The sequence below is a fragment of the Quercus robur genome, chromosome 4 (genome assembly GCF_932294415.1).
Source record: "Quercus robur chromosome 4, dhQueRobu3.1, whole genome shotgun sequence".
Taxonomy (NCBI): Eukaryota; Viridiplantae; Streptophyta; class Magnoliopsida; order Fagales; family Fagaceae; genus Quercus; species Quercus robur.
Genome location: NC_065537.1, coordinates 43909003 through 44027715, shown reverse-complemented (window position 1 = coordinate 44027715; position 118713 = coordinate 43909003). Strand labels below are relative to the sequence as shown.

Here is a 118713-nt window from a genome sequence, read left to right as displayed (position 1 = left end):
ATGCTTACTTCCAGTAGGGGTGGCAAAATCAACCCAAACTCATTTGTCCACCCAAATCCACCCACTTAAAAGAGACCCAAACCCACCCAATTATTAGTTGGGTTAAATGGGTATTAACCCAATTATGATCCAAGTATCATTTCTACAAATCACCCAACTCTAAAATACCCAAAACCACTAAAATTACCAAAATACCCCCTCAACCTAAAAAATAACCAAAATAACACCTAAACTTGAAAATGACCAAAATAACCCTAAAACCTACAAAATGACCAAAATACCCTAAAAACCCAAAAAACGACCAAAATACCCCCCCCCCCAAAACCTAAAAATGACCAAAATACCCTTAAAACAAAAAAAATGACCAAAATACCCCTAAAACCCAAAAAATGACCAAAATACCCCCGAAACCTAAAAATGACCAAAATACCTTGTCTTTTTTTTACCTCTCTTTTTTTGAAGTTCCATGCAATGACTCCAAAAAAAGAGAGGTCAACTGTCTTGAAAAGAAAGGAAAAGGCAATGTTTGCTGAGTTTCCACTGATTATGAGTAATGGGGAGTCACAAGAACTGTGGTACAGTTAACTAATCCTTTTATAAATTTAAAAATAAAAATAAAAATAAAATAAAAAATAAAAAACCTTCTTATTACATAAGATTTCTACTTAAAAGTAGAAAGAGACAAGACATGAAGAACTAAAGATTTTGGAAATAAGCTACAATATTCTCACTTTCATACATAAAAGTAAGCGAGAAAGGAGAGAAGAGGAAGGGTATGAGGTATTAGAGAGATGAGATAAGGAGAGGGAAGGTTATAGAAAGAATAAGTAAAAGATATTCTTATCCTTTCATTTTAATAGTTGTCATGATAACAAAATCCCAGATAATTCATGGAACAAAAGATATTATAGTCCTTGTTAGAATTGAGAATGAATTCATATTATATTGATGTGTATAAAAATTTAGGTAAAAATACAAATTTACGCCCACTAATTATGCCTAAAAATTATTTTGGTCCTTTAAGTTTGAATTTGATCATTTTATTCCTTTAATTTTGCCCAAAAATTATTGGTCATTTAAGTCTCAAGTTTTTGATCATGTTAATCTGGTAACCTTGTCAAAAATCATTTTAGTCCTCCGAAGAATCATTTAGTCTGGTAACCTTGACAAAAATCACCCAAAATAACCAACTTCAATCATAAAGGATTAAAATGATTTTTGGACAAATATGAATGCAATAGCTATGATTTTTGTAACTCAATTGGTAAATTTTGATGTATCCAACTGAGATGTTTAGAGTTCAAATCCCCTCAGATCCTTCATTATACTTATTGAATTGTAATTTGTTTTTAAGTGCAATAAAATGGGCTTGTATGCCAACAATACTAAATATGAAAATGTTAAAGAAACTTTGGGTAATTGTAAAAATCTTTTGTAAAGATGAACTTTCAGTTTAATAAAGAAATGAAATCATTGGTAACCTCGAAAAGATAATGTTGTAAGATAGAACCTCAGGACTCAAATTAATAACAGTAAATAATCGGAAATTAAATAACAAGCACACACAAAGAACACAAGAATTTACGTGGTTCGGCAAACTGCCTACCTTCACGGCAACGATAGAGAAATTTCACTATAAAAATAGGGAGATACAATAGTGCACAAGAACACTCTCAAGAAACCCAAATCCCAATTACACCCTATCACTCTCTCATAAAAAAAATAAGAATAAAAGCTTACTGCCTCTCTTTTTCTCTATTTTCTCTAATACTACTGTTGCTCACTAGGTTAATTGGAATAATCTCTATTGTCCTACAACACAAACCTTAAGCAACCCTGCATTCAATCTCATGCATCTGGCTCTTTCTACTAAGGTTCCGTTCATTCTCTCTGTAACCCCATTCTGCTGTGGAGTTCCTTTAACTGTGAAGTGACGAGTAATGCCTTCTAATTCACAGAATCTTATGAACTTATGAATTTTTTATCTCTATACTCTAGTCCATTATCTATTCTAAGGTATTTTATTTTCCTGCAACCTGTGCTCTCCACTTTTTAAATATGCCAAACACATCAGACTTATGCTTCATAAAATAAATCCATACCTTTCTAGAGTAGTCATCAATAAAACTAACGAAATACTAAGCACCGCTATGAAAAGAAACCTATACTGGACCCCAAACATCTGAATGAATGTAGTCAAGAACACCCTTACTTGTATAAGAGCCTGTCTTGAAAATGACTCTATATTGCTTCCCATACACACAATACTTGCAGAAGTCTAGCTTGCATGTCTTCACCCTTTTCAATAAATTTCTCTTGTGCAACTCTAACATACCACGTTCACCAATATGGCCAAGTCACATATGCCATAATTTTGTGTCGTCAGTGCTGGACTCCATTGGAGTAGTGACTACAACTCTTCCTACAACTGTGTTCCCAATCAATTTGTAAAGTGTGCTTACTTTCTATCCCTTCATCACCATCAAAACACCTTTGGTAATCTTCACGATTCCACCCTTTGATGAGTATGAATAGCCCAAATCATCCAATACTCCTAAAGAAGTTAAATTATTTCTAAGATCTGGAACATGTCTGACATTACTAAGAACTCTCACAACTCCATCAAACATCTTGATCTTCATGGTACCAATCCCAATAACCGGGCATGTAGCATCATTGCCCATTTGGACCATACAACTATTGTAAAGCTTATACGTGTCAAACCAATCTTTCTTTGGAGTCATATGATATGAGCATGCTGAATCTAAAACCCAAGATTCCAATAGAACATTGTTACCTGACGAAACTGAAAGTAAATCTGCACCAACTTCACTGTCATCTGATATTTCTTCAGCAACACTAGCTGATTCTAGTGGCTTCTTCTCCTCTAAATGCTCTTTCAACTCTTTACACTGATTCTTGTAGTGCCCTTTCTTGTGACAATAAAAGCACTCTACATCTGTCTTTGCACGTGATTTAGACTGTGATCTATTCCTGTTGGAGTTCCATCCTCTTGACCTACTTCTACCCTTATTACTTGACTCAAACTTTACAATAAGTCCATCAACCTGAGAACCATCTCCATCTTGCTTCATCTTTATGTGTGACAAGAGAGCACTAGTCACCTCCTCGAGTACTATAGTCTCTTTCTCGTACATCAACGTAGTCATTAAATGATCAAAAAAAGTAGGAAGCAACGCTAGTAAGAGTAACGCTTTGTCTTCGTCCTCATAATTCACTCCAAAACTTGACAGTTGGGTGTTCAACATGTTAAATGTGTTGAGATGCTCCAACAGATCTGAACCCCCCTTCATATGCAAACTATGCAGTTGCTTCTTCACGTACATCTTGTTCGTTAGATTCTTTCTCATATAAAGACCTAGTTTTTCCCAAACCTCCTTTGTGGTCTTTGCTTCTAGGATGTTGTGAATGACCTCATCACCAAGGTTAAGATGAATAGCGCTAGCTACTTTCTCATCCATGTCTACCCATTCTACGTCCTTCATCGTTTCCAGTTTCTTCTCCTTCCCAAGCAAGGCCTTATGAACTCCTTGTTGAATTGGGAGATCCTTCATCCACCTTTGCCAAAGATAAAAATTTCCCTTACCACAAAACTTCTCTACATCATACTTTGTGCTTGACATTTTTACTGTATTCAAAGGATTGAATCCTAACCTGGTTCTGATACCACTTGTTGTAAGATAGCACCTCAGGACTCAAATCAATAACAGTAAATAATCGGAAATTAAATAATAAGCACACACAAAGAACACAAGAATTTATGTAGTTCGGCAAACTGCCTACCTCCATAGCGACGACGGAGAAATTTCACTATAAAAATAGGTAGATACAATAGTGCACATGAATACTCTCAAGAAACCCAAATCTCAATTACACCCTAGCACGCTCTCACAGAAAAATAAGAATAAAAGCTGACTGCCTCTCTTTTTCTCTATTTTCTCTAATAGAGCTGCTGGTCACTAGGTTAATTGGAATAATCTCTATTGCCCTACAACACAAACCTAATATATATATATATATATATATATGTCATAGGTCGGCTGTACTAGGATTCCTTGTATCAATTGTATTCGGACAACTACTATGACCGACTTAGACTTATGGTTTCCTGCTACAAGTTGTATTTGGTAATTGGCTTGGGCTTGTGACAATTCAAGCCACACACACGGGCCCACTTCAACATAAAATTTGATGCTGCTTGGTAAAACATAGATAAGATGCTAAGTGCAAAAATTATTTGATAACTCTTAAGTATTCTACAATAATATTTTAAGGTGCAAAATCACACCAACTTTATATCAGTAACGAAATTATCCTTTTTTTTTTTTTAGACTATTTATTGTTTTACACTTCCAAATGTACAATATGGAAGTTCTTAGAATGTCCACACCTTCACATTAAGAATTCAAATTTTACACCATGACATGAAAGAATGTGAAAACTGTTATATCATATATGTGAAACAGTCAAAACCCTTTCTTCAATCCCTTCTCTCCAAGCTTTAGGCAGAAAAATCAAAATATCTGAAGTGTTAAGTTGACGTGAGTGCATACGTAGGAAATACATAAATGAATAAAAGTCAAAACTCAACTCTTGAAATCTTCTTCGTACGTAAGATATATACCATGACAATTCAACCTAAATTCATTTGTACATGCATTTTGTAATGAAATCGTGCAAAATGAACATTATTTTCTATTTTTTAATATAAATATATTTCAATCCATGCAGTAGAAGCATCGCTAACTCCTATAAATAAAGGTTGAATAGAGTAATTACTACACCAGGGAAGACATGGATACACCCATAATTCAATCCTTGAACATGGACATGGCCATGTCTTGCAGTTGGAGAAGGTTCTTCACATGACATCGGGAGTAGGAGAAAATAGCTATTCCCATAACTCAACGCTTCAATTAATTCTCTCACTCTCACTTAATTTCCCTTTCTCTTTTTATGGAATCAACTATTTAGAGAGAGTTCCCTACGTAGCCATACAAGTTAGAGCTAGCCATGATGATCATTATTTATAGTTTACGTACCATTAAGAAGAATGCTAATATCACCACAAAATCCATAACTTTTGCCATAATTTGCTAAGTAAGCAAGTTGTAAGTTTTGTTGTGGCACTAGCAATATTTGTACCATTAAATGTTTTTCAACACACACAACAGAAACTTGTTTCCAAAGCTGAAAAAAAATGTTCACGTTTATGATTTTATGTTTATGTAGTAGTTAAAAAAACGATTTTTCATCTTGCGTCTCTCAAAAAACAATGATTTCCAAGGTGAGACCAGTGTTGGAGGGCACTGTCAGAGCTTTATATAGCAAGGAAAACTTTCCTCGTTATTTTTCCGTAGCAGACTTGGGTTGCTCTTCAGGACCCAACACACTTATAGTTACCTACGAAATGATTGATGCCATAGTCGGACTGTGCCGAGAAACTGGACACTCTCCTCCTGAGCTCACAGTGTTTCTAAATGACCTTCAAAGTAATGATTTCAACACTGATTTCAAATTACTGCCAGACTTTTATGGTATGTTGAAGAAGGAGAAAGGCAATGATGTAGGGCCATGTTTCATAGCGGGAATGCCAGGGTCCTTCTATGGCAGGCTCTTTCCTAGCAAAAGCCTGGATTTAGTTCATTCTTCTTATAGTGTGCATTGGCTCTCTAAGGTTAGCATCTTCACACTCAAAAATATCATTGCATTGAAATTGTTCAATGACCTTTAGGTTCAATGGAGTTATCCAAATGATCTAATCCCCTTCCCCACTTGAAATATATCAAAAACTAAAAACATTGCATTGATTAATTACTAATTTAACGCAATTATATGATCCACAATATTATCGACTTAACCACAAATCAGCGGCCATATCAAGAATTAAGATTATAAAAAGCGACAAGAGTATATATACAATACGGCGACAAAGTGGAAAACTGACAGAACTTTGTAAAGGAAAAACCATTACAAAGTAACATACCCTAACTAAGGTAATCCACTATATATAAATGGAGTTTACAATTTTCATTAAAATTTCATGCAATTTCTTTATTGCCTCGGAGTACTTTTCTACCTCATGAACTTCTTATGTGTTGATGTTTGACAGTCTCTCTGTTCATTGGCACGTTTGTGATGTTGGTTTTGTATCTCAAATTGTCACATGAAAAGCATCTGCGTGCACATGTTTTGTCAAGATCAAAGCTTTCTACTTTTTTGTCAAGTATACTTTGAACTTTCTCTTCTCACTGTCATGTCGAGATCAACACTTCCCAAATCATCAAAGCCTCTCAAGTAGACATGGAAACGGGTGGGTCAGGTCAATCAAATTCAGATCAATCGGGTTGCGGGTCAGGTTGACCCATATTTTTCACTTGAATTTTTTTTTTTTAATAAAGAAAACAACATGTATTTACTATTTGGAAAGTCATGCAACAAATTACTTGATGTAAAATGCATTACTTTGAATTCATCATTTATATAAAAAATTAACTTAGTTAAACTTATTAATACTTATTCAATAATTTCAAAATTATACAAATCCCAACATTACTAACTAAAACATAATAACACAAAGATAAGTAAAACAAATACATAAGTTTTATTTCTACACAATATCAACATCCCAAAATATAAAACAAAATTACAAATGACTTATTAGATAACTCATTTGACAAAAAATAAAAATATATAAGAAATTTACAAACTTGAAAATTAATTTTAGGCGAAAAGCACATTTTCATCCCTACATTTTCACATGATTCTCACTTTGGTCCCTATATTTTATTTTCACTGCTTTTAGTCCCTGTTTAGAAAAACGTCTTCAGTTTTAGTCATTTCCGTCAGTGTCGTTAGGGCACTGACCTACGTGGCAAAACGGAATTATTAAAATAATAATAATAATAAATTTTGTTATTAAAAAATGCCAAGTCAACATTTAAATTTAAAAAAATAATTTATTAATTTTAACTAAATTAAAAAATTAAAAACTGAATTAAAAACTGAAAATCATATGAATTGAGATCTAAGAGTATCTTAAACAAGAACACAAACCCAGATTTAAGAACACAAACCCAGAAATTAAAATTCAAAAATTAAAATTTTCAAAATCACCATTTTCTCAACCCAGCAAAATCATCAAATCCTAAAACTCCAAACTACCAAATCAATCTAAAAATACATCACAACCAATCCAAACAAAAAAATCTCAAACTCAAAAAAACCCATCAACCACCACGTCTAAAGCAAGCCACGAACCCAGGGACAATCACAGTGACCAAACCCACCAATAAATCACAAACCAAACCACAAATGAAGAACCAAACCACGAAGCAAGCCACAAACCAAACCCAGATCGGAACCACCAACCACTACCACCCTGACCCAAATTGGAACCACAACCCAACAAAAATTAACCCATGAAACCCACGAATTTAGAACAAACACTGTGGCCCACTCCCAACAAACACAATCAACAAACCCCCCCCCCCCCCAAAAAAAATTCTAGACCAGCGACAAAAGCCAAATGCGAAAGAGGGAGAGAAAGAGAACTACCGCCGTCATGCCGCCACCTTGGACCTGATCTGGTCGGACTGATGGGTTCACGATGGGCCGATGGTTTTCAGGTGGATGGGGACCATTGAGGTCCGATCGGGTGCTGGTTCCAAGACTGTGAGATTTAGAGTGAGAAATAAATCGCTCGGCAAGGTGCTGTAGCACTTGGAGAGAATGGATTGCTTGGAGAGTGGCTTGACAAGGCGCGCCACCACGGGGTCACGCGTGCGCTGCGTCGACGGCCATATGTTGAACACTAAGGTGTATTTGAGAGAGAAAAAGAGTCATGGATCTGAAAAGAAAGAAGAAAAACAAAGATACAAACACAAATAGAGCAAGTAATGGATTTGGAAAGAACGAAGAAAAAGAAGTATAAAATGAGAGTAGGAGTGTTGTGCTGGTTTTATTTTAATTTTTTGGGTTTGTGTTTTTTGTTTGTTTTCATGTTTAATTCCTTGTTCATGTTTAATTTGATGTTCTTATTTTTTGGGTTTGTGATTTTTAGATTTTAATTTCGTGTTCTTAGATCTGAGTTTTTTTGTTATTCTTGCTCAAGACACATTTCAGTCTTAATTAATGTGATTTTTTTTTTCTGTTTTTTTTTTTATTTAGTTCAAATTAATAAATTTTTTTTTTTTAATTTAAATGCTGAATTGGCATTTTTTAATGACAAAATAAATTTTTTTATTATTATTTTAATAATTCTGTTTGCCACGTAGGTCAGTGCCCTAACGGCACTGACGGAAAGGACTAAAACAGAAGACGTTTTTTTTAAACAGGGACTAAAAGAGGTGAAAATAAAATATAGGGACCAAAATGGAAATCGTGTGAAAATGTAAGGACCAAAATGTGTTTTTCGCCTTAATTTTATAATCTATTATCAATTGTGGTTGGCACTCTATTTCAATTTGAAAATATACATTAAAGTTTGATTGTTTACATATTTATACATAGTCTCTTTTATGAATATCATATCATTGTTACGCAATACACACTCTAAGAAATATCACAATTTATTTTGAAAAGCTGTTTATTTTGGACATAAATTGTTAAAAAATACGTCTAAGCATTCATAATTTATGTTAATTTGATACTTTGGCTTCACTATTTTTACACTTATAAATATTTCTCACACATGTCTACAATTTTAAATTTATGTTTTTAACTCTATTGAAACCAAATTATCTTGGTATGTACTTTACTATTTGATATCTAAAAATCTTTACTTGGTACAGAATGCTCAATCATTCATCTTTCAATTTATTTGCATGCAGATATGTAAATGTCTCAATTGTTTCATTAAATCTCACAACAAATAATTAAACCAATATTGTCTTCATTTTATTTTTTTTACCAAAATTTTTTTTTAAATGGTTTGGGTCATGGGTCGGGTCGGGTCGGGTTGACCTGCAAAAAAAAAAAAAAACACGGGTCGAGTCACGGGTCAACTCGTTTTGCTTCGAGTCAAAAAAATCGGGTTCGGCTTGGGTATTTTTCGGGTCAAGTTGGGTTGGGTAAGAAAATTCTAACTCGTTTTACCATGTCTACTCTCAAGGCAACCTTAGGGTCTGTTTGGTTTGAGCAAAAAAGTTGTGTATTTTATATTTATTTTCAGTTTTTGTGGAACCCACCACTAAAAAACTTGTTTGGCTTTGTATTTGTATTCAGTTTTCATTTTTATTATATAAAAAAATTAAAAAAAAATAAAAAGGATTTGAATACAAAAAATAAATACAACTTTTCTGTGTTTTCATTTTCTTGAAAATGAATACAATGGCATTTTCGTAAAAAAATCAAATCTATGGGTCCCATTATCATTGACCTCTCTCTCTCTCTCTCTTTGTTGGTGGTTTTCATAAAAAAAAAAAAAAAAAAAAAAAAAAAAAAAAAAAAAAAAAAAAAATGAAGGGGAAGACAAAGTAGAAAATGATACCAAACAAAAAAATAGATGGAAACAAAAAATGAGTATAAGATTTGAGTATAAAAAATGAGTACAAAAAATAAAAATAGAAAAAGAATACAACCTTAAAACAAACCAAACAAGCCCTTAGTAATCCACTTATTCTCAAATTGCCATGCTTGAGAAACATTTATGGGATTACGTGTTTGTTTAGCACGATATGGCTTTTTCTTTTTTAACTTTTTGAAAATGATTGGTTAGGAAAAGATGTACCTTAAAAAAATGTGGCTTAAAAAAGCCGTGCTTCTAAAAGATACGGTTCAAAACAAGCTCCACATCCTTGAGCGCCTAACAATAACAATGTTTAGCTGCCTTGGTTTTTGTTGTACAACATCCTCTACACTTCCTACTAAGTATACATCTAGCAGGTAATTCATTCAATATAGTAGTCTAGTTGTAAGTTTCAGTTAATTCAACTAATAAAGTTCATTGTTGTTAAACAAAAAATTTAGAGTTCAACTCTTGCCTATACCAAAAACCAATTAATCTTAACCTAATGATAAATAACAATTATTATGCAGCAAACATCATAAGTTGAAATACTATCATGCAAAAGGGTTTCACCAAATGGCAGCACATTAAGGATTGTAATATTCCCCCTTGATTGTATTAGTGATTTTATAAATAAATAGAAATTAAAACATAATTACAATTTTATATTATGTACTTTTTTTATTAAAAAAAAAAAAAAACGAGAATATCCAAACCTTTTTAAGTATATAGAGGGAAATTTCATGTAGGTGGCCTTAAGGTACTGGCAAGAGGTTTCAAACCCAGATCTCATGGATATCATGAGACCTTAAGAATCACTAAACTAACCCCTTGGGGTTATATTATGTACTTATTAATTAGAAAAGAAAAGGTAATTTTTCTTTGATTAATGGATAATTCCACCAAAAATCAGATTGCATTCTATTGTTCATTTCATCCACACAAAATAAATAAATCATTCCTTCATTTTCCCTTCCATTTCACGTGAAATGGAGAGAATTTTGATATGATTTGTGATGCTCATACTAAGTGTTAAGTAATTTTTACTATTTGTAGAATATGAGAATAAATTGTCACATTTAAACAAATAATTATCAATTTCATAATGCACACAAAATGTACAGGTGAGAAAATTCATACTCAAATTTTCATAATTCATTTTGGTAATGGCATTTTCTCGCTTTTCTTTAAATTTGTTTTTATTTTATAATTATTAGGTACCTCAAGGGATTAACAATAATAAGGGGAACATATACATGAGGAAGACAAGCCCTCACAGTGTATTCGAGGCATACTTGGAGCTTTCAGAGTGATTTCTCACTTTTACTTCGCTCTCGTACTGATGAAATAAAACTTGGAGGGCAAATGATTCTAACCTTTATTGGTAGGAGTATCAAAGATCCCACTAGTAGAGATTGTTGCCTCGTTTGGGAGCTGCTAGCAAAGTGTCTACTTGACATGGCAGCTGAAGTTAGTTCTTGAACCTTTTGATAATTAAAATTTAAAATTAATTCTTCTAATTAAGTGATAATTTTTTGTTTTATTTTCTCTCTTAAAAAGTAAAATAATGGCCACAATTTATGTGTATAGGGGCTAATTGAAGAGGCTGATATCGATACGTTCAATTTGCCTTACTACACACCTTTCATCGAAGAAGTAAAAACCATTGTTGAAAAAGGGGGATCCTTTGTTATTGATCAACTGGAAACATTTGAAGTCAATTTGGATGCCAATGACAACGAGGAAAACAAAAATTACATGTTCGACAAGTTTATGTGTGGACAAAATGTGTCACATTGCATTAGAGCGAGGCAATTATAGATGATTTATTTGAGAGGTACGCAGAGCGTATTGGTGAGCATCTTTCCATGGAGAAGACAAAGAATTTCAATATCGTAATTTCAATGGCAAGGAAATGAAAAAATCCATGATACTATGTGATGAGTCAGAAATTTATGATCATCATTAAGCTAAGATTGACATTAACCAAGAGAAGACGTTACGCATTTATTACACTCATTGATGACAAAGTGTAACGGACGGAGCGATGGTCACAGAGTGAGTTGTGAACTTCAGATAAAGATTTTGTAACGCACTAGCCGTTGAGTATAAATACAGCAATTCATTGTCCATTAATAAGGCACGCAACAATAAAAAGAGAAGGAAACAGAAGTTAAAAGTACACACAAAAATACTTTACGAAAATCACTCTCCAGTCAATTCTCTCTAAAATCCTTCTCCCTTACTAACTTAAGCATCGGAGGTGGTTTGGCTAACACCACACTGGCGTGTTACTCTTCCACCTAGTTCATTTTGCAGGTTTTCGTCCAACAAAGACAACACCAATCATAGCTTTGTCCATCCAGTACGACAATGAGCTTAATTGCTGATTGTTTGCATCATCAGTTTAGCGCCGTCTGTGGGAATCGCCTATCATTCAATCCATCTTTCCCAGTGACAGAAAAGTTCCTCAAAGTACGAGATGGAGCTAGAAGTTACACAACAGCCAGAAGTTGTGCTGCAGCAACAAATCCAGGCCCTCCTGGCTAATGTGGAAGAATTGACTCGCCAGAATAAAGAGCTGCGAGAGACAATAGAATCCCAGAATCCCAAAATGCAGAACGTCAACGAACAATTGAAAACCAAAATGAAGAAGAACAGCTCACAAGACTTGAAAGGCACAACAATGAAGAAGAATCAAACTCCCAAGCCAATAGGCTAGACAAAACCTCAGGAAAAGATTCCTCCAAGATGGAGAATGAGCTTCGCAACATGAAGAAGGAGATGGACAAATTAAGAAGTGCCGTGAAGGACAAAGGCGGGGAGAATTTGAATAGGGTGATTCGAAGGATGGACTCACCATTCACCACTGAAGTACTGAACCGTCCCCTCCCACCGAAATTCCGTCTCCCACAGCTGGAATCATATGATGGTTCCAAGGATCCCTTGGATCACATTGAATCATTCAAGACACTGATGCTAATGCAGATGAACCCCGATGAGGTATTGTGCAGGGCATTCCCAACGACATTGAAAGGAGCAGCCAGAGTATGGTTCAGCAAGATACCCCCAGGAACTATTGCAAATTTTGAACAACTCAGCAAGGGTTTTGTTCTTCATTTCATTAGGGGGTAAAGACACAAGAAGCCAACTGGTCATCTTCTCAACATTCAACAGGGAGAAGAAGAATCACTAAGACAGTACGTGACCTGATTCAATAAGGAACTACTGCAGGTAGACAAAGTTGAAGATCAAGTCATCCTAACAACTTTCCAAGCAGGGTTGCTACCTGGGGATTTTTTCTTCTTAATCACCAAAAGCCCACCAAAAGTGGTTGCGAAATTGTTTCGAAAAGCTCAGAAGTACATGAATGCAGAAGACGTATTGGTTGCAAAAGAAATGAAAGGAAAAAGGAAGAGAGACAAAGGAACAAGCAGCAATCGTGATAAGAAGAAGGAGACACAAAGTGTTAGGCAGACCACAAGAAAAAAGAAGGAACTTCTGGATAGGAGGCCAAAGTTCACTAACTTTACTACTCTAATAATGCCAATTGAGCAAGTCTTGATGCAAATAAGGGACGATCCCTCCTTGCAATGGTCGAAGCCATTCAGTGTTCCAGCAGAAAGAAGAGACAAGAACAAGTACTGTAGATTCCACTAGGACCAAGAGCATCACACCGACGAGTGTAGACATTTGAAAGACCAAGTGGAGACTTTAATCCAGTAAGGGAAGTTACAGAAGTATGTCAAGAAAATGGAGCCCTATAGATACCAACAGAAGGATGATAAAGATAGAGATCAAGAAGCAGGAGATAGCAAACCTCCTGCAGGAGAGATAAATACGATCTTAGGAGGATTGACAGTAGGCGGAACGCTGGAGTATCTGAAAAAAAAAAAAAAAAAAAAAAAAAAAAAAAAAAAAAAAAACCCATGAGAAAGAAATAAAAAGTGTCCATTCACAGCTCCCTCCAGTGAAGATGCCAAGGAATGACAAACCTGATATCGTCTTCTCAGGGAGATGGTCTCGGCATTAGACAACCTATAGGGGAGGAGAAATTAGAGGAGATCAAGTTCTGGCAAGAGACTGCTACCAAGTATAGACACTCAATTTTACACCCATGATTTAATCAAGGAAGACAACTAGAGTAACCATCCATGTACCCTAAAAATCATGACTACATTAATTCATTCATTGCATATCATAAAAATGATCTTAAGATTTTAATGGTCGCAACGGTATGTCCGATTTCCAAATCGGACCGTCAGATTGAAAGATATCATGAGATCAAGTTTTCACGGTCTACAAGTATTGTATGGAGTGAAGCCGATCACGTGTGATTAATTGAAATTAATTTTGATTGGTTAATGATTAAAATTAATTAAATGAATTTATGTGATTGGTGGAGTATTTTTATTAAAGTGAGATTTGTTGTATGGGATTAAAACAAATAAGCTGATAATATTTAAAGACTGTGGATAATTAGAAATACAGTCTTAGAGTTGGAAAACACTTCAAAATGTGCTAATCAAGTAACAGATTTCAGATTCACATTCCAAGGCACTTTTGGCCTAGTAGAACTCAAAATTTGGACTAAAAGCTATTTCAGGAAAAGTTGTAGAGAACCAAATTTCCCTTCAAATGTATAAATTTCAGCTTAATCCAAATTTTGAGTAAAAATATATGATCAAAATACTGAAACTGGTTTTGATCTGAAAAATCAGCTTACTCTTATCCAAATCTCTTTTTTTTTAGGATTTTCCTCCATACGTTTTTTGCTTAGTTTTAAGCTAATTGGACTTAATTTTTAAGCAAACCTAGCTTATTTTCTAAGCAACTAACACTTCTATAAATAGGGGATGCCTCCCAACATTCAGAACCCCTCTTGACATTCTTTTATGCATAAGGAGAGACACATTTTCACACTCTCAATTTCTCACTCCCCTTTTCTGGTATTCTCTCTTAAATTAGGGCTTTTAGGTTTCAAAGATAATTGAATAAATTTCTTTGAACCCTAAAATATCCTCTCAAGAACAAAAAGTGCTCTATGCAAGAGGTTGTTTCTGATAATCCTTTTTCTTTATGCTTCTCTTTTGTGATGATGCATGTATTTTTTTTAATCCATAACATGAATTGTTAATTATTGTTTTGTTCAAAGCACGTTGTTGAATCTTGTATAATTGCTATGATCTCTTTCTTATTTTCAAAAAATCTGCACGTTGACAATTCTTTTTCTCAAAATAAAAATAGATTTACATCTTCATTAAATGTAGATCTGAATTTTTCTATAAACAAAAAATGGATTTGCATCTTCATTAGATGCAGATCTGAATTTTTCTCACATAAGAAACTGGTTTGCATCTTCATTAGATGCAAATCTGAATTTTTTATCATAAAAAACTAGTTTGTATCTTCCTTAGATACAAATCTGATTTTTTTAACATGTGCAGATTTTGAAATAAAGAAAAAGACCAAGCATGATTATGTTTATTGTGTTTGTTTTGTTTAGTCCATGTAGCATAAATTTATTTCATGAATGAAACACTCTTCTCAAAATATCTTTTTTCTTTTTTCCAAGTTCTTAAAAACATATCTGATTTTTTTTTTTTTTAACTAAAAGACTTTGTTTTAATTAAATAAACACAGATCTGAATTTTCTCTCCAAAAACCACTTTTTTTTTTTTTTTTTACATAATAAAAACAGATTTGATTTTTTTATAAACTGAAATCAAATTCTTTTACTCACAACAATATATCTGATTTTTTAAAACAAAGAAGAGGATGCATTCATAAATAAATTTGTGTGGTTTAGTTTTGTTCACATGTACAACATATCATACATAGCATGCATAAAGGGGTACATTGGTCACAAGAGTATAGAAGACCAGACTTTGTCTGGACGGAATGGGTGCCTATCACTTTCCCATTCCGGAACCTAGCCCCCGAATTTAGGTCTTTGGATAAGTAGATCTAAACTTTGTCTTTATTTTTATTTTGGATAGATTGTAACTATGACAAAAAGCCGTGTAATTATTTGGCAGTTTGTAACTAGGACTCAAAGCTAAGTAATTTTCAGTTTCTCAAACATATATATTTTTTATTCAATCAATGAAAGGAAACAATTCAGTCATGTGTTTATATTTAGTTTTTCTTATTTTTTATATAAAAAAATAAGTGGCGACTCCACACCACTTACCCAAAAAGAGAGGTGCCCTAAAAAACACACAAAAATCTCTCTCTTTTTTGAGAGGCCTAATTTTCCAGGTCTCTCACACCAAGCTACCTTAGCATCTGGGGAGAACCACACATGGGTGATCAATGAACCAGAGCCCATCTCCAAACCGTCAAATACACCACAAGAAGTTAAGGTCATCCCAGGAGATTCGTCAAAGGTATTGAAGATAGGATCAGCACTCCCGACTTTGGAGAAAGAGAAGATGGTTTCCCTCTTGAGGGCAAACCAAGATGTTTTCACCTGGAAACACAAGGATATGCCTGGAATTGATATGAAGATCATACAACATCGTCTCAACATCAACCAAAAGTGCAAACCTGTACAGCAAAAGCAAAGAATATTTGCACTAAAGCGCAACAAAGCAGTAACTGAAGAAGTAGAGAAGCTACTAGAAGCTAGTTTCATTAGGAAAGTCTTCTACCCAGATTGGCTAGCAAACATGGTAATGGTAAAAAAGAGCAATGGCAAATGGAGGATGTGCATTGATTTCATAGACCTAAACAAAGCCTGCCCAAAGGATAGCTTCCCCTTGCCAAGGATTAATCAACTGGTAGACTTAACTACTGGACACAAGCTCTTAAGTTTCATGGACGCATTTTTTGGATACAACCAAATCCTTATGGACGAAAAAGATCTAGAGAAGACCTCGTTCATCACCAGCCAAGGTTTGTACTGCTACAAAGTTATGCCATTTGGATTGAAGAACACATAAGCCACATACCAAAGATTGGTGAACCGCATGTTCTCTCACCAAATCGGAAGGAATGTGGAAGTATACGTAGACGATATGCTGGTGAAAATTAAGGTCGAAGCCAAGCACTTGGACAATCTGAAAGAAATGTTCAGCACACTACATAAGTACAATATGAAATTAAACCCTACAAAGAGTGTTTTTGTTGTTGCTTTAGGGAAATTCTTGGGATTCGTGGTGTCCCAACGAGGCATAGAGGCAAATCTAGACAAAGTAAAGGCAATAATCAAGGCCAAATCACCAAAAATAGTGAAGGAGGTTCAAAGCTTGACAGGAAAGGTCGCAGCTCTAAACAGATTCGTCTCCAGGGCAACGGACAAGTGCATGCCATTCTTCAAGGTCTTGAAAAAGGCCTTTCAGTGGATTGACGAATGTGAGGAAGCCCTTGCAAAATTAAAAGAGTACTTAATGAGGCCACCATTGCTAAGTCCCTCAGTGATGGGAGAAAAGTTGCACCTCTACTTAGCAGTGTCTAACACCGCAGTAAGTTCGGCACTGATCAGAGAAGAAGAAAATGTCCATAAGCTAGTCTACTATACCAGCTAGGCATTCCAGGGAGCAGAGGCAAATTACCCAAGGATGGAAAAGATAGCTTTCTCATTGGGGGTCACTTCTAGGAAACTCTATCCTTACTTCCAAGCACACTCCACCGTCGTCATGACAGACCAGCCAATAAGAAAGACGATGAACAAGATAGATGCAACAGGATGACTCATCCAATGGGCAGTTGAACTGGGCCAATTTGACATCGAATATTGGCCTCGAGCAGTAATCAAAACCCAAGTACTAGCAAACTTTATCACAGAATTCATCTACCCCTACAAGAAAGAAGAACTCCCCATGGAAACATGGATGATCCAAACAGATGGGTCTGCCACGAAGAAAGTAGGAAAGGCTGGAGTAGTGCTTATATCTCCAGAAAGAGAAATATTGAAGTATGTAGTTAGACTACAATTCTCAGCAACAAATAATGAGACTGAGTATGAAGCATTAGTAACAAGATTAGGTCTAGCAAAAGCTCTCGGAGCAAAGAATCTTATCGTCCAAGCTGATTCTCAGCTCATAATTGGACAAGTGAAGAGAGATTATAAAGCTAAAGAAGAGAGGATGCAGAAGTACCTGAAGATCGTCCAACAACTCTTGCAGCACTTTGACAGCCTAGACTTTGTGCAAATCCCATGGGCCAAAAATGTAGAAGCTGACTTCCTAGCAAGATTGGCCTCATCAGACGACTACAATGTGCCCTCCGAACTATGTATAGAGATAAGGGGGCAACTAAGTACAGAAGGTGAGCAGGTTTTGAAGATAAAAAAACAAGACAAGTCGATAACTCCCATCGTCCGTTATTTGAAAGAAGGATGACTCCCAGAAGATAAAATGGAAGCAAGGAAGATACAGATCAAAGCAACCTGCTTCGTCATTATTGACGATGTACTGTACAGGTGAGGTTATCCACTCCCATACTTGAGATGTGCTAACTCAGAAGAAGCGAATTATGTGCTCCGCGAGATACACGAAGGAATTTGTGGAAATCGTGCTTGAGCAAGGTCTTTAGTAGGAAAAGCACTCAGAACAGGATACTGCTGGTCGACTTTACAGAAGGATGCACACGACTTCGTTAGAGCATGCGATAAGTGTTAACGCTTTGCAATTTTCAGACGCGACTAGGAGAGACAATGACACTCATATCCTCACCATGGCCCTTTGCCCAATGGGGGATTGACATTATGGGCCCATTCCCTTTATGGAAGAAGCAACTCAGATTTCTGATCGTCACAATTGATTGCTTCACGAAATGGGTAGAAGCAAAACCAGTAGCAATGATAACAAAGGCTAAGATCACCAGCTTTGTGTGGAAGAACATCATCTGCAGGTTTGGAGTCCCACACGTCATAATATCGGACAATGGAAAGCAGTTCGACAATCCCAAGTTTTGAAAATTTTGCCAAGACTTAGGAATCAAGAACAACTACTCTTCTCCAAAACGCCCTTAAGCTAATGGTTAGACAACAGTGACGAACAGAAGCTTGCTCAAAATTATCAAAACTTGGCTTGAGGGGGCATGGTATGAGTGTAACACCCCGACCCAATTTTTATAATTAAACTACGTGTTTAAGTGGTTAAGTATTATTATTATTTTTAAGCCACTTACTTTCTAAAATTAATATAAGAGTATTTAATAAACATATTATTTTATAATGCCATGGAATAAGAATTATAAAGATTATAATTAATTGAATGGCCATTTGTATTATATATATATATATACACACACACACTAATTATGTACAAAACTATATTAAGTGGTTAAGTTATGAGATATATATATAGTTGTTGGTGTTTTAACTATGTATGATGCATGAGATATTATAGTGGAAATTTCACCCACATGCAATCAATTGAAAATTCAACATATGTAAAGCCTAGAACCATGCATGATGACAAACCCCATAGACCAAGACTTGGACATGCAATGAGCAAGCTCCACCTAATCTCTTCTTTGACTTTCTCAAGCTCTAGGACATCTCATAAACTCTCTTGCTCTCATCTTTCTACGGGTACACATACAAATCAGAAATTTTAGCTCACCTTGCTCTCTTTGTCTCTCAAGGAAAGAGCTAGGAAGCTCTCTTAGGTCCACTTTGTCAAGCCCATGGGTCCACAAATTAAAAGAGAGATAAGGCTTCATCATCTTTTCTTCTTTCTACTCTTTTAGAAGCAACTAGAATAGTTAAGAGCTCTCTCCCTCTTTCATTCCTACGGGTCCAACACCAAAAGAAGGAAAAGCTCTCAATTATTTTCTCCCTTTCACACCTACATGTCCAGCAGCAAGAAGGAAGCTTCTTTCAACTCTCTCAAGCTCTCTACCTCTCATACTTTCTAGTCCAGCCACTAGGAAAGGGAAATCCTTTCATGTAAGTCTACATATATATATATATATATATGCTTTTTTAAGAAGTTTTGAAAATTTTTTGATGGTTTGTTGAAGGTAGATTAGGGTTTTTACTGATTAATGATTTTATATGATTAAGGAAGTAAGAAAAATTCAGGATGAGTATTTTTGATGCTGCTGCTGGGATTTTTGTTGTGTGTATTTTTGCTCTAAATGGTTAAATGACTATATTTAAGTGTTTTATAACATATCTAATGATTTTATAAAAATCCCCATATGAAAATACCATCGTTTGATAATTGTTGGTGAATTTACGATAAAACGTTGCAAAGCTGTCACTGTGACAGATTCTGTGTTCATGCATGGTAAATTATGTATTAAATTTTATATAGTGAATTTGGAAGCTAGGTATATTTCCTATGGAATCTAAGACACATATAGTTGTAATGGAAGTGGTCTCACATAATTTGGATCAATATAAAAATAATGGTTTATTTTTCAAGTTGCATGAAATTCTGTCAGGACAGATTTGAGTATATTGTCTTGTATGATTTTTAATAAATCATGGGTTTATGTTTTGACTCCGAAATTTTTATGGTATATGCTGGACATACAGAGTAGTGGTTCTTTAAAATTTCATAACAATTGGATGTGCATGAACAGCCCATTTGCATTTTACAAATAGGGCATATGTTGCTGGAATAGAACAGTGAACAGTAATGGACGTGCCTAACTTTGAGGATTTAATTCTAAAACTAGGGTAAATGTTTTGAGCTATAATTTAATATGCTTATCTTTTGGTATGTCTCAATCATAGATTAATTTTTGTGTAACTTTTTTTGAGGTTTAGTACTCAAAGGAGGGGTTCTAAACCATGAGACAGCTGTATTTATGAAGCTGTTTTGTCTGACGTGTTGTATGTTACCATATGAATGTATATAGTTACATGACCATGCTTAAAGGATTTTATATTTATGCATGCATTATTGCCCTAACCTCAAAGCATCTTTTGAAATAAACTTGGCTCTTCTAGAGATATGGGATTAATATAAGAATGTTGGTTTCTCTAGGATTTTGTACCTATTGTTTGATGAATGTATTTTTGTTTGTGGGAACCTCATTGAGGTGGGATTAGGATTTCCTTGATTCTAAGTGATATGCTTTGAGATGAATGTGTAAGTCTATGACAAGGAAATTATGGATAGTAATAAGCTTTGATTTATGGTTTAGGTGTTACCAGTATCCAAGTCTAAGCTCCTTCGACTTTAGGCTCTCAGTTCCTCTGCTTTCAAGTAAGGGATAAGTTATATGGGTATTTGGTAAGTCATGAGATTATTTTAAAGTATATTATGCATTAAAATGTTTTTGATTAGTGATATGGCATATAATCATTATTCTGACAAAGATATGTTCGTGAGCTTTCGAAATCTTATGTATATGATTTAAGCATATTGATGTCATTACTAATTTCCACGAACATGATGTTTAAAGAAAAGAATGGAAATGCTATTATTATGAAATGTTATGCAAAATAAGAAATTTCAATATGATATAAAGTATGAAATGTTTTTGGGTTATGTCCTCTGGTGATTTGAACTCTATCAGTAGGGGTTAATTACTGACTTTCCATGGAAAATGTTATATGATTGGCCATTAAGTGGGACTGGCTTTGTTGTACCCGCCCCTTGTTGGTTACAGCCAATTTGTGGGGGAAGCCAACCTACCCCCATGGTTGGAAGATATGTATTATGATGTAATCCCGGGAATACCTGGCATCGTGGGGAATGCTGGATGCCTAGCACCGTGGTGTTAAAAGCCTCCCAAATAAGTACAGACTTATCAGATATGGACTAACCAATAAGTTATTTATGAACAACTATATTATGTTATTAATCATGAGAGAATGACTTTGTTAAATGCATTGTGAAAAGTAAAAGCTCTCATGGCAAAAAGAAGTTTCTGATAAAAAGAAAAGCTGTTCATTAAAGATAAAAGTTTTTGAAATTCTGTTGTGCTATAAAGATAAAGTTTCTGATGAAAATACAAGTTTATGTTTAAAAGTTATCAGATATCTGTTTTTATGAAACGTTAAGTTTTATGATCATGAAAGTTATAGTATTTTATGAGAAGAAGTTTATAAAGAAAAGTTTTCTTATTAGTCAAGATGTTTCTAGTTTAATACAAAGTTGCCGATTATCTGATTTAAGTTAAAATAATTATTTTGTAATGAGAATATATATATGGCGACTTTATAGGAAATGAAAGAAGTTTAATCCGAAAGGTTTTGGTAATATTGACCTAATAAGAAAAAGGAGAACAATTATTTTCTATGAAGAGTGTATAAGTTATTATTATGAATAGTATAAAATACTATGCATGAAAAAATGTTCTCCTATTCGAATATTCATAGAATGAAATGATCTGATTTACATGCATCCTTATTAAATTCTCATATATCTTACCTTTACTGAGCTGTGTAGCTCACCCCTTCCTCTCTTTCAGTTAGCAGGTTTTATTTTGGAGCAGAGGAAGCCTGAGTCGAGTTTTGGAAGGAGCTGGTTTTAGTTTTATATGTATAGATCCTAAATTAGCAATATGATGTTTAGATTTGTAGCATTGTGTATTTTAGGTCTAATGAAAGTGCATACCTTAAAGTATTAAGAGATGTATTATGTGAAATTCTGAATTTGAACAATTGGTGGATTATGTCAATCTTTGAGTACAATGTAGATGCTCTGAATATCAAGTGAAACGTTATATCATTTAAGTAAGGAAACAAGGATGAAAAGTAAGAGAGAAGATTTCGGTAAAAGTTTTGTAAAAGTTAAGTTGGTTCTTGTTAATATCAGATTTAAGCTTGATATTAGCATGCCGGTCATGGTCACAAATCCGAGTATCGGGTTTGGGGTGAGACAATGAAGATCTACCAAATTTCCTTTAAGCATATAGGACAAGCACAAGAGTTCCAACAGGAGAAACGCCATTCAAACTTACATTTGGCATTGAAGCCATCATACCAGTGGAAGTGGGACTGACGAGCCTCCGCATCAAAACTTATGAAGGTTAGAAGAACTAGTAGGAGCTTAACAGTAACTTAGATCTAATTGATGAAGTAAGAGAGGAAGCCATAAAGCGAATGGCCAAACACAAGGAAGCAATGGCCAAATACTACAACAGAAAAGTCAAGGTAAGAAGGTTCAACACAGAAGACCTCATCCTCAGGAAGATATCACAGGCAACGAAGGACCCATCCCAAGGAAAATTAGAACCAGCCTAGGAAGGCCCTTATGAAGTAATCTGTCACTCCAGAGAAGGCTCCAACTACCTAAAGTCTTTAGACGGCCAGGAACTACCTCAACCATGGAACATAGAACATTTGAAGAAGTACTACTAGTAAAGAGTCTTTTACATTTCAAGTTGCCCAATCTTCATCTCAGTATGTACGTCAGTTATTACTTTCGTCATTCATAGATCAATAATACACGAGATCATTATCCATGCATATTTATCAATAATTATCCATGAGTTATTAGACATGAAAAAAAAAAAAAAAAAAGGTTAACCTAAAGACGCTCCAATAGCGTGACTCCAAGTCATGCGTATAGCACAACATTGTCATTACTAATAACATCATGGCATATAAAAAAAATAAAAAAAGGAAGTTGTTCAAACACAACTTCTAATATCGTCATTCAAACATGACTCAATAAAAGTTGTTCAAACACAACTAAAATAAGAGTTGTTCAAACACAACTTCTATCATCGTCATTCAAACATGACTCAATGAAAGTTGTTCAAACACAACTAAAAGAGAAGTTGTTCAAACACAAACTTCTATCATCGTCATTCAAACATGACTCAATGAAAGTTGTTTAAACACAACAAAAAGAGAAGTTGTTCAAACACAAACTTCTATCATCTTCATTCAAACATGACTTAATGAAAGTTGTTCAAACACAACTAAACGAGAAGTTGTTCAAACACAACTTCTATCATTGTCATTCAAACATGTCTTAATGAGAGTTGTTCAAACACAACTAAACGAGAAGTTGTTCAAACACAACTTCTATCATTGTCATTCAAACATGACTTAATGAAATTTGTTCAAACACAACTTCTATCATCGTCATTCAAACATAACTTAATGAAAGTTGTTCAAACACAACTAAACGAGAAGTTATTCAAGCATAACTTCTAACTTTGTCATTCAAACATGACTTAGTAAAAGCTGTTCAAATACAACTACACAAGAAGCTGTTCAAACACAATTCCCATCACCATCATAACTTAATGAGATCTGCTCAATTGTTATGACGAAGAACTACGATTAAACAAATACAGCCAACATATAAAGTCGCTTAACACAACAAAGACCTAACGAAATAAAAGGTTACAAACACACTTCATCAGCAAATCAGTTGTCAGAAGAGAATTGCATGCCCAAAACGCACAGGCCCAAGTAAACTGTTCAAAAAATATATGCTCAAAACAACGAGCCCCGTAACAAGACATTGTTTTCGCCTTGCAAAAAAGAGAGAAAATAAAAAAAAGATATAAAGTAAATTACTATCTAGCTGGATCAGAGGGGAACAAATCTACAAGAGCGACAATTGTAGTTTCTTCTACTACATTCTCCTCCGTGACCTTGGAAGGACGATCTGCTACAAACTCCTTCTCCACTTTACCCATTACCAGACCAGAGAGATCAAGTTCTGGGTGATGCTTAGCCATCCATCTTCTAAAGAGTTCAAAGCCCTCCACATAGTACTCACACAAGTCCTCCGTGTACAAGTCAGATTCTTTGAACTCCTGTACAGCGTCAAGACTAGCTTTTTCTAGTTTAAGCTGGAGATCGTCTGTCTGCTTGTCCTTCAGCTTAGAAAAGTCCTTCTCCACTTGAGACTCTTCTCCAAAGCTGCCACATGTTCTTTGTCATTCTCAATTTCAACAGTAAGGATGACAATCTTGTTCTTGAGCGTCTCATTCTTAGCAAAGAGGGATATGATCATAGGCTCAGCTGTGGCCACCTTCTTCTCCAAATCCAGAAGCTTCCCAAAGATGAACAAAGACTCCTCCAAAGCCTATATATGAAAAAATCTCTCTTAGCAAAAACAAAACAAAAAAGAAAAAGAAACCAACGTCGTCAGAACACACCTACGCCAATTTTTGAATGCGAGATGACATCACATCACTAGATGACTTCACCATTAGAGGATTCAGGTCATCCACTGAAAGCACCTCATGCGCCTTCAACGCAACGGCATCAACGTCATCCCAAAAAGTTGGGGGAAAAGGCTTGCTAACGAATTTTCTAGCACCCCCCTCTAAAGAGACAATCACCTCCAGAAATGATGTGGGAGAGGGAGGATGCTTGGCAGGAGAATGAGTAGAAGGAGGATTCACCACGCTCACTCTGAAAGGAGCGTCGCCCACTTTCTAACGCTTCCTAGACAAAAGGCCACCAACAATGCCACTCCTGGCCTTCTTCTCTTGGGCCTCAGCCAATTTCTATTTGTTAAACCTGGTCATCATTCCTAGAGAAGAGAAGGAGAGATATAGATATAAAAATATATAAAATAAAATAAAAAACAAAGAGACGACGAACGTGCTTACTTTTCTTCACAACCTCTAAATTCTTTTTAACCTTGCTTAAGGACTCTGGGCCCAAAAAATGGAGGAACAGCAATTAAGGAGAGATAAGGTCATCGAAATCTCTAACATTCCCGAGATATTCTCTAACCTTCTTAACAAGACCGTGATATCTCTTCTTCAGACGAGGGCGTTGAGGAACTGCAAAAAGCAAGTATATCATATATCATCGTCACTCACAAAGAATAAATAAAGAACAGAAAGAACAAACAAGAAGGACACACTAGACACAAGAATTCCCCAACTACGAAAAAACTTGGAGGCTTCGTCCAGGCCCTCACTAGGGATGAACTCCCAACCACTGCCCGAAATAAAGAAGAAGTTTGGTTTCCAATTGCAGAGGAATGATGGAGAGTCAAGTATTAACCTAGAAGCCCTATCCCATGGCTTAAATTCCAAGTAGCTAGGGTCTTTGGACTTTCTCAAACGATAAAATGGAGAAATTTGTCTCTCTTGATGACATCTCCGTCATTGGCAAACATCCACACCACCATACAACAAATGATGATCCGTCAAGAATTAGGCATTAATTGTGCCGGGGTAAGGTGCAAATACACAAAAAGTTCCCTAACAAATGGATGAACGGGAAGACGAAGACCACTAGCGAAATCTGCTTAGTAGAAACAGACTTCATCAGCATATGAGTGATAGGCCCTATCCTCATCACTCGAAATCCTAATTCTAACTGAATCAGGAAATTGAAACTTATCCCTGATTCGCTTCTCATCTTTCTCTGAGAGGGCACATTGGATGTCCCAAGCTTTATAGGGAGTAGAAGGGGAAGTAACCTCGGGAATCATGTGATTATCAAATGAAGATAGCCCCATTTCCAGCTCACTAGACCTAACTTCCCCAGACATTTTCAAAGACCTAGCAACTCTAGTAGAACAAGAAGCCAAAGGAAATAAAGAGGAAAGGACAAACTTTTACGGACAATCCTTCCCCACGAAAAGACTAATCCCCTTGAGACACTTTCCCTCTACAATCTCAAGCAAACAACCTAGGTGAGCAAAAAGAAAAGATATTGAAGGAAAATCAAACCTAACAAAAGAGTAATCTACCATGGAAAAGCAGGAAAAAAAAAAAAAAAAAAAAAAAAAAAAAAAAAAAAAAACTTACCAGGGAACGCAAAACTGAAAAAGAAAGCTTAAAGAAGATAAAATCCCTAGAATGCCAACTAAACATGGAAAGAAAACAAAGAAAAGGAAAAATGAGGGAAAAAGGCTAAATAAAAGGCCAAAACATGCGCGGGAAAACTGAGGAAAGTCTGCATGTCAGACACATCTTGATCGTACACGTGCCACTCAGCAAATTAAACATCAACTCGTCATAAATGCTCCGTACATGGAATACAAAGCGTCAAACGGTTATGTTTTCATCTTGTCTAATAGACAAAAATTCAAACAAGAGGGCAACTGATGAGTCATAAAGTTTTGATCGTCATTAAGCTGAGATCGTCATTAACCAAGAGAAGACGTTACGCATTTATTACACTCATTGATGACAAAGTATAACGGACGGAGCAACAGTTACAGAGTGAGCTGTGAACTTCAAACAAAGATTTTGTTATGCACTAGCCGTTGAGCATAAATACAGCAATTCATTGCCCATTAATGAGACATGCAACTATAAAAAGAGAAGGTAATAGAAGTTAACGGTACACACAAAAATACTCTACGAAAATCACTCTCCAATCAATTCTCTCTAAAATCCTTCTCCCTTACTGACTTAAGCATCGGAGGCGGTTTGGCAAACGCCACACTGGTGTGTTACTCTTTCACCCAGTTCATTTTGCAAGTTTTCCTCCAATAGAGACGACACCAATCATAGTTTCGTCCATCCACTATGACGAGGAGCTCAACTATTGATTTTTTGCATCATCACTATGTATCTTGAATAAATATGATGCAAATTGGGACGCATCATCTTGTTAGACTAGTTACTAGAAGCTTTTGCCTAGTCTGGCTTTGTTTTTAATAAATTGTTTCTTGTATGCTTGTAGCTATGCCATGAGTCTATGACTCTGCATAGTAAACTAAAGGTTGTATTTTATGTGTATGGCTGTGTATTGTGTAGTCACACGGTTTGTTTGGAAAACCTTCTATAAAGATAGTTTTCCACATTTTTCAGTGTTTGGTAGCATTAAAAAAAATTGGTCAACAGAAAACTCTTATAAAAAAAAGAAAAAAGGCTTATTTTTTATAGGTTGTTTTCCAAAAAAAAAAAATTGGAAAACAATTTCTCTCTCACACAGTGCATACTCCTATAAATATTATCTTCTTCTGACCTAGGAAAAAATATTTTCTTTCGCTCATTCAGCCTTTCTCACAGTAAACTCTCTCACTTCTTCTCGTACCTTTGTTTTTTCTCTCTTTTCATGCCCTCACTATCACCCCCTCTAAACTCTTCTCTTCTAACAGATTTCTCTCTCTATTGGCTCTCTTCTCTTTTTTCTCTCTATTTCTTCTACCCTCTATAACACCGTTCTTTAATAAGGTTTTTTTTTTTCTCCTCACAGATTGGTCAACGGCTCTATAACAATTTTTGGTATATTTATCAAATTATTTGTACTGGATTAGGTTGCCAATAAAACTATTTGGCCTATGTGGCATTTTGAACTATTTAAAATGGAACTTAAGGTTATAATGGTTATTTTGAATTATGAGAAGTATGGTTTAAATATATATATATATATATATATATTATGTACGTTACTGTTTATATACACTAGTAGTAGTCCCACACATTGCGCATGATAATCCTTTTAGAGCAACCTCATTAAGTTTATTTTTTGCAATTTGAACTAATTTAATAAAGAATAATGTATTTTATAAACATATTTTCATTTGTTATTGGAAAAATCACAAATGTAATATATAAATATATATATATATATATAATTTTTATCATATCAAAATGAAAACAAAACAATTTTTCCCAGGAAGTCAAAAGGTAAGTTAGTGAAAATATTTATTTTTTAATAAAACTTATTTATAACATTTTGTGTATCATTATAAAGTATATAAAATTTAGAAATTATTCTTTTAGTTTTAAACAAACTTTCTCAAACCTTTTTTTTTTTCTACCCTACACACCGAAAACACTAAAAAATATATCTAAAAAATTAATAAAATTCAACAAAAGTAAAATTTAAAATAAAAAAAGAAAGGTAAAAATAAAACTCACATTATAATCAAACTCCTTCCTGATACGTATATAAAACATATCAAATGTGATGTTATCAAACCAAAGATCCAATGCACAATCAATTTCAAAATTTTTAATACGGTTTTGAAGTTATTCAATAGAAATAGGTGGCCGATTCTAAGTAAGAGTGCTGGCTATAGCTTTATACATGATGATTTTAACTCTTTTTCCCTAATAATATAAAAATAAATCAATAAACCAAAAGTACAATTTTAAAGAGGAAAAAATAGAGGAAAAATTTAACAAAAAAGAAGAAGAAGTATTATGTAAATATTGCCATAATCTAATCCAATATGTGAATAATAAATAGTTAAATAATTAATTTTAAACACAAAATTGAATTTATTTTCATAAAAAGATCTTTAAAAATACACTAAAGAGAAAATGATGAGGAGTAATATCAATATTCATAAACACTTAAAACAATTACTCAAGTATCTTGGAACATCATTGAATAAAGGCATAATAATTTGCTACTAATTTGTTAAACAAAATATTTACAAACAGTGAAAAGAAACTACACAAAGACCATCATTTTCAACTGCACAAACTATTCTTCGTCATATTGTCCAAACTATCTTGTTCTTTTCAAAATAAACTAAAATCCGATAACAACACAAAATAGGACATATATATTATGATATGATTTTTCTCCAAATTAGGTCAATAACAAACACCATTAAGTACAAACCTTTAGCAGGAGATCTACAATACACTTGATTCAGATTCCTCCTATAAGGCAGCTATTTAGTTATATATTTCCTACCATCAAATATTAAGCAAGACTTGTGAATAACTTTTTATAGACACTTTTTTTTTTAATTCATTGATTTTATTTTCTAGTTATAAACATCTAAATTAAAGTAAATAAACTTGTAAATGCAAAATTATATGTCAAGTTAAAACCACTGAAGATAAATATGTATAGATTATTTTTTGTTTTGATTTTTAATTGATTTATTATTTAGTTATAACATCATAATTAAAGAACATGAATATGTAAAGTTAAGACTATCTAAGATGAATTTGTAAAAAAAAATATATATATTTATATATTTAATATTTTCAAAAAAAAAATTTAAGGTAAAAAATAATAAGAAAAAGAATAATGATGTTGTGGATAAGGTGGCTCAATAGGAGTGTAGCAATAATAAATTTTACAGTTCCACTTATATATATATATATATATATATAAGAGTAACTCTAAATAATATTAAACAATAAGGGCATAATATAATAATTTAATAATAACAAATCCACCTTATATATGTTGGGGGGAAAAATCTATTTATCTCAAATCCCAAATCTTTACTATACCATTCTTAGAACCTACACACACCCAGCTTCCATCACATTGAAGCCCCATTTCCATCATGTTATTGGTATGTTAATAATAGCTCATTACCTACCATGTCACTAAAGATAAGTGTCCACGTTAGCATTTGGAAAGATACATGTAAAATACTATCAAAAAAAATGTAAGACTAAACTATTTTCTTTTTTCTTTTATAAGTAAAAGTGAGACTACTTGTGGGAGTGACATACTTATTGAGGGTAGTTTGATTGAACATCAAACCATCGAATATGCAGATTATTAGCTTTAGCCAAGTAGTGTATATCTTGGATTATCTCAAGCCGATTAACATATTGTGCACATCACATATGGAATATCAAATCCAACATAAAAAATTTAGAAGCATCAAGTGTTACAAAAGTTACAACGGAAGAAATGATTGGAGAAGATGAAAAGATCACCATCTTTTCATATACACAACGGAATCAACTATTATAACATACAAATAAATGTTTTATAAAATTTTAAAAAATTATAAATTACAAATAAATGGGAAACCAAAAATAAAGTTTGACAGGCTCCTTGAAAATGAAAAAATAGTGATTGATGAAAAGTGATTATAATCATTTTCTCTTTAAGATGAAGTGATATGTGTCGTAGTAGAAGTGATTATAGTAGTATTTTTTTTTAAAGTAAATTTTAGTTAACTTAGGGTGGTAGTGCAAAAGACCACCTGGTATCCCATGCTATTCACATTAAAACTAAAAATTTAATGTTGAAAGGGGCTTTGAATATAAACAATAAAGTTTATGGTGAAGTGTAGTGCATCATGTTGGCCACAAAAAGTTTCTCAAAAAAAAAAAATGTTGGCCACAAAAACATTAATTTTGCAATAGAAAATTAATAGAATTGGTAAACCAATATATATATATTTATATATATAGTGATGTGGCCGATGATATGGCTCAACAGAAGCGTAAGGAGCATAGCAACAATAATTGCTACGCTTTAGCTTTTAGATATATAGAGATAAAAACAAATATGTTAGCATAAAAACAAATCCCATCTCCCTTGACAACGGCATCCTACCTATTGCAAGGCTCTCTTCAACACTTGGGGCATTCTTCTCCAAGTTGGCATTGTCACCTTTGAAGCCACCAAACATTGTTACTATCTCACACTTGAAGGGATCACTTGTAAATTTGTAATGACACCACATCAAATTCGTGTTGTTTGTTTTATACTCCATATAACAAAGAAAACGTTTTGGTCTAATTAAATAACGAAGGAAATATCTCCCAAAAAAAAAAACAAAAACAAAAACAAAAGAAATGATTGGAGAAGATGAAAAGATCATCATCTTTTCATATACACAACGGAATCAACTGTTGCAACATACAAATAAATGTTTTATAAAATTTTAAAAAATTATAAATTACAAATAAATGGGAAACCAAAAATAAAGTTTGACTGGCTCCTTGAAAATGAAAAAATAGTGATTGATGAAGAGTGATTATAATCATTTCCTCTTTAAGAAGAAATGATATGTGTCATAGTAGAAGTGATTATAGTAGTATTTTTTTTTAAAGTAAATTTTAGTTAACTTAAGGTGGTAGTGCAAAAGACCACCTGGTATCCCATGCTATTCACATTAAAACTAAAAATTTAATGTTGAAAGAAGCTTTGAATATAAACAATAAAGTTTATGGTGGAGTGTAGTGCATCATGTTGGCCACAAAAACATTAAATTTGCAATAGAAAATTAATAGAGTTGGTAAACCAATATATATATTGATGGTGTCTAAAAATAACCAACTCCTTATTCATCCATAGAGGTCGTCCATAGAAGGGGTCGTCCATAGAAGGGATAAGAGACTGGCCACTCGTCCTTAGTCCACAAGGGATAAAAGGACTAGCTGCTTGTCCTTCGTCCATTGAGATCTCTAGATGAGATCTCCTATTGTTGAACAACCTCCCGTCCAGCATTGCTTAGGACGAGCCTAACAACGGTTGTGGTATGAAAAGATAATTGCCATAGCAGTTATGATGTTATACTCTCCGGACTCCGTGAAAATAAGGGAAGTTATCCAACGGGTAACCGTTTCCTGAACCTATAAAAGGGCACAAATCTCCGACAAGAAAAGGTTAAGTACTTTCCAAACACCATCTCTTTAAGTTGAGAATTCTTCGTTATCAGTTAGAAAAGGCTAACTTACCATCGGAGAGTTTGTGGCCGGTCAACCCCGGTCTCCTCTGATCTCTTGTTTCTTATCTTTTAGGCCTTCAACATCATCACTATCCGTGCTATTCAATCCACTGATTCCTTGATCGTTATCAGTTGGCGCCGTCTGTGGGAAGAGATTGTTTTATAGTTTTCTTCTCCATGACAAAAGGTTGATGGTACGGACCAGATCGAGGGCTACTAGCCCAGGCCATCAGGGAAGCAGAGATGCTTCAAGTTAGCCTCATCGAGATCGCCAATCTGCACCAGTCATGTAGACATCATCTGTCCAACATGTGCAATCTATGGCGGCCGCAATGGCGGAGTTGACTCGCCAAAACCAAGAGTTAAGAATGGAGATTTATCTAAGGAGGCAGACACGTGAAGAACGTGAAGGAGGAGGACAAACACAGAGTCATGATGATAGAGAGAATACTGAAATTAGAAGTCAGTTAAGAGGCACCACTTCACGAACGGTACCACACTTGAAAGAAGAGATGGACCAAATGAAGAGAGCCATGGAGGAAATGAAAGAGAATATGAGGAGGGCGAATCCGATAGAAGATTTGGTCCACAAAACCAATTCCCCCTTTACGGCTTCCATCAACGATCACCCTCTACCATCAAAGTTCAAGTTGCCTTCTCTGGATTCGTATGATGGAACACGCAATCCGTTTGATCACATTGCCACCTTTAAGACCACCATGCATTTTCAAGGGGTTCCCAACGAAATAATGTGTAGAGCCTTCCCTACTACCCTCAAGGGCCCAGCACGAGTTTGGTTCAACAAAATACCCCTGAATTCGGTAAGTTCTTTTAAAGAGTTGAGCAAGTTGTTTGTTAATAATTTCATTGGAGGACAAAGACACAAGCATTCCTCGTCCAGCTTGTTGACCATAGAGCAGGGAGAGAACGAGAGTTTGCGGTCGTTCATCACCCGTTTCAACAGAGAAGCCCTGAGTGTGGATGAGGTAGATGATAAGCTCCTATTGGCGGCCTTCCATAATTGGGTGAATTTGAATTTGTTTATACATAAACTCTATGAAAAAGAGCCTCAATCTATGGCCGAATTCATCCATTCGGCTTAAAATTTTATGAATGCAGAAGACGCGATCATTGCTAAGAAGAGGAAGAAATCTGAGAGAGTAGAGGTAAACCCCAGTCGCCATCCTAAGCAAGGCTCTAGTCCAAAGAAAGGACGGACGGAAGAAAGGAAAGACTGAGATAATAAGAAGCCAGGCTCTTCAGCGCGGAACCAGCAATATACCCCTTTGAACATGCCACTTGAGTAGGTCCTTATGCAAATCAAGGATAATCCTTCCTTGAAGTGGCCAAAGAAAATGAAGGGAGATCCCAATAAGCGCAATAGAAACAAGTATTGTCACTTCCATAGGGATCACGGTCATGATACAGACGAGTGTTTTGATTTAAAGCAGCAAATTGAAAATCTCATAAGGCAAGGGAAGTTGAGGAATTTCCTTGGACGAGACCACAGGGACAAGAAATTGAAAGGAAAGATGGAAGAATCATCGCGACCACCGCTCGGAGAAATAAGAGTCATTATAGGGGGAAGTTCGACAGGCCAGTCGTCCAAGTCCAAGAAAGCATACTTAAAAGTGGTGCAGAGCGTCCAACTTTCTAGACGATCACCAAGGGCAAGGTCCACGAATAAGCAAGTGATCACCTTCATGGACGAAGATGCTGAAAGAATTCATCACCCTCACGATGATGCTATCCTCATCACCTTGCTTATTGCCGATTACACAACCAGAAGAGTGCTAGTGGACAACGGAAGCTCGACAGACATTTTATATTACCCAGCTTTTCAGCAGATGAGGTTAGAACAAGACCAGCTCCGTCCAGTGAACTCCCCCCTGGTAGGTTTTGGTGGAATGAAAGTACAGCCTGTGGGCACTATTTCATTATCAGTGGTAGTGGGGGCATACCCACGACAAATCACCAAGGACGTGAACTTCCTCGTGGTAGATTGTTCATCCTCCAACAATGCCATAATCGGAAGGCCGACTTTAAATAGTTGGAAGGCTGTTATGTCCACCTACCACCTATCAGTCAAGTTTCCAACAGAACACGGAGTAGGACAAGTGTAAAGAGACCAACTAGCAGCAAGAGAATGTTACCTAGCCATGTTGGCCATGGACGAACAAGTTCAAGCCATGAATATTGAAGAAAAGAGAGTTGTAGCAGAGCCTACCGAAGTATTGGATGATATTTCCTTGGATGAAAATAACCCTAAAAGGTGTACCAGGGTCGGAGCAAATCTAGAAGAGAAGATTAAGAAGGACCTCGTCCTGTTTTTGAAGAAAAATATTGATGTGTTTGCATGGAGTCATGAGGACATGCCGGATATAGACCCTAGTGTCATTACCCACCGTCTGAATGGATGTCCTTCCTCCAAGCCAGTGCGACAAAAGAAGAGAGTGTTTGCCCCTGAGAGAGATGATGCTATCAAAGACGAGGTTCAAAAGTTGATGATGACAAAGTTTATTCAAGAAGTGTACTATCCGGATTGGTTAGTCAATGTAGTAATGGTCAAGAAGGCAAATGGCAAGTGGAGAATGTGCGTAGATTTCACTGACTTAAACAAGGCTTGCCCCAAGGATAGTTACATGCCCTTTGGCTTAAAGAATGCAGGGGCAACATATCAAAGATTAGTCAACCACATGTTTCGTTCACAGATTGGGCAGAATGTGGAAGTCTATGTAGATGACATGCTGGTGAAAAGTCAAGACAAGGGAAGGCATCTAGACGACCTGCAGGAGACATTTGACACACTGAGACAGTATTAGGGGTGTCAATTCGGGTTAGCGTGTCGGGTTCGTGTCGTGTCGAGGTAGGGGTATTCGACTAAATGGCTCAACCCTAACCCAACCCATTTAATAATCGTGTCATGATCCTTCAACCCTAACCCGACCTGTTAATAAGGCGGGTTGACCTGACCCAACCCATTTGACACGCTTAATAAACGAGTCGTGTTGGATTGACACGAATGTAACACAACCCATTTTAACCTGCATACACTTCAAGTCTTCAACCCACATTCAAAATAATATAGTTCAACAAAAATATAACATTCATCTAGAAATAAGTTCTTTACATTCCAAAAGAAGTGCATACAATTCAACCCAAATTCAAAAGAACAAAGTTTAACAAAAGTAAAAGAACAAAGTTTAACAAAAATAAAATAACATAGTTCAACAAAAATATAATATCCTTGGAACTTGCCAAATACTAAGTATCAATATTGAAAAAATTTGAGCAAACAGTAGACTAATCCTAACTATGACCACGATTATCATCCATAGATTCTTGTTGATGTCCAAATTCATAAAATCTTCCACAAGCTCATCCAATTTCATTTGTACAAGTTCTATGCCCAAAAAAAAAAAAAAAAAGGTATTTGTAGTTCTAGGGTCTATAAAGTTTCAATTTCCAATTATATCCCTTGTAAATTTTTGTAATTACTGACTTTTATTTTTAAATTTAAAATATATGTTGGATATAAAAGGTATTTGACAAATCTAAAATAAAACAAAATATTTATTTGTTATACAAGTTAAATGGGTTGTGTTAAGTGGGTCATTTCGGATTGAAACAAATAAATTGGTGTGTCAAACGTGTCTATTGCGGATTACGCGGGTTGACTCGCTTATGACACGTTTCTTATTGTGTCGCTTTCGAGTCAACCCATTTATGACCCAAACCCATTAAGACCCAACCCTAACCCGAAAAAACACGTGTTGGATTCGTGTCGTGTTCACGGATTGGGTCGAACATTGACACCTATTGTCACAGTATCACATGAAACTGAATCCTAGCAAATGTGCTTTTGGAGTATCATCAAGGAAGTTCCTTGGACTTATGGTCTCCCACAGGGGAATTGAAGCAAATCCTGAAAAAATTCAAGGAATACTAGACATGAAGCCTCCGCAAAATAGCAAAGAAATCAAATCCCTCATTGGACGAGTTGCTGCACTTAACAGGTTTGTCTCTAAAGCCACTGACAAATGTTTGCCATTTTTTAAGGTTCTTAAAAAAGCATTCGAATGGACCGACGAGTGTCAGAGAGCTTTCGAAGATCTGAAGGCCTACCTTACCACGGCTCCTTTGTTGAGTCCGTCCGTGGTGGGAGAGGAGTTGTATTTATACTTAGCAGTAACTCCTCATGTCATGAGTTCAACATTGATAAGAGAAGAAGACAAAGTGAAAAGGCCTGTGTATTATACAATTAAGGCATTGAAGGGAGCGGAAGGACGATATCCACAAATGGAGAAATTAGCCTTCGCATTGATAACCGTTTCTAGGAAGCTGAGGCATTATTTCCAAGCACATGTCAATAATGTCATGATAGATCACCTGCTCAAGAAAGCAATGGATAGACTAGAAGCTGCAGGACGATTGATCCAGTAGGCTGTAGAGCTCAATGAGTTTGACATTAGATATCAGCCAAGGCATGCCATAAAAGCTCAAGCCCTAGCAGATTTCATTGCGGAATTTACCCCAAATCATGATGAGACAGAAGACATTAAGAGATGGGTCATCCATGTGGATGGTTCGTCTAAACGACATATAGGTGGAATTGGTGTGGTCCTACAATCCCCGGAAGGAGACAAACTGAAACAAAAGGTTTGTTTGTAGCACCAAGCAACAAACAATGAAGTTGAGTATGAAGCCCTTCTCAAAGGGCTAGAATTGGCTAAGTCTGTGGACGTCAAATCTATACTCATCCTGGGTGATTCCCAGTTGATCAGGAGGCAAGTGAATGGGATGCATGAAGCTAAGGAAGAACGGATGAGGAAATACCTTAGTAGGGTGATGCGCCTTATGAAAAGATTTGAAGAAGATGACTTCATTCAAATCCCTAGGGAGGAGAACGTGGAAGCTGATACCATAGTAAAAGAAACCTCAGCAAATGAATCTATGGATGAATTTGATGAAATTCAGTATATGTCAAGTATAGATATCCCAAAAGTACAACAGGTGGAGAGCAAAGGAAATTGGATGACCCCGATTGTATCATACTTGAAAGATGGACGACTCCCTGAAGAGAAGGACGAAGCCAGGAAGTTGAGGGTAAGATCGGCTAGGTACGTTCTTATGGACGAGGTGCTATACAAAAGAGGTTTTTCTCAACCTTATCTTAGATGCTTGGCTCCGGACGAAGCAAACTACGTATTAAGAGAACTTCATGAAGGAGCGTGCGACAATCACTCAAGAGCCAAGTCACTTGTCCATAAGGTCATCCATGCGGGGTATTATTGGTCAAACATGCAAGCTGATGCTAAGGCATATGTCAAGGTCTGCGACCAATGCCAACTGTTTAGCAACGTCCCCAGACAACCATCAGAGTACCTCACCCTGATGATGGCACCGTGGCCCTTTACACAATGGGGACTAGACATTTTGGGTCCCTTCCCGCTGGGCACAAGGCAGATGAAGTTTCTAGTAGTGGGCAGATGAAGAACATTGTGTGTAGATTTGGAGTGCCCAAGGTATTGGTGTCTGATAACGGATGACAATTTGACAATGCACTCTTCAGGGACTTCTGCGTACACTTTGGAATTCAAAATCATTATTCCTCACCCGCTCATTCCCAAGCAAATGGCTAGGCTAAAGTAGCAAATCGATCCTTGTTGAAAATCATCAAGACTTGACTTGAGAGGGCAAAGGGGGTATGGCCAAATGAGTTACCGGGTGTTCTATAGGCGTACAGGACAACAATGAGAACCCCTACGGGGGAAACTCCTTTCAAGCTAGCTTATGGAAGTGAAGCAGTCATACCTGCAGAAGTACATATGGCCAATCACAGGGAGATGATGTATCAAGATAAGGACAATGAGGAGCAACTTCGTTTGAACTTTGATCTAATAGACGAGGTAAGGGCAGATGCAGAGCACAGGGCAGCAAAGTAGAAGAACCTCATGGCTAGGCAATATGATGCAATGGTGAAGCCAAGGCGTTTCAACATAGGAGATCTTGTCCTGAGAAAGGTCTCTTTGGCAACCAAAACCCCAGCTCATGGGAAATTGGGCCCAAATTAGGAAGGACCCTATAGAGTTATCAACTGTAAAAGGCAAGGATCCTACTACTTGGAGGCCCTGGACGGGAGGAAATTGGAACATCCTTGGAATGTGGAGCACCTGAGGAGGTACTATCAGTAAAAGTGAGCTTGGACGAAGTATTACTATGGACGAGCTTGGACCTTGTCTGTTTACTTACGTTCTACTTATGTTTAATGCTGTTTGTGTTTGATACTACTATTTTATTATTTATGTTGTCTTGTGATTATGAACGAAGTTATGGAGTTTGTACTTATTAAATAAAAAGAAAGGCATTAGCATGTATATGCCTTATCTGTAAACAATATTTATGTTATATACAAAATGTTGTGTAAATTTCTAATCTCCATGCTATTTTCATTGGAACTAACCCACAACAAGGCTGAAAAGCCCAAGACGAGGAAATTCTCCAGATGCGGAGATGTAACCTCAATGAACTAAGGAAATGTATGCACGTCCAAGTATGGACGAGAAAACTTTCCCTAAGAAATGGCAAGTCCACAAAACGTTCATCCCTGAAACAGACGAGATGAAACATAATACACGTCCACACATGGACGGATAAATGCAAAGGCAAGATGTTTTGACTTATTGACTAAAGCATTCTAAAGCAATCCAGTTCATGGACGAATGCAAAATTGTCTTATTTGCATTAAAAGTGAAAAACCAGCGAAGTTTTAAGACGAGTGATATTGGTAATCAGTATTTCACCAAGACGAGTTATATTTTAAAATTCAAATACTTTCTAAGGTATTACTTTCATGGACGAGTAGAAATTTAAAACAAAACCACAAATAACTTTCGTCCATGCTATAATAGAAAAACAAGTAAAGCAATTGTTTAAGGGTGGACGACCAACGTCCAAACACCCTTGAAAAGTAAAGCTTCTTGTTGATAACTTGTCTGAAAACTATGAACGAGATTAATGTAAAATTACAATAACAAGTCCCAAGATCAAAGACCAAACAAAAAAGTAAAAAAGCATAATCAAAATATTAAAAGGTCGTCTTCAGGCTGGAGGGGTGTCAGTGTTCTGGTCGTCCTAGTGTGGCTGGGTTGTAGCATCATCCTCTATGTTGACATCTTTTGAGCTCGTCTGGAGGAGGAAACTGGTAGGAGCACCACTAAGATTAAGTTTGATAGAACTGAAGTCAATGTTAGGGAAGTTCTCCACAGCGTCCCGCCTGAAGTCCTCAAACCCAGCTGCATTGTTGGTATCCAGTAGGTCCGTAAACTACTTAGACGCCTTAAACTCTACAACTGCGTCTTCCTTGGCTTTCTTAAGAAGAGCACTTAGCTCATCATTCTTCTTTTGTAAGTGGTCAAGACGAGTCTTCTTCTCCACGACATCAGTCTTCAGCTCTTCAATTTGATTTTGCAGCTCCTTTACCCATTCATTGGCCTTAGCAGCTGCCTCGGCCCACCGTTTACTCTCGTCCTTCACTTCTTTGATTCTCATCTCCAACAAGACTCTCATCTTGTCCAGATCAGTTGCTTGCCTGGACGCAGCAATGAACTTGGACATAGCCTGAATCAAAGTTTTTGTTAGAGATCTTGTCAAAAAGGATGAGACAAAAAAAGAAAAAGAAAGGGAAGCATACATACTTTAAAAAGGTCATGAACCCCAGAATGCTCAAAGTCCTTCAAAGACATGTTATAGCAAGCAGTCACATCCGCATCAGTTACAACCATTCCCAAGCTAGATCCTCGTTCCCAATAAGGTGTTGAGGTACTTGATGGGAAGGCTGAGACAAGGAAGGCACCTTAGCTGTGGACGAGGCTTGCATAGGAGAGTCCTTGGGTTTTGAATCAAGGATCTGGACGTCCTCAGGCTCATGAATAGGAATAGGTGTGGATTGGATGTCCTTAGGCTTAGACGACTTGTGTTTAACCTTTTTCTCCCTGCGCCTGCCTTGGAGGTTCCCTAAGTCAACCCCTAGGGACAAGTTCTTTCTTTTATCACCCAATGATGGATGAGATTGAGGCGGTACCTCCCGCCCAACTACCTCATTCACAATTTCTTTACCTTTTTTCTCTTTCATTGTAGCTATTCCTGAAAAGAAAAATGTTAAAAAAAAATTTAAAAAAAAAAGTGAGAAGGGAAAGTTGAGACGATCAAGAAATCTTACGTCTACAGATGGTGAGCTCGTGTGCAAGGGCTTCAGTGGACGGGTTAGGACCTAAACCCTAGGTGGTAAGATATTGGAGACTAACCAAAGAATGGAAAGCCCTGTCAATATACAGACAAACTTTTTGAATTCGCTCAATGTAAAACCTGCCTAAGTGAGGTCGTCTAGCACCTATAAAAAAATTAAAAAAATAATAATAATAAATAAATAAATAAATAAGAGAAAACATTGTTAGATAGCCATCTACAAGAGTAAATACAATACAAAATGAAGAGACAACTATAAGCATACCTTTAGGACGAAGGTTCCCTAACTCTCCTATGTAGGGAGGAAATGGGTCTTGAGAAACCTCGAGGGGGCGTCCAGCCCAGAAACCTGAGACAAAAAAGAACTCTGTCTTCAAGTTCCTATCCTAGGAAACTATAGACTTAATCAACCTATAATCCTTCCCTTTGGCTGTGAATTGATAAAAGCCAAGGGACTGATTAATTTCGGAAGGCTTATAACAATACAGGAACTTGTCCGCGGTAAGAGGACGGTTCCCCTCAAATACCTCCCTCCCCAAAACTTGCATGGAGACAATTAACCTCCATGCATTGGGGTTAAGTTGACAAACACCTATACCTAACCTGGTAAGTAATTCTCTGGCAAAAGCATTCAAAAGTAACCTAAGTCCACCTAAGAGATAGGCTTCATAGATACCTATCCCAAAATGTGGCTAACAGCACCACTCCCCACGAACTGCTAACCTAGGTTTGAGGTCATCTGGGATTTGGTACCACTTCTTAAGTAAATCTAATCTCCTATCATCCGTCTTGGAATCTATTCCTATAGCACAACTATACACCACCTCAACCTCGTCCTGAACTACGGACGAAGGAGCACTTATACCAGCCTGGGATCTAGACTCAGTCCTCGTCTTAAGTCCTTGGAGAACCTCTAAAGGAACCCCAGGAACACCAGACACATACTCGTCCGTGGTGTTTCCTCCACTACTCCACTACTACTGTTGCTATTACTACTATCACTTGAGCCACTAAAACTACTTAGGTCATGATACTCGTCTATGGCCTTGCCCACACTATTACTAGACGAGGAAAGAACGGTCTCAGAAATTTTTAAGAAAACTAAAAATCTGAGGACGAGAATTAAAGAAATACCTGAAATCTAGACGAGGAAACTAAGGACGAAAGGATACTTCTAGACGAGGCGCTAAGACGAGGATACTTAAGGAAGGAAATCTCAGAAATGTGAAGGGTATTGGAGGAATTCTACTATTTGTAGGCTGTAAGCTTAGGTATATGAAACGACGCAACCAACCAAAATGCGAAACGTGGCATACTCCTCAAAAAAATAACTAGACACGTCAGTTTGTCAATAAAATTGTGACACATGGCATGCCCAGTTGCTAGCATTAAATGTACATTATGAAAATAGCTTAAAATTATCCTAGAGACGACCCATGGACAAGGGGGCAACTGATGGTGTCTAAAAATAACCAACTCCTTATTCGTCCATAGAGGTCGTCCATAGAAGGGGTCGTCCATAGAAGGGATAAGTGACTGGCCACTCGTCCTTAGTCCACAAGGGATAAAAGGACTAGCTACTCGTCCTTTGTCCATAGAGATCTCTGGACGAGATCTCCTACTGTTGAACAACCTCCCATCCAGCATTGCTTAGGATGAGCCTAACAACGGTTGTGGTATGAAAAGATAACTGCCATAGCGGTTATGATGTTATACTCTTCGAACTTCGTGAAAATAGGGGAAGTTATCCAACGGGTAACCGTTTCCTAAACCTATAAAAGGGCACGAATCTCCGACAAGAAAAGGTTAAGTACTTTCCAGACACCATCTCTTTAAGTTGAGAATTCTTCGTTATCAGTTAGAAAAGGCTAACTTTACCATCGGAGGGTTTATGGCCAGTCAACCTCGATCTCCTCTAATCTCTTGTTTCTTATCTTTCAGGCCCTCAACATCATCACTATTCGTGCTATTCAATCCACCGATTCCTTGATCGTTATCATATAAATATAAATATATATATATATATATATATATGTATAGTGACGTGGCCAATGATGTGACTCAACAGAAGCGTAACAACAATAATTGCTATGTTTCAGTTTTTAGATATATATAGATATAGATGAGTAAGATGAGTATTTGAGATCATGAAAGTTGGATAGCTAATTTTGATTGTATCCGTTGTCAAAATTTTAGTTTGAGAACCAAATTCTTTCCTGGTTTTTTTTTTATATTATTTATTTATATTGATTACATTAGGTGGGTTTACACAATACACATATTATACATGTTTTAAATTATACAAGAAATATTATAAAAACTGTGAATACCAAATACCAGGAAACATTCTCAAGCCCATTTTCAAGGTTGTTACCAAACATCGGAAAATAAGATAGTTTTCCAAAAAATACTCTCTGAAAAATGAATCAATTTCCAAAAAATGTTAATATCGAAACAAACAGAGTGTCTATACCATATATTTTATGTGTGTATGATTTCTAATATTAAAAAAAAAATAAAAAATAAAACCTTCTTGTTACATAAGATTTCTACTTAAAAGTAGAAAGAGACAAGACATGAAAAACTAAAGATTTTGGAAATAAGCTACAATATTATCACTTCCATACATAAAAGTAAACGATAGAAAAAAGAGGGAAACAAGTGAGAGAAATGAAATGTTGGCAAAAGTTGGTGCGGGAAAAGTCAAAAATGGGGGGAACTTATAGCAACATTTCCAAAACGTTGCTGTAGAGAAAAAAGGAAAAAAAAGAGAGAAAAAAGTATGGGAAATGAAATGTTGGCAAAAGTTTGTGCAGGAAAAGTCAAAAAAGGGGGAACTTATAACGACATTTCCAAAACGCCACTATAAAGTTTTTTTTTTTTTTTCTTTCACAATTTCCTAGGGAGTCTTTTTTTAATACCTACAGCTATAAACCAGAAAAATGCTGCTAAAACTATACCTAAGCTTGGTTTGGATACAGCGTCCACGTTCACGTTTGTCCCTCTTGCGCATTTTTAGCTTTTTTTTTTTTTTAAAGACCAACGCCTAGTGCACTGTTCATGAGACATGAATAGTGCACCAAGGCATATGAACAATAAAAAAAAGAGTAAACAGTAATTTTTCACACATTTAAAAATTATTTTACTACAGTATTTTCAGTTTTTAGTTTTCAACAAAATAAGTTGTATCCAAACGGATCCTTAGTATCCGTTTGGATACAGCGCTTCTCCCCCAAGTCTACATTTGCATTTTTTAGTGGCCCCACATTACTGTTCATGGAGCCGCAACTTGTGAAAAATGCACTATTAAAATTTGCTACAGTGTCCTGAGCCATACAACTGGCCTACACATTTTGTTCATTGAAATGTACCTATTCTACCTTTTTTTCGGTCAAAAAGCTAAGTTTGCTACAATATTTTCAACAATAAGTTTTCAGTTTTTAGCAAAATAAGCAGTATCCAAATAAACCTTTATTGCAGCGTTTTCAAAAACATCACAGTATACCACTTATAACGGCGAATTTAAAAACGTTGCTAAAAAAAGCCGCATAAACCCAGATTTCTAATAATGAGAGGGGAGAAGAGGAAGGGTATGAGGTATTAGAGAGATGAGATAAGGAGAGGGAAGGTTACAGAAAGAATAAGTAAAAGATATTCTTATCCTCTCATTTTAATAGTTGTCGTGATAACAAAATCCTAGATAATTCATGGAACAAAAGATATTATGGTCCTTGTTAGAATTGAGAATGAATTCATTGTATATTCATGTGTATAAAAATTTAGGTAAAAATACAACTTTACACCCACTAATGATGCCTAAAAATTATTTTGGTCATCTAAGTTTGAATTTGATCATTTTAGTCCTTTAATTTTTGCCCAAAAATTATTTTTCATTTAAGTCTCAAGTTTTGATCATGTTAGTTTGGTAACCTTGTCAAAAATCATTTTAGTTCTCCAAAGAATCATTTAGTCCGGTAACCTTGCCAAAAATCACCCAAAATAAACAACTTCAATCATAAAGGACTAAAATGATTTTTGGACAAATATGAATGCAATAGCTATGAGTTTTGTAACTCAATTAGTATATTCTGATGTTTTCAACTGAAATGTTTAGGGTTCAAATTCCCTCAGATCCCTCATTACACCTACTGAATTGTAATATTTTTTTAAGTCCAATAAAATGGTCTTGTATGCTAACAATACTGAATATGAAAATGTTAAAGAAACTTTGGGTTATTGTAAAAATCTTTTGTAAAGATGAACTTTCAGTCTAATAAAGAAATGAAATCATTGGTAACCTGGAAAAGATAAAATTTATGTTGCTTTGTGAATCATAGATAAGATGCTAAGTGCAAAAATTATTAGATAACTCTGAAGTATTCCATAATAATTTCGTATTTTAGGTGCAAAATCACACCAACTTTATATCAGTAACGAAATTATCCTTATTTTTTTTTAGACTATTTATTGTTTTACACTTCCAAATCTACAATATGGAAGTTCACACCTTCACATTAAGAATTCATATTTTACCCCATGACATGAAAGAATGTGAAAACTGTTATATAATATATGTGAAAAGTCAAAACCCTTTCTTCAATCCCTTCTCTCCAAGCTTTAGGCAGGAAAATCAAAATTTCTAAAGTGATGAGTTGACATGAGTGCATACGTATACGTAGGAAATACTCAATCGTAGGAAATACTCAATCCCTTCTCTCCAAGCTTACGTATACGTAGGAAATACTCAATCGTAGGAAATACTCAATCCCTTCTCTCCAAGCTTTAGGCAGAAAAATCAAAATATCTAAAGTGTTGAGTTGACATGAGTGCATACGTATACGTAGGAAATACTCAATCGTAGGAAATACTCAATCCCTTCTCTCCAAGCTTTAGGCAGAAAAATCAAAATATCTAAAGTGATGAGCTGACATGAGTGCATACGTATACGTAGGAAATACTCAATCGTAGGAAATACTCAATCCCTTCTCTCCAAGCTTTAGGCAGAAAAATCAAAATATCTAAAGTGTTGAGTTGACATGAGTGCATACGTATACGTAGGAAATACTCAATCCCTTCTCTCCAAGCTTTAGGCAGAAAAATCAAAATATCTAAAGTGATGAGTTGACATGAGTGCATACGTATACGTAGGAAATACTCAATCCCTTCTCTCCAAGCTTTAGGCAGAAAAATCAAAATATCTAAAGTGATGAGTTGACATGAGTGATACGTGAAAAAAAGTCAAAACTCAACTCTTGAATGTAACACAGTTTCCTTTTTTGTTTAACCTATCGGATGTGGTGGTTGAGATGCTGACTAGAGATAAAGCTGGGTTTGCTTGTTGTAATAGACTTGTTGTTTCTTAGTTAGTCCAAGCGTTGTTTACCAAAAAACAAAAAAAACTCTTGAAAACTTCTATGTACGTAAGATTATCTTACCATGACAATTCAACCTAAATTCATTTGTACATGCATTTTGTAATGAAATCGTGCAAAATAAACTTTATTTTATATTTTTTAATATAAATATATTTCAACCCATGCAGTAGAAGCATCGCTATCTCCTATAAATACAGGTTGAATAGTTCATAAAAAAAAAACAAATACAGGTTGAATAGAGCAATTACTACACCAGGGAAGACATGGATAGCTACACCCATAATTCAATCCCCGAACATGGACATGGCCATGTCTTGCAGCAGGTGGAGAAGGTTCTTCACATGACATCGGGAGTAGAAGAAAATAGCTATTCTCATAACTCAGCGCTTCAAGTAATTCTCTCACTCTCACTTAATTTCCCTTTCTCTTTTTATGGAATCAACTATTTACATAGAGTTTCCTACGTAGCCATACATGTTAGAGCTAGTCATGATGATCATTATTTATAGTGTACGTACCATTAAATATTTTTCAACACACACAACAGAAACTTGTTTCCAAAGCTAAAAAAATGTTCGCATTTATGATTTTATGTTTATGTAGTAGTTAAAAAAATGATTTTCCATCTTGCGTTTCTCTCAGAAAACAGTGATTTCCAAGGTGAGACCAGTGTTGGAGGGCACTGTCAGAGCTTTATATAGCAAGGAAAACTTTCCTCGTTATTTTTCCGTAGCAGACTTGGGTTGCTCTTCAGGACCCAACACACTTATAGTTACCTACGAAATGATTGATGCCATAGTCGGACTGTGCCGAGAAACTGGACACTCTCCTCCTGAGCTCACAGTGTTTCTAAATGACCTTCCAAGTAATGATTTCAACACTGATTTCAAATTACTGCCAGACTTTTATGCTATGTTGAAGAAGGAGAAAGGCAACGATGTAGGGCCATGTTTCATAGCGGGAATGCCAGGGTCCTTCTATGGCAGGCTCTTTCCTAGCAAAAGCCTGGATTTTGTTCATTCTTCTTATAGTGTGCATTGGCTCTCTAAGGTTAGCATCTTCACACTCAAAAATATCATTGCATTGCAATTGGTCAATGACCTTTAGGTTCAATGGAGTTATCCAAATGATCTAATCCCCTTCCCCACTTGAAATATATCAAAAACTAAAAACATTGCATTGATTAATTACTAATTTAACTGAATTATATGATCCACAGTATTATCGACTAAACCACAAACCAACTGCCATATCAAGAAATAAGTTTATAAAAAGCGACAAGAGCATATATAAAATACGGCGACAAAGTGGAAAACTGATAGAACTTTTAAAGGAAAAACCATTACAAAGTAACATACCCTAACAACGGTAATCCAAAGGAGTTAACAATTTTCGTTAAAATTTCATGCAATTTCTTTATTGCCTCCGAGTACTTTTCTACTTCTTGAACTTCTTACGTGTTGATATTTGAAAGTCTCTCTGTTCATTGGCACGTATGTGATGTTGGTTTTGTATCTCAAATTGTCACATGAAAAGCATCTGCGTGCACATGTTTTTGTCAAGATCACATGAAAAGCATCCACTTTTTTGTCAAGTATACTTTGAACCTTCTCTTCTCACTGTCATATCAAGATCAACACTTACCAAATCATTAAAGCCTCTCAAGTAGACATGGCAAACGGGCAAGTCGGGTCGGGTCAATCGGGTTGTAGGTCAAACAGATTGCAAGTTAAAAACGGATTAATTGGGTTACGGGTCAAATAGATTGCAAGTCAAACAGATTGCAGGTTCGGGTCGGGTTGGGTGAGGTTGACCCATATTTTTCACATGAATTTTTTTTTTTTAATTAAGAAAATAATATGTATTTGCTATTTGGAAAGTCATGCAACAAATTACTTGATGTAAAATGCATTACTTTAAATTCACCACTTATATCAAGAATTAACTCAATTAAACTTATTAATATTTATTCAATAATTTTAAAATTATACAAATCCCAACATTACTAACTAAAACATAATAACACAAAGATAAGTAAAACAAATGCATAAATTTTATTTCTACACAATATCAACACCCCAAAATATTAAAAAAAAAAAATTACAAATGACTTATTAGATAACTCAATTTGACAAAGAATAAAAACATATAAGAAATTTACAATCTTGAAAATTAATTTTATAATCTATCATCAATTGTGGTTGGCACTCTATTTCAATTGAAGAATATACATTAAAGTTTGATTGTTTACTTATTTATACATAGTCTCTTTTATGAATATTATATCATTGTTACGCAACACACACTCTGGGAAATATCATAATTTATTTTGAAAAGCCGTTTATTTTGTACATAAATTGTTGAAAAATACGTCTAAGCATTCATAATTTATGCTAATTTGATACTTTGACTTCACTATTTTTACACTTATGAATGTTTCTTACACATGTCTACAATTTTAAATTTATGTTTTTAACTCTACTGTAACCAAATTATCTTGGCATGTACTTTACTATTTGATATCTAAAAATCTTTACTTAGTACAAAATGCTCAATCATTCATCTTTCAATTTATTTGCATGCAGATATGTAAATGTCTCAATTGTTTCATTAAATCTCAAAACAAATAATTAAACCAATATTGTCTTTATTTTATTTTTTTAACCAAAAAAAAAGTTTTAAAAAATGGTTTGGGTCATGGATCGGGTCGGGTCAGGTCAGGTTGACCCACAAAAAAACATGTGTTAGGTCATGGGTCAACCCGTTTTACTTCGGGTCAAAAAAATCGAGTTTGCCTTGGGTATTTTTCGGGTCAAGTTGGGTCGGGTCAAAAAATTATGACCCCTTTTGCCATGTCTACTCTCAAGGCAACCTTAGGATCTATTTGGTTTAAGCAAAAAAGTTTTGTGGAACCCACCACTAAAAAACTTGTATGGCTTTGTATTTGTATTCAGTTTTCATTTTTAGTATTAAAAAAAAAAAAATAGGATTTGAATACAAAAAATAAATACAACTTTTTTGTGTTTTCATTTTCTTGAAAATGAATACAATGGCATTTTCATAAAATAAAAAAAAAAATCAAATTTGTGGGTCCCACTATCACGGACCTCTCTCTCTCTCTCTCTCTCTCTCTCTCTCTATATATATATATATATATATATATATTTGTTGGTGGTTGTCATTAAAAATGAAGGGGAAGACAAAGTAGAAAATGATACCAAAGAAAAAAATAGATGGAAACAAAAAATGAGTACAAGATTTGAGTATAGAAAATGAGTACAAAAAATAAAAATAAAAAAAGAATACAACCTTCACACAAACCAAACAAGCCCTCAATAATCCACTTATTCTCAAATTGCCATGCTTGAGAAACATTTATGGGATAACGTGTTTGTTTGGTATGATTTGACTTTTTCTTTTTTTACTTTTTGAAAATGATTGGTTAGGAAAAGATGTACCTTAAAAAAAATGTGTCTTAAAAAAGCCGTGCTTCAAAAAGATACGGTTCAAAACAGGCTCCACATCCTTGAGCGCCTAATAATAACAATGTTTAGCCACCTTGGTTTTTGTTGTACAACATCCTCTACACTTCCTACTGAGTATACATCTAGCAGGTAATTCATTGAATATAGTAGTCTAGTTGTAGGTTTCAGTTAATTCAACTAGTAAAGTTTATTGTTGTTAAACAAAAAATTTAGGGTTCAACTCCCGCCTATACCAAAAACCAATTAATATCTTGACCTAATGATAAATAACAATTAGCATGTAGCAAACATCATAAGTTGAAATACTATCATGCAAAAGGGTTTCAGCAAATGGCGGCACATTAAGGATTGTAATATTCCCCCTTGGTTGCATTAGTGATTTTATAAATAAATAGAACTTAAAACATAATTACTATTTTATACTATGTACTCTTGTTTTTCCTTTTTTTCTTCTTTTTTACAAATGAGAATATCCAAACCTTTTCAAGTATATAGAGGGAAATTTCATGGAGGTGGTCTTAAGGTACTGGCAAGAGGTTTCAAACCCAAATCTCATGGATATCATGAGGCCTTAAGAACCACTAAACTAACCCCTTGGGGTTATATTATGATCTTATTAATTTGAAAAGAAAAGGTAATTTTTCTTTGATTAATGGATAATTCCACCAAAAATCAGATTGCATTCTATTGTTCATTTCATCCACATAAAAAATAAATAAATCATTCCTTCATTTTCCCTTCCATTTTATGTGAAATGGAGAAAATTTTGATCTGATTTGTGATGCTCAGACGAAGTGCTAAGTAATTTTTACTATTTGTAGAATATGAGAATAAATTTTCACATTTAAACAAATAATTATCAATTTCATATTGCACACAAAATGTACAAGTGAGAAAATTCATACTCAAATTTTCATAATTCATTTTGGTAATGGCATTTTCTCTCTTTTCTTTAAATTAATTTTTATTTTGTAATGATTAGGTACCTCAAGGGATAAACAATAATAAGGGGAACATATACATGGGGAAGACAAGCCCTCACAATGTATTCGAGGCATACTTGGAGCAATTTCAGAGTGATTTCTCTCTTTTACTTCGCTCTCGTGCTGATGAAATAAAACTTGGAGGGCAAATGATTCTAACCTTTATTGGTAGGAGTATCAAAGATCCCACTAGTAGAGATTGTTGCCTCGTTTTGGAGCTGCTGGCAAAGTGTCTCCTTGACATGGCTGCTGAAGTTAGTTCTTTAACCTTTTGATAATTAAAATTTAAAATTAATTCTTCTAATTAAGTGATAATTTTTTTTGTTTTGTTATATCACTTAAAAAGTAGAATAATGGCCACAATTTTATGTGTATAGGGGCTAATTCAAGAGGCTGATATCGACACGTTCAATTTGCCTCACTACTCACCTTTCATCGAAGAAGTAAAAACCATTGTTGAAAAAGAGGGATCCTTTGTTATTGATCGACTGGAAACATTTGAAGTCAATTTGGATGGCAATGACAACGAGGAAAACAAAAATTATGTGTTCGACAAGTTTAAATGTGGACAAAATGTGTCACGTTGCTATAGAGCGATTTCAGAATCCTTGCTTGCTGATCACTTTGGAGAGGCAATTATAGATGATTTATTTGAGAGGTTTGCAGAGCGTATCGGTGAGCATCTTTCAATGGAGAAGACAAAGAATTTCAACATCCTGATTTCAATGGAAAGGAAATGAATAAATCCATGAAACTATGTATCTTGAATAAATAAGATGCAAATTGGGACGCATCATCTTGTTGGACTAGTTACCAAATGTTATGCTTTTGCCTAGTCTGGCTTTGTTTTTAATAAATTGTTTCTTGTATGCTTGTAGCTATGCCATGAGTCTATGACTCTGCATAGTAAACTAAGTGTTGTATTTTATGTGTGTATGGTTGTGTACTGTGTAGTCAGTACCATATATTTTATGTGTATGATTTTGCCTAGTTAACCTTGTGATCATTGTAAGTTGTTTCAATGTTAAATTAGTGTTCTTAATGCTTATTTCCATGCAATGACTCTAAAAAAAAGTGGTCAACCATCTTGAGAAGAAAGGGAAAGGAAATGTTTGCTAAGTTTCCACTGATTGTGAGTAATGGAGAGTCACAAGAACTGTGGTTCAATTAACCAATCCTTTTATAATTTTTTTTTTAAAGAAAAAAAACCTTCTTATCAAATAAGATTTCTACTTAAAAGTAGAAAGAGACAAGACATGAACCACTAAAGATTTTGGAAATAAGCTACAATATTATAACTTTCATGCAAAAAAGTAAACGAGAGAGGAGAGAAGAGGAAGGGTATGAGGTATTAGAGAGATGAGATAAGGAGAGGGAAGGTTACGGAAAGAATAAGTAAAATATGTTCTTATCCTTTCAATTTAATAGTTGTCGTGATAACAAAATCCTAGATAATACACGGAATAAAAGATATTATGGTCCTTGTTAGAATTGAGAATGAATTCATTGTATATTGATGTGTATAAAAATTTAGGTAAAAATACAAATTTACACTGGCCAACTATGTCCAAAAATTATTTTGGTACTTTAAGTTTGAATTTGATCATTCTAGTCTTGTAATTTTGTCCAAAATTATTTGTCATTCAAGTCTCAAGTTTTTTTTTTTTTTTTTTTTGGAAGTGAAAACCACGACCATTCATTCATGAAATAACAATTATCATCTACCAGAATGGGTGGTGGAGATTCTTCCAACCAAACAACCTCATCATCTACCAGTCTTGCATATTTTGCTAAAGCATGCGCAGCGGAGTTGGCACACCGATTAACACAACTAAAAGAAAAAGTTTGTAGAGTCAAAGCCATACAGCCTATGTCCTCATAAATATGCCCTAGCCTAGAAAAATTGACCTCTGATGACATAATGGTCTTCATCACAGTAGCGTTGTCCCCTTCTATTATGATCAGGTTGCCGGTGTTGTTTATGATGGGTTCATGTACTTTGCTCAAGCTGTGGCTAACAATTTGAAACTTCTTGGGATTAATGTGCGTACAAGTGCAGCTGCCACCTTGCTTTTGTTTGCCGTCTTTCCTGATGCTCATCATGAGAAAGGCTATATTTCCTTTCCAGGTACGTGTGAATTTGAAAGCTTTAATTTTGGGGTAGACAATTCCTTAGGTGAAAGTACATTAATTAAGTTCTTCAATTAAATTTAAACACATAGCAGTATTGAATTTAATAGTCTTTAGAAAATATATATTGTATTTTAATAGTCAATACAACAATGCATTTGAATTGGGTTCTTCAATGGTACAGAGCACGCTCAATTCTGCTAAGGGAAGAACTGTGGTAACATAGTATACAGTACTGTTGAAAAAAGCTAACAAAAATTGAAAGCATGGTATCCATAGTTATACCAAATAGTTGATGAGTTTAATCAACATATTAGACTTGATTAACTTGATGATTTAATTTGGTACTTTACATGAGAAAGATAGGTTTTCTGAAGCTATTGTAATTTTTTTTTTCTTCTCATATGGTCATAGCTAGCTAAGATTTCTAACTAATTGTATACTTGAAGCAGAACAATATTGGAAAAGAAAATCGAAATACTTGAGTGAGAAATTTTATCTTGGATAGGGGTAGCCACTTTGGGATCTAAAGTTTTGACAAGGAATTTTAACTGGGAATTAGAAATTATTCCTCTATCTTGACATAAACATTTGACAAACGGTTAACTGTTAACTCTGTATATGATTCTAATTTAACTAGTATGATTATGTGGAGTTCACTATTTAAGTTCATAGATAATCCAAGGTAATAGATCACATTCTAATAAAACGTAGAATTGTCAACTAACAATTCCGTATGGGCTTCTAATCCCTTTTTTCATGTGTCTAGATAATAAAAAGAAAAATTAAATGCTCTTTTTTGGTAATAGATATAACATAATTTAAATTTACAACATCCTTTTTAAATTTTTTTGATAATTGTTTTTTATTATTATGTCACGACATTAATATTTTTTTTTTCTTTTTATGTTACAGAAAGTCTGGCTCAAGCCCCAGTGCCTGAGCTTCAGTCCCTTGATCTGAAGGGCCTACTAGGATCCACAGAAATCCCAACTCCCATATTGGAGCTGAGAGCCACAGTGACAGATGCAACAAAAAAAGCCTCATCAATAGTAGTGAACACAGTGCACTTCCATGAACAACAAACACTGACAAAGGCTCAAGAACATTTCCCATATCCAGTTTTTTCCTTAGGCCCTTTCCATAAATTAGCTCCATCTGCCTCTACTTCACAACTGAAGGAAGATACTAGTTGCATTTCCTGGCTTGACAAACAAGCCCTCAAATAAGCTTTGGTAGCATGGTAAGCATGGATGAGAAAGAGCTGGTAGAGATAGCTTGGGGCTTAGCCAACAGTGAGCAACCTTTCTTGTGGGTGGTTAGACCTGGTTCAGTTCGCAGGTCCGAATGGATTGAGCTATTGCCAGAAAGTTTCAAAGAAAGAGTTCCAATGCATTGTGAAATGGGCACCTCAAAAGGAAGTTTTGGCACAAGGTGCAGTGGGAGGGTTTTGGAGCCATTGTGGTTGGAATTCAACACTGGAAAGTGTTTGTGAAGGAGTTCCAATGCTATGTCGACCCTATTTTGGGGACCAAGGTTTGAGTGCAAAGTATGTGTGTAGTGTATGGAAGGTAGGCTTGGAATTGGAGGGTGTTTTGGAGAGAGGGAAAATAGAAAGAGCTATAAGAAGACTAATGGTGGAAACTGAAGGGGTGGAGATAGGAAAGAGAGCAAAGGATTTAAAGCACAAAGCTGAGCTTTGCCTGAGTGAGGATGGTTCAACATACAATGCCTTGAATGAATTGGCACAGCATATATTGTCATTCGGATGATGGAGGATGAGGCCAAATTGCAACTCAAATTGATATGTATTATGTACACTCATATTTCTTTTTTAATTATTTGCATAATGCAGCCTCTTAAGCTTGCATTTGAAACTATGATTGTAGAGCTTGGTAGTAATTGATACATTGATAACTTCATGATCTGAAAATGCTATTGGCCTTCATAACTAGCGTTTGTAGCCGTTTTGCAAGAATGACAACAAAATTAACTTTCCCACCCATACATATGATGTTTGGTTTGCATAGTTGGGTTGACTAATCTAGTAAAAAATTTACTTGATGATTAAAAACTAATTTATTATTTGGTTCAAATTAAAAGCTTGTAAAGACAAATTATTACTTCCAACACTAGCATTTGATGCTCTATGGGAACAATAAAATATTCGTGCAAAGGATAAGAAGGAGATAACGGATCACCTCATTTGATTCCTCTTGTAGGATTGAATCTTTCCATTGGAGCATCATTGATTAGTATACTATAAGAGACTGTTTTGACACATTGCATTATCAAACTTACCCACTGATGACTGAAACCCAATTTCTGAAGACAATATATGATAATAGCACAATGTTTTTCTAAATAATATTCATAAATAGATGATCATATCATCATTATGTAATAGATTATTAGAATAATAAAAATGACATCAAAAGCATCCTTCCATGCACATAAATGAACAATCGAACCTACTTAAATGGTTTGCAAAAACTTGTTTGCCAATTTAGGATAGGAGATTTCACACACACTTAAATCTCAACTATTCTAAGGACACATTTTTCCATACACTTTGCCACAACTTGCACATTTTTTAACTTCTTGTTAGATTACATCACTAAACTTGGTTCAACAATATTGACTTTCTCAATATGGCTTATAATGCTCGGAGAAGAAAACTTGGCCTGCTTGAGCTTGGACCTATTGAGGTTTTGTTATCAGCAACTGCCTTCATCTTTATCTTTGTCTTTGTCTTTGTTTTATTGTTATATACCAAAATTCAAATATTTCATTTTCATTACATGTTGTTTCACTTACAAATATGTTTCTATTATCGTGGGTTTTAGTTAGATCAACTGATAAAGTCACCCATCGTCGAATAAGGGAACTGAGTTCGAATTCCGCTACACCAAAAACCAAATTAATTATCACCTATAAAGTAGAAACCATAGGTTCTAATTCTATTGTATTCTATAAAAATAAAAATAAAAATAATAAGAATAAGTGTTTCTATCATTCTGTGACTTGGGTTATTAGTTGTTACTCAAAATATATTTAACAACTTAATACATCTAAGGTTTGTTTTGCAGAATTAAGTTTGTTTAAACTCATTGCCTCACAATACTGAAGTACTTTTAACTTTTAAGCTCTAAATAAGCTATTAAAGAGACTTGAGAATCTGATGGTTGTACTTAATCCTGTAAATCAGTATATATTGCTTGTATTGCGTGTGAGCCACCCCAATTAGTTGACAAGATATATCTTAAACCCCAGTTTATTTAAGGTTTAGTTGAATTAAATTTTCTAATATTTTAACTGGAAGGAGATGAGTATGAATTCCTTTGCGTGATATATGATACTTAGGACAAAAGCTACAACAATGGCATCATAGTTTGTTCTTTGTGAAATTTTTTTGGGAATCTGATGCAGGCTATTAATGCTTGCTATGTAGACTAGTGAGAGTTGATTAGAGAAAATTATTGGTGAACAACAACTCTGCACAGAGAAAGCAGTCCCTGAAATAGCACAAGGCTAAGGCTAAATGCATGCAATCAGACCTGTCTTTACAATTCTGTAGCAGACTATTAATACTAATTAGTCACAAGTCTATATGATTGGCTGCTGCAATTAACAGACAGTTACAAGCAATCTGATTGGCTGGATTCTAACTAACCAGCTGCATAACTACCTTTGTTACAACAAGTGGTATTTGTAACCACTAAAACTTATCTATTTAGCTGCAAATTAGCACTACATCAGCCTGGGAACCCTAGCTGAACCACTGCACAAACCAACCTCCAGCTTCTGCACTACTAGTGGACTTATCACATGCTACTGCAGTGCGAAGTACAATTACTAATGCAAAGCACTAATGCGGATGCTTCTAGATGATATAGAAAATTAATTGGTGACCTTTTGTCTTCCTGTTATGTATAATCAGTTCATCGATTTGAAAAATTCGATTACGATTGTATGGCTGATCAAATACAGAGCTTAGATGTGTATATATGAGAATTTGGATTTTCTAGATAAATTAATATATTTTCCTTTGCATCTGTGTGCATTTTTACATTTATTCGACTATATAGATCTTCTGCTTCTGATTAATGAGATGGAATTCAAAGTAATTGGCTGATTGTTGCTGTCTTACTGAATCACTGACATTGTTCTTGTCCTTGCAGTTCTATGGTTACATTTTTCCCAAACTTGAACTTGTGAATATGAAGGCAGACTTTCTTAATAGAAATGTAAATGAAGGATTCAGTGGTGGCGAAAGGAAGCGGAATGAAATTTTACAACTTGCAGTAAGAATATTTTTCTATTTTATCTTCCATCTCGTGTCATATTATCCAGACTACTAATATTTTGAATTAACGTTCCATTGTGTCTTTGATATAAGACACAATGGGAAGTTAGAGAAAAGATCTGTTGTCTCTATATCCACGTGGGACCTATTTTTGGAGGATAATCATACTTGGCCAATTCTCTTAGGCTTCGTTTGGTTGGGGGATGAAAAAGTGATAGGATCAGTGTTGTCGATACCGTACCGTACCAGCCGGTATGGTCGGAATATACCGTACCGGCCAGTGATCCGGTACGGTTAACCTCTACGTTTCGTACCGGTAAAAATACCGGCCGTACCGGCCGGTATTTGAATACCGGACCGAAACGTTTAAAAAGCTGTTTTGTTAATTCTGACTTTATCAAGGGCAAAATTGTAATTTTATTAAATCCTAATTTTAAAACCCTAAGTTCCTAATTCTGACTTTCTTTCTTTCTCTCTCTCACGCTCTCTCTCAGCTGCTCCGTTCTCTCTCTCACGCTCTCTCACAGCTCTCTCTCAGTTGCTCCGTTCTCTCTCTCACGCTCTCTCTCAGCTGCTCCGTTCTCTCTGCCGTAGTAGTTTAAGGCCAATCTTTCTCTCACACTCGGCAGCTTCGCTCTTTGTTTCTCAGTCGGCGAGCCACAGCCCTCTTTCTTTCTTTCTCTCTCTCACGCTCTCTCTCAGCTGCTCTGTTCTCACTGCCGTAGTAGTTTAAGGCCAATCTTTCTCTCACACTCGGTAGCTCCGCTCTCTGTTTCTCAGTCGCCGCTGCTCTGTTTCTCAGTCGCCGCTGCTCTGTTTCTCAGTCACCGCTGCTCTGTCTCTCACTCGCCGCCGTTGCTCCGTCTCTCACTCGCCGCCTCTGCTCCGTCTCTCACTCTCTCGGCCACTCTCAGGTAACGTTTTGTCTTAATTTTTTTATGTGTGGAATTATACTTCATGTGGAATATGATAAATAAAAACTTGATTTTGGTTCTGTGTTCCTGAATTGTGTTGGTTCTGTGTTCCTGAATTGTGTTGGTTCTGTGTTCCTGAATTGTGTTGGTTCTGTGTTCCTGAATTGTGTTCTGTGTTCCTGAATTGGTTCTGTGTTCCTGAATTGATTTTGGTTCTGTGTTCCTGAATTGTGTTGGTTCTGTGTTCCTGAATTGATATATATTGTTGTTTCATTCTTGATTTTGGTTAGCTTCAAATATTGGGTTAGTAATTTACAACTTAGTATGACTATTAATAAAAAGGTAACTAGAGTTATTAACAAATAATTGATGGTATATATTCAGTGTAAATTATGACTGAAAATCAGTCAAGTGTAGCATCTGGCCCGGCTGTAAGGTCCGAGGATCCAGCATGGGCTTATGGCCGTGTTGTGCCGGATGCAAGAAATAACACCCAGTGTACTTTTTGTTGTAAAATGATAAGGGGGGGGGAGGAATTACTAGGCTCAAGTATCATTTAGCTGGGATTCCGGGTGATGTTGAAGCATGAAAAAAAGTATCTGAAGATGTAAAATGGCAAATGAAACAATTGATTGAAGATTTAAAGAAAAATAAACAGAAAAAAAGAAGAATAAATAGAGAAATTGCAAATCCCTATGATGTAGAGGAGGAGGAGGAGGATGATCATCATCATGATGAAGGTAATAATGATAATGAGAGAGGGGGTTCAAAGAGTCATTCATCAGTTAGTAATTATAACACTAAGGGGAAAGAAAAAGTTGGAGAAAAGTCAAACATTAAATCCTATTTTGCTCCAAGAACAAAACCTGGTTCTCAACCATCCATAAGGTCTTCTTTGGCCTCAAAGCAAATGGTTGAGAAGGCAAGAATGAATTTTGCAAGATGGTGGTACCATGCTAATATACCTTTCAATGCCGCTCACTCTGTGTATTATCAAGAAGCTTTAGATAGTGTAGCAGCTATTGGGCCTGGTTTTAAGGGACCTTCTTATCATGACTTGAGGGGGCCTTTATTACAAAAACATGTGGGTGAAATGAATGATTATCTCTTAGATGTGAAAAATGATTGGAAAGTTTATGGGTGTTCAATTATGTCAGATGGGTGGACAAATCAAAGAGAGCTCCAATCATTAATTTTTTAGTGTATTGTCCTAGAGGTACCATATTTCTTAAATCCTTTGATGTGTCAGGCCTAACAAAGGATGCAGATACATTGTTTAAGTTGTTTGATAAAGTTGTTCAAGAAGTTGGGCCTGAGAACGTTGTGCAGTTCATTACAGATAATGATGCTTCTTACAAGTCTGCAGGAAAGAAGCTAATGCAGAAATATGGGACATTCTATTGGTCTCCTTGTGCAGCCCATTGCATTGATTTAATGTTGGAAAATTTTTCTAATAAAAGATATTTTCCTATCATTTATGAAACCATTCAAAAGGCTCAAAAGATTACCAAATTCATATACAACCATGGCAAGATTTTAGCTTTGATGAGAAGCGACTTCACTAATGGTAGGGATTTGATTTGTCCAGCCATCACAAGGTTTGCAACTGAGTTTTTAAGTCTTCAATGCTTGACTAAGTTCAAGAAAGAACTTAGGCAAATGTTTACTTGTGATCAATGGGTCGAATCTCGATATGCTAGGGATGTCATGGGAAAGGAGGTGGCTGCAATTGTTTTGGAAGATAGAGAGTTTTGGTTACAATGTCAACAAATAGTGAAGATTAGTGAGCCTTTGGTTAGAGTACTACGTCTTGTAGATGGGGATGAAAAACCATCAATGGGATACTTGTATGAGGCAATGGATAAAGCAAAGGAGAATATAAAAGCAAGGTTGAAGAATAAAATTTCTGCATATATACCATTTACTAGTGTCATTGATGCTAGATGGGATAAACAACTCTATAGTCCACTGCATGCAGCAGGTTGTTATCTTAACCCTGGAATCTTCTTTAGGCCGTCATTTAAGAAGCAAAAAGATGTTACAAAAGGCCTACTTAGCACCATTACAAAGCTGGTTTCTGATCCTGATGAGCAAGATATTCTTAGTTCTCAAATTGAATCATACAAAAAGTCTTTAGGTGACTTTGGAATGCCTATGGCAATCCACCAACGTGAAAAACTAAGTCCAGGTATGCTATATGTATCTATACATATATATATATATATATATACACATTTCATTTGAAAGTTTGTTATTTGCTTTGTACTAAATTAATAATTTCTTTTATTTTTGGAAGTTGCTTGGTGGGAGCAATTTGGAAATGACACTCTGGAATTACAAAAGTTTGCAATTCGAGTGCTAAGTCAGTGTTGTAGTGCAACTGGTTGTGAAAGAGCTTGGAGCACATTTGAGTTTGTCCATTCCAAGAGGAGAAATAGGCTTGAGCATAAACGTTTGAATGACTTGGTGTATGTTCGGTATAATTTGTTGTTACGAGAAAGGTATGTTTTTAAATATATTCAATTTTATTTTGAATGATTAGAAAATGTCACCAATGTATGATATTGATTTTGGTAGGAACATTAGAAGGACAAAGGATTACTTGGATCCTATAAGCCTTGATAATATTGATTTAATGGAGGATTGGGTAGCTGAGGAATCTGAATTTTTGTTACTAAGTGAGGAAGATGTGAATTGGGATAGCATTGAAGAACCATTAGCAACAATGACTTTAGAAGATGATAATGATGATGATGATGATGATGATGTTGTTGTTCTTGATGAGGAAGATGGTGAAAATGATGTTGTGTTGACAGATGCTAATACTCATGTGTATTATGATCCTGATGTAAATCCTTTTGAAGGATGGGAGTAGATCTTGTGTAATTTGTGTTTATTTGTTTTCTTTATGTGTAATGAACAATCCTATGTAATTTGTGTTTATTTGTTTTCTTTGTGTGTAATGAACAATTTTATGTATGTGTTTTTTTTTTAGTTGATGTTAAAGTTTCAAACAATGAATTATTTGTTCTTAATTGAAGTAATGTTTTATGATAAACATGAATTTTTGAGGTATTTGTTTTATGGTAAATAGAGATTTTGTGTATGTATGTGTGTATGTGTGTGTGTATATATATATATATATTAAATATATAAAATAGCGGTAAACCCGAAACGGTACACCGGTATTGACCAGTATCCGAAATATACCGTACCAGTGGCCAAACCGGTACGGCCTCCGATACGGTATTGACAACCTTGGATAGGATAAAAAAAATTTTAATTTTCCCTTAGTGTGTTTGGATGGAGGATGGAAAAGTATAGGGGTGGAATACTCCTTTGTTTAGTTGAAAATAAAAATGAGATGATAAAAAATATAGTTTGTGTAAAGTTACTCCTATGCCTCTCTATTACATAATATAAGAAATAATTTTTTCCTAATCTTTAAATAAAAATAAATAAACTCACATCATAAAATAAAATAAAAATAGAGGAAAATTAATAAAATTCAACAAAAGTACAATTTAAAATAAAAAATAAAAAAAAGGTAAAAATAAAACTCACATCATAATCAAACTCCTTCCTAATACGTATATAAAACATATCAAATTTGATGTTATCAAACCAAAGATCCAATGCACAATCAATTTCAAAAATTTTAATAAGGTTTTGAAGTTATTCAATAGAAATAGGTGGCCAATTCTAAGTAAAAGTGCTGGCTATAGCTTTATACATAATGATTTTAACTCTTTTTCCTTAATAATATAAAAATAAATCAATAAACCAAGAGTACAATTTTAAAGGGGAAAAAATAGAGGAAAATTTTAACAAAAAAGAAGAAGAAGTATTATGTAAATATTGCCATAATCTAATCCAATATGTGAATAATAAATAGTTAAATAATTAATTTTAAACACAAAATTGAATTTATTTTCTTTAAAAAATCTTTAAAAATACACTAAAGAGAAAATGATGAGGAGTAATATTAGATATTCATAAACGCTTAAAACAATTACTCAAGTACCTTGGAACATCATTGAATAAAGGCATAATAATTTGCTACTAGTTTGTTAAACAAAATATTTACAAACAGTGAAAGGAAACTACACAAAGACCATCTTTTTCAACTGCACAAACTATTCCTCGTCATATTGTCCAAACTATCTTGTTCTTTTCAAAATAAACTAAAATCTGATAACAACACAAAGTAGGACATATTATGATATGATTTTTCTCTGAATTAGGTCAATAACAAACACCATTAAGTACAAACCTCTAGCAGGAGATCAACAATCACTTGATTTTGATTCCTCCTATAAGGCAGTTGTTTAGTTATATATTTTCTACCATCAAATATTAAGCAAGACTTGTGAATAACTTTTTATGGACACTTTTTTTTTTTAATTCTTCATTGATTTTATTTTCTAGTTATAAACATCTAAATTAAAGTAAATAAACTTGTAAATGCAAAATTATATGTAAAGTTAAAACCGCTAAAGATAAATATGTATAGACTATTTTTTGTTTTGCTTTTTCATTGATTTATTATTTAGTTATAACATCATAATTAAAGAACATGAATATGTAAAATTAAGACTATCTAAGATGAATTTGTAAAAAAATTTATTTATGTATTTAATATTTTCAAAAAAAATTAAAGGTAAAAAATAAAAAGAAAAAGAATAATGATGTGGTGGATGAGGTGGCTCAATAGGAGTGTAGCAATAATAAATTTTATAGTTCCGCTTATATATATATATATATATATATATGAAAGTAACTCTAAATAATATTAAACAAAAAGGGCATAATATAATAATTTAATAATAACAAATCCACCTTATATATGTTGGGAAAAAAAATCTATTTACCTCAAATCCCAAATCTTTACTATGCCATTCTTAGAACCTACACACACCCAGCTTCCATCACATTGAAGCCCCATTTCCATCATGTTATTGGTATGTTAATAATAGCTCATTACCTGCCATGTCACTAGAGATAAGTGTCCACATTAGCATTTGGAAAGATACATGTAAAATACTATAAAAAAAAAAAAAAATGTAAGACTAAACTATTTTGTTTTTTCTTTTATAAGTAAAAGTGAGACTACTTGCGGGAGTGACATACTTATTGAGGGTAGTTTGATTGAACATCAAACCATCGAATATGCGGATTATTAGCTTTAGCCAGGTAGTGTATATCTTGGATTATCTCAAGCCGATTAACATGTTGTGCACATCACATATGGCATATCAAATCCAACATGAAAAATTTAGAAGCATCAAGTGTTACAAAAGTTACAACGGAAGAAATGATTGGAGAAGATGAAAAGATCACCGTCTTTTCATATACACAACGGAATCAACTGTTATAACATACAAATAAATGTTTTATAAAATTTTAACAAAATTATAAATTACAAATAAATGGGAAACCAAAAATAAAGTTTGACTAGCTCCTTGAAAATGAAAAAAAAGTGATTGATGAAAAGTGATTATAATCATTTTCTCTTTAAGAAGAAATGATATGTGTTGTAGTAGAAGTGATTATAGTAGTATTTTTTTTTTAAGTAAATTTTAGTTAACTTAGGGTGGTAGTGCAAAAGACCACCTAGTATCCCATGCTATTCACATTAAAACTAAAAATTTAATGTTGAAAGGAGTTTTGAATATAAACAAGGACTTTTTCTCCTCTCTGTAGGAGTGCTTCCTCTCGTACTGAACGAGGTCTCCCTCCCTAGGCTAGACCTTAGGGTATTATTTTATTTTCTTTTCTTTTCCATTAGGCCCTGTTGGATGTCTGTTAGTAACAATGGCAAACGAAGTAGTTTCGGAGTTGGAAAAAATGAGGTTGACTGCTGAAGAAGAAGAGACTATTACGATATCTGATGAAGGAAGAAGTGTGGAGATTGAGAGCTGTAAGCTAAGCCTGATTGGCAGGTTTCTCACATGCAAGCCTTTCAACAAGCGGGCAGCAAAAAATACTTTAAAGAAAGCTTGGGGACTGGAAAATGAGGTGTAGATTGTGGAGGTTGGAGCAAATCTATTCCAATTCAAGTTTAATACGGAATTTGACTTGGAAAGGATTTTCAACGGTGGACCATGGTCTTTTGACAACCAACTGCTATTGCTTACAAAGTGGCGAAAGGGAATGAAAGCTGATAACATTAGACTCAACCATGCCTTCTTATGGATCCAGATATGGGGGGCTCTTTTGGACATGATCTCCACACAGGTGGCCACGAAGGTAGGCAGCAGATTGGGAGAGGTGGTAGAGGTAGAACGATGGCGAAAGCACGAGGAGAGCAATCATTTTATGAGGGTTAAGGTGGCACTACCAGTCTCAAAACCACTACGTCAAGGTGGTTTCATCGCAGGATCCGAAGGGGAACGGTCATTGGTAACGTTCAGGTATGAGAGACTCCCCATGCTATGCCATTTTTGTGGGATACTGGGGCATGACTTGCGTCACTGTGCTAGCCATTTCTTGGCAACCAAGAATGGACGGGTGGTGGAGTACCAATACGGAGATTGGTTAAAAGCCACAGGTGGAAGTCAGCGGTCTACACCAGAACGAAACACAGAGTAGGTTCATGAGCCTTCGCCGGAAGGAGGAGGCAGAGGAGATAATAAGAATAGTCCTAGGCCATCTAATCAAGTCGGAGATACGGCGGCAATGGGATCTACCTTGGGAAACCCTAGGGTAAATGATCGCGGAAATCCCGGAGAAGTTACGAATTGCAGTTACAAAATCCCACGATTAATGCAATTATAAGGCCGGATAAGGAAGGAAGCGATGGTTATGGAATTAAAGAGAGTAACGTAAAATCCAGTGCAAACACAGAAGGTACTTTAGAGTCATCCCATGCTAATCACATGGACACCCCCATGCAGAATGGGCCTACTAATCAAAAGCCCAAGCCCTCTTGGGTTAGGCTACGTCGCATGGATTGTGGGCCGAAGGAAGTAGAGAAGGCTGGAACTTATATTCCATTGGGGAAACGGGTGGCTACGCAGATGATGGACAATGACAGTAATAGCGATAGAGAGGAACATATGAGGAGGAAGGGGAAGACAGAAGTTCATGATGAAAATATTGAGGCGATATCGGCGAGGGTGGACAGTCACCATTGCCGGAGCAATGAAAATATTAAGCTGGAACTGCCAAGGGCTTGGGAACCCTTGGACAGTTCGAAGCCTTCGCAACCTCATGAGGGATTAAGCTCCCATGGTTTGTTTCTTGATGGAAACTAGACTAAAGAAGGAAGGTTTTGAGGAAAAGTGTGGTGACTTATCGTTTGCTAACCAAATAGTTGTGAAGTATCCCAACTCAGGAGGCGGGATAGCGTTACTATGGAAGGAATGTGTTAAGTTGGATGTCATCAACTACACAGCCAACCATTTACTAGCCAAGGTGGTAGATAAAGATGGCTTTTGGTGGTATCTAACTGGATTTTACGGATGGCCTGAGAACAGTCAGAAAGCTAAGTCACGGGAGCTTTTACGACATCTTCACAAGTTAGTGGACGAACCGTGGGTGTGCATTGGAGATTATAATGCTGCTCTAAACTCAACAGAGAAACTAAGTAAGAGACCGGTTCAAAGCAACCAAATGGAAGCATTTCGTGAGACGTTGGAGCATTGTCACCTTGAAGACTTGGGCTTTAGGGGATACAAATATACATGGAACAACAAACGGCCTGGAGATGCAAACACAAGAGTGAGATTAGACAGGGCCACAGCCACTGCAGAATGGAGGGAGAAATTTCCGCTAAGCACAGTAAACCATTTATCGTCTCACGCCTCAGACCACTTACCCATCATGTTGCATGTTCAAAGCTCTAGAAGGTTATGGTACAATGGCTAGAGGGGGTTTAAGTTCGAGGAAACATGGTTATTGGCAGAAGAGTGTAATGAGGTGGTTAATGCCACTTGGAGGAAGGGTGGGGCAGAAGCAACGGGGTTAGAAGAAGCTAGACAGAAGATAGTGGACTGTGCAGTAGAATTACAAGCATGGGGAGTTGCAAGGTCCCATACCGACTCGGAGGAAATTAAAGTGCTTCAGAAACGGGTTGAAGTGTTGAACTCGGCGGAACTCACAGAGGAGAGCAAAGCAGACTTCTTGGCAACTAGTAAGAAGTTGGATGAGTTACTCCTCAAACAAGAGATTTACTGGGCTCAAAGATCGCGGGTATCGTGGCTGAAGCACGGAGATAAAAACACGAAATTCTTTCATTCAAAGGCTTCCCAACGGAGAAGAAGAAACTGGATTCAGGGAATTAAAAACTCAGACAAAGAGTGGGTGGAGGAGGGGGAGGATATTGCAAGGGTGGCTTTGGATTACTTTGACAACTTATTTCAAGCAGGAGCATGTGACAAGGTTGATGAGTGCCTAAGGGCTGTAACTCCAAAGGTGACTCCAAATATGCAGCAATTTTTGTTAACTGGCTTTAGTGCGGAAGAGATTAAAACAGCATTGTTTCATATGGGACCTACAAAAGCACCTGGACCCGATGGTATGAACGCTTTATTTTACCAAAAATTTTGGCATATTGTGGGTGATACGGTTGTTAATGCTATGTTGGATTATTTGAATGGTGGTCTTATGGTGCCTGAAATAAACTATACTCATATTGTTTTAATACCCAAAATAAAATCTCCCCAAAAAATTTCTGATTTTCGACCTATCAGTTTGTGTAATGTTATTTACAAAGTCATCTCTAAGGTGTTAGCTAACAGATTGAAGCAAATCCTTCCCCATGTTATATCCCCAACACAAAGTGCTTTTATACCGGGTCGCCTAATCACTGATAATGTTTTAGTAGCATATGAGACACTACATACTATGCATGGGAGGAAAAAGGGGAAGAAGGGTTCACTTGCTCTAAAACTAGATATCAGTAAGGCGTATGACCGGGTAGAATGGGATTTTCTACATGGAATCATGGAGAAACTGGGATTTCCGGAGGCACGGGTGGATAGAGTGATGGGTTGTGTGACTACTGCTTCCTTTTCTGTTCTTATTAATGGTACTCCTTATGGAACTATTACTCCATCTAGGGGTCTCCGGCAGGGAGATCCCCCTCTTACCTTATCTGTTTCTGTTATGTACAGAGGATTTTACTTCTTTATTACAGGAAGCAGATATGGAGAGTCGAATCAAGGGTGTCTCTATATGTAGAAGGGCGCCACGTATTTCTAACTTACTCTTTGCAGATGATTCTTTATTATTCTGCCAAGCCAATAAGAAAGAAGTGGAGATAGAAGAAATTTTGCAGCTGTATGCTAGTGCTTCGGGACAATCCATTAACTTGGAAAAGTCTCCGGTGTATTTTAGTAGCAATACACCCGTGGAACAAAAAAATTGGATAAAAGACGTGATGGGCGTTAAGGAAGTGGAGCGATTTGAAACTTACTTGGGCTTGCCTACATTGGTGGGTAGAGCAAAATACCACACATTCTCATATCTCAAAGACCGCGGGTGTGGAAAAAGCTACAAGGATGGAAGGGTAAGATGCTATCTAGAGCGGGGAAGGAAGTGTTAATAAAAGCAGTGGCTCAGTCTATTCCCACTTATTCCATGGGGGTATTCCAACTACCAAAAAAATTATGTGCAGAACTTGATGCAATGTGTGCCAGGTTTTGGTGGGGGCAAGTGGGGAATGAGAGGAAAATTCATTGGAGGAGTTGGAGCAAGCTCACTGAACCAAAGAGAATGGGAGGAATGGGATTTTGAGACCTACACTCATTCAACCTTGCAATGCTTGCAAAGCAAGGGTGGAGGCTTATACAAGAACAGGAATCACTGCTGTACCAGTGTTTTAAGGCCAGATATTTCCCAAGAAGCCATTTCATGGATGCCTCGAACTCACCAAATAGCTCTTATGTGTGGAAGAGTATCATGGCAGCCAAACCGATCCTAGACAGGGGATGCTATTGGAGGGTCGGTGATGGGGCTGACATTAAGGTGCTTTCTGATAAGTGGATTCCAAACTACCCAACAAATGGAGCGATTCACCCCCCAAACGAGGTAGGAAGAGATTGGTACGTCTCTGATCTTATTAACCCGGACTTGAAATGGTGGAGAAGGGATTTTATTGGTACAAATTTCCACAAGAAGGATGCGGATGCCATTCTACGAATATCGTTGAGTCATAGACACACATCAGATGCCATAGTTTTGTCACAAAACAAAAGAGGAGTTTACTCTATAAAATCGGGATACTACGTAGCAAGACAAAATCTCAAAAATGAAGACTGGGCGGAGTGTTCCTCGGGTCCAAAAGGAAGGCAAGTATGGTCAAAACTATGGAAACTAAGGGTGCCAAATAAGATAAAGGTATTTGGGTGGAGAGCCTGCCACAATATACTCCCCACCCGCGATAATTTGGTAAGGAGGAAAATATTAGAGGATGATGGGTGTATGCTCTGTTCAAGGATGGCCGAAACAGGGGTCCATGCGCTATGGGAATGTGTAGTGGCGAAAGATGTTTGGTCGAGTAGCATGATTAGACTTTAAAAGTGTGGTCAAGATCAGCAGGATGTACTCCAACTATTCCAAGAATTGATGGAGAGATTATCTACAGCTGAGTTTGAAGCTTTTTTGGTTCAATCTTGGCTTATCTGGAACCAAAGGAACACGGTGATGCATGGAGGTAAGTTGAAGGACCCAAGGTGGCTGAATAAAAGGGCGAAGGACTACCTGGAGGATTTCTACCAAGCACAGGGGCAGTTGCAGATTCCTGGAACATCTTCAGGTGGTCATGACATATGGTTTCCGCCGCCTGAACCAGTCTACAAGTTGAACTTTGATGCGGCAATTTTTTCGGAGTTGGGGTGCTCAGGAGTTGGGGCGGTGATACGAAATGTGCGCGGCGAAGTTATGGCAACAATGTCAGCATGAGGTCCTCCCGTTATTGGAAGTTCAGAGGCTGAAATTTTAGCATGCAGAAAGGCGCTCGAATTTGCTGTGGATGATGGGTTCACGGACTTGGTCATCGAAGGGGATAATGAAAATGTCATGAGGTCAGTCTCGGCTTCAGGGGCAGACCTGTCACGGCTTGGTCACATCATTCAAGACATCAAATGGCTTGCACATGGACTTCATTGGGTATCCTTCAGTAGTATTAAGCGAGGGGCCAACTCTGTGGCACACTCCCTAGCTAGATATGCAAAAACTGTGGATGAAGAATTGTACTGGGTGGAGGATATTCCCCCCCCCCCCTGCGATAGAGGCTCTATATTATGATTCTCTACATTTACATGAATGAAAGTTCAATCCGTTTTCAAAAAAAGAATATAAACAATAAAATTTATGGTGGAGTGTAGTGCATCATGTTGGCCACAAAAAGTTTCTCCAAAAAAAAAATGTTGGCCCTAAAAACATTAATTTTGCAATAGAAAATTAATAGAATTGGTAAACCTATATATATATATATATAGTGATGTGTCCGATGATGTGGCTCAACAAGAGCGTAAGGAGCGTAGCAACAATAATTGCTATGCTTTAGCTTTTAAATATATATAGATAAAAACAAATATGTTAACATAAAAAGAAATCCCATCTCCCTTGACAACGGCATCCTACCTATTGCAAGGCTCTCTTCAACACTTGGGGCATTCTTCTCCAAGTTGGCATTGTCACCTTTGAAGCCACCAAACATTGTTGCTATCTCACACTTGAAGGCATCACTTGTAAATTTGTAATGACACCACACCAAACTTATACTCCATATAGCAAAGAAAACATTTTGGTCTAATATTAAATAACAAAGGAAATATCTCAAAAAACAATAATAATAATAGAAGAAATGATTGGAGAAGATGAAAAGATCATCGTCTTTTCATATACACAACAGAATCAACTCTTGCAACATACAAATAAATTTTTATTAAATTTAAAAAAATTATAAATTACAAATAAATGGGAAACCAAAAATAAAGTTTGATTGGCTCCTTGAAAATGAAAAAATAGTGATTGATGAAGAGTGGTTATAATCATTTCCTCTTTAAGAAGAAATGATATGTGTCGTAGTAGAAGTGATTATAGTAGTATTTTTTTTTTTAAATAAATTTTAGTTAACTTAGGGTGGTAGTGCAAAAGACCACCTAGTATCCCATGCTATTCACATTAAAATTAAAATTTTAATGTTGAAGGAAGCTTTGAATATAAACAATAAAGTTTATGGTGGAGTGTAGTGCATCATGTTGGCCACAAAAACATTAAATTTGCAATAGAAAATTAATAGAGTTGGTAAACCAATATATATATATATATATATATAAATAGTGACGTGGCCAATGATGTGGCTCAACAGAAGCGTAATAACAATATTGCTACACTTTAGCTTTTAGATATATATAGATATAGATGAGCAAGATGAGTATTTGAGATCATGAAAATTGGATAGTTAATTTTGATTGTATCCATTGTCAAAATTTTAGTTTGAAAACCAAATTCATTCCTGGTTTTTTTTATTATTATTATTTATTTATATTAATTACATTAGATGGGTTTACACAATACACATATTATACATGTTTTAAATTATACAAGGAAATGTTATAAAAACTATGAATACCAATTACTAGAAAACATTCTCAAGCCTATTTTCAAGGTTGTTACTAAACACCGGAAAATAAGATAGTTTTCCAAAAAATACTCTCTGAAAATGAATCATTTTCTAGAAAATGTTAATGCCAAAACAAACAGAGCGTCTATACCATATATTTTATGTGCATATGATTTCTAATATTAAAAAATAAAATAAAATAAAAAACCTTCTTGTTACATAAGATTTCTACTTGAAAGTAGAAAGAGAAGACATGATATAAAAAACTAAAGATTTTGGAAATAAGTTGCAATATTATCACTTTCATACATAAAAGTAAACGATAGAAAAAAGAGGGAAACAAGTGTAGGAAATGAAAAGTTGGCAAAAGCTGGTGCGGAAAAGTCAAAAATTGGGGGAACTTATAGAGGAAAAAAAAAAAAAAAAGGAAAACCGTGTGGGAAATGAAATGTTGGCAAAAGTTCGTGTGTAAGAGTCAAAAATGGGGGGAACTTATAGCGACATTTCCAAAACGTCGCTATAGAGAAAAAAGGGAAAAAAAAAGAGAGAAAAAAAGTGTGGGAAATGAAATGTTGGCAGAAGTTTGTGTGGGAATAGTCAAAAAGGGGGGAACTTATAATGACATTTCCAAAACGTCGCTAAGTACAAAAATTATTAGATAACTCTGAAGTATTCCAAAATAATTTCGTATTTTAGGTGCAAAATCACACCAACTTTATATCAATAACGAAATTATCCTTATTTTTTTTTTTAGACTATTTATTGTTTTACACTTCCAAATGTACAATATGGAAGTTCACACCTTCACATTAAGAATTCACATTTTACCCCATGACATTAAAGAATGTGAAAACTGTTATATTATATATGTGAAACAATCAAAACTCTTTCTTCAATCCCTTCTCTCCAAGCTTTAGGCAGGAAAATCAAAATATCTAAGTGTTGAGTTGACATGAGTGCATACATATACGTAGGAAATACTCAATCCCTTCTCTCCAAGCTTTAGGCAAAAAAATCAAAATATCCAAAGTGTAGAGTTGACATGAGTGATACGTAGGAAATACATAAATGAATAAAAATCAAAACTCAACTCTTGAATGTAACGGAGTTTCCTTTTTTGTTTAACCTACTGGATGTGGTGGTTGAGACGCTGACTAGAGATAAAGCTAGCTTTGCTTGTTGTAATAGACTTGTTGTTTCTTAGTTGATCCAAGCGTCGTTTACCAAAAAACAAAAAAACTCTTGAAAACTTCTATGTATGTAAGATATATACCATGACAATTCAACCTAAATTCATTTGTACATGCATTTTGTAATGAAATCGTGCAAAATAAACTTTATTTTCTATTTTTTAATATAAATATATTTCAATCCATGCAGTAGAAGCATCGCTATCTCCTATAAATACAGGTTGAATAGTTCATCAAAAAAAAACAAATACAGGTTGAATAGAGCAATTATTACACCAGGGAAGATATGGATAGCTACACCCATAATTCAATCCCTGAACATGGACATGGCCATGTCTTGCAGCAGGTGGAGAAGGTTCTTCACATGACATCGGGAGTAGAAGAAAATAGCTATTCCCATAACTCAGCGCTTCAAGTAATTCTCTCACTCTCACTTAATTTCCCTTTCTCTTTTTATGGAATCAACTATTTACATAAAGTTTCCTACGTAGCCATACATGTTAGAGCTAGCCATGATGATCATTATTTATAGTGTACGTACCATTAAATATTTCTCAACACACACAACAGAAACTTGTTTCCAAAGCTAAAAAAATGTTCACATTTATGATTTTATGTTTATGTAGTAGTTAAAAAAATGATTTTCCATCTTGCGTTTCTCTCAGAAAACAGTGATTTCCAAGGTGAGACCAGTGTTGGAGGGCACTGTCAGAGCTTTATATAGCAAGGAAAACTTTCCTCGTTATTTTTCCGTAGCAGACTTGGGTTGCTCTTCAGGACCCAACACACTTATAGTTACCTACGAAATGATTGATGCCATAGTCGGACTGTGCCGAGAAACTGGACACTCTCCTCCTGAGCTCACAGTGTTTCTAAATGACCTTCCAAGTAATGATTTCAACACTGATTTCAAATTACTGCCAGACTTTTATGCTATGTTGAAGAAGGAGAAAGGCAACGATGTAGGGCCATGTTTCATAGCGGGAATGCCAGGGTCCTTCTATGGCAGGCTCTTTCCTAGCAAATATCAGAAAAGTGAAGAATATCTATCTTTTCATTAATTACAAAGATGAATGTACAAGACTATATATAGATTGACCCAAGTAACGGAACTGATCTAACTGAAAAACAGAGACTAACAAACTCAACTAACTAACTTCTACACGTGTCTTTATACAGCAAACTAATTTTCCCACGTGTGGGTATTAATACAGACACTAAAACTACTTGCCGTTTCTTCATGGTTCTGATGTCGTTTATGCAGCACTTTGTTCTTCACTCAAATTAAGCTTTGCTGTCTCATGCTCTGCTCTTGCTTCCTTGTGATCATCTTCACTGCTATTCTGATAATCCCCCTCAAGAGCAGTTGGTGTGTGTATATTCATCATCCCGATCTTGTCAACAAGATTGGAAAATTGATTGTACCCCAATGCTTTGGTAAGCATATCTGCTAATTGACAATGAGACCTCACATGATTAAGCTTGATGACACCTTCCAAAACTTTATCCCTGACTACATGACAGTCTATTTCAATGTGCTTGGTTCTCTCATGAAAAAGGGGATTGGAACCAATGTGCAATGCTGCCTGGCTATCACAGAACAACAATGCTTCTTTGTCATGTTTAACTCCAATATCCTTTAGAAAGTACAAAATCCACACAAGTTCACATGTTGCAACTGCCATAACTCTATACTCTGCTTCTGCTGAGGACCTGGAGACTGTGGACTGCTTCTTTGATTTCCAAGACACCAAAGAATCTCCAATAAAAATGCTATAACCTGTTATTGACTTCCTTGTATCACAACATGAAGCCCAATCAGCATCTGCAAAGCCTTTCAAATGTAAATCTGTCTTGGAAGAAAATAAGAGACCCTTCTCGAGTTCATTCTTCAAGTACTGTAAGATTCTATAGGCTGCATCTAAATGTAGTTTTCTTGGTTTGGACATGTATTGGCTAAGCTTATGAACAGTAAAAGTGATGTCTGGCCTTGTGATGGTCAGATATAATAATCTCCCAATTAGTCTTCTCTAGATGCTGGGATCTTTGAGCTCTTCTCCTTCCAATTGACTTAACTTGAGACTTTGTTCCATAGGGGTCTTAGCTGGTTTACACCCTAACATACTAGCATCATTAAGCACCTCAAGAGTGTATTTCCTTTGACAAAGGGCAATTCCCTTGGCTGATCTAGCAACCTCCAATCCAAGAAAGTACTTTAAGTCACCTAAGTCTTTGAGCTTGAACCTGTCATCCAACAAAACCTTGAATCTGTCTATCTCAGCCTTATCATTACAAGCTATTAAGACATCATCCACATACACCAAAAGCATCATGAAAACATCACCTTGCCTCCTAGTAAACAATGAATAGTCAGCTTTGGACTGAGTAAAACCAACCTGCAACAAAGTGCCAGAAAACTTGGCAAACCATTGCCTAGATGCTTGTTTTAGCCCATATAAGGACTTATTCAGCTTACAAACTACCTCCCCCTGGCTATGAAACCCTTGTGGAAGAGCCATATAAACTTCCTCATCCAAATCACCATGCAAAAAAGCATTGTTCACATCCAATTGACTAAGGAACCAGCCCTTTATGGCAGCCACAGCAAGGAGTACTTTGACAGAAACCATTTTGGCCACTAGGGAGAAGGTCTCAAAATAGTCCACACCCTCTTTCTGTGTAAAACCTTTAGCAACTAGCCTTGCCTTGTACCTTTCAACTGAACCATCAGCCTTAAACTTGATTTTGTACACCCATTTACACCCTATAGGCTTCTTACCAGCAGGTAGAGGGGTTAAAGTCCATGTGTGATTTGCTTCAAAGGCAGCTATTTCGGCAGTCATGGCCTCTTGCCATTTGGGATTAGAAGCAGCTTGATAATAATAGGTAGGCTCAACAAGAGAAGAAATGGAACAACAAAAGGATTTGTAAGATGAAGAGAGGTGTTGATAAGAGAGATGTGAGGAAAGTGGATGAGAAGTACCTGACTGGGAAGTAGGTGCAGCAATGACAGAAGAGACATGGTTGCAGTGGTAAGCTTGTAGGTAGGAGGGTTGTTTGACAGCTTTAGAAGACTTTCTAAGAGGGATAGGATCAACAATAGGATCAGGGGGCTCAACTGGAACCTCATCAAGTAGATCATCATCAATAGAATGATGAATATGAGTGATGGGATCAAGAGGTACAGCAGGAGCAGATTTAGACTTAGATTGAATTAAAGGATCAAAGAGATGATTAATGGCTGGAACACTAGACACAGGAATGAAACAAGGCTGCTGGACAGAAGTAATTGAGTTGGAAACAAAAGGAAACACATTTTCATGAAATGTGACATCTCTAGAAACAAAAATAGTGTGAGAGACAAGATCAAAAACTTTGAAACCTTTAGTATTGAAAGGAAAGCCAAGAAAGACACACTTCCTTGCCCTTGGAGAAAACTTGGATCTGGTGTGAGAAATGGTGGATGCAAAACATAGGCAACCAAAAGTTTTGAGATTAGAATAGTCTAGAATTTTGTGGAAAAGAAGTTCAAAAGGAGTTTTATCATGTAGCAAAGGAGATGGAAGCCGATTGATAAGATAGGCAGCATGTAACACACAATCACCCCAAAACTGAAGAGGGAGTTGGGATTGAATTTGTAAAGCTCTAGCTATGCAAAGCAGATGCTGATGTTTCCTTTCCACAACAGAATTCTGTTGTGGAGTGTAAACACAGCTGGTTTGATATATAATTCCATGAGAATTGAAGAAGTCAGACATGTTAAACTCCTTGGCATTATCAGTTCTAATAGCTTTGATTTTAAGGCTAAATTGAGTATGAATCATAGTATAGAAAGAAGAAAATAACTCCCTAACTTCAGATTTAGACTTCATTAAAAATGACCAAGTGGCTCTTGTAGCATCATCCACAATAGTTAAAAAATATTTGAAGCCATCTAAAGTTGGAGTTGAGTAGGGACCCCATACATCCATATGAATCAAGCACAAGAACTGATATTATTATGAAAAGGAAAGGGCAATCGCTTAAGTTTTGCCATAGGACAGATTTGACAACCTTTGTTACAAGAAGGTTTTAAAGAAGGAATTACATGACACAAACTATTGAGTTTGACATCAGATGGGTGCCCCAACCTATCATGCCAAATAGATGAAGGTTGAGAGGAGATTGATGTGGAAGTAACAGCAGTGAAATGACCAAAAGCATCAGTGAGGTTGTGAGCTGATAGAAAGGTAGCAAAAGAGGAGCTGGAGGATTGGTGAAGGCTGTTTGACTGCAACAGGTACAATCCATCAAGTGCTTTGCCTACCCCAATCGTTTTCCAGGAAATAAGGTCCTGAATGAAGCAATAAGCAGACAGAAAAACACAACAATATGATTCTGAATGAGTTAAAGAACTAATAGACAAGAGATTAAAAGAAAAAGATGGAACACAAAGGACATTCTTAAGAACAAGGGAAGAAGAAAGAGTAACAGTCCCAATGTGAGTTACTTGAGCTGATTCCCCATTAGGTAATTGGACCAAAGATTGCCTAATAGCTGTGATTGAAGTTAGCAAATCCACTGAGCATACAAAATGATCAGTTGCACCAGTGTCCAAGACCCAAGTATTACAACCATAAGCCTTTCTATTTACCACTTGAGCAGCAAAAATACTATGAGAGAAGTTCATACCTGCCATTGCCACATTAGCAGAAGTGGAAGAAGGAGTTGCTGTGACCATTGAGGCATCTGATATATGAGGTGGTGCTACAGAAGAAAGATTGGATGCACTAAACAAGGCTAAAAGCTGTTGGCACTGCTCAGGACTGAAGGCAGAAAATTGATGCATTCGTGAAACAAATTCTGAGCTTGATCCTAAGGAGACTTGATGTGCCATAGTAGTCTTATTCTTGAACTTAAAACCTGGAGGAAACCCATGTAATCTGTAGCACTTGTCCATAGTGTGACCAGTCTTGCCACAGTGGGTACAAACCGGCCTATCTTTTCCTTTTCCAACAGAATTAACAACATAATTGGCTTGATCAGTGGACACTTTAGCAGCCAAAGCAGTGGAATCTACTTTAACAACTGGTGTATTAGGGATTGACCTTTGAGTCTCTTCTTGGATCATCAAGGAATAAACCTTGCTCAGTGATGGAATAGGATCCATGAGTAACACTTGAGACCTAACTTGAGAAAAAGGCTCATTTACTCCCATTAAGAACTTCATCACAGACTCTCTACCTTGTAAATCATTGAGTCTTTTGTTGATATTGCACATACACTTTCCACAAGAGCAAGAAGGAAATGGACTAAGGTTTTGTAACTGATCCCAAAAAACTTTCAACTGAGTAAAGAAATCAGTAATGCTCATCTCACCTTGATGTAATTCTGAAATTTCCTTTTGGAGATTGAATACCCTTGGTCCATTGGTCTGTGCAAAACGATTCTTCAAATCAGTCCATATTTCCAGAGCAGTATCTTCATATATAATGCTTGCTTGAAGCTTTGAAGAAACTGAATTGGTCAACCAGGTCCCAACCATGTTATCACATCGAATCCATGCTTGCACAGATGAAGGAGTAGAAATCAATGGAGATGAGAGAGTCAGAGTCCCATCAATAAATCCCAGTTTGTTCTTGGTGAGCAATGCCTTTCTCACAGCTCGAGCCCAAGCTGAGTAGTTTTCTCCACCAATTAAAGGCTGCGTAACTAACACTAAGCTTGGATTCTCAGCATGATGCAAGAACAGGGGATCATCCATTGGTGAATCTTGTGAAGAAGGAGATGGATTTTCAGGTACAGAACCATTAGTTGAACCAGCTGTATTTGTGTTTGTGGCAGCGGAAGCCATTGATGACAAAGAAAAGGAATTTTCTCAAAAAAACATAGTGTTTTCCTGAGAAAATTGAAAAGAAATTTGAGAGAAAAAGAAACCCTAAAAATTGGGAATTTGCTCTGATACCATATCAGAAAAGTGAAGAATATCTATCTTTTCATTAATTACAAAGATGAATGTACAAGACTATATATAGATTGACCCAAGTAACGGAACTGATCTAACTGAAAAACAGAGACTAACAAACTCAACTAACTAACTTCTACACGTGTCTTTATACAGCAAACTAACTTTCCCACGTGTGGGTATTAATACAGACACTAAAACTGCTTGCCGTTTCTTCATGGTTCTGATGTCGTTTATGCAGCACTTTGTTCTTCACTCAAATTAAGCTTTGCTGTCTCATGCTCTGCTCTTGCTTCCTTGTGATCATCTTCACTGCTATTCTGATAGCAAAAGCCTGGATTTTGTTCATTCTTCTTATAGTGTGCATTGGCTCTCTAAGGTTAGCATCTTCACACTCAAAAATATCATTGCATTGCAATTGGTCAATGACCTTTAGGTTCAATGGAGTTATCCAAATGATCTAATCCCCTTCCCCAGTTGAAATATATCAAAAACTAAAAACATTGCATTGATTAATTACTAATTTAACTGAATTATATGATCCACAGTATTATCGACTAAACCACAAATCAACTGCCATATCAAGAAATAAGATTATAAAAAGCGACAAGAGCATATATAAAATACAGCGACAAAGTGGAAAACTGATAGAACTTTGTAAAGGAAAAACCATTACAAAGTAACATACCCTAACTACGGTAATCCAAAGGAGTTAACAATTTTCATTAAAATTTCATGCAATTTCTTTATTGCCTCCGAGTACTTTTCTACTTCTTGAACTTCTTACGTGTTGATGTTTGAAAGTCTCTCTGTTCATTGGCACGTTTGTGATGTTGGTTTTGTATCTCAAATTGTCACATGAAAAGCATCTGCGTGCACATGTTTTTTTCAAGATCAACGCTTTCCACTTTTTTGTCAAGTATATTTTGAACCTTCTCTTCTCACTGTCATATCAAGATCAACACTTCCCAAATCATCAAAGCCTCTCAAGTAGACATGGCAAACGGGCAAGTCGGGTCGAGCCAATCAAGTTGTAGGTCAAACAGATTGCGAGTTAAAAACAGGTCAATTGGGTTGCAGGTCAAATAGATTGCAAGTCAAACAGATTGCGAGTTCAGATCGGGTTGGGTCAAGTTGACCCATATTTTTCACATGAGTTTTTTTTTTTTTTAATTAAGAAAACAATATGTATTTGCTATTTGGAAAGTCATGCAACAAATTACTTGATGTAAAATGCATTACTTTAAATTCACCACTTATATCAAGAATTAACTCAATTAAACTTATTAATATTTATTCAATAATTTTAAAATTATACAAATCCCAACATTACTAACTAAAACATAATAACACAAAGATAAGTAAAACAAATGCATAAATTTTAATTCTACACAATATCAACACCCCAAAATATATTAAAAAAAAAAAAAAAATTACAAATGACTTATTGGATAACTCTATTTGACAAAGAATAAAAACATATAAAAAATTTACAATCTTGAAAATTAATTTTATAATCTATTATCAATTGTGGTTGGCGCTCTATTTTAATTTGAGAATATACATTAAAGTTTGATTGTTTACTTATTTATACATAGTCTCTTTTATGAATATCATATCATTATTACGCAACACACTCTGGGAAATATCGTAATTTATTTTAAAAAGTCGTTTATTTTGGACATAAATTGTTGAAAAATACGTCTAAGCATTCATAATTTATGCTAATTTGATACTTTGGCTTCACTATTTTTACACTTATGAATGTTTCTTACACATGTCTACAATTTTAAATTTATGTTTTTAACTCTACTGTAACCAAATTATCTTGGCATGTACTTTGCTATTTAATATCTAAAAATCTTTACTTAGTACAAATGCTCAATCATTCATCTTTCAATTTATTTGCATGCAGATATGTAAATGTCTCAATTGTTTCATTAAATCTCAAAACAAATAATTAAATCAATATTGTCTTTATTTTATTTTTTTTACCAAAAAAAAGTTTTAAAAAATGGATTGGGTCATGGGTCGGGTCGGGTCAGGTTGACCCGCAAAAAAACATGTGTCAGGTCACGGGTCAACCCGTTTTACTTCAGGTCAAAAAAATTGGGTTTGCCTTGGGTCTTTTTCGGGTCAAGTTGGGTCGAGTCAGAAAATTCTAACCCCTTTTGCCATGTCTACTCTCAAGGCAACCTTAGGATCTATTTGGTTTAAGCAAAAAAGTTGTGTATTTAATATTTATTTTCAGTTTTTGTGGAACCCACCACTAAAAAACTTGTTTGGCTTTGTATTTGTATTCAGTTTTCATTTCTAGTATTAAAAAAAAAAATTGGATTTGAATACAAAAAATAAATACAACTTTTTTGTGTTTTCATTTTCTTGAAAATGAATACAATGGCATTGTCATAAAAAAAAAAAAATCAAATTTGTGGGTCCCACTATCACGGACCTCTCTCTCTCTCTCTCTCTCTCTCTCTCTCTCTCTCTCTCTATATATATATATATATATATATATATTTGTTGGTGGTTGTCATAAAAAATGAAGGGGAAGACAAAGTAGAAAATGATACCAAACAAAAAAATAGATGGAAACAAAGAATGAGTACAAGATTTGAGTATAGAATATGAGTACAAAAAATAAAAATAAAAAAAGAATACAACCTTAACACAAACCAAACAAGCCCTTAGTAATCCACTTATTCTCAATTTGTCATGCTTGAGAAACATTTATGGGATTATGTGTTTGTTTGGTATGATTTGACTTTTTCTTTTTTTACTTTTTGAAAATGATTGGTTAGGAAAAGATGTACCTTAAAAAAAATGTGGCTTAAAAAAGCCGTGCTTCAAAAAGATACGGTTCAAAACAGGCTCCACATCCTTGAGCGCCTAACAATAACAATGTTTAGCCACCTTGGTCTATGTTGTACAACATCCTCTACACTTCCTACTGAGTATACATCTAGCAGGTAATTCATTGAATATAGTAGTCTAGTTATAGGTTTCAGTTAATTCAACTAATAAAGTTCATTGTTGTTAAACAAAAAATTTAGGGTTCAACTTCCGCCTACACTAAAAACCAATTAATATCTTGACCTAATGATAAATAACAATTAGCATGTAGAACATCATAAGTTGAAATACTATCATGCAAAAGGGTTTCAGCAAATGGCGGCACATTAAGGATTGTAATATTCTCCCTTGGTTGTATTAGTGATTTTATAAATAAATAGAAATTAAAACATAATTACTATTTTATACTATGTACTCTTCTTTTTCTTTTTTTTTCTTCTTTTTTATAAATGAGAATATCCAAACCTTTTCAAGTATATAGAGGGAAATTTCATGGAGGTGGTCTTAAGGTACTGGCAAGAGGTTTTGAACCCAAATCTCATGGATATCATGAGGCCTTAAGAACCACTAAACTAACCCCTTGGTATTATATTATGATCTTATTAATTTGAAAAGAAAAGGTAATTTTTCTTTGATCAATGGATAATTCCACCAAAAATCAGATTGCATTCTATTGTTCATTTCGTCCACACAAAAAAATAAATAAATCATTCCTTCATTTTCCCTTCCATTTTATGTGAAATGGAGAAAATTTTGATCTGATTTGTGATGCTCATACGAAGTGCTAAGTAATTTTTACTATTTGTAGAATATGAGAATAAATTGTCACATTTAAACAAATAATTATTAATTTCATAATGCACACAAAATGTACAGGTGAGAAAATTCATACTCAAATTTTCATAATTCATTTTGGTAATGGCATTTTCTCTCTTTTCTTTAAATTTGTTTTTATTTTATAATTATTAGGTACCTCAAGGGATTAACAATAATAAGGGGAACCTATACATGGGGAAGACAAGCCCTCACAATGTATTTGAGGCATACTTGGAGCAATTTCAGAGTGATTTCTCACTTTTACTTCGCTCTCGTGCTGATGAAATAAAACTTGGAGGGCAAATGATTCTAACCTTTACTGGTAGGAGTATCAAAGATCCCACTAGTAGAGATTGTTGCCTCGTTTGGGAGCTGCTAGCAAAGTGTCTCCTTGACATGGCTGCTGAAGTTAGTTCTTTAACCTTTTGATAATTAAAATTTAAAATTAATTCTTCTAACTAAGTGATAATTTTTTTGTTTTATTATATCACTTAAAAAGTAAAATAATGGCCACAATTTTATGTGTATAGGGGCTAATTGAAGAGGCTATATCAACACGTTCAATTTGCCTCACTACTCACCTTTCATCGAAGAAGTAAAAACCATTGTTGAAAAAGAGGGATCCTTTGTTATTGATCGACTGGAAACATTTGAAGTCAATTTGGATGGCAATGACAACGAGGAAAACAAAAATTACGTGTTCGACAAGTTTAAATGTGGACAAAATGTGTCACGTTGCTATAGAGCGATTTCAGAATCCTTGCTTGCTGATCACTTTGGAGAGGCAATTATAGAAGATTTATTTGAGAGGTTTGCAGAGCGTATCAGTGAGCATCTTTCCATGGAGAAGACAAAGAATTTCAACATCCTGATTTCAATGGAAAGGAAATGAATAAATCCATGAAACTATGTAACTTGAATAAATAAGATGCAAATTAGGACGCATCATCTTGTTGGACTAGTTACCAGATGTTATGCTTTTGCCTAGTCTGGCTTTGTTTTTAATAAATTGTTTCTTGTATGCTTGTAGCTATGCCATGAGTCTATGGCTCTGCATGGTAAACTAGGTGTTGTATTTTATGTGTGTATGGCTGTGTACTGTGTAGTCAATACCATATATTTTATGTGTATGATTTTGCCTAGTTTACCTTGTGATCATTGTAAGTTGTTTCAATGTTAAATTAGTGTTCTTAATGCTTATTTCCATGCAATGACTCTAAAAAAAAGTGGCCAACTGTCTTGAGAAGAAAGGGAAAGGAAATGTTTGCTAAGTTTCCACTGATTGTGAATAATGGAGAGTCACAAGAACTGTGGTTCAATTAACCAATCCTTTTATAATTTTTTTTTAAAGAAAAAAAACCTTCTTATCAAATAAGATTTCTACTTAAAAGTAGAAAGTGACAAGACATGAACCACTAAAGATTTTGGAAATAAGCTACAATATTATAACTTTCATACAAAAAAGTAAACAAGAGAGGTGAGAAGAGGAAGGGTATGAGGTATTAGAGAGATGAGATAAGGAGAGGGAAGGTTACGGAAAGAATAAGTAAAAGATATTCTTATCCTTTCAATTTAATAGTTGTCGTGATAACAAAATCCTAGATAATACACGGAATAAAAGATATTATGGTCCTTATTAGAATTGAGAATGAATTCATTGTATATTGATGTGTATAAAAATTTAGGTAAAAATACAAATTTACACCGGCGAACTATGTCCAAAAATTATTTTGGTCCTTTTAAGTTTGAATTTGATCATTTTAGTCTTGTAATTTTGCCTAAAAATTATTTGTCATTTAAGTCTTAAGTTTTTTTTTTTTTTTTTTTTTTGAGGTGAAAACCATGATCATTCATTCATGAAATAACAATTATCCAGATACAAAGCTTCCAAAATGGGTGGTGGAGATTTTTCCAACCAAACAACCCCATCATCTACCAGTCTTGCATATTTTGCTAAAGCATGCGCAGCGGAGTTGGCACTCCGCTTAACACAACTAAAAGAAAAAGTTTGTAGAGTCAAAGCCATACAGCCTATGTCTTCATAAATATGCTCTAGCCTAGAAAAATTGACCTCTGATGACATAAATGGTCTTCATCACAGTGGCGTTGTCCCCTTCTATTATTAGCTCTCTAAACCCAGCTTCCATTACAAACTCAACGGCACGTCTGCTCCAAAACCTGAGGCGCTAATCCCTTCAAACACTGCTGCATCAAAATTGAGTTTGTAAAGCAAACCCAATGGCGAACTCCATGGAACCCGAGACTGCACTACTCCACCAGATGCCTGGACTGACAAGAGGTTCTGGGCTTCTCTAAACTCTTTCAAATAGTCTTCTGCTCTCCTATTCAGTCGCTGTGGGTCCTGCAACTTTCCCCCATGCAAAATAGCATTTCGTTGGTTCCATATAACCCAACACTGAACCAGAACAGTTTTAGTTCCTCCCCTGAAATTTTGTCCAGCAAATCTTCGAGCAGCTGCACCATATCAACTTGACTCGTCGCCCATTTCTGCACTCCAATATTACTGCTTGCCCAAACGTCTTGTGCAACCCCGCATTCCCATAAACAGTGCAGTACCGATTCAGATCCTTCATTATACCTATTGAATTGTAATTTTTTTTAAGTGCAATCAAATGGGCTTGTATGCTAACAATACTGAATATGAAAATGTTAAAGAAACTTTGGGTTATTGTAAAAATCTTTTGTAAAGATGAACTTTCAGTTTAATAAAGAAATGAAATCATTGGTAACCTCGAAAAGATAAAATTTATGCTGCTTTGTGAATCATAGATAAGATGCTAAGTGCAAAAATTATTAGATAACTCTGATCTACAATAATTTAGTATTTTAGGGGCAAAATCACACCAACTTTATATCAGTAACGAAATGTACAATATGGAAGTTCATAGGAATGTCCACACCTTCACATTAAGAATTCACATTTTATCCCATGACATGAAAGAATGTGAAAACTGTTATATCATATATGTGAAATAGTCAAAACCCTTTCTTCAATCCCTTCTCTCCAAGCTTTAGGCAGAAAAATCAAAATATCTGAAGTGTTGAGTTGATGTGAGTGCATACGTAGGAAATACATATAAATGAATAAAAGTCAAAACTCAACTCTTGAAAACTTCTTCGTACGTAAGATACATACCATGACAATTCAACCCAAATTCATTTGTATAAATTAATATCCAAATGACGTAACTGGTTTCCAGTCGTGGCCATTTTCTAGTCTATTGCAACTTGCAAACAAAACAAAAAGATTGCCTTAATTTCCCACAAGCTGCAAAGTGATCATCAATGGAGAAGCAAGAAGCTAAAAAGCTTGGCCACCGGTTGGTGCTTGTAGTATATCCATTCTAAGGCCACATAAATCCCATGCTTCAACTTGCCACAATCCTATACTCCAAGGGCTTTTCAATCACCATAGCACACCCTCAATTCAACTCTCCCAACCATGAAAATCATCCTGAATTTCACTTTGTATCAATACCAGATGGCTTGTCTAAAACCAATTTTTCACCTTCCAATTTCATGGCCGCGATATCGGCTCTTAATAGTAATTGTGAAGCTCCATTTCAGAAATACATGGAGGAGATGATGAAAGTAGAGGATCCACATGATCGGATTGCCGGTGTTGTTTATGATGGGTTCATGCACTTTGCTCAAGCTGTGGCTAACAATTTGAAACTTCCTGGGATTAATGTGCGTACAAGTGCAGCTGCCACCTTGCTTTTGTTTGCCGTCTTTCCTGATGCTCATCATGAGAAAGGCTATATTTCCTTTCCAGGTACGTGTGAATTTGAAAGCTTTAATTTTGGGGTAGACAATTCCTTTAGGTGAAAGTACATTAATTAAGTTCTTCAATTAAATTTAAACAGGTAGCTTTATTGAATTTAATTGTCATTAGAAAATATAAATTGTATTTTAATAGTCAATACGACAATGTATTTGAATTGAGTTATTCAATGGTACAGAGCATGCTTAATTCTGCTAAGGGAAGAAGTGAGGTAACATAGTATACATGCAGTACTGTTGAAAAAGGCTAACAAAAATTGAAAGCATGGTGTCCATGGTTATACCAAATAGTTGATGAGTTTATTCAACATATTAGACTTGATTAACTTGATGATTTAATTTGGTACTTTACATGAGAAAGATAGGTTTTCTGAAGCTATTGTAATTTTTTTTTTCTTCGCATACGGTCATAGCTAGCTAAGATTTCTAACTAATTGTATAGTTGAAGCAGAACAATATTAGAAAAGAAAACTGAAATACTTGAGTGAGAAATTTTATCTTGAATACGGGTAGTCACTTTGAGATCTAAAGTTTTGACATGGAATTTTAACTGGGAATTAGGAATTATTCCTCTATCTTGACATAAACATTTGATAAATGATTAACTGTTAACTCTGTATATAATTCTAATTTAACTAGTATGATTATGTGGAGTTCACTATTTAAGTTCACAGATAATCCAAGGTAATAGATCACATTTGTATGAAATGCAGAATTGTCAACTAACAATTCTCATATGGGCTTCTAATCCCTTTTTTCATGTGTCTAGATAATAATAAAATATAAAAAAATTAAAATTAAAATGCTCCTTTTTGGTAATAGATATAACATAATTTAAATTTTTGACATCCTTTTTTTTTTTAATTTTTATGATAATTGTTCTTTATTATGATCATGTCACGACATTAATATTTTTTTTCTTTTTTGTTACAGAAAGTCTGGCTCAAGCCCCAGTGCCTGAGCTTCAGTCCCTTGATCTTAAGGGCATACTAGGATCCACAGAAATCCCAACTCCCATATTGGAGCTGAGAGCCACAGTGACAGATGCAACAAAAAAATCCTCAGCAATAATAGTGAACACGGTGCACTTCCTTGAACAACAAACACTGACAAAGGTTCAAGAACACTTCCCATCTCCAGTTTTTTCCTTAGGCCCTTTCCATAAACTAGCTCCATCTGCCTCTAGTTCACTCCTGAATGAAGATTCTAGTTGCATTTCCTGGCTTGACAAACAAGCTCCCAAGTCTGTCATTTATATAAGCTTTGGCAGCATGGTAAGCATGGATGAGAAAGAGCTGGTAGAGATAGCTTGGGGCTTAGCCAACGGTGAGCAACCTTTCTTGTGGGTGGTTAGACCTGGTTCAGTTCGCGGGTTGGAATGGATTGAGCTATTGCCAAAAAGTTTTAAAGAAAGAGTAGAAGGAAGAGGTTGCATTGTGAAATGGGCACCCCAAAAGGAAGTTTTGGCACATGGTGCAGTGGGAGGGTTTTGGAGCCATTGTGGTTGGAATTCAACACTGGAAAGTGTTTGTGAAGGAGTTCCAATGCTATATCGACCCTATTTTGGGGACCAAGGTTTGAGTGCAAAGTATGTGTGTAGTGTATGGAAGGTAGGCTTGGAATTGGAGGGTGATTTGGACAGAGGGAAAATAGAAAGAGCTATAAGAAGACTAATGGTGGAAATTGAAGGGGTGGAGATAAGACAGAGAGCAAAGAATTTAAAGCACAAAGCTGAGCTTTACCTGAGTGAGGATGGTTCAACATACAATGCCTTGAATGAATTGGCACAGCATATATTGTCATTCGGATGATGGAGGATGAGGCCAAATTGCAACTCAAATTGATATGTATTATGTACACTCATATTTCTTTTTTAATTATTTGCCTCTTAAGCTGGCATTTGAAACAATGATTGTAGAGCTTGGTAGTAATTGATACATTGATAACTTCATACAGTGCTGGCTCAAGGCCTAGGCCTAAGGCCCCACAACAAATAAAAAATTTCCCTACTAAAAAAATGCCCCATCTCCCTTAGTAAAAGACCCAAAATTTTATAAAAATATAACATTTTTTAAATAATTGGTACTCTTTTTTAAGAGTGATACTAAAAATACCATAAATTTTATTATAGATTTAACTGACATATCACCAATCACATAAAAAAGTAATTTAAACACAAATAAATAAAGTTGTTAAAATTCATCAATTACAGTCATAATCACATTTATTGTGAACATTTTGTAGTATTTTTAGTATTTTTCTTTTTCATTTCTAACAAGGCTTTTAAAATAGGAGACCAATAAAAATTTAACCCAATTGAAGCCCTAAGATGTTTCAAATAAAATGCTGCAAATATGATAAATCACCAATGATGACTAATCTCCTACTAAGTCACACATCAAATAATATCTATCTTTTTTTCTTAAAAAGAATATATAAAATTAAAATTTAGATTACAACTGTACTTAACTATGCATAGTCATATATCCAAGTTAAAGTAAGTTCCTTTTGATTCAACTATAATATTCAATCTTCTATTTGAAATTAACCTTAGTTTAGCTAGTATTATTCATCAATTTCTGTATTTACATCAAATTAGTCTTAATTTAATTAGTATTATATAATTTTATTCAATTAATGTTTACATATAAAAATGTCCCATATAAAATTTTTGCTTTAGGCCCCAAATTTTGTTGAGCCGGCCCTGACTTCATGATCTGAAAATGCTTAACGATACTTCATGGATCATATTGGTAGTGGTACTAAGGTGCTGTAATTTTGTGTTAGTTTGGTTGCATTCATGGAGCCACGGTTGAATCTATAAGCCATGAGTCCCTGACTCACAAGTGCTATTGGCCTTCTTAACTAGCGTTTGTAGCTGTTTTGCAAGAACGACAACAAAATTAACTTTCCCACCCATACATATGATGTTTGGTTTGCATAGTTGGGTTGACTAATCTAGTAAAAAATTAACTTGATGATTGAAAAACTAATTTATTATTTGGTTCAAATTAAAAGCTTGTATAGACAAAGTGCCCGTTTGTTTCCACATTTTGAGCCCAAAAAGGGCTTTTTGAAAAAAGCCAAACCAAAATATGCGTTTTGGGCTCAACTTTTTGATAAAAGTTGCATTTTGGGCATAGACCAAAAATAAGGAGAAATGCGGAAATTTTTATGGACCCCTGAGGGTCCATAAATGAAAATGTGCAATGCGCGTTTTGGGTGGGTTACCGTTGCAATATTAGAATTACGAAAATACCCATCAATTATTCAGTTCTCTCACGCCCCTCATCTCTCATCTCTGCTCTCCCTTTGCACGACGCCTCCATCTCTTCTCTCTGCTTTGCTCTACCCTCTCCGTAAGTCTCTCTACTCTGCCCTCTCCATGAGAAATCAACCCAAAGAACAGAGAAATCATAACCAACCCATACCCATGAGAAATCAACCCAAAGAACACACAGAAAAATCATTATCCAAAACACAAACCACAATCCAAAAATACAAAAATCAAATAGCACAAACCCATGGCCAAACCCACGGCCAAACAACCACAAACACATAGAAAGACAGAAAGAAAGAAGAAGAAGAGGGAGACGAAGAAAGACCGAACCCACAGTGTTCAGTTCAAGTCGTGAGGCTTCTCAATTTTCAGTTCAGGTCCGCGAGCAATTTGCTTCATATAAGTCAAGAAGCGGAAGTGGAGAGCTTTGGAAATCAAGTGAAAAAAAAAAAAAAAAAAAAAAAAAAAAAAAAAAAAAAAAAAAGAGAGAGAGAAGAAATTGAGAGAGCCGGAGAGCTTTGGAATTGAGAGAGCCTTTTGGAAACAAACGGAAAAGGAAAAAGGAAAGAGGAAAGAGGGAAGAATGAAAGAATGAGAGCCTTCTGGAAAGTGGAGGTGTGGGAAAAAGGAGAGGATGTGGACTACACGTGTGTGGTGGATAAAATACAAGAGAAAAAAAAAAAAAAAAAGGGAAAAGGAAACGTATGGAGGAAAAAAAAGGCAAAGTATTAGAAATCACAATTTAAAAATATTACCACAATATTTTCACAATAAATTTTAAATAATTAGCTAATATTGATGAGTAAAAATATAATTTCAGTAATGGGTTCAAATTAGAACTAGTAACAACTTTTCATATAAGATTTTGTTATGATTTTTGTGAAAATATTGCAAAAAATATTGTGGATGTTACACTTTTTGTTGAAAAATATAATTGTTGAGAATGAATAGAAAAAGAAAAATAAATATTAAAAAAGAATAAATTTGATTACAAAATAAAAATTAAAAAAGTGGATAGGCAAAAGATAAATGTCACTGTTGATTGTCCAAACAGCACAAAAATTTGTCTAACCTGCTGGAGATGCTCTTATATATACATTGTCATTTTTGGTAATTTATCCCTCAAACTGCCACTTTTATAAGTGCTAGCCAAACACTCAATTTTTTCAAAAAACACTTTTTAACAGTTTTTACCAAACACTCAGCTTTTTGAAAATGCACTTCTTCAATTATGCACTTTTTGAAAACTCCACTTTTTCATTATGCACTTTTACAAAAAACTGAACCAAACTCACCCAAATTATCACTTCCAACACTAGCATTTGATGCACTGTTTGGCTAGCACTTTTATAAGTGCTAGCCAAACACTCAGTTTTTTCAAAAAGCACTTTTTAACAGTTTTTACCAAACACTCAGTTTTTTGAAAATGCACTTCTTCAATTATGCACTTTTTGAAAACTCCACTTTTTCATTATGCACTTTTACAAAAAACTTAACCAAACTCACCCAAATTATCACTTCCAACACTAGCATTTGATGCACTGTGGGGACAATAAATATTTGTGCATAGCATAATAAGGAGATAACGGATCACCTTATCTGATTCCTCTTATAGGATTGAATCTTTCCATTGGAGCACCATTGATTAGTATACTATAAGAGACCATTTTGACACATTGCATTATCAAACTTACCCACTGATGACTGAAACCCAATTTCTGAAGATGATATCTGATAATAGCATGATGTTATCTAAATAATATTCATAAATAGATGATCATATCATCATTATGTAATAGATTATTAGAATAATAAAAATGACATCAAAAGCATCCTTGCATGCACATAAATGAATCACTAAACCTAATTAAATGGTTTGTAGAAATTTGTCTGCCTAATTTAGGATAGGAGATTTCACACACTTTTAAATCTCAACCATTCTAAGGACACATACTTTCCCACACACTTTACCACAACTTGCACATTTTTCAACTTGTTGTTGGATTACATCACTATCAAGGTTTGTCTATAGTGTTAAGTGCCGATGTTGATTTATTAGTCTGAAGTAGACATGGAGAGGGAATTGTGGTTTCTCATGGTGTGAAGCATCAAAGGTTAGGCTATTTTGTTCCGAATCAAATATGGGTAAATGGCTTTATTAGGGCTCAAGTATCGCATTTTTTTTATAGATAAAGATAGAAATCAAATAACGCACTTAGTTGCCTTTGTTTTGGATCATCTAGCCAAGAGAGGAGCCAGAATTTTTTCTTTTGGGGGGCTGATTTGTGTTACTAATTTATTAGTTTATACAAGCTTCCATACACATGCACAAACACATACATCTATACACACACAAAAATTAGTATCTTTTACAATGAAATCCTTAAAAATTAAATGTTGCATAGAATTAAATTTATCTTTCATTTTCTTCTATAGTGAAAATCCCTTATGTCATAATGGTAACACATGTTCACTTTTAGTCTCATCATCACAACAAGTCCAATATATTGGACAAACCAAACTCAAGCTTTGCCCTTAAACCTTTGGTGGCTATTGGAGCTTTGGAATTGACATGGAGTATTTGTTCCTATGATATTGCAGCCGAAAGGGGATTGTTATTTATTTATTTATTATAGAAAAGAAGGAGATTGTTAATTTGATAGTGATAAAGGCCTTACAATAGGCCTTCTAAGCATAAGATTTACTTGATTTTGTGAGGTTGAAAATTTTTTTTCTTTTAGATATGTGATGTTTTTTCACGTATACTTAGGGGTGTCCACGGGTCGATCCGGGTCGGGTTTGTGCCCAACCCGAGACCGACCCGATAGAATCGGGTTGAGAAAATCCTAATCCGCCGCCGACCGGCGAGGGAGTCGGATCGGCTTGGTCGGTTTTGTGCCGGGAACACGGTCGGTTCGGTCGGAACAGTCCACGATGAAAAATCCAGTCAAAATAGTTGATTTCAGGCGAAAAAACGACAAATCCGGCGGAGATCTAACCGGATCTGGTGAGATCTCGCTAGATCCGGTGAGATTTCACTAGATTTGGACGAAATATCAATAGATCTACTTGATAAGTCGCCAAAATATGAAAATTTGTTGCCAGAATCTGAAAATTTGAGGCCGAAATCTGGAAAATCTTGCCGGAATCTGGAAAATCCCGCCAGAATCTGGAAATTTCTGCCGGATTCTGGAATTTTTTTGCTTGAAATTCTTAGTACATCGGTCGGATCGGGTTTTTTCGGGTTTTGGGAGGAAAACCGAGACCGACCCGCCGGAGTCAGTTTTTGGAACAAATGATCCGCCGCCGACCGGTGACTTGATCGGGTCGGCCGGTTTTCGAGTTGGATTCGGTCGGAATCTTCGGGTGGGTCGGTTTGTCAGATTGGATGGACAGCCCTACGTATACTAGAGGCCAATTATGTGGCACATTTGTCACTAAACATTTTTTTTCCATAACATGTTAGAAGTTAGTAAAACAATAATTTTTTTTTTAAATAGAAATTAGTAAAACAATTTAAACATAACTTAGGTTGTAAAATTTGGATAGTGGATTATGGTTAACTCATCTGCTAAAGTCAATTTCAAATCTAATCTACACAAAAAAAATCAATTAGTAATTTTTTTTTAAAAAAGAAATCAATTAGTAATTTTTTTTAAAAAAAGAAATCAATTAATATCTTGATTTGATGATAAACAAAAATCATTATGGATTATCTTACTTTATGTATGTCCTATTATGAATTAATGAAATTATTATTATTTTTCATTAAAATTAAAAAGTGAAATTGAGAAAATAATTTTTTTTTTCAAAAAAAAAAAAAAAAAAAAAAAAAAAAAAAAAAGAAAGAAAAAGAAAGAAGAAGAAGAAGAAGGGAGGGAGAGATGTTAGAGTGGGGTAATTCTAGCGTACCTTTCCTTTTTTTGTTGGGGTACGATACCCACTAGTAGGCAACCTGCTATATCAGGTTACCAAAACATCACATTTGATGGTACCATCATCATATTGTGTAGTACTAACATCACATATAACTGTACTTTTGTCACATTCAGTAGTTCCCTTATTTTTTTCTCACATTTGATAGTACCATCCTCACATTATGCAGTACCAACATCACATGTGATTGTACTTTTGTCACATTCGGTGGTTCCATTATTTTTTTTCTTCCATTTGATGGTACCATCCTCACATTGCGCAGTACCAACATCACATGTGACTGTACTTTTGTCACATTCAGTGGTTCATTTATTTTTTCTCACATTTGATGGTACTATCCTCACATTGTGCAGTACCAACATCACATGTGATTGTATTTTTGTCACATTCGATGGTTTCCTTTTTTTTTTTTTTCTCACATTTGATGGTACCGTCCTCACATTGCGCAGTACTAACATCACATGTGACTGTATTTTTGTCACATTCGGTGGTTCCTTTATTTTTTTCTCACATTTGATAGTATAATCCTCACATTGTGCAATACCAACATCACATGTGACTGTATTTTTGTCACATTCAGTGGTTCCTTTATTTTTTTTCTCATATTTGATGGTAATATCCTCACATTGCGCAGTACCAACATCACATGTGACTGTACTTTAGTCACATTCGATGGTCCCTAATTTTTTTTTTTTTTTACATTTTATGGTACCATCCTCACATTACGTAGTACCAAGATCATATGTGACTGTATTTTTGTCACATTCGGTAGTTCTTTTATTTTTTTCTTACATTTGATGATACTATCCTCACATTGCGCAGTACCAACATCACATGTGACTGTACTTTTGTCACATTCGATGGTTCCCATATTTTTTTCTCACATTTTATGGTACCATCCTTACATTACGTAGTACCAATATCACATATGATTGTACTTTTGTCACATTCGGTGGTTTCTTTTTTTTTTTCTCACATTTTATGGTATCATCCTCACATTGCGCAATATCAACATCATATGTGACTGTACTTTTGTCACATTCGGTGGTTCTCTTATTTTTTCTCACATTTTATGATACCAGCCTCACATTGCGCAGTACCAACATTACATGTGACTGTACTTTTGTCACATTCGATAGTTCCTTTTTTTTTTTTTTATCATATTTTATGGTACCACCCTCACATTGAGCAGTACTAACATCATATGTAATTATACTTTTGTCACATTCAATCATTTCCTTATTTTTTTCTTATATTTAATGGTACTATCTTCACATTATGTAGCACCTACATCACATGTCACTGCACTTTTATCACATTTCCTTATTGTCTTATTTTCTCTCACATTTAATGGTACTATCTTTACATTGAGTAGTACCACCGTGCTGCGCTTTCCTATAATAAAAAATGGATTCACATCCCATAGGTATTGCAATACCCCACAAATCTCAGCCATCCATTTAATCTAAAGACTAGTTTACTTGACACCTCATCATACCAGGCTGGCAATCCGTGTGCTCAGCTCTTTGCCAATTCAATTTGCTCTCTCCTCACTACTTCCTGCCTAAGCTTCTCATCAGATCCAAAAAAATTTCAAAATATTTCTATCTTCCACCAAACCTTTGTTTATGGCTGAATCTCCATGGCTATAGCTAGCAGCCACCAAATCCCTCACCATAACCGGTGATGCTTACCGCTATGGCATTCTCCTCGTCTCACTATTTCTCTCTCTCTCATCTGGGTTTCTCTGTTTTCTTCTTCTCTCAAGCCCAGCCGTGGCCGAGCTTCTGCTTCCACTCACACCTATCGTTGTTGGCGGTGCTTCTCATTGGTGTCACAACCACTGATGGCCGCGGGTCCAGCTCTCTTATTCTTTATTTTCATTCTCTCTTTTTTTTTTTCAATTTTTTTTTTGCCTTTTAGACAAGACTGAAACCCCTTTGACACTCATTTTGTTTCCTTTTTTTATTAGTTTGATGAATAACATTTTTTTAAAGTTTTGATTAGCTTGATGAATGGGTTTTCTTGTTTGGATTTCTGGTATTAGCAATAACTGTTATTATTGGCATTTTAAAAGCTGGTTTTTGGGTGGGCATTGAAGATGTTTGTTGAAGTGCTTCATAGAGTTTTAGTTTATCTCTATGTATTCTGCCTTTTTTTTTGGATTTTTATGCTAAAACTGTGATGCTATTTGTATGGAAATTGGACTTTTTTTTATTAGCTTGATTAATGGGTTTTCTTGTTGAGTGTAAAGCTTGATGGTTTTGCTTGAGTTTGAAAATTGGGGCTTTGCAATATGGCTAAATCTGTTGTGATTGAATGAATATGGGTTTTCTTGTAATTGTTGTGTGTATGGGTCTCTTAGCTTTGGCATTTTGGAAATGTTGATACTAAATCTATGATTTTTTCCTCTGATCTAGATTTCTTTGCCTAAGAGTATCCATTTCTTATTCCTTAGTTTCTTTCACTGAAACAGAACTATGATTCTTAGCTTGATAATAATTTCTTAGTTTGAAGTTTGTCACAATGGATCAGTTTTTTCTCATTCCCTATGTTACTGCTGTGGTTTGAGTTGTGAAATGCACTGAAGATGTTTGAGAAAATATACCTACTAAAATCCAACTTATTTGGTCTTGGGTGTCTGTGTTTCCCTAGGTTATCAATTAAGTAGAGTGGTGTATGTGTTCGTTTTGACACTTTAATGATCTAAAATCTGGTTTATTTGATGGAAAACCAAATTGTGCAAGTATCTTTGTTAGTGGCTTTGTAATGAGAATGTTGTGCATCTGTCTCCTTAGGTTCTAATTAATTGGAGTAATACATGTGTTTTTGTCACATTTTTGAGCCTATAGAGTAAAAATATTTCATTTAAAGTCATCGTATCAAGAAATATGTAAATGTATGTAATTATTTGGCCTAATTAAACAGCCATGTGATGCATCAGTAAGTATTGGGCTATTGATTCACTTTTGGGCTATTGATGTGATTTATATACTGTTCGTACAATTAACAGCTCAGATGTACTATTTATTTATTTATTTTTCAAAATGTTTTTAGGCTGAAGTACTGATTAGTTTAGTTTTTGCAGATAAGCAAGGCACTTGCTGGAGCTGACAGAAAAGATCTGCTGAGGAAGTTGCCAAAATTTATATATGATAAGGAGAAAGCTTTGGAGGTGAGAAGCTGTTCCTGCATTCGCGATCCTTTAAATTATTCATTTTGTGTGTATCCATTTCTCCTAATTTCTGTGTGACTTAGAAATTTGCCTTCAAATTCAAATTATAACATATCAAAACACTAAAATTGTGTAATTCACTCAAAAACTAAAATATTAATATCAGGTAAGAAGGGAAAAAAGAACATAAAAAAATATACAACAAATCTTTTTTTTTTTAGAGATAATTACAACATGCTTCTAACCTGCAGTTCAAACTCTTTTCTCCCTAAACCCCCAAACACTTTGTGCATGAGGAAGTGTCAATTCAGTTACAAGGCCTTTGGCAGATACCTCAAATCATTAAATTAAACAATTAAAATACAATATTACTTTTTGTCATCTATATAAATTTAAATTATGATTTCGAATATGTACCCTTAACCAAACCTCTCTTTTCTCAATTTTATTAAGTGTGCCAAAATAGACAAAACTGTACCTTTGCCACGTTCGGTTGTACTCGTATTTTTTCTGACATTTAATGGTACCATTTTCAAATTGTGCAGTACCAAAAATCACATGTGACTGTACTTTTGTCACGTTTGGTGATTCAATTATTCTTTTCTTGCAAATGATGGTTCTATTATTACATTAGGTAATACTAACATCACATTTGACCGTACTATTCTCACATTCGGTAGTACTTTTGTCAAATTCAATGATTCCCTTTTTTTTTTCTCACCAATTACCATAATACCGATGAAACCTAAAAAATGACCAAAATACCCTTAGAACCTAAAAAATGACAAAATAACCCTGAAACTAAAATAAATAAAATAATAATAATAAAAACTACTTACCAAAAAAAACCCAAAATATGACTGAAATAACCATGAAAACTAAGAAATGACCAAAACACCCTTAAAACAAACAAAATTGACCAAATAATCTTGAAACTTAAAAAATGACTGAAATTACCATAAAATCTATAAAAAAAAACTACTAAAATAACCACGAAACTAAAATATGACCAAACTACCCTTACAAAAGAAAATGACCATAATGGTCCCTATACATAGAGAATATCTAAAAATACCATTAGAAATTTAACAAAGAGTCAATTCGGGTTAGCGTGTCGGGTTTGTGTCGTGTTGAGATAAGGGTATTTGACTAAATGACTCAACCATAACCCGACCCATTTAATAATCGTGTCATGATCCTTTAACCCTAACCCGATCTGTTAATAAGATGGGTTGACTTGACCCAACCCATTTGACACGCTTAATAAACGAGTCATGTTGGGTTGATATGAATGTAACACAACCCATTTCAACCTGCATAATATTAAATATAACATCCATCTAGAAATAATTTAGGGTTTGTAGGGTTTAAAGATCTAGGGTTTGTAAAGTTTCAATTTCCAATTACCAATTATATCCCTTGTAAGTTTTTGTAATTACTCACTTTTCTTTTTAAATTTAAAATATATGTAGGATATAAAAGGTACTTGACAAATCTAAAATAAAATGAATATTTATTTGTTATACGAGTTAAAAGGGTTGTGTTAAGTGGGTCATTTCGGGTTAAAAAAAAATCCAACCTAGCCCATCATAAGGGTTCAACTTAACCCAACCTAACCCACGTGGGTCGGGTTGGGTTGGTTGAACTCATGGGTTGGACAATTTTTTTTTTCCCATTATAATTAAATTGAGCATTAGAACAACACCACTACAATTAAAAGAAAATTTATAACCAAATAATCATAAGCATAACGGCAAACAAACACAAACTATATAAGATAAACTTAGGGTTTGGGTTTTATATGTGCAAGTTAGATTTGAGCTTATATAAAGGAATAAAATAAGTTATCTAATAGTATATTTACATGAAAAAGTTTTAAGTGACAAGGATGCTTGCTTTGACATGACACATGTTAGAGAAGAAGAAAGTGATAGCAAGAACGTAAAAAGGACACAAGATGTACATGGAAAACCCTAGGAAAAGGGATGAAAAACCACGGTTTGAGCAAAAATTGAATGTTCTTGCTTTGTTCAAATTTGTATTATGTGGGAAAAAGAGGTCACTCTTGTACAATAAAGGTGTTCTTCCTTAAAGAGAGACCTTGTTTTCTACCTTCCTATCTTATCAACTTTCTACTCTCTTCTTCAAATATTTACTAGGGTTTTTACCCTAAAATATAGCTTAATGTTCCTCTTATAATTTGAGGAATATGGCTAAGTACAAAGATAGGTGTCAAGTCATCATTTCTCTATTTTGGACCTTTCCATAGTTGTGATATGGAAAGTTGACTAGAGGATAGAGATTATGCCAACGTGGCACTGAGACTTATGGGTAGGTGATTTTGCCACTGCTTGGGAAACAAGTCATGAACATTGAGAGGGACATCAGGAGTACTGTAAATGATACATGTGTCTCTAAGGTAGTCCAACATGCATTCAACCAACAAGGGTTGTCCCTATAGTTGCTGACCTTAGAAAGTCACTATCTCCTTTTTCGTGAGTACTTGAGTCCCATGTTAGGTGCATATCTTACTTTCTTCCTAAAGTAGTCACGCATTTGGCACGGACCAAGAATAGGATCCTTTAGCCAATGCTTCCTCTTCCTTTACTCACAATCACAGCCATTCCAAGTGTAGGGTCCAGATCCAACCACATATGCATTCTCCCATATCTTAGTAGTGTAATGTACAGGGTTTATTTAGGAAGAGGGGCAAATATATATATATATATATATATAATATTTTTTTAATTTAAAAATATATTAAATATAGATGGGTTAGGTTGGGTTAGGCAGGTTTGTAAATCTCATGACCCAAACCTAACCCGACTCACTGTTAAAAAAAAAAAAAAAAAAAAAAAAATCATGACCCAACCCAACCCACCATCTCCTAAGAATTGACCTAACCTAGTGGGTTGGGTTGGGTTGGGTCGGGTCGGGTCGATTTTGGTGGGTTGGCAATTTTGCTACACACCCCTACCCTTAGTACCTAAAAAATGACCAAAACTCCTTCAATTCCCTCTAACATTTAAAAAAAAAAAAATACCATTGCAACCTACAAAATGATCAAAATACCATTAGAACATAGAAAATGACTATAATGCCCCTGAAATCTAAGAATGACTCTCTCTCTCATTTCTTGTAAATTCACCTCCTTTGACATAGAAAAGGAGCTAAAAGTGTGAATTGGATTGTCTTCTTTTGCAGTATCAGTTTGCAAACTACTCCAGTCCTGAGTACAAAGACAGTGGTAAAGGATATTTGAAGCTTCAGCTGATTAATCAGAGATCAGATTTCTCATTTGCACTATTTTTTGGTGGCTTATCAAATGTATGCTCACAAATGTCAATATCTGCATATTTACATGATAACTTATTTGTTTTAGTTGAAGCAATATTTCTTATGCAATGAAATATTATGTTTTCCTGTTTAGTTCTTTGAAAGAAAAAAAAAATATTCATCTTTTGATATTTTGGAAATTTCATATATAAACAATGCTTGTGATCACTTTCTAATAGAATGAAACCCTTTTTTTATTTTTTGTAACCAACTTCAGCTCATTGGCTGAACTCCTCTTGTATATCTTAACAAAGTCACTGAAGGTTGTGGAGCTTATATTGCTGTCAAGCAAGAAATGATGCAACCTACTGCTAGCATCAAAGACAGGTATCTTCTTTCTTCCTCATAATGATAGATTTACTAGCATATATTTCTTGTTATTACAGTTTAAAACACATATTACTGACTACATTTTTATGATTAAAATGTATAATTGTTTTGTTTATTTCTGTTCATAGAGCAGCACATGCCATGATTGTGGATGCTGAAAAGAAAAACTTAATTACCCTGGGAAGGTTAGCTGAATACTTAACTTAGTGATATATTTATTTTTCCCTTGTTATAAGATATTTTTGTCTTAAACTTATACTGCAGTTTCAGGTTTGTCTAATTTAGTATAAATGTTATGTTAGATAACTTTGATAGAGCCCACATCAGGAAATATGGGGATCAGTATGGCATTTATCTCAGCCCTCAAAGGATACAAAACGGTTCTAACCATGCCCTCTTACACAAGCTTGGAGAGGAGGGTAACTATAAGAGCATTTAAGCTGATTTAATTCTCACTGATCCCACCAAGGGGATGGGGGGAATAGTTAAGAAGGCATATGATCTTTTGGAATCTACACCAAATGCTTTCATGCTCCAGCAATTTTCAAATCCTGCCAACACCTTGGTAGTTATCCTGCCTTTAATTTTCTCCTGTAACTGAAAAGTCTTTATTGGCATCATGTAGGATAAAATTTTCTATGCTACATAATTATCTTAAATTATATATAGTTTAGAATCAATTCGAATCTGGTATATACATTATTCATCCTCTCCTGCTTAGTGGATGGTGGATATGTGATTGACCTTAAAATGGAAAACAGGTGCATTTTGAAACTATAGGTCTTGAGATATGGGAAGATACTTATGGACAAGTTGACATTTTTGTCATGGTAATTGGTAGTGGAGGCACTGTCTTTGGGGTCGGACAGTACCTTAAATCCCAAAATCCTAATGTAAAGGTAATGATTCATGATTTGCCCACATTCACCCTTATAATTATGTTTCATTCCTTGTTAATATTTTAGTTGATTTCTTGTAGATATATGGAGTAGAACCTGCAGAAAGTAACGTATTGAATGGTGGTAAACCAGGTAAAATTCATGCTATTTTCTTTCTTATCTAGTTCCTTTTTTTTATAACCTCTGAAGAGAACAAAGTTGGAAAATTTTCAAATTTATCTTTTTTTCGTCCAGCTGATATCTAATAATGGAAGACTATAAAAGTAATGAAGATACAGACTTTGTAACTTTCAAGTTTATCTATGCCTTTGTAGATAACATTGTCCTGGTAAGAGAAGTTAACACTCTGATATTGTTGAAATTTTGAATCAGGTCCTCATCAGATTACTGGCAATGGGGTTGGGTTCAAACCAGATATTTGGACATGGATGTAATGGAAAAAGTTCTTGAGGTAAGTGTTGTTGATGATGCTGTTAGCAATGACAGAAAGATTTTAAAAAGAATATAGTATTCTTGCTAATAGTTTTGGTTTTCCCTAATTGTCATGTTGAAACTTATCTGGTAGGTTAGTAGCGAAGATGCAGTAAATATGGCCAGGGAATTAGCATTGAAGGAGGGACTTATGGTAATTACTCAAATAACTCTTTGAAGCATATCTATCTCTACACTTTCATGGGTGCTCACAACTTAATTATATCAGCTGATGCTACTGGAGAACGCTTTCTGTGCTTCAGTAACATCATTTTAGTACCCCCAGATGGACCCAACAAGATGATATCTGGAATGCTATTACGCATTTTATAACTTCGATCGTCCTGGTTAATGCAGGTAGGAATATCATCTGGAGCCAATACAATTGCAGCACTCAGACTCGCTAATATTCCAGAGAACAAGGGCAAACTTATTGTGGTAATAAGAGAAACATATATTCTAATTCCATTTGGTTTGTATCATGTTATGATTAATACCCTTAAACTATTTTCATCAGAGCCAATTGATTTTGCATAAGATAGCTTCAGGATATGCAAACAAATTATAAAGATCAACTTTATTTGTCTATTATCTTATTCTTCTTTAATTCACAAGATTTATACATGAAATGTGAATAAGGTTATATTCTGAAAAAATAATTCTGTTTCCGAAATTCATTTCTCTACACATCACCAGTTTTGGTTGTGAAAAAGCTTCTAATTCAATCAACACAAGCAAATGGTGTTCTTTATTATCAACATCTCTAGTGTTTATGTTCTTATGTAACCAATTTGATTCAAGTATTAATGCCCATAAATGGCTGTTGATTGTTTGAATTTCAGACTATTCATCCAAGTTTTGGGAAGCGATACTTGTCATCTGTCCTGTTTCAAGAGCTGAGGAAAGAAGCTGAAAACATGCAACCAGTTTCAGTTGACTAAAGCTTGAGGAAAGAAGCTGAAAACATGCAACCAGTTTCAGTTGACTAAAGCTTTTGATTGGCTTGCTCAACAAAAAAGGAAAGCTCTCATGTGGAACTACAATACTACATATATGCAGCAATGTATTTTCTTTTTGATGTTTGGTAGTGGGCTAGAACTTTGTTTTGTTGTAGCATAATAAACAACTGAGGTTGATATCAGATACTATGTACTAAAACATAGGGTCTTACATGTGTACTTGAGTCATGTGGTTCAATATAAGTGTTACATGTAACAATTTACAGCTATTGGCAATTATGAGATTGTTTTTTACCTCTCTAGAGTGGAGCTTGATAATAACGGTTGTATTTTTATTATTATTATTATTTTTTTGTTCCAACTTTGGCATGTAACAATTTACAGCTAGAATACAAACACAAACAAAGATTGTTCATGAAAAGAGCTTCCTGGACACAAACATAAGTCCAGACTTCATTATGATTGGTACGTAAGAACCTTTAGACAACGGTAGCTTTGACATGGAGAAGCTTCATTGTTTCTTTAGGACATATCTCTTGCATATAATATTCAAGCTTTACAACTAAGGCTTTATATATATGCTTATATTGCAGTATAAATATTAAGTATAATAATTCCTCTAGTGTTATATACAAAATGGATTAAATTTAATAATGTGATTACATTCGCTTAATAATGTGATTATACAAAACATGTGAACAAAACATGTAATTCCTCTAGTGTTGAAATATTATATTTACATGTGAACAAAACATGCTAGTTGCCTAGGCTTTATATTTGTAGCATTCTTCAGCCATAGAGATATTTTTTCCTGCCTAGCTCTGACATTGACAACTACTCCACAAATTTCATCTCCATGATCAAATTGTTATCCAACCATAGCTAGCATCTAATTCCAGCACATTCAGAAAATTAGATACCACATAAAAATGTTGATTAGGAATTTAAATCACTAGCGTGGTCTGAAACATACTGTATATAGCCAACAGGGATCAGATTTCCCACCAAGATCCAAAAACTAATCTGCAGAAAATACAACCAAATCACTTACACTTATTACTCAAGACACAATCTTTAATAAAATATACCTGAAGATGAAGTGCCACTCCAGCACTTATTATTCAAGACACAATCTTCAATATAATATATATTTTGCTTCTAAGCCAAAAGAGATTGCCAAAATAGTTAAGAGTACTTGCTTTACCACATTAAAACTAAAAACTATAATTTATCACATTGTACTCAATATTCTACAAGGAAGACACATATTTGCTAGTCTGGTAAAAAGACCACAAATTGTGTAATTGACTTCTAAAAATAAACTCTTCATCACCAAATCTACAAAGCATACATGACACTTTTACCAACCACCAAGGAGTAAATAGTCTAATCAATGGAAAATTCATTGGTTGGACAAAACAAAATGAAGCTTTTTTTTTTCATGCACTTGTTAATCAGTCGAGACTGAGTACAATTCTTAAAAGGGAAAAATCATAGTACATCAAAATCTATTTGATCTCGGAAGTGTAATTTTCCTTGGGTTCTAAAAAAACTGCTTCCATAGAATAAAGTCGTGATAAAGCTTTTGAATTCATTTGTGCAGCAAATTTATTTTGCAAACAATGACCATTCCAAAATTTATACGAAGAAAAAATATGAAATGGGAGTTCAGGTAGAAAAATGTAGATTCATTTAGAAGAATTGAGGCGGGGCCTTACCTTCACCTTCAATGCCAATTTTTTTCCAGAACAGTGTCTACATATATAACTTCATCGTCCAATGGAACTTCTGGACCCGTGTGCTAAATTCCAAGACTCACTGATATAAGGACTAGTACCAAGAAAGTGAGCATAACAGGGAAATTAATATGGGGAACATGAAGAAAAAAGATCTAATTAATAGCAATACTGTATTTGAAATTTTACTTGGGGACCTAAATAGTTGAAAGAAAACAGCAATCATGGTATTGAAATTTTGTTTCTCAAATAGGAGGAAATTCCAAATCAACTTTTAACAAACAACACCCAAATCTCCTATCATCAAAATAATAAAAATAAAAACCCAAATCAATTAATAGCATTAGGGATTACTTACAATAAATAAAACTAAAGACAAATCATGCGTTGATAGTCAAAGAAATTTTAATAATCTGTATATTAGTAGTAAAATCAACTTCGTCTGAGAGAAACAGAAAGTGAAAGACAAACCTATTTCAAATATCGTCGCCGGCCGATACTGTTTCTTCTTTGGGTTTTGTTTAGCTGCCCTGGGTTCTTGTGGTTGATTAGTAAGAGAAGAAGAAGCCGAATTCTGGGTTCTTTAGATAAACCGAGTCCGAAGCGTGACAGAAAGAAATTTGTTTTTGAGAAGGAGAAGCACAGAGAGAAATTTGTTTCTGAGAAGGAGAAGGAGAAGCGCACAGTGAATACTGGGTTATTTTAGATTTTTTACTTATATGTATAACTTGTTTGACCGGTAAACTTCAAATTAAATGAATGGTTAATGAATGGTTCGGATCAAATTTTCATTCATTTAACGGTTTAGATTTAGGTGGGAAAAAGAGGGGTATGGTGGAATGACCCGTTAGAGTGAGACAGAGAATTAAGTAATTAAAAGTCATAATGTATACTACTTACACAGTAGCGTCGTCTTCTCTTGTTCTTCATCAATGGCTCTACCCCTCCGTTGCTCCCTTCATACTCCTCCTCCATCGCTACCTTCCCCTTTTCCTTCTTCTTCTTCTTCTTCGCACTCGCTTCTCAAATTCTCGCCCCCAAATTGCCTCAAATTTACACTCCCTGCCCTCCGTCCCCGCTCTAACCACCACCGCCTGTCACTTTCTTCCTTGACCGCCTCTGCCTCACTCTCCGCCGTCGATTCTCCCGAATCATCCCATATCCAAAACGAGAAGAAGCTCCTCCTCGAAGTCAAAGGCCTCACCGCCGTCATTGCTGAATCCAAACAACAAATTCTCAAAGGCGTTAACCTCACAATCTATGAAGGAGAGGTCTGTGTCCAATCCTTTTCTTTTCTTTTCTTTTTTTTTAATTTTCATTCATTTAATTATTTATTTATTTATTTTTATGAATAGGTTCACGCAATTATGGGAAAGAACGGTTCTGGAAAGAGCACATTGGCCAAGGTTAGTTTAGTTTATAAATTGATGTGTCACTGATCACGAGAATTTAATTTAGATTTAAAGTGGTATCAATCACGTTCATTGTCTCGTCAGTTTATATCGCAAACATGTAATTTAGATATTTATTATGCGTTGGAAGTGGGTCGATTATATTCATTGTCACGTCAATTTTGTAGCAGCGTTTGCATTTTTAGAACAAAGAAAAAGTGTGAGTGAGATGTTGTACAATGTATGCAGGTTCTTGTTGGGCATCCGGATTACGAAGTGACGGGAGGGAGTGTAGTGTTCAAAGGGGAGAACTTGGTGGAGATGGAACCGGAGGAAAGGTCGCTTGCAGGGCTCTTTATGAGCTTCCAATCCCCAGTTGCCATTCCTGGTGTCAACAATATTGACTTTCTCAATATGGCTTATAATGCTCGGAGAAGAAAACTTGGTCTGCCTGAGCTTGGACCCATTGAGGTTTAGTTATCAGCAACTGCTTTATCTCTGTCTTTGTCTTTGTTTTATTGTTATACCAAAATTCAAAAATTCCATTTGCATTACATGTTGTTTCACTTACAAATATGTTTCTATCATCGTGGGTTCTAGTTAGATCAACTGATAAGGGAACTGAGTTCGAATTCTGCCTATGCCAAAAACCAAATTAATTACCACCTATAAAGTGGAAACCATAGGTTCTAATTCTATTGTATCTATAAAAATAAAAATAATAAGAATAAGTGTTTCTATCATTCTGTGACTTGGGTTATTAGTTGTTACTCAAAATATATTTAACAACTTAATACATCTAAGGTTTGTTTTGCAGAACTAAGTTTGTTTAAACTCATTGCCTCACAATACTGAAGTACTTTTAACTTTTAAGCTCTAAAGAAGCTATTACAGAGACTTGAGAATCTGATGGTTGTACTTAACCCTGTAAATCAGTATATATTGCTTGTGTTGCCTGTGAGCCGCCCCAATTAGTTGACAAGATATATCTTAAACCCAAGTTTATTTAAGGTTTAGTTGAATTAAATTTTCTAGTTTTTTAACTGGAGGGAGATGAGTATGAATTCCTTTGCGTGATATATGATACTTAGGACAAAAGCTACAACAATGGCATTATAGTTTGTTCTTTGTGAAATTCTTTTTGGAATCTGATGCAGGCTATTAATGCTTGCTGTGTAGACTAGTGGGAGTTGATTAGAGAAACTTATTGGTGAACAACAACTCTGCACAGAGAAAGCAGTCCCTGAAATAGCACAAGGCTAAGGCTAAATGCATGCAATCAAACCTGTTGTTACAAGTCTATATGATTGGCTGCTGCAATTAACAGACAGTTACAAGCAATCTGATTGGCTGGATTCTAACTAACCAGCTGACTAACTACCTTTGTTACAACAAGTGCTATTTGTAACCACTAAAACTTATCTATTTAGCTGCAAATTAGCACTACACCAGCCTGGGAACCCTAGCTGAACCACTGCATGAACCAACCTCCAGCTGCTGCACTGTTAGTGGACTTATCACATGCTACTACAGTGCCAACTACAATTACTAATGCAAAGCACTAATGCAGATGCTCCTGCATCAGAATCTTCTTGGTTAAACCTTTTAGATGATATAGAAAATTAATTGGTGACCTTTTGTCTCCCTGTTATGTATAATCAGCTCATCAATTTGGAAAATTCGATTACAATTGTATGGCTGATCAAATACAGAGCTTAGATGTGTATATATGAGAATTTGGATTTTCTAGATAAATTAATATATTTTCCTTTGCATCTGTGTGCATTTTTACACTATATAGATCTTCTGTTTCTGATTAATGAGATGGAATACAAAGTAATTGGGTGATTGTTGCTGTCTTACTGAATCACTGACATTGTTATTGTCCTTGCAGTTCTATGGTTACATTTTTCCCAAACTTGAACTTGTGAATATGAAGGCAGACTTTCTTAATAGAAATGTAAATGAAGGATTCAGTGGTGGCGAAAGGAAGCGGAATGAAATTTTACAACTTGCAGTAAGAATATTTTTCTATTTTATCTTTCATCTTGTGTCATATTATCCAGACTACTAATTTTTTGAATTAACGTCCCATTGTGTCTTTGATATAAGACACAATGGGACGTTAGAGAAAAGATCTGTTGTCTCTGTATCCATGTGGGACCTATTTTTAGAGGATAATCATACTTGGCCAATTCTCTTAGGCTTCGTTTGGTTGGGGGATGAAAAAGTGGGGGGATAGAAAAGATTTTAATTTTCCTTTAGTGTGTTTGGTTGGAGGATGGAAAAAGTAAAGGATTGGAAAACTCCTTTGTTTAGTTGAGAATAAAAATGAGAGGATAGAAAATATAGTTTGTATAAAGTTACTCCTATGCCTCTCTATTACATAATATAAGAAATAATTTTTTCGTAATCATTAAATAAAATAAATAAACTTTTCCATAATTCCATCATACAATATATATATATATATATATATATTGTATTAGAAGGGAAAGACACCATTTAATTCCAAAAAAAAAAAAAAAGTTTTGATTAAAAAAAAAACCCCAAAACGCACTGTTTGATTTAAAAATAGAAAACCCACCACTTGATATAAAGAAAGAAAGGCACAGTTGTGGGGGGGGGGGGGGGGGTTGGGGGGGGTGTTTGTAGTTTTTGTGTTTTTTCAAGATCCCTCTCCTCCCCTATTTTCTCTCCTCAAATCTCCCCAAATTGGGGAGAGAGGATTTTGGTGGGCCCAGGGAGAAATCACTGCGGCCCCCACCAAAATCCCATCCCCTTTCCTCTCCCAACCAAACAAACCTCTCCCCCATTTTCTCACCGATTTTTCCCTCCCCCTTTTCCATCCCCCTTAAAATCACCCCAACCAAATGGGACCTTATGGATTTCTTCTTGTAAATTTGTTCTTTTGTGATCTAGTCAGGCAAAGTTGACCTTATAAGATGGAAACTAGATTTTTTTGTTCTCTTTTTAACATTTTGACAATAAGTATTGGGTGCCATTATATTAATTAGGAGATGGTATGTTCTGGCTTTAGTGAAGTCAACTTTACCTTTTATAACAGTTGAAGTAGTTTGAAATTAAGACCCTACATTAGGGTCAGGATTCTCAGGAAGGCTAAAATGATGTGGATGCAATTATGAGAAGGAACCTAGGTGCACGTGGTGTACACAGGACTATAAAATCTGTGTTAATTTTTTTTTTTAAACCTGTGATTTGTTGCATATCTTGAGTTATATAAATTACTCAATCTCTCTCAGATTAATATGCTGTTTTATATGCAGGTTCTGGGTGCAGACTTGGCTATCTTGGACGAAATTGATTCTGGACTGGATGTTGATGCACTTCGAGATGTAGCAGCTGCAGTGAACGGGCTTTTGACTCCAAAGAATTCTGTGTTGATGATTACTCATTATGCAAGACTTTTGAATATCATAAAGCCTACATATATACATGTTATGGTAAGTCATTCGAAGATCTTCAAGAATTACTTAATTTTGTTTTGGGTTTAGGGTTTGCCATGATGTGGGGGATTGGGTAGGGCATGGGACTATTATGTAAAAAAAGAAGAAGAGGTATAAAATCTTACATGGCATTCAATATGAAGCTTTGACTTGCGTGTATCTAAGAAAATTTAGCACAATTTTGTTAAAAATGAGCCTAACTATGGTCTGGATAATTGTGCAAGGTTGGGATAAGTGGCAGAATCCCTCAAGTTGAGGTTTGGTTGGCCTCTAAGTTGGCTCAACGCCTCAACCATTCAAAGCTGCAACTCTAGCTTTGATTTTTGCTATAGCCTTGATGATGGCTCAATAAAACCAATGGTTGAATTCTATATGGACTCTCTTCAAGTGCCATGTAAAGAAATGATTTCCATTAGAATTGAAAAATTAGTGCTTTCTTTTCAATTTTATTATGATTTTGTTGATCTATAAATTGATTCATCACTTTCATGCACCAAATTATGCACTAAAGTGGATATATTGATATGGTCACAAATCAGATTTTGGTTCCTGTGCCAAGGCACTCCTTGTGCAATTGAAAAGGTTGTAAATAGTACACAGCTTATGAAACTGTTTCTGAATCCCTGATTAATCACAATATAATTATTTCAATCTGTGGTTTTTAGGAGGATGGGAAAATCATGAGGACAGGAGACAGTTCGATAGCAAAACTTCTGGAGGATGAAGGGTATCAAGCAATTTCTGCAGTGTAACTGCATGGAAATTGATTTCGGTACTCTCACTCTCTCTCTCTCTCTCTCTCTTTGTATGAGTAAATTCATCATACTTTTATTAGCTCCATTTAGTCAAGAACTCTGCAATTTCAGTTCTCTTTGGTACCTTTGCACTCTAGATGTATTTTAAGGCTCCTAAACATTGCCTCATTTGTTATGGTTGTTGCATACTGAATTGCTTTCTTAGTATATACTTTTCATTCAAATGTTATCATAATTGTGGTTTTAGAATCAACATCTTGAGCCTTATGACCCAAAAATTAATGGAATTAATTTTAAATTGGCCTTAACAGGATCCATGCATCGAAAAGAAGTGATGATTGATTTGTAACCACTGAGGTCCAAGTTTTAGTAGCAGGCAATCAATGTTTCACTCTTGGGGTTGGCTCTTGTCAAATTATGTGCCTCACCATGCTTCCTTTACACTCTTTATACCTCAAATTTAGTGGTCCCTACTTGGTAGATTTCCTATTTGAAAGGCTCTTGGAAGCTTATTGCAACGGTGTGTGAGGATTGGAGCTCCTGCTTGTATTTTTGAGATCAGAAAAAAGAATGGCCTTTTGTCTGATTCTTGCAGTCTCACATGTTTAATTTTAGTAGATATTTGTGAAACCAGTATATTTTTTTGCATGTACTACATACAGTTGATTCTGTAATCATTCTATAAATACCAAGGACTATAATCCTCTCAAGTATTTGATTTTCTGGTGTCTTCCATGTCCTCCCCCTAGCATTGTAGAGGGACATATTCCAGCATATTGAGTTTAATCATTGTTTCCTATAATTGAACACTCCAATGAAACCTAGCATTCCAATGCATTTGTATGCTGCCACTTCTTAGTCTTTGATGTAGCAGTCGTATGTTGAAGAAGATTCTTGGGTTTTTGGAATTAGGGCTAGGGATTGTAAAAGATTGGGGAATTGATGAAATTGGTTGGGAACTAATGCTCACATAACTGGTTGCACTTGATGGAATTCCTAGAGAGCAAAATGAAAAGCATAAGATAACTACTAGCATCATGCCAGTAAGTTTCAAGGAATCACTTCTAGATTCAGTTTGTTCAGTGGAATAAAAATACTTTATAGAAAAATTATGTGGTTTTGTTGTTTTGTTGGGATCTTGAAAATAATTTTCTAAATTTTTATTTGCACAGAAAAATCCAAAGTTACAATTACCCCCCCCCCCCCCCCCCCCCAAAAAAAAAAAAAAAAAACACAAAACACAAAAAGTCGATAGATGATGGTGGGAGAATTGGACAATTGGGGGAAGGTGGTAGCGGTGGCGATTTGGAGTAGAGGAGAGGTAGATGGAGGGCATGACCATGACAATACTTGGTAAGTAATCAATACCTGAGGGGCCTAGTTTAGGGTATAAGGGATGGGGAAGTACAGATCTTTTTAGGTAGGTTTAGTCATAACTTAATCTTAATTTTATCGGGTTCCAATAGTATTAACGGGTGGCCTAAGAACTAATTTTGTGTTCCCGTAGATTCAATCGAACTCAGGGCGTTGATATCAACCAAACCACATGGGAATAAATCTTTGCCTTTGGACCATTTACCATGTTAAAGTCTATTTTTCCATGGAGTTAGTTAAATCCAATATTGTAGCTCATCTCAATTTGACTTAAAATGATCTCACATCATTTGCATCAAGCAAATAATATTTACTTGTAATATTATGAGCCCATTTAAGTGAACTGTGCGACAGCTCGAAAACTCATGTGCCTTTGATAAGTGGCTGGACTGGTTCCATGTACATAATCGGACTACTACTTGGACTCATAAGTTTGCTTGGTGTTTTAATTGACAGCAAACCACTGGAAATCGAGGCATCACAAAAATTTGATGCTGCAATTGCTCTAATAAATCATGATATAATTGTTTAATAACAATGCGAAGGAAATCATCTACAATATTTCAGTGACCTTAGACATAAATTGGGATTGAATGGTTTCTATGATTCTTTTTTTCTAAAAACATTGACAAGTAGTATATTGACGCTGATCAAGATTACCCCTGTTCTCAAATATAATACAGCCATCTCTCTCTGATCATGGAATTCGTCTTTCAGGAAGAAATGGTTTGAACGTCATCAGCACTCCAATTGCCTTATGAAGAAAACCATATTGTCACCTATATTTCAACCTAAATTTTGAAGTTGCTCAGTCTCAAAATTTGTTAGGATCAAGTAAGATCTCTCTATGATTACTATTCTCATCATACTCCACTCTTAAACTTTTCATATAATAAATATGCTGAATCTTAAAGTGTTGGACAAGGACAATAAACAAAAACCGTTTGAAAAGACACATTGACGACACATTATCAACTTTAGTGTTGAAGTGAGACTATAACATTCATTTTGGTTCTTATATTTTTAAATTTGCTATCATTTTGGTCTCTATTACCTTTTCATTTACAGAAAATCTTATATTACTAATGTACTGCATTACTAATTTAAAAATAGTGTTTTCTGTAAGTGAGATGACAATAGGTACTAAAATGATAGCAAGTTTAAAACATAATGTCCAAAATGAAAGGTGTGAAAACCAAGGGCCAAATTGAAAATATGACCAAAATATAGAAATTGAAGACTGTTGGGGATGTTTTGCGACAAAGGCCGAGATTGTATAAATGAGCCCAAAACTCCCCTTAGTTTCGTTAAATTCATTAATTATTTAGAGAGCCAAGCCCAAAATTCGCAATGTGAGGTACACAAAGGCTAATGATGCTTTATGGAAAGAGAAACCAACACAAAAATGAAAACACAAGAAAGTGCAGAAACTATATATTCATAAGTCAGAAATTTCAGCCCGCAGTCACCGAGAGGAAGAAATTGAGGGAGGTCCCAAGCAAGAGAGGGAGAGTTCCCCTCTTTCAGTATTTTCACCTCCAAGCCTTCAAATCCTCCATACACTGGGTAGCTGACTGGGCTTTTGTGTCAAAGTTTTGGGATTTTTTTTGTAGGGAAAAACGTTCCCCTTTCTTGTGGGCTAGTGATGCATATTTATATCAAGCTTTAAGGGATGCTTGTGACCAGTTTTTTAGTTAGGAGGAAGGCCTTGGACCTTTCAGATGCTATTTCTATGACTTGGTGTATTATGGTTTATGCTTAGGGAAAGGTTTTGCTTGCTTTTTGCATGATTTTGGAAACAAAGTTGTTTTTTCTTCATAGCTGCTGTCTCTGGTCTTTGTAGGCCTTGGAAAACTACATTTGGGTGGCTAAGTGGGCTAGGCTGTTCAGCCTTTTTCTTAGAGTCAGCTGTGCCTTGGTGTGGAAAACTAGAGTTGAGCTGAAAATTACGGGCACAATCACCTAGAGCATGGAGCCAAATCTGGGGTAGAAATTTATGACACTGGTCCTCCTTTATGGGCCCTAAATGCCCCCAGCGTCCCTAGCCCACTTCGTGGCATGTACGGGATGGGCCTATATAAAGAGTCCAATGGGAACTAACCCACACCCACTGAAACTAGTCCTACTCAATTCTCTAACCATTCACATGGGCTTGGGCCATGCAACAACGCAGAATACATTGATAAAATATATTAGTCGGACCTGCTAAGCAATTGGGCTTAGTCACTTTTGTTGAACCATAAAATTTGTCGCGAAAATGACCATTAACAAAGAGTTTTTGCTTTTTAAATAATAAAGTGAATGCACTAAGTCCATGGTTTTAAAAATTGAATCAAACTCATCGGTTCAATTGGGAATCGAACCCTCAACCGGTCTGGTAAAAATCGAGAACTATACCCATTTTTTATTATTTGAACATTCTGATTTTTAAAACTATGTCGCCAAACCGAGGTCATTTTCCCCAACTCAATCAAAATTAGTCTAGCTTGTGGACATCAGAACATTGAATATCTTGCATAGTTGGGTGGACCAAGCTAGTATAAATTTACTTGTCTATTGAACAACTAGTTATTATTTGTTGAGATTAAAAGCTTGCAAAAATAATTATTACTTCTGAGAAAGTATCCCCTCTAATTACTTCTCATTTTTAGAAGGATGTGAGACATGTGTTATTTATTTTATTTTAAAATACCACGTCTTATATTGGGGACATTCGATTGGAGGGAATCCTATACCATTACTTAGAGCCACCTACATTTGATGCTTTGTCGAAACAATAAGCAAACAACAAAATGTACAAATACTATAAATAAATGGGTCATGTTAACAAGTGTTCTAAGGAAAAAGGTTAAAGACTAAAAAATGTTGAATTATGAGCTGTAATGTGCACACACTTTTCAAAAAATAAAATATGCGAGTTAATGATTCATTGGCTTGTACAAGCACAAATATTTTTTGTTTGTATGTGCTTTTTTGGATATATATATATATATATATATAGTTTGACTTCATTTTTATAGAAACAATGTATAAAAACATTATTTAGTAAAGTATTGAATGCACCATAACCAATGCTCTTAGGGCATTCGTTACCATTCATAAGATTTTGAATACAACCTAGAACTCCAAGAAACTTCCCAAAGAGACATAGAATGTTTTTTTTTTTTCTTTTTTTCTTTTTATAGAAAAAGTTATAGTGAGTTTCCCAACTTTTCAAAAGCTACAAGAAGGAGATTTCCTAAACTCTAGCCCAAAGATGTATCTGAGTCACCGATACATCTTTATACCCTTTTGAACTTTGGACCCCGTCATGGATGAGGCTCCCGCCTAACCGAAATCACATTGGCATCATAGGAACATGATACTATCTTAATAATATTCATAAATAGATGATTTTACTATCATTATGTAATAGATTGTTGGAGCACTCAAATCAGTTAATGTATAATAGCATAAAAGATAAATTTTGCACATCTAGCTCCAAAAATAGCCAACATTGGTTCATGTAAATTTAGATTGTTGTTATAGTAACCGTGTGTATATATAGAGAGAGAGAGATGATTTGAGAGAGTAAAAAAAATTTATAAATAAGTAATATTATTATGAAATGTAGTATAAAATAGAAAATCTATGCTATCTTAATAATATTCATAAATAGGTGATTTTATTATCATTATGTAATAGATTGTTGGAGCACTTATATCAGTTAATGTGTAATAGCATAAAAGATAAATTTTGCACATATAGCTCCAATAACCAACATTGGTTCATGTAAATTTAGATTGTTGCTATAGTAACCGTGTGTGTGTATATATATATATATATAATAGAGAGAGAGAGAGAGAGAAATGATTTGAGTATAAAAAATTTATAAAGAAATAATATTATAATGAAATGTACTATAAAATAGATAATCTGATGTGAGTGCTTTTTTGAAAAGTGGTTATGTAATTTTTTTTTTTTAAATTATGTTCTTATACAAAAATAGACACGAATTTTTGTACAGACTAATGCGAATGATCTTAGAATAATCAATAATAATAAAATATATATTGATATGGTAATCAGTGTTAGAAGAATGTTACACAAGGTACCTAACACTTTTCATGCGCATAAATAAATCCTCAAACCGACTTTAATGGTTTATAGCTACTTTATCACCTAATTTAGAATAGGAGACCTCACAAACTTTTAAACCTAGGCCAATAATAAAATCAATTAGATATTAGGTGACCAATCACACAAAAAATCTTATGATTGGTAGAGACTTAACTCACACCTCTAAACTCGGGACCTCACCAAGGGTCAATTTTGAAGTCAATAAAGACAGTCCACAAACATTGCTTGACTTAGAACCTACAACATATTGGAATACTCCATCCTACTACGCTAGATAAATTTTGACATTCTTTCACTTCCATCTAAACAACTCATTATTTATATGTCTTATCCCTATCTAAAAGCATTAACATACGTTGTAAGATGAGTAAAAGTATAAAATATATGGAAATCAATATTGTACTAATATCAGTCGTACCGGGAAAATATACTATACCGACCATTAAACCAATAATAATACTCTTCTAAAATGTACCCAAAAATATAACAAGTTGTACCAAGCATATTTCGAGTGTTTTAGCTAGTATTGGCGTTTTGGTCAGTACAATAAAAAAAAGCTAAAATTTTAAACTTTGATATTAAAAAAGATATGTTATTTAAGCTAAATATTGGTTAATGTACTTGGCTAATTTTTAGGCTTATAAAATATGTGAATTTTAAATTTTATGTTGATAAACATAATTATTAATAAATTCATATTTACATAAATAAATACATATGTATACATATGCATAGAAATATATAAATAGCGATAATCCTGAAATGGTACATCGGTATCGACCTATACTGAAATATTTTGTTTCTCTCGCCAAACCAAAAAAGCTTCCTATACAAAATTGACTCTCTTAGTAAAACATAAACATCTTCAATCACACAAAACTAAATACACACACAAAAATGTGACATACTTGTATAAAAACATTTTGTCTCACCAAGAAAAGGTCAATGCCTACGATTTAAAGTTATCGGGCTTGGGAACTCTCGGTCAAATTGTTTCCCTTCACGAGCTTATGAAGCACAAAGTTCTCGGCATCTTTTTCTTAATTGAAACTTAAACTAGACAGAAAGCTAGTTGTATGGATCACATTTATTATTGTTTGGGCCTTTATGGATTGTTTAGTTGTGCCAAAATCAGGTCAAGGTAGAGGTTTGGCTTTAATGTTGAGTCTTAATATCACTTCAGTGGTTCAGACTTCATACTCTTTCACAAACTCATGCTGATTGCTGATGCTCTTGGTGTAAATGGTGACAATGTGAGTCCCTAGAATATTACTAGATTCTTATGGAAGCCCAATTGAGTCTTTGGCAAAATATTGCTAAAATCTTAATTTATATGCTTTATGTGCATGTGCTGAGTTTTTTAGCTAAATGGAGAGAGAATTGCTTAGAGGAGAAAGGAGAGAGAATAAGAATAAGGGCGTAGAGGAGAGAGGAAAAGGAGAATGGAACACTCCAACAAAACCTAGTGTTTGTTGGGGACCTTTTTTTTTTGTTGCACAGCCACACGTTGTCCTTTGGAAGGGTGACCTTGTTAGACCCGGATTTTTCTGGAGAGTTGAGTCTAGAACTCGACATTGGGCCAAGTAGTCCAATGGCTTCAACATATCTTTAGCCCTACAAAATGGGTAAAGCCTAAAGTCTAAGAATCATGATAATGGTTGAAATAATAGTTGAATAAAGTAATATGTATTTACTATTTAGTGAAATATTTTGATTGAATGATGAGTTAAAGATCATAATGATGTATATTGGGTGATGTCCAATATTCGAGAATAATTAATTGTCATATGTCCAGCAATGGGATGGGTACAAGATAGTCCATGTCTAGCTGTGGTATGATTCACGTTTAAGATAATAGGATATGTTCAGCAAGGGAATATGTCCAATAGATGTTTATGTTCAATTAATATATATCCAGTAGAGGTTTATGTTCAAATGATATATGTCCAACAGTGACATATCAATTTATTAGTGTATAGTAATGTAATAGTAAAGTGATTTGTATTTAAAGGTGAAGTAATCATGTACTCAATAATGTAAATTTAGAGATATGGAAACAGTCACTTATCTTTGTATGGTTTGTAGCTCCAACTGTATAGCATCAATGAGTTGATAGTATTCCAGCAGAATGACTCCAGCGGTGGAGAGATAGTATGCCATGATATGTCCTTCCATGATGACTTCAAGATTGAAGGGAAAAAAATGGGTGCAACTAGAGGGAGAGAGAGTATGTCCAACAATGTGTAGAGGCTGGTTAAATTTGTTCCCTTTATCATGCACTTAAATTAATTTTCCTTTGATAATGCTCTTTTAGTTATTGTGAAGTTATGGATAGTATTGCCTTCCATAAGAAAGGGTTTTGTAAGATAGGTTTGTGTCTTCCATGAGAAAGGCTTTAGTGTAAGGTCTTTGTACCTTCTAGAAGAAGGGTTTTATGTATTAGAAGTCAATACCTTCCATGAGAAGGACTTTTGTAAGAAATCTTTGTGCCTTCTAGGAAAAGGGTTTTAGTATTAGAAGTTTATGCCTTCCATGAGAAGGGTTTTTAGTATAAGTGTTTGATATATCTTGAGAAGTATGGAGATGGTAAAAGATATAGATGTTTTGTGGGATGTAGTATTTGTAATATGTATGGGTAATAAGTATGAATACTTGGTGAGAGATGTGTTTGTAATATATATGAGAAATATGTATGGATAAGTTGTGAGAGATGTAACTTGTAAGATGTATGAGAGATATGTATAGGTACTTTGTGAGATATGTAATTTCTAAGATGTATGAGAGATTTGTAAGATTGTAAAGGATGATATTATAGCGGCTAGAAAGATTATAATGATGGCCTGTGTTGCTTTCCATTGTAAGAGACGTGAAGAGTGAGATATGTTTAGGTATTTGGAGATATGGGCAGCAAGATGATAAAGTTTCAAAATTAGAGAGTGAGGGAGTGAGTATAAGATGGGTAATAGTGTGTAGGAAGAGTTGTGGTGTTGTGGTGTGATAATAATGTGTGGTTTGGTCCTCTTTATATAGAACCAAGTCTAAAACTAAATCAATTCAGCTGTAGGAAAGACCAGCAAAAAAGGAAGGGATTTTAGTTAGAAAAATATAGTTTGTTTAGTTAGTTTTGGTTTTTATCCAAATAAGGAAATTCTGTAATGCCAAGGCTGCTAAGTCAACTATCACATTTGTTCTGAAACAACTGTCTAAAAAAAGCTATCACAACTGTCACAAAACAACTGTTGCTTGGAGCTGAAGTAGAGGAGGTTAGCTGGATGATATTAGGCTGCTGGAGAGAATATTCAAAATTTATTTCTTGGATTTAGCTGAAAATGGTAAGATCTCTTTTAAGGATATCTTGATGTTTTGGATATAGCAACTGGCTACTAGGATTAAGCATTAAATGGCTGGCAATGTCACTTTCAGCCATGTATCAAGTGATGAACACACTGCTGGTATTCTGCTGGAAAGGTGTCATCTTTTGGGTATTTATATTTTTGGTCCAAGATTTCATTGCAATACATTTTTAGTAAATAATAGAATGATTGATTGATAGTTAATGAAGTTTTAGAGATCTAGTCAAGGTCTCATTATGTTGTGACTTAATCTAGGTGAGAAAGAAGAGCATTTAATGCTCTGCTCAAGCAGCTTGCAAGGGAATATTTGGTCAGATTATGGTAAATGGCAGCTGGATATTAAAGATGGATTAAAATGCAAAATTCACTCTCTAAGTTTCACAATTTTTCATTTCAGTCCTCAAAGTTTGGGTTTCGTCATTTCAATCCTCTAAGGTTCATTTTTTTCTTAATTAAGTTCTCTGTTAACCATCCGTTAGCTCCTGCCATTAAAATTAAAATTTAAAAAAAAAAAATTTAATTTTAAGAAAACTTTTTTTTTTTTTTAAAAAAAAACCCAGAAATTAGATGAAGGAAGGGCGTCTTATTTTAGGCGCAACAAGAGATGTATCCACTTGCTCAGAAAACGACGGTTGTTCCTTGCTCCACCTGATCAATGTCACCGCCGGGAAGGGAATGTAGAGCTGGCAACAAATGTCCGTCCCCTTGAGGTTTTTGTGGCTGAATCATACTACTCCAAGCAGTATCTAGATGGTTTCAAGTGGCTTTCTCAATTCATTTATTAGTAGTAGAGGCGGTATCTTAGGCATCAGATTCACGTACCAATTTTCTCACGGTGAGGTGGTATCTATGTATCTTTTAGGCATTAGAAGTGAAGATTTGACATTTTATTTCAAGTGGAGCTATTGGGAACGCTATCAATTTGATCGTTGATTTTTTTCCTTCAATTGCTTGGTTAATGATTTGTGCGATATGATGATATGTGATTGTAATTTAAATTTCTTATTTACTCTCAACTCTCAAATCTCAAGAAAGCTTGCATGTTTTGTAGTTGCCTAGAGACCAGGCTATTTTCTCTTTCTCGCTTTCGCATTCCTTCTCTCTCTCAGTCTCTCAGTATCAGGCTAGGGATTCAACTTTGTTCTTTCAATTTTTTTCTCCAAGGACCAAATAAGACGTCGATTAATCCAATTTCTAGTTTTTATTTTATTAAATTAACGTTTTCTTAAAATTCGTAAATAAATAATAAATTAAATAATTGATAAAAACAACATTGTTTGGGTAGGATAACGGCAGAAGCTAACGGATTGTTAATGGATGACTTAATTGAGAAAAAATGAAATTTAGAGAATTGAAATGACAAAAACCAAACTTAGAAGACTGAAATAAAAAGTGGTGAAATTTTGAGGGTGAGTTTTGCGTTTTGGCCTTAAAGATATTATGAATATTTTATATTTAAAGTTTAAAGATAACCAATCAGATTTGGCCATGTGTTTGAGTTGAATTTTAGCTTAAAGTAGTAATATAGTTTATGCGAAATAATATGATTAGGTTTCCAAATTCGTATAGGAACAACTAGAGATTGAATAAATAATTATTTGGTCAACATTTAGATGGCTGGAGTTTTTGAATATTTGTTATACGATGAGTATTAAGTTTTAGTCAAATAACAATGGAGAGTTTTATCATCTTAATACTGACCGGTATTAATTAGATTTCAATTAGTATTTATCGGTACTAATAATTTCCC

The 118713-nt window shown here is 35.1% G+C and overlaps 3 protein-coding genes, 2 long non-coding RNA genes and 2 pseudogenes across 6 annotated transcripts; 6 read left to right on the top strand and 1 right to left on the bottom strand.

Moving 5' to 3' along the window:
* Positions 1 to 19084: 19084 nt before the first annotated feature.
* Positions 19085 to 22167, top strand: LOC126722061 (uncharacterized). The gene is made up of 3 exons (XR_007653960.1): positions 19085 to 19427; positions 20636 to 20724; positions 21908 to 22167. It is a non-coding gene; the product is annotated as an uncharacterized LOC126722061 (long non-coding RNA).
* Positions 22168 to 45588: 23421 nt separating this feature from the next.
* On the top strand, positions 45589 to 50841 carry LOC126722053 (probable jasmonic acid carboxyl methyltransferase 1). Its single transcript, XM_050425210.1, has 4 exons — positions 45589 to 45775; positions 46026 to 46433; positions 49851 to 50105; positions 50229 to 50841. The coding sequence occupies exons 1-4, from the start codon at positions 45647 to 45649 to the stop codon at positions 50589 to 50591; spliced, it is 1155 nt and encodes a 384-aa protein (XP_050281167.1). The 5' UTR covers positions 45589 to 45646; the 3' UTR covers positions 50592 to 50841.
* An 815-nt stretch (positions 50842 to 51656) lies between these two features.
* Positions 51657 to 53935, top strand: LOC126722057 (UDP-glucose iridoid glucosyltransferase-like; annotated as a pseudogene).
* Positions 53936 to 83712: 29777 nt separating this feature from the next.
* LOC126722055 (UDP-glucose iridoid glucosyltransferase-like) lies at positions 83713 to 86274 on the top strand. Its single transcript, XM_050425211.1, has 2 exons — positions 83713 to 84374; positions 85316 to 86274. Exons 1-2 carry the CDS (start codon positions 83963 to 83965, stop codon positions 86191 to 86193), a joined length of 1290 nt encoding a protein of 429 aa, XP_050281168.1. The 5' UTR covers positions 83713 to 83962; the 3' UTR covers positions 86194 to 86274.
* A 6752-nt stretch (positions 86275 to 93026) lies between these two features.
* Positions 93027 to 100992, top strand: LOC126722058 (bifunctional L-3-cyanoalanine synthase/cysteine synthase 1, mitochondrial-like; annotated as a pseudogene).
* A 396-nt stretch (positions 100993 to 101388) lies between these two features.
* LOC126722059 (uncharacterized) lies at positions 101389 to 103217 on the bottom strand. The gene is made up of 4 exons (XR_007653959.1): positions 102976 to 103217; positions 102487 to 102598; positions 101742 to 101791; positions 101389 to 101657 (listed from the first exon to the last, which is right to left on the bottom strand). It is a non-coding gene; the product is annotated as an uncharacterized LOC126722059 (long non-coding RNA).
* Positions 103218 to 103384: 167 nt separating this feature from the next.
* Positions 103385 to 110336, top strand: LOC126722056 (ABC transporter I family member 6, chloroplastic-like). Of its 2 annotated transcripts, none has more exons than XM_050425213.1 (7): positions 103385 to 103775; positions 103860 to 103910; positions 104145 to 104366; positions 105790 to 105912; positions 107183 to 107359; positions 108028 to 108134; positions 110209 to 110336. In XM_050425213.1, the coding sequence occupies exons 1-6, from the start codon at positions 103437 to 103439 to the stop codon at positions 108112 to 108114; spliced, it is 999 nt and encodes a 332-aa protein (XP_050281170.1). In that variant the 5' UTR covers positions 103385 to 103436; the 3' UTR covers positions 108115 to 108134; positions 110209 to 110336. The 2 variants fall into 2 exon arrangements, with proteins under 2 accessions (XP_050281170.1, XP_050281169.1); XM_050425212.1 differs by lacking the exon at positions 110209 to 110336 and adding an exon at positions 108429 to 108827.
* Positions 110337 to 118713: the final 8377 nt, after the last annotated feature.

Bases quoted from the DNA above. Each gene is read 5' to 3' on its own strand.
- LOC126722055 (XM_050425211.1), top strand. From the start codon at position 83,963: ATGCTTCAACTTGCCACAATCCTATACTCCAAGGGCTTTTCAATCACC. The intron at 84,375-85,315 runs GTACGTGTGAAT...TTTTTGTTACAG, and splicing joins AGGCTATATTTCCTTTCCAG to AAAGTCTGGCTCAAGCCCCA.
- LOC126722056 (XM_050425213.1), top strand. From the start codon at position 103,437: ATGGCTCTACCCCTCCGTTGCTCCCTTCATACTCCTCCTCCATCGCTA. The intron at 103,776-103,859 runs GTCTGTGTCCAA...TTTTATGAATAG, and splicing joins TCACAATCTATGAAGGAGAG to GTTCACGCAATTATGGGAAA. The intron at 105,913-107,182 runs GTAAGAATATTT...TTTTATATGCAG, and splicing joins ATGAAATTTTACAACTTGCA to GTTCTGGGTGCAGACTTGGC.
- LOC126722053 (XM_050425210.1), top strand. From the start codon at position 45,647: ATGGATAGCTACACCCATAATTCAATCCCCGAACATGGACATGGCCAT. The intron at 46,434-49,850 runs GTTAGCATCTTC...TGTAATGATTAG, and splicing joins GTGTGCATTGGCTCTCTAAG to GTACCTCAAGGGATAAACAA. The intron at 50,106-50,228 runs GTTAGTTCTTTA...TTATGTGTATAG, and splicing joins TCCTTGACATGGCTGCTGAA to GGGCTAATTCAAGAGGCTGA.